Source organism: Symphalangus syndactylus, chromosome 6 (assembly GCF_028878055.3).
Source record: "Symphalangus syndactylus isolate Jambi chromosome 6, NHGRI_mSymSyn1-v2.1_pri, whole genome shotgun sequence".
Classification (NCBI taxonomy): Eukaryota; Metazoa; Chordata; class Mammalia; order Primates; family Hylobatidae; genus Symphalangus; species Symphalangus syndactylus.
In genome coordinates, this window is record NC_072428.2 from 45,290,050 (window position 1) to 45,434,228 (window position 144,179).

The 144,179-nt window shown below is 41.3% G+C and overlaps 1 protein-coding gene and 2 long non-coding RNA genes across 11 annotated transcripts; 2 read left to right on the plus strand and 1 right to left on the minus strand.

Moving 5' to 3' along the window:
* The first annotated feature begins 38,914 nt into the window (after positions 1-38,914).
* LOC134737010 (uncharacterized) lies at positions 38,915-67,251 on the plus strand. The gene is made up of 2 exons (XR_010121529.1): positions 38,915-39,112; positions 66,982-67,251. It is a non-coding gene; the product is annotated as an uncharacterized lncRNA (long non-coding RNA).
* LOC129484410 (uncharacterized) lies at positions 58,998-110,699 on the minus strand. 6 transcript variants are annotated; one of them, XR_010121528.1, is made up of 4 exons: positions 109,638-110,699; positions 101,974-102,040; positions 78,457-78,574; positions 58,998-61,090 (listed from the first exon to the last, which is right to left on the minus strand). It is a non-coding gene; the product is annotated as an uncharacterized lncRNA (long non-coding RNA). The 6 variants fall into 6 exon arrangements; XR_008658437.2 differs by lacking the exons at positions 58,998-61,090; positions 78,457-78,574 and adding an exon at positions 87,896-88,789 and having other exon boundaries at positions 109,638-109,759; positions 110,462-110,699; XR_008658438.2 differs by lacking the exons at positions 58,998-61,090; positions 78,457-78,574 and adding an exon at positions 87,896-88,789 and having other exon boundaries at positions 109,638-109,759; positions 110,288-110,699.
* Positions 110,700-110,761: 62 nt separating this feature from the next.
* Positions 110,762-116,018, plus strand: ZBED5 (zinc finger BED-type containing 5). Of its 4 annotated transcripts, none has more exons than XM_055282418.2 (3): positions 110,762-110,960; positions 112,561-112,674; positions 113,698-116,018. In XM_055282418.2, exon 3 carries the CDS (start codon positions 113,870-113,872, stop codon positions 115,949-115,951), a length of 2,082 nt encoding a protein of 693 aa, XP_055138393.1. In that variant the 5' UTR covers positions 110,762-110,960; positions 112,561-112,674; positions 113,698-113,869; the 3' UTR covers positions 115,952-116,018. The 4 variants fall into 4 exon arrangements, with proteins under 4 accessions (XP_055138393.1, XP_055138394.1, XP_063498063.1 ...); XM_055282419.2 differs by having other exon boundaries at positions 113,730-116,018; XM_063641993.1 differs by having other exon boundaries at positions 114,757-116,018.
* Positions 116,019-144,179: the final 28,161 nt, after the last annotated feature.

Here is a 144,179-nt window from a genome sequence, read left to right on the forward strand (position 1 = left end):
GCTGTATTCAGGAAACCCATCTCACGTGCAGAGACACACATAGACTCAAAATAAAGGGATGGAGGAGGATCTATCAAGCAAATGGAAAACGAAAAAAGGCAGGGGTTGCAATCCTAGTCTCTGATAAAATAGACTTTAAACCAACAAAGATCAAAAGAGACAAAGAAGGCCATTACATAATGGTAAAGGGATCAATGCAACAAGAAGAGCTAACTGTCCTAAATATATATGCACCCAATACAGGAGCACCCAGATTCATAAAGCAAGTCCTGAGTGACCTACGAAGTGACTTAGACTCCCACACAATAATAATGGGAGACTTTAAGACCCCACTGTCAACATTAGACAGATCAACGAGACAGAAAGTTAACAAGGATATCCAGGAATTGAACTCAGCTCTGCACCAAGCAGACCTAATAGACATCTACAGAACTCTCCACCCCAAATCAACAGAATATACATTTTTTTCAGGACCACACTACACCTATGCCAAAATTGACCACATAGTTGGAAGTAAAGCTCTCCTCAGCAAATGTAAAAGAACAGAAATTATAACAAACTGTCTCTCAGACCACAGTGCAATCAAACTAGAATTCAGGATTAAGAAACTCACTCAAAACTGCTCAACTACATGGAAACTGAACAACCTGCTCCTGAATCACTACTGGGTACGTAACAAAATGAAGGCAGAAATAAAGATGTTCTTTGAAACCAACGAGAACAAAGACACAGCATACCAGAATCTCTGGGACACATTCAAAGCAGTGTGTAGAGGGAAATTTATAGCACTAAATGCCCATAAGAGAAAGCAGGAAAGATCCAAAATTGATACCCTAACATCACAATTAAAAGAACTAGAGAAGCAAGAGCAAACACATTCAAAAGCTAGCAGAAGGCAAGAAATAACTAAAATCAGAGCAGAACTGAAGGAAATAGAGACACAAAAAACCCTTCAAAAAATTAATGACTCCAGGAGCTCGTTTTTTGAAAGGATCAACAAAATTCATAGACCACTAGCAAGACTAATAAAGAAGAAAAGAGAGAAGAATCAAATAGATGCAATACAAAATGATAAAGGGGATATCACCACTGATCCCACAGAAATACAAACTACCATCAGAGAATATTACAAACACCTCTACACAAATAAACTAGAAATCTAGAAGAAATGGATAAGTTCCTTGACACATACACCCTCCCAATCTAAACCAGGAAGAAGTTGAATCTCTGAATAAACCAATAACAGGCTCTGAAATTGTGGCAATAATCAATAGCTTACCAACCAAAATGAGTCCAGGACCAAACGGATTCATAGCCGAATTCTACCAGAGGTACAAGGAGGAACCGGTACCATTCCTTCTGAAACTATTCCAACCACTAGAAAAAGAGGGAATCCTCCCTAACTCATTTTATGAGGCCAGCATCATCCTGATATCAAAGCTGGGCAGAGACACAACCAAAAAAGAGAATTTTAGACCAATATCCTAGATGAACATTGATGCAAAAATCCTCAATAAAATACTGGCAAACCAAATCCAGCAGCACATCAAGTGGGTTTCATCCCGGGGATGCAAGGCTGGTTCAACATATGCAAATCAATAAATGTAATCCAGCATGTAAACAGAACCAAAGACAAAAACCACATGATTATCTCAATAGATGCAGAAAAGGCCTTGACAAAATTCAACAACCCTTCATGCTAAAATCTCTGAAGAAATTAGGTATTGATGGGACGTATCTCAAAATAATAAGAGCTATCTATGACAAACCCACAGCCAGTATCATACTGAATGGGCAAAAACTGGAAGCATTCCCTTTGAAAACTGGCACAAGACAGGGATGCCCTCTTCTCACCGCTCCTATTCAACATAGTGCTGGAAGTTCTGGCCAGGGCAATCAGGCAGGAGAAGGAAATAAAGGGTATTCAATTAGGAAAAGAGGAAGTCAAATTGTCCCTGTTTGCAGATGACATGATTGTATATTTAGAAAACCCCATTGTCTCAGCCCAAAATCTCCTTAAGCTGATAAGCAAGTTCAGCAAAGTCTCAGGATACAAAATCAATGTACAAAAATCACAAGCATTCTTATACACCAATAACAGACAAACAGAGAGCCTAATCATGAGTGAATTTCCATTCACAATTGCTTCAAAGAGAGTCAAATACCTAGGAATCCAACTTACAAGGGATGTGAAGGACCTCTTTAAGGAGAACTACAAACCACTGCTCAATGAAATAAAAGAGGATACAAACAAATGGAAGAACATTCCATGCTCATGGGTAGGAAGAATCAATATCATGAAAATGGCCATACTGCCCAAGGTAATCTATAGATTCAATGCCACCCCCATCAAGCTACCAATGACTTTCTTCACAGAATTGGAAAAAACTACTTTAAAGTTCATATGGAACCAAAAAAGAGCCCGCATCGCCAAGTCAATCCTAAGCCAAAAGAACAAAGCTGGAGGCATCATTCTACCTGACTTCAAACTATACTACAAGACTACAATAACCAAAACAGCATGGTACTGGTACAAAAACAGAGATATAGATCAATGGAACAGAACAGAGCCCTCAGAAATAACGCTGCATATCTACAACTATCTGATCTTTGACAAACCTGACAAAAACAAGAAATGGGGAAAGGATTCCCTATTTAATAAATGGTGCTGGGAAAACTGGTTAGCCATATGTAGAAAGCTGAAACTGGATCACTTCCTTACACCTTATACAAAAATTAATTCAAGATTGATTAAAGACTTACATGTTAGACCTAAAACCATAAAAACCCTAGAAGAAAACCTAGGCAATACCATTCAGGACATTGGCATGGGCAAGGACTTCATGTCTAAAACACCAAAAGCAATGGCAACAAAAGCCAAAATTGACAAATGGGATCTAATTAAACTAAAGAGCTTCTGCACAGCAAAAGAAACTACCATCAGAGTGAACAGGCAACCTACAGAATGGGAGAAAATTTTTGCAACCTACTCATCTGACAAAGGGCTAATATCCAGAATCTACAATGAACTCAAACAAATTTACAAGAAAAAAACAAACAACCCCATCAAAAAGTGGGCAAAGGACATGAACAGACACTTCTCAAAAGAAGACATTTATGCAGCCAAAAAACACATGAGAAAATGCTCGTCATCACTGGCCATCAGAGAAATGCAAATCAAAACCACAATGAGATACCATCTCACACCAGTTAGAATGGCCATCATTAAAAAGTCAGGAAACAACTGGTGCTGGAGAGGATGTGGAGAAATAGGAACACTTTTACACTGTTGGTGGGACTGTAAACTAGTTCAACCATTGTGGAAGTCAGTGTGGCGATTCCTCAGGGATCTAGAACTAGAAATACCACTTGACCCAGCCATCCCATAACTGGGTATATAACCAAAGGACTATAAATCATGCTGCTATAAAGACACATGCACACGTATGTTTATTGTGGCACTATTCACAATAGCAAAGACTTGGAACCAACCCAAATGTCCAACAATGATAGACTGGATTAAGAAAACGTGGACATATACACCATGGAATACTATGCAGCCATAAAAAATGATGAGTTCATGTCCTTTGTAGGGACATGGATGAAACTAGAAATCATCATTCTCAGTAAACTATTGCAAGGACAAAAAACCAAACACTGCATGTTCTCACTCATAGGTGGGAATTGAACAATGAGAACACATGGACACAGGAAGGGGAATCACACTCTGGGGACTGTTGTGGGGTGGGGGGAGGGGGGAGGGATAGCATTAGGAGATATCCCTAATGCTAAATGACGAGTTAATGGGTGCAGCACACCAACATGGCACATGTATACATATGTAACAAACCTGCACATTGTGCACATGCACCCTAAAACTAGAAGTATAATAATAATAAAATAAAATAAATAAATAAATATTTTTCCATGTAATATAAAGTTTATGCAAGCAAATATGACTATGTTTTCCTTTATGGCATTTCATTTATTGTCTTGATTAAAAAGATCTTCCCCACCACCAGGTTATGTTCATGGTCTCCTACATTTTGCTCTTGTATTATTGTTTTGTCTGTTTTTTTATATTTAAATTTTTAATCCACCTGGAATTTATTTTAGTATATGGAGGGAGTTAAAAAATGTCTTTGTATTCTTCCAGATGGGTAAAGTTGAAGAGTATGACTTAATACATAAATCATTTTTCTTCTACCAGGATTGACTTCATAAGGATATTACAATGTGTAGTTACACAAGGCCCCAAACCAGAAGGACCCTACGTGCTTGGATTATTGCCCTGCTATCATCATCTTGAAATTCTTCTTAATTTTATCTTTCAAATTGTGTTTTGTAAGTGAATTCCAATGGAACACTGAGGAGGGGGCCTGGAGCCTCAGTGTAGTCCCACTTCCCACCACCTCTCTGCCTCTCTAGGATAGGTTCTTGTCTTCTATTCCCCAGCCATCTGGCACCCTGGCCCTGCCCAGCTTCCCCTTTCCCATCCTCACTTCTTTTCAGACTTTTCAAATATGCAAGGTCACCAAAAAATTAGCTACATGCACCCTTTCTGAAAAACAAACTGAAGGATATACTCCACCAAAATAAAAGAATAAAATTAGAGAGAAAAATACTGAATTCTAGAGGCAAAGATCCAAACGCAAGAGAGGAAAAACGACTTCAATAAAGATAGCTGGTCCTGGAGAACAGCCCATTCAAACTGGAGCAAGAAGACAGAGGGCTGTGGGTGGGATGCGTCCAGAAAGAAATGGAGCTGCTAGATTTCCTGGTGTACTAGCTGAACCTTGCTAAGAGGAGTTTTACAGCTCTGTGAAAGTTTAGGAAAAAACTGGGGATGAGATCAGGTTAAAAAAATAAAAATAAAAAAACAGGAGTGGTTGGCAAGATGCCAAATAGGAACAGCTCCGGTCTGCAGCTCCCAGCGAGATCAACACAGAAGGCAGGTGATTTCTGCATTTCCAACTGAGGTACCCAGCTCATCTCACTGGGACTGGTTAGACAGTGGGTGCAGCCAATGGAGGGTCAGCTGAAGCAGGATGGGGTGTTGCCTCACCCAGGAAGTGCAAGGGGTCAAGGAACTCCCTCCCCTAGCCAAGGGAAGCCATGAGGGACTGTTCCACGAGGAAAGGTGCATTCCGGCACAGGTACTAAGCTTTTCCCATGGTCTTTGCAAACTGCAGACCAGAAGACTCCCTCAGGTGCCTACATAACCAGGGCCCTGGGTTTCAAGCACAAAATTGGGTGGCCATTTGGGCAGACATTGAGCTAGCTGCAGTTTTTTTCATACCCCAGTGGCACCTGGAACACCAGCGAGACAGAACCATTCATTCCCCTGAAAATGGGGCTGAAGCCAGGGAGCCAAGTGGTCTAGCTCAGCAGATCCCATCCCCACAGAGCCCAGCAAGCTAAGATCCACTGGCTTGAAATTCTCGCTGCCAGCACAGAAGTCTGATGTTCAACTGGGATGCTCGAGCTTGGTGGGGGAAGGGGCATCCACCATTACTGAGGCTTGATTAGATGGTTTTCCCCTCACAGTGTAAACAAAGCCCCAGGAAGTTCAAACTCGGCAGAGCCCACCGCAGCTCGGCAAAGCTGATATAGCCAAACTGCCTCTCTAGATTCTTCCTCTCTGGGCAGGGTATCTCCGAAAGAAAGGCAGCAGCCTCAGTCAGGGTCTTATAGATAAAACTCCATCTCCCTGGGACAGAGCACCTGGGGGAAGGGGCAGCTGTGGGTGCAGCTTCAGCAGGCTTAAACACTCCTGCCTGCCAGCTCTGAAGAGAGCAGGGGATCTCCCAGCACAGTGTTCGAGCTCTGCTAAGGGATGGACTGCCGCCTCAAGTGGGTCCCTGACCCCTGTGCCTCCTGACTGGGAGACACCTCCCAGCAAAGGTTGACAGACACCTCATACAGACAGAAGAGTTCTGGCTGGCATCTGATGGGTGCCCCTCTGGGATGAAGCTTCCAGAGGAAGGAACAGGCAGCAATTTTTACTGTTCTGCAGCCTCCACTGGTGATACCCAGGCAAACAGGGTCTGGAGTAGACCTCCAGCAAACTCCAGCAGAACTGCAGCAGAACTGCAGCAGAGGGGCCTGACTGTTAGAAGGAAAACTAACAAACAGAAAGGAATAGCATCAACATCAACAAAAAGGACGTCCACACAAAAACCCCATCCGAAGGTCACCAACATCAAAGACCAAAGGTAGATGAATCCACAAAGATGAGGACAAACCAGCACAAAAAGGCTCAAAATTCCAAAAACCAGAATGCCTCTTCTCCTCCAAAGATCACAACTTCTCACCAGCAAGGGAACAAAACTGGATGGAGAATGAGTTTGACGAACTAACAGAAGTAGGCTTCAGAAGGTGGGCAATAGCAAACTCCTCTGAGCTAAAGGAGCATGTTCTAATCCAATGCAAGGAAGCTAAGAACATTGAAAAAAGGGTAGAGGAATTGCTAACTAGAATAAACAGTTTAGAAAAGAACATAAATGACCTGATGGAGCTGAAAAACACAGCATGAGAACTTCGTGAAGCATACACAAGTATCAATAGTCAAATCGATCCAGCAGAAGAAAGGATATCAGAGATTGAAGATTAACTTAATGAAATAAAGCATGAAGACAAGATTAGAGAAAAAAGAATGAAAAGGAATAAACAAAGCATCCAAGAAATATGCAACTATGTGAAAAGACCAAACCTACGTTTGACTGGTTTTCCTGAAAGTGATGGGGAGAATGGAATCAAGTTGGAAAACACACTTCAGGATATTATCCAGGAGAAATTCCCCAACCTAGCAAGACAGGCCAACATTCAAATTCAGGAAATACAGAGAACACCCAAAGATACTCCTCGAGAAGAACAACCCCAAGACACATAATCATCAGAATCACCAAGGTTGAAATGAAGGAAAAAATGTTAAAGGTGGCCAGAGAGAAAGGTCAGGTTACCCACAAAGGGAAGCCCATCAGACTAACAGGTGGATCTCTCTGCAGAGACCCTACAAGCCAGAAGAGAGTGGGGGTCAATATTCAACATTCTTAAAGAAGTTTCAACCCAGAATTTCATATCCAGCCAAACTAAGCTTCATAAGCAAAGGAGAAATAAAATCTTTTACAGACAAGCAAATGCTGAGAGATTTTGTCACCACCAGGCCTGCCCTACAAGAGCTCCTGAAGGAAGCACTAAACATGGAAAGGAGCAACCAGTACCAGCCACTGCAAAAACATGCCAAATTATAAAGATCATTGTCACTATAAAGAAACTGCGTCAACTAAGGGAAAAGTAACCAGCTAGCATCATAATGACAGGATCAAATTCACACATAACAATATTAACCTTAAATGTAAATGGGCTAAATGCCCCAATTAAAAGACACAGACTGACAAATTGGATAAAGAGTCAAGACTCATCAGTGTGCTGTATTCAGGAGACCCATCTCATGTGAAGATACACACATAGGCTCAAAATAAAGGGACAGAGGAAGATCTACAAACAAATGGAAAGCAAAAAAAAGCAAGGGTTGCAATCCTAGTCTCTGATAAAACAGACTTTAAAGCAACAAAGATCAAAAGAGACAAAGAAGGTCATTACATAATGGTAAAGGGATCAATGCAACAAGAAGAGCTAACTATCCTAAATATATATGCACCCAACACAGGAGCACCCAGATTCATAAAGGGCTTAGAGACCTACAAAGAGACTTAGACTTCCACACAATAATAATGGGAGACTTTAACACCCCACTGTCAACATTAAACAGATCAACGAGACAGAAAACTAACAAGGATATTCAGGACTTGAACTCAGCTCTGGACCAAGCGGACCTAATAGACATCTGCAGAATGCTCCACACCAAATCAACACAATATATATTCTTCTCAGCACCACATCACACTTATTCTAAAATTGACCACATAATTGGAAGTAAACACTCCTCTGCAAATGCAAAAGAACAGAAATCACAACAAACTGTCTCTCAGATCACAGTGCAATCAAATTAGAACTCAGGATTAAGAAACTCACTCAAAACCACAACACTATATGGAAACTGAACAACCTGCTCCTGAATGACTACTGGGTAAATAACAAAACTAAGGCAGAAATAAATAACTTCTTTGAAACCAATGAGAACAAAGACACAACGTACCAGAATCTCTGGGACACAGCTAACACGTGTGTAGAGGGAAATTTATAGCACTAAATGCCCACAGGAGAGCATGAAAGATCTAAAATCGACACCCTAACGTCACAATTAAAAGAACTAGAGAAGCAAGAGCAAACACATTCAAAATCTAGCAGAAGACAAGAAATAACTAAGATTAGAGCAGAAATGAAGGCGACAGAGACACAAAAAAACCCTTCAAAAAATCAGCGAATCCAGGAGCTGGTTTTTTGAAAAGATTAACAAAATAGACATACCACTAGCCAGACTAATAAACAAGAAATGAGAGAAGAATCAACTAAACACAATAAAAAATGATAAAAGGGATATCACCACTGATCCCACAGAAATACAAACTACCATCAGAGAATACTATAAACACCTCTATGCAAATAAACTAGAAAATCTAGAAGAAATGGATAAATTCCTAGACACATACACCCACCCAAGACTAAACCAGGAAGAAGTCAAATCTCTGAACAGACCAATAACAAGTTCTGAAATTGAGGAAATAATGAATAGCCTACCAACCAAAAAAAGTCCAGGACCAGACAGATTCACAGCAGAATTCTACCAGAGGTACAAAGAGGAGCTGGCACCATTCTTTCTGAAACTATTCCAAACAATAGAAAAAGACAGACTCCTCCCTTACTCATTTAACGAGGCCAGTATCATCCTGATAAACCTGGCAGAGACACAAGAAAAAAAGAAAATCTCAGGCCAATATCCCTGATTAAAATTGATGCAAAAATCCTCAATAAAATACTGGCAAATTGAATCTGGCAGCACATCAAAAAGCTAATCCACCACGATCAAGTTGGCTTCATCTCTGGGATGCAAGGCTGGTTCAACATACAAGAATCAATCAACGTAATTCACCACATAAATAGAACCAATGACAAAAACCACATGATTATCTCAACAGATGCAGAAAAGGCCTTCAGCAAAATTCAACAGCCCTTCATGCTAAAAATTCACAATAAACTAGGTATTGATGGAACATATCTCAAAATAATAAGAGCTAGCTATGACAAGCCTACAGCCAATATCATACTGGATGGGCAAAAACTGGAAGCATTCCCTTTGAAAACCGGCACAAGACAAGGATGCCCTTTCTCACCACTCCTATTCAACATAGTATTGGAAGTTCTGGCCAGGGCAATCAGACAAGAGAAAGAAATAAAGCATATTCAAATAGGAAGAGAAGAAGTCAAATTGTCTCTATTTGCAGGTGACATGATTGTATATTTAGAAAACCCCATTCTCTCAGTCCAAAATCTCCTTAAGGTGATAAGCAACCTCAGCAAAGTCTCAGGATACAAAATCAATGTGCAAAAATCACAGGCATTCCCATACACCAATAATAGACAAACAGAGGGCCAAATCATGAGTGAACTCCCATTCACAATTGCTACTAAGAGAATAAAATACCTAGGAATACAGCTTACAAGGGATATGAAGGACCTCTTCCAGGAGAACTACAAACCACTGCACAAGGAAATAAGAGAGAGCACAAACAAATGGAAAAACATTCCATGCTCATGGGTAGGAAGAATCAATATCGTGAAAATGGCCATACTGTCCAAAGTAATTTATAGATTCAATGCTATTCCCATCAAGCTACCATTGACTTTCTTCATAGAATTAGAAAAATCTATTTTAAATTTCATATGGAACCAAAAAAGAGCCCGTATAGCCAAGACAATCCTAAGCAAAAAGAACAAAGCTGGAAGCATCAGGCTACCTGACTTCAAACTATATTACAAGTTATTGTAACCAAAACAGCATGGTACTGGTACCAAAACAGATATATAGGACAATGGAACAGAACAGAGGCCTCAGAAATAACGCCACACATCAAAAACCATCTGATCTTTGACAAACCTGACAAAAACAAGCAATGGGGAAAGGATTCCCTATTTAATAAATGGTGTTGGGATAAACTGGCCAGCCATTTGCAGAAAACTGAAACTGGACCCCTTCCTTACACCTTATACAAAAGTTAACTCAAGATGGATTAAAGACTTAAACGTAAGACCTTAACCCATAAAAACCCTAGAAAAAAACCTAGGCAACACCATTTAGGACATAGGTATGGGCAAAGACTTCATGACTAAAATACCAAAAGCAATGGCAACAAAAGCCAAAATTGACAAATGGGATCTAATTAACTAAAGAGCTTCTGCACAGCAAAAGAAACTATCATCAGAGTGAACAGGCAACCTACAGAATAGGAGAAAATTTTTGCAATCTACCCATCTGACAAAGGGCTAATATCCAGAAATTACAAGGAACTTAAACAAATTTACAAGAAAAAGAAACAAACAACCCCATCAAAAAGTGGGCAAAGGATATGAACAGACACTTCTCAAAAGAAGACATTATGCAGGCAACAGACATATGAAAAAATGCTCATCATCACTGGTCATCAGAGAAATGCAAATCAAAACCACAATGAGATACCATCTCATATCAGTTAGAATGGCTATCATTAAAATGTCAGCAAACAACAGATGCTGGAGAGGATATGGAGAAATAGGAATGCTTTTACACTGTTGGTGGGAGTGTAAACTAGTTCAATCAGGATCTAGAACTAGAAATACCTTTTGACCCAGCAATCCCATTACGAGGTGTATACCCAAAGGTTTATAAATCATTCTACTGTAAAGACACATGCACACATATGTTTATTGCAGCACTATTCACGATAGCAAAGACTTGGAACCAACCCAAATGCCCATCAATGATAGACTGGATAAAGAAAATGTGGCACATATACACCATGGAATACTATGCAGCCATACAAAAGGATGAGTTCACGTCCTTTGCAGGGTCATGGATGAGGCTGGAAACCATCATTCTCAGCAAACTAACACAGGAACAGAAAACCAAATACTGCATGTTCTCACTCATAAGTGGGAGTTGAACAGTGAGAACACATGGACACAGGGAGGGGAACATCACACACCGGGGCCTGTTGGGGTGGTGGGCCAGGGGAGGGACAGCGTTAGGAGAAATACCTAATATAGGTGACAGGTTGATGGGTGCAGCAAACCACCATGGCACCTGTATACAAAAAAAAAAAAAAATCCCTAGCAACTGAGAAAATAAGATAATCATTAACTCCAAGAAAAATAAAATGTCATAAACAAAAGGAAATATAATCATAGGTTATTTCCTGGCTAGCTGTAATATACCTAAGTGGTCATAAGAAGGTAAATATTGAATTTTGATCTAACTAAAACTTATATTAGGGGAGTGACAAAGGAGCGAAGTTTGAGGGGAGGGTAGAAAAGAGGCAAGGGAACTAAAAGATATCCTTATCTTCCATAACAGGAAGTTAATAGGGAAGGTCTAAAACAGAAAGTTTAGGAAACAGCAGTATAAGCATGTAACTTAGAAACATGGAGGGGTGGAGCCAAGATGGCCAAATAGGAACAGCTCCGGTCTACAGCTCTCAGCGTGAGCGACACAGAAGACCGGTGATTTCTGCATTTCCATCTGAGGTACCGGGTTCATCTCACTAGGGAGTGCCAAACAGTGGGTGCAGGACAGTTGGTGCAGCGCACTGTGCACGAGCCGAAGCAGGGCGAGGCATTGCCTCACTTAGGAAGCTCAAGGGGTCAGGGAGTTCCCTTTCCTAGTCAAAGAAAGGGGTAACAGACGGCACCTGGAAAATTGGGTCAGTCCCACCCTAATACTGCACTTTTCCAATGGGCTTGGAAAACGGCACACCAGGAGATTGTGTCCCGCACCTGGCTCGGAGGGTCCTATGCCCACGGAATCTCGCTGATTGCTAGCACAGCCGTCTGAGATCAAACTGCAAGGTGGCAGTGAGGCTGGGGGAGGGGCGCCCGCCATTGCCCAGGCTTGCTTAGGTAAACAAAGCAGCCAGGAAGCTCGAACTGGGTGGAGCCCACCACAGCTCAAGGAGGCCTGCCTGCCTCTGTAGGCTCCACCTCTGGGGGCAGGGCACAGACAAACAAAAATTCAGCAGGAACCTCTGCAAACTTAAATGTCCCTGTCTGACAGCTTTGAAGAGAGTAGTGCTTCTCCCAGCACGCAGCTGGATATCTGAGAACGGACAGACTGCCTCCTAAAGTGGGTCCCTGACCGCTGAGCAGCCTAACTGGGATGCACCCCCCAGTAGGGACAGACTGACACCTCATTCTGCCAGGTACTCCTCTGAGACAAAACTTCCAGAGGAACTATCAGACAGCTGAAATTGTGGTCTCACGAAAATCCACTGTTCTGCAGCCACCGCTGCTGACTGACACTCAGCCAAACAGGGTCTGGAGTGGACCTCTAGCAAACTCCAACAGACCTGCAGCTGAGGGTCCTGTCTGGTAGAAGGAAAACTAACAAACAAAAAGGACATCCACACCAAAAACCCATCTGTACATCACCATCATCAAAGACCAAAAGTAGATAAAACCACAAAGATGGGGAAAAAACAGAGCAGAAAAACTGGAAACTCTAAAAAGCAGAGCACCTCTCCTCCTCCAAAGGAACGCAGTTCCTCACCAGCAACGGAACAAAGCTGGACGTAGAATGACTGACATGCTGAGAGAAGAAGGCTTCAGACGATCAAACTACTCCGAGCTGCGGGAGGAAATTCAAAACAATAGCAAAGAAGTTAAAAACTTTGAAAAAAATTAGATGAATGGATAACTAGAATAACCAATGGAGAGAAGGGCTTCAAGGAGCTGATGGAGCTGAAAGCCAAGTTTCGAGAACTACGCGAAGATTGCAGAAGCCTCAGTAGCCGATGCGATCAACTGGAAGAAAGGGTATCAGTGATGGAAGATGAAATGAATGAAATGAAGTGAGAAGGGAAGTTTAGAGAAAAAAGAATAAAAAGAAACGAATAAAGCCTCCAAGAAATTTGGGACTATATGAAAAGACCAAATCTACGTCTGATTGGTGTATCTGAAAATGACGGGGAGAATGGAACCAAGTTGGAAAACACTCTGCAAGATATTATCCAGGAGAACCTCCCCAATCTAGCAAGGCAGGCCAACATTCAGATTCAGGAAATACAGAGAACGCCACAAAGATACTCCTCGAGAAGAGCAACTCCAAGACACATAATTGTCAGATTCACCAAAGTTGAAATAAAGGAAAAAATGTTAAGGGCGGCCAGAGAGAAAGGTCGGGTTACCCACAAAGGGAAGCCCATCAGACTAACAGCTGATCTCTCAGCAGAAACTCTACAAGCCAGAAGAGAGTGGGGGCCAATATTCAACATTCTTAAAGAAAAGAATTTTCAACCCAGAATTTCATATCCAGCCAAACTAAGCTTCATAAGTGAAGCAGAAATAAAATACTTTACAGACAAGCAAATGCTGAGTGATTTTGTCACCACCAGGCCTGCCCTAAAAGAGCTCCTGAAGGAAGCACTAAACATGGAAAGGAACAACCGGTACCAGCCACTGCACAAACATGCCAAATTGTAAAGACCATCGAGGCTAGGAAGAAACTGCATCAACTAACGAGCAAAACAACCAACTAACATCATAACGACAGGATCAAATTCACACATAACAATATTAACTTTAAATGTAAATGGGCTAAATGCTCCAATTAAAAGACACAGACTGGCAAACTGGATAAGGAGTCAAGACCCATCAGTGTGCTGTATTCAGGAAACCCATTTCATGTGCAGAGACACACATAGACTCAAAATAAAGGGATGGAAGAAGATCTATCAAGCAAATGGAAAACAAAAAAAGGCAGGAGTTGCAATCCTAGTCTCTGATAAAATAGACTTTAAACCAACAAAGATCAAAAGAGACAAAGAAGGCCATTACATAATGGTAAAGGGATCAATTCAACAAGAAGAGCTAACTATCCTAAATATATATGCACCCAACACAGGAGCACCTAGATTCATAAAGCAAGTCCTGAGTGACCTACAAAGGGACTTAAACTCCCATACAATAATAATGGGAGATTTTAACACCCCACTGTCAACATTAGACAGATCAACGAGACAGAAAGTTAACAAGGATACCCAGGAATTGAACTCAGCTCTGCACCAAGTGGACCTAGTAGACTACAGAACTCTCCACCCCAAATCAACAGAATATATATTTTTTTCAGCACCACACCACACCTATGCCAAAATTGACCACATAGTTGGAAGTAAAGCCCTCCTCAGCAAATGTAAAAGAACAGAAATTATAACAAACTGTCTCTCAGACCGCAGTGCAATCAAACTAGAATTCAGGATTAAGAAACTCACTCAAAACTGCTCAACTACATGGAAACTGAACAACTTGCTCCTGAATGACTACTGGGTGCATAACGAAATGAAGGTGGAAATGAAGATGTTCTTTGAAACCAACGAGAACAAAGACACAAAATACCAGAATCTCTGGGACACATTCAAAGCAGTGTGTAGAGGGAAATTTATAGCACCACTAAATGCCCACAAGAGAACGCAGGAAAGATCCAAAATTGACACCCTAACATCATAATTAAAAGAACTAGAAAAGCAAGAGCAAACACATTCGAAAGCTAGCAGAAGGCTAAATGTAACTAAAATCAGAGCAGAACTGAAGGAAATAGAGACACAAAAAACCCTTCAAAAAATTAATGAATCCAGGAGCTGGTTTTTTGAAAGGATCAACAAAATTGATAGACCGCTAGCAAGACTAATAAAGAAGAAAGGAGAGAAGAATCAAATACATGCAATAAAAAACGAAAAAGGGGTTATCACCACCGATTCCACAGAAATACAATCTACCATCAGAGAATACTACAAACACCTCTACGCAAATAAACTAGAAAATCTAGAAGAAATGGATAAATTCCTCGACAAATACACCCTCCCAAGACTAAACCAGGAAGAAGTTGAATCTCTGAATAGACCAATAACAGGCTCTGAAATTGTGGCAATAATCAATAGCTTACCAACCAAAAAGAGTCCAGGACCTGATGGATTCACAGCCGAATTCTACCAGAGGTACAAGGAGGAACTGGTACCATTCCTTCTGAAACTATTCCAATTGACAGAAAAAGAGGGAATCCTCCCTAACACATATTATGAGGCCAGCATCATCCTGATACCAAAGCCTGGCAGAGACATAACCAAAAAAGAGAATTTCAGACCAATATCCTTGATGAACATTGATGCAAAAATCCTCAATAAAAGACTGGCAAACCAAATCCAGCAGCACATCAAAAACCTTATACACCATGATCAAGTGGGCTTCATCCCTGGGATGCAAGGCTGGTTCAACATATGCAAATCAATAAATGTAATCCAGCATATAAACAGAACCAAAGACAAAAACCACATGATTATCTCAATAGATGCAGAAAAGGCCTTTGACAAAATTCAACAACCCTTCATGCTAAAATCTCTCAATAAATTAGGTATTGATGGGACGTATCTCAAAATCATAAGAGCTATCTATGACAAACCCACAGCCAATATCATACCGAATGGGCAAAAACTGGAAGCATTCCCTCTGAAAACTGGCACAAGACAGGGATGCCCTCTCTCACCACTCCTATTCAACATAGTGCTGGAAGTTCTGGCCAGGGCAATCAGGCAGGAGAAGGAAATAAAGGGTATTCAATTAGGAAAAGAGGAAGTCAAATTGTCCCTGTTTGCAGATGACATGATTGTATATCTAGAAAACCCCATCGTCTCAGCCCAAAATCTCCTTAAGCTGATTAGCAACTTCAGCAAAGTCTCAGGATACAAAATCAATGTACAAAAATCACAAGCATTCTTGTACACCAATCACAGACAAACAGAGAGCCAAATCATGAGTGAACTCCCATTCACAATTGCTTCAAAGAGAATCAAATACCTAGGAATCCAACTTACAAGGGATGTGAAGGACCTCTTTAAGGAGAACTACAAACCACTGCTCAATGAAATAAAAGAGGATACAAACAAATGGAAGAACATTCCATGCTCATGGGTTGGAAGAATCAATATCGTGAAAATGGCCATACTGCCCAAGGTAATTTATAGATTCAATGCCACCCCCATCAAGCTACCAATGACTTTCTTCACAGAATTGGAAAAAACTACTTTCAAGTTCATATGGAACCAAAAAAGAGCCTGCATTGCCAAGTCAATCCTAAGCCAAAAGAACAAAGCTGGAGGCATCACGCTACCTCACTTCAAACTATACTACAAGGCTACAGTAACCAAAACAGCATGGTACTGGTACCAAAACAGACACATAGATCAATGGAACAGAACAGAGCCCTCAGAAATAATGCTGCATATCTACAACTATCTGATCTTTGACAAACCTGACAAAAACAAGCAATGGGGAAAAGATTCCCTATTTAATAAATGGTGCTGGGAAAACTGGCTAGCCATATGTAGAAAGCTGAAACTGGATCCCTTCCTTACACCTTATACAAAAATTAATTCAAGATGGATTAAAGACTTACATGTTAGACCTAAAACCATAAAAATCCTAGAAGAAAGCCTAGGCAATACCATTCAGGACATAGGCATGGGCAAGGACTTCATGTCTAAAACACCAAAAGCAATGGCAACAAAAGCCAAAATTGACAAATGGGATCTAATTAAACTAAAGAGCTTCTGCACAGCAAAAGAAACTACCATCAGAGTGAACAGGCAACCTACAGAATGGGAGAAAATTTTTGCAACCTACTCATCTGACAAAGGGCTAATATCCAGAATCTACAATGAACTCAAACAAATTTACAAGAAAAAAACAAACAACCCCATCAAAAAGTGGGCAAAAGACATGAACAGACACTTCTCAAAAGAAGACATTTATGCAGCCAAAAAACATATGAGAAAATGCTCATCATCACTGGCCATCAGAGAAATGCAAATCAAAACCACAATGAGATACCATCTCACATCAGTTAGAATGGCCATCATTAAAAAGTCAGGAAACAACAGGTGCTGGAGAGGATGTGGAGAAATGGGAACACTTTTAGACTGTTGGTGGGACTGTAAACTAGTTCAACCATTGTGGAAGTCAGTGTGGCGATTCCTCAGGGATCTAGAACTAGAAATACCATTTGACCCAGCCATACCATTACTGGGTATATACCCAAAGGACTATAAATCATGCTGCTATAAAGACACATGCACATGTATGTTTATTGGGGCACTATTCACAATAGCAAAGACTTGGAACCAACCCAAATATCCAACAACGATAGACTGGATTAAGAAAATGTGGCACATATACACCATGGAATACTATGCAGCCATAAAAAATGATGAGTTCATGTCCTTTGTAGGGACATGGATGAAACTAGAAAACATCATTCTCAGTAAACTATCGCAAGGACAAAAAACCAAACACTGCATGTTCTCACTCATAGGTGGGAATTGAACAGTGAGAACTCATGGACACAGGAAGGGGAACATCACAATCCGGGGACTGTTGTGGGTTGGGGGGAGGGGGGAGGGACAGCATTAGGAGATATACCTAATGCTAAATGACGAGTTAACGGGTGCAGCAAACCAACACGGCACATGGATACATATGTAACAAACCTGTACATTGTGCACATGTACCCTAAAACCTAAAGTATAATAATAATAAAAAAAAGAAATATGGAGATCAATACTAATAGAAATAGCCAATGAATGCAAAGTATCTCTGGGTAGCAGAAAATCAGGAATGAGGAAGGGTGAATAAAACTGTTGCTTCTTATTGCAATCCTTATAGTACTTTTTTATTTTTTAAACTATATGTTTTTGGCACTTTTATAAAATAATTAAATGTTTTAAAAGTAACAGACAATGGAAATTCAGGCTGTGACTAACTTCACATGGGTGAGGCTGGCTCTAGTCATTTAAAGCAGGTCCATAATGCTCAAGCCAGTCTCCCTCGAGTTTGAATGCTGACACTTTGGAGTTGGTTTAAGCTGATCAGTTTTGTTTCAACTCTGTGAAACTATCAAAGAGCTGGATGATGCGCAGATGGTTATTCTCTAATTTCAGGATTTTTAAACTTAGTAACAATGTTTTTGTATACTTTTTTAAAGTTTCTGATTCTCTCCTTAGTCTTTGAGTTTTCATTTCTGTTATCATCTTTTCCATCTCTTTCAACTCCAAGTATTTCCTTTAAATATTTGGAGTTTTAAAGGAACTCCAAATATTTAAGAGGGCTTTTTAAATTTGATCTCTGTTCCAAAGGTGGAGTTTTTCTCTAAGCTCTCAGCACTTTGTCAGTTTCCCAGAACAGGCCCAAGACTTTTCAGCACTGGGAATCAAATCAAGCAAATGTTTATGGATTTTCCTGAAAGCAGAATAAAGAAAGCCAGGATAATAGAGAGCAATAACCGACAGCAATGAAAATCCAGCACAAAGGAATTTCTGCATTGTACCTAGGTAGTTATATTTTTTAGATGCTGATTATGAATTATCATTTTGTATATATTTAGTAACTATTCAGATTATTTTAATACAGGATTTTGATGTCGAAACTGTGACTAGACTAGCAGCTTTCAATAACCTGAAAAGCTTTTTAAAATCCTGATGCCTAGGTCCCACTCCCAGAGATTCTGGTGTAATTGGTTGGCACGCAGTGTGGGAATAGGAATTTTTTTTAACTCCTCATGTTAGTCTAACATGCGGCAATAATTGGCCGGACTGGCAATAACTGGTCACTGGACTGGATCATGTCCCAGGTGTTCTCTCAGTTAAAGCAGCTGAGAAAAGTCTAACTCCATAACCATAATCTGGGCACTAAATTCACCTGATGACAAGTACCCATATGGCATATGAATTCCTGGAGGAAATAACCAGTGGCTCTTGCAAAAACCTTTAAGTGGTAGCAATTGTCACACAGCCATCCCTTAACGTCCATCAAACACTAGGTTCCCAAGACGATGTGTCAAGGGCCGCATGGATGGCTGGTAACTCTCCCTCATTATGGCTTCCCTCTGCCTGGGCAATGCTCATTTCTTGTTAAGCAGCTTATTTGAACGACAACATTGCCCATTTTAAAGCCACTCTAATTGCCCAGGCAACCAGCTTCCCTGCACTTTTTAATCAAAGAATTGGATAGTCCAATCATGGTTAATTCTAAGTCCTTTTGTTCTGGTCCCTAGCATATTGGATGAACAAAGGTTTTATGGAGCTCATTTCCTCTGTGGGATTGGAGGATGCCATGTGAGCATATGTGAAACTGCTCTTCAACAACTTCAATGGTGTCTGCCCCCCTTGGATAGGCATGTGTTTGGAGAGGATGAATCAAGCCCCACAGCTGAGACCTGAGATTAGTGATTGCAGTCAGCAGTTGGTGCCTAATTAGTGAAGCCGATAAGGGGACTGTTGAAAGGGGTGCCCGCTGAACCAAAAGCCACCGTTGAGACTGAGCTGCAGAGAGCATTTCTAAACAGCAGACAGCAGGAAGTAGGCTGATCTGGAGCTCAGGTAGAAGAAGGAGCCAGGCTGACATAGGGCTATGCTGGCCTGAGTCCCAGAACAGAATCACCACCGGACCTCTTAGGAATGCAGGGCTGAGCTCAGGAAGTAGAAGGGGCCAGAGAGGGAAGAATGCCATCATCATCTTCCTACAGATGATCAGCGCTCCAGTCTAATTGCTAGAGAAGTAGAGTGACGGTTGTGGAAGAAGACCCATGGAACATCACTGAGGCCATCATATCAGGGCCAGAGGCCTCCAAGAGCAAGGAGAGAGCCCCTGTGAAATACCAAGTCCTAAACCAAAGCCACCTACCCCAGCCACAGTCTGCAGTTCCTGGTGCTGTGCATACCTGGACAGTATGTCCTCAGCTGCTCTCTACCCAGCTTGAGTGTAGTCAGGTCACTGTGCATGTGCTCAGCTCAGACCTGAGCAACAGGGAGCACACTCAGACTACCCACTGAGTCTGGGCCTGGCAGAGGCAAGGAACCATCAGTGGATAATGACTGCAATCAGAACTTAAGTGGAAACAGAAGGACAGGCCCATTCAGCCCTTTGAAGGCTGGACTCATTTCTAGTTTTCCTTGTTATATTGAAGAACCAACATTTTTGAGCTAATATATGAGTAGAAACATGGATGCAAACTTCATCCTAATTATTAGTGAGAAATGCAGATTATCCTCCTTCCTATGTTTAAAATAATCCTGATCTACGTGTATTGGAAAGTCAGACCCCTTCCTCCTAAACCAGTCCCTTTATGCACTAAACCCCTTGAGCAAGGCCAAAAGCTCTGGGAAAATGCTGACCTTTCTTCCAGGCTCTAAGTGTTGAGAAACCTCTACAAATCTGCAATAGAAATTAAACACAATCACAGAGCTATGAGCTGTTAGACCTTAGTTCATCAAACATTTACTGAGCACCTACTTTACACCAGCACTGAGGATACACAAATAAATCAGATCTAGTGTCTGCTTCTGTAGGCTCTCAGAGAGGGAAATATGCATGAACAGATGATTTTAATACAATACAATGTACACAAACCACAGAGGTATGAATACGTAATGGAGAGATTGGCCTGCATTAGAAAGGGAGGAGAGAAATGAGCAAAGGCCTCAAGGAAGAAGTGGCTCTTGAGCCTAAGAATGAAGAAAGAATACAACAAAGGTTGAAATATTCACTGTTATATATTAAAATGAGAATAAGATGATTCATCTTAGAGCATAGTGGAAAAATAACAACAGTTGGGAAAGAACAATTCTCTCACCCCAGCTCAATAATTATCTGAACAGAGAAAAAAAAATGGTGAAAGATTTGGAAGGAGAGGTAACAACATCAGACACCATACAAAAATGACTCGCTCTTTACCAGTGATGACAGGAAGGGTGACATCAGCACGAATGAGAGATTTTTAAAGACCAAATAGGGCTAGCTCATGTCTGAGGAACTACAGCAAAATAAGAGCTGTCAAGGCTTGGGAGTGGGGACATGTAAAACAGCATTAAGAGCAGGAAGATGTAGGCTGCAGAGGAGTTAACATGAGTCTCCAGGACCCCACAAGGGAAAAGAGGTGCCTAGGGAAGAGAGCCTGAGACACAATGAATCCACTGCTTATGTTGTGGGGCAGGGGAAGAAGGAACACACTGGGAGCAAACAAATTTTCTTACTAGTGTTGTGGCTATGAAACTAAGGCCACAGCTCAAGCACACAAGAAATAGGACTTCACTGCACATTGTATGCACCTGTCAAAATATCACATGTACTCCGTAAATATGAAAAATTATTATGTATCAATTAAAAAGTAGCCTTATTATTTATATACAATAAATCCATTTGTTAAAAAAAGTATGAATTTGCTTTATTACAATTTATTTTTAAGCTCCATTCCACTGAGTTTCCCTTCTTTTTCCCAGAGTTAAAGAGGGCCAAGGCACTGGAATAGGGGTGGCAATCTGCTTTTCTATTCTTATCTACCCACACTGATATAAGCTCAGATGTCCTGTCACCTCTCATTCTCAGCTATAAACCCTATTCAGGTTCTACTTGCCCAGCCACTTTCATACTTCTCTCTGGTGACTAGTAATTAATTCTGCACCTCCCACATCATGCTGGGCCATAGGAAACTGTGGCACTGTCCAATGCCCTATGATGTCACAACAGGCTGGCCAAGAGAAACCTATGACCAAGACACACAACCCAGTCATTTCTTCTCTCTGGTCTGGCTACTTCTCTGGGGCTTCAGAATGAAACAAATACAGTGACCCTGGTGAAATGAATTGTGTTCAACTCAATACTGGACCTCAGTGATTATAGCTAGGAAGGTGCATCTGTTAGGATGCTTTCAGATATAAGAGTATTAGTTATCTTCTGTAACATAACAAATTACCCCCAAAACTGAATGGCTTAAAACAATAAACATTTATTTTCACACATTTTCTGCAGGTCAGGAATTTAGGAGTGGCTTAGCTTGGTGGTGCTGGCTCAGATTCCCTTGTGGGGTTGTAGTGAAGATGTCAGCTGGGGCCACAGTTATTAGAGAGCTTGTCTGGAGTTGGAGAACTTGCTTCCAAGATGGCACATTCACATACCTGACAAGTTAGTGCTGGCTATTGGCAGAAGTCCTCAGTTCCTTACCACATGGACCTCTTCATAGGGCTGTTTGAGTGCCCTCATGACACAGCAGCTGACTTCCTCCAGAGTCAGTGATCCAATAGAGAAAGCAAGGAGGAAGACACAATGCCTTTGTGTCCTAATCTCAGAAGTCACTCACTGTCACTTCTGCCACATTCTCTATGCTTTACAAAAAAATCACTAAGACAAGCTCACACTTAAGTGTAGGGGAAAATTAGGCTCCACTTTTTTAAAGGAGGAACATGAAAAAAAATGTGTATTCATATTTTAAAACCACCACAATAAGAGGACAAAATAAATATGTTTGAAACATGAGGATGTATGGACTCACCTAACTAGAATCCAGAAATAGGGCAAATTTCAGGATGTTGATTGACCTAATGACTTGTTGAAGTCATAGGAACCAGGATCTTTCTGATTCTTTGCTCTTTTATCCAAAGGATCATCTTGAAGCTGACTCTCCTCATGGTCACAGGAAGGCTGCCAACAGCACTGAGGGTGATGTACTTCCTTGTTCATATCTAGCCAGAGAAAGGATGAACTCCTTTATCATACAACAGAACTCCCCTGTGGTCAGGGGAGAATCATGTGCTAATTGGCTTAGACCTGGTCTATCTGTGCGTTGGCACTGTGGCGAGGGGTAGAACTACCTGACTGGCTTAGACTTAGACCTTGGGGTTGCTCATTCCCTCCCAAATCACAAAGTTTACACAAAGAGTGAGGGAGAATGTGGATATTGAGGAAGAATGCAGTGTTCACCACAAAAAGAGCTAGGCAAACAAGCTGCTGATTCTAGGAGCACTAACACTAGTAGCCAGGGCTCAACCCCCAGAAGTTGTGGAGAAACTGGACATAACCACTGTCACTCATCTTCCCCCTCAATCCCACTCAAGGCCCAGACAGCCCACCAAGTGGAGATGCAGCTGGACCACAAGCTTCTCGTTGGGGAGGCAAATAGTGTGTGAATATATCGGTCACCTTAGGTTCTATCACTTGAATCAAATGAGATCCCAAGAGCTCAGACTCAAGGGATTGGAACTTAGATTGGAAGGGAGACAGGGTAAAGGAATGGGAAAGTGGAAAGGAGAGGGGGATGTTGACTAGCACAGGCCATTCTAAGCAACCCCCCAGCTTTCCCACAAGCCCCACACACAGCCTCCCTCTCTAATTGTATCATGGCCATGGTGGGATGGCCCAATTCACATGGGCCCTATGCCTCAAAGCATCAGGTACATACAGAAAAGAGGCTTACTATGTTGGGCCCTGTATTAGTTTCCTAGGCTGCTATAATAAAGTGCCACAAACTGAATATAGCTTATTGTCCTGAGAATTTATTGTCCCACGGTTCTAGAGGCTAGGAGGATGAAATCAAGGTGTTGAGGGGGTGGTGTTTCCTCTGAGACCCTGGTAGAATACTTCCTGGCCTCTTCTTAGCTTCCGGTGGTGGTCAGCAATCCTTGGCATTACTTAGCTTGCACCTGCATCACTCCAATCTCTGCCTCTGTCATCAGATGACATCCTCCCTATGCGTCCCTGTCTTTGCACGGTGTTTTTCTTTTCTTATAAGGACACCAGTCATATTGGATTAGGGCCACCTTAATGATTTAATCTTAACTTTATTATATCTGCAAAGACCCTATTGCCAAATAAAGTCACATTCTCCAATACCCGGGGTTGGAACTAAAATACATCTTTTGTGGGGATACAATGTAACCCACAATAGACCCCTTTCGTTAGTTCTTCCTCCAGTGCTTTTGGTAATAGCTGCTGAGCAACTGCAGTTCTTTCCTTTAAAGAATAGCCTGTATTGGAGAGGCTGAGGCAGGAGAATGGCGTGAACCCGGGAGGCGGAGCTTGCAGTGAGCCGAGATTGCGCTACTGCACTCCAGCCTGGGTGACAGAGCGAGACTCCGTCTCAAAAACAAAAAAAAAAAAAAAAAAAAAAAGAATAGCCTGTATTTCCCAGTCTAATCATCCTTCATGGATTTGGAAGGTAAAGCCAGGGGGATGTCCTATCTGCTGGTCCTTCAAGAATATAATGCACTGGCTCACCAATGGATGCAAGGTTGGTGATTTCTCTGTTAAATTAGCCTATGTACGGAGTGCTCAGCCTGCTTAATGCCTTCCTGAACTAGGCAGATGTACTGAAGCAGCATTTAGTTTCTGGCCATACAAACCTAACCTCACTCTCCTCTCAGGGCCTTAGTTTCCTCATCTGTAAAATCTAGAGAGGCTTCTAGTATCTAATAGTGATTGTAAAGTGGCCACATCTGGCCCCAATCAGATACACATTGAAATTCACACAGCCATTAGGTAGGTGTCCCTTGAGACCTGCAGGAAGGCTCATTAGAGCTATTAAAGCATCCCCCTGGAGACAGTGTGTATTTTAATATGTAGATTCCAAATTTAGATAATAAAGAAGCTAATGCTCTTCTCTTCCCAGGAGCCAGTGGTTTGTGTTCATACAGAATGTCTGGACACACACATAAGAAATCATGAAGGATGAGAGCGAGCAGGGCAAAATGCTGGAATTACAGAGACTTGGGGTTGTTCACTCTGCAGTCACTCAGCAGCCGGTGTTCTCTTGGCTTCAGTTTGGCAACTGCACAAGTACTAAACAGCTTTCCCTACAGAAGGAAGAAAAAGAATCTCTGGCCCAGCAAGACTGAACCAACACAGCTATACAGGCCTGCAAGAGTCAGCAGGGCCATCCAAGGACCATATCCAAAGGCCATGGGGTCCTTTGGGCAGCCATATTGAATCCAGGAGCAGCAATGGGCTCATTCAGTAAGGTCCTGCTGAGGGCTGGGGCCAAGAGCGCAGGACCAAGCTCTCTAAGGAAGAAGCCCGGGAGGACTAGGCAGGCTGATTCACACCAGAGCAGGGCTTCCAGCCAAGCCTGGAACCTCCACACACAGCAAAGAACCTGATGGGGTAAATGCTAATTGAATGAAGGAGACAGATAGAAGTCAGAGGTAGCAGTGGAGGAGATGGGGAGAAAGGGAGAAAAAGAAGCAGAAGAGGAAAAAGAAGGGGAAGGGGAAAGAGAAGCAGAAGGAGGAGGAAGAGGAAGGGAAAGGAGGTGGGAAGGGGAAAGGAGAGGAGGAGCCCAGTGATAAGGGGCAAGCCCTATGGCAGGGGCCAAGATCCTTTGCCTTGGTGGGCTCTGGAGACGCAAGGCTACCACCGCCATGTGAAATCTCAAGCCCCTGATTAGCAATTCCAGACTCACCCACTGGTGGGCCACGGTCTCCAGTGGTCTCCTTGCCCCTGGTTCAGGTGGGCTCAGAATCCAGGTAGGGCTGGAGGACAGCAACAGACCCTGCACTGTGCATGTGTCGACCTTTTCCTCAGGGTCCTCTAGAAAAGGCACTCCTGCCTCGCCCTCCCTCCAACCCATCTTTCCCACAGCCTCTTGCAACCAAATGAACACATCTGTTGGTAAAAGGCAATGTAGTAAGAGAAGAAGATCTGGACCCAGGTGGTTGGGCTTGAGCCCTGGTCCTGCCATTCACCAGTTTTTCATCACTGAACAAATGACACAACCAACCTAAGTCACTATTTCTTCATTTGTAAAATGGAGAAAATGATAATATCTGCTTCCCAGGGTTGTTGTGAAGAATAAATGAGATAATGCATGTAAGTAGTGTGAGTAGTGTAAACTGGTGTGTGTGTGGAATGCTTATTGTGCTTATTGTGTGTCAGGCACTATGTTAGTCATTACACTTACATACGATGCATATATATGTATGTATGTATGTATGTATGTATGTATGTATCCCATTGCTCTTATACAAAAAAGAGTAGGGCTTCTGGGTGACGTGAGTATTGTCTACACGACAGAACCCAAAGTCGATCTTAAAGCCTCTTAATTTGGCAGTTAAAATTCCATGCAGCCCCCAATGGCAATGCTTCCACATTTTGAAACTGAAAACTCAGATTGCAAGTGGCCTGTTTTTCCAGGTCAAAGGAAGCTGCTCCTCTTAATAACCATCCTGGAAAAACACCGTATCTGAGAAAAGGTGCCCTCACTGCCTCACTCACTTGTCCCCAGCTAATCAGAGTTTCCTGCTTTGGCCCTGGGAGGCTGATTATTGCCTTCCTCCTCACTGGGAGGTTGTGGGCAGGGGACATGCCAGTCAGGGAGGCCTCTGCTTGCACCCTCTCTACTCCCCAGTGAAACAGAAGGGGACGTCAAAGAAGCACTTCCCCTTGCAGAGCTTGGACCGCTCCAGGAATGTGCTGCTCAGAGGCCTGTCTTGGCCTCCTTATTGACCGAGGAAAGCAACATCTGTTAGCACAAAACAGAAGCTCTTAACTGTCTTGTTAAAGCCAGAGCTCCTCAACCCACTCCCACTGGGTAATTTTTCTGGGTTAATAGTTGGGCCACAGAGCTGAGAGACAGGGAGGGGTAATAGCCCTTGGTGCCTCTTAAAGCCATCTCTACGTCTTGCCTTTGCCATTAACTCATTCCAGTTTTTCCCAGGTTTTGTTCCCCAGGCTTCCCATAGATGGCCTAGGTCAGAGTTTTTTTAATCTCTATTACATCACAATCACCTGGGGAACTTTGGTAAAACAAGAAGACTGAGCTCCACCTGGACTAACTGAACCAGAATTACTCGGGTATGGAACTCAGGGAATCTGTGCTTCTTAAAAGCTCATGGAGTAATTCTGATGCACAGTGAGGGTGGTGAACCACAGTTCCAGACAGTTTTCCATAGGTTTGCTGGGCCTTTCTGAAAGAAAGTGACTGCTGCTTAGAAAACTGTTCCCACCCCATACCCTATGCACATGCAGGCACACACACACACACACACACACACACAATCTCTCAAGTATCAGGGCTGTAGTGTGGTATAACTGAGTCATGGGCATGAGCCCCTTTCCCAATCTGCCCACCAGGTAAGCTCAGGTCACGAGAGCAATAACTACTACATGTGCAGGTCTTCACTGCTTACCAAGCTTTCTTCAGAGATGTGAGTGCCTTTGATCTTCTCAGCTGCCTGGGGAGTAGTGATTATTATTACCATTCTACAGAGGAGAAACTTGAAGCCTGTGGTAGGCAGAATAGTGACACCAAAGATATTCACATCCTAATTCTCAGAACTTGATGGTTCTGAAAATTAATATAAACCCTTTGAAAAACATTTTGTGTAAAAGCCTTTGATCCAGTGACTCCACATCCAGGAGCCTATCCCAAGGAAAAACTCACAAACATAAAAATCCTTATAAGCAAAAGTATTTATCATAGTTATTTGTATTTAAAAATTAAAATGATTTACATTTCCAAAATTAAGGGAAGGCTTAGGTAAAATATGGTATAGTCACTCAACTATTTATGTAGTCAATAAAAATGTTTACTGCATGTATTAATAAGACTATAGTATAATTTAGCACATTTTATATAATTTAGAATATATTTGGATACAATATTTAATTGAAATACCAGGATTTCAAGTTGTATATACAGTATAACTATGTAAAAACTATTTTTTAAATGGAAGGAAATGTTTATTATGTTTCTCTTCTTTCTGTTGTCTGAACTGTATTTTCAATTCTTTGTGAGTATACTTTATAAATATTACAGTTCACCCCATGCAAAGAAGTACACATCCTGATCCCCAGACCTGATGAATATGTTACCTTATGTGGCAAAGGGACTTTGCAGATGGAATTAAGTTAAAATGGGGAGAGTATCCTGGACTATCCAAGTGAGCCCAATGTAATTACAAGGGTCCTTTTAAAAGAAAGACCGGAGGCTCAGAGGCAGAAAAGGAGAGGTGGTAATGGAAACAGAAATCAGGGTAATGTGTCCAGGAGCCAAGGAATGCAAGCAGTCTCTAAAAGTTGGAAATGGGCTGGGCACAGTGGCTTGTGCCTGTAATCCCAGCACTTTGGGAAGCTGAGGCGGGAGGATTGCTTGAGGCCAGGAGTTTGAGGCCAGCCTGGGCAACACAGCAAGACCCTATCTCCACGAAAAATAAAAAACAAAATTAGCCAGATATAGTGGCGTGTGCCTGTAGTCCTACCTACATAGGAGGCTGAGGCAGGAGAACCACGTGAGCCCAGGAGTTCAAGGTTGCAGTGAGCTATATTGCACCACCGCACTCTGGCCCAGGCAACAGGGGGAGACCCTGTCTCAAAACAAAACAAAGTTGGAAAAGACAAGGAGGGGATTCTCCCCTAGAGCCCCCAGAAGGAACACAGCCTTTGATTTTAGCCCCAACAAGACCCATTTCAGACTTTGACGTCCAGAACTGTAAGCTAATAAACTTCAGTTGTTTTAAGCCATGATATTTATGGTAGTTTGTTACAACAGCAATAGGAAACTAATATAAGACCTGAGGAGGTAAAGTCCAAAGTACCTGTAGGAGCTGAGACCAGTTCTCATTTCCCTCCTACTGTAGACTCAGGTTCCCCAAAGCCCAGAGCTGCCCCATAAGGGGAGAAGAGACAGCTCCACTGTGTGTGTGCACCCCTCCAGGGCTGTGGACTGGTTAAACCTATGGCAGTCCCAGCTGTTAAGCCTTCCCACCTTCCCCTTTTCTTCGAGTCTCCTTCCTAGGGATTACAGTGTGATGTACAGATAAGAGCAGAGGAACTGACTTGAATATAAGAGCATTTTCCTTTGGAACACTCCACTTCCCAGCCATCAAGGTTTTTATAGCAAATCACCATCCATAGCAACAAGATCAAAAATTCTAAACAGGCAAAAGCTAACAATAAATATCTAAAACCATTATGTGTTGAATGACAGTGGTGAGAACAAACAAAAAATTAAACTAAAACCAGAAGGTAAGTTCTAGCACTTTTTAAAGTGCCTGCAATCGCAAATACCCATCATCCAGGGGGAGAATTGGGGTTCTTTGGCTTTTGGTTTTTAAAGTGGAGAGAACATTGGCAGAACCTGTTAGGAAATGAATTCCTTTACATTGTTGGTTCTCCAGACCAGCAGAATCAGCATCATCTGAGAACATTATTAAAAAGTACATTCTCAGGCTCCACCCAACACCTATTGAATGAGGAGCTCTGGGGTGGAGCCCAGTCATCTGCTCTAACAAGCCCTCCAGGTGACACTCATGGGCACCAGTTTGAGAACCGCCGTTCTGCAGGAAATCCAAACGCTGCTAAAAAGTTTGCCTGTCTGCTGTCAAACCGAAAAAATAACAGTTTCCCAATATGTAGGTTAACAGCCAGAGTTTGGGGCCAGACTGGCATAAAAAAAAAAACACCCCAGAGTTTGGGGCCAGATTGGCAAGAAAACTGAAGTAAAATACTGAGGGGGAAGGGCCTCTTTACAACTTTTTTCTTACGGATGTGTGATATAAATAGTATGCTTGCTGTGCAAATACATCCCCAACCACTACTTCCAACCCCATTGCTGCCCCTTACCTTCGCCTAGAAAAAAACTGCGAATCCTTCCTTTCCTCAGTCCGGACTCCAGCTTTTTTCCTGGTCTCTCTCAAGTCATCCAAACCTCCTCCCAACCGCCACAAAGCTGCCCACCTACTATGCAAATCTAAACCCTTCCCATTCCCGCCCTTCACACAATCCTAAAGTTCCCTCCAGAATGAAATTTCGTGTCAGAACTGTCTACTGGAACCCTTGGAAGCAAATAAATTGCCTTCCTCTAGCCTGAGAAACGTTCATCTGTCTCCTCTCCACTGTTGGGACAGCACCAAGAAGCTGGTTCCCGTAGCTTAGGGTTCGCTCGGCTCCGACTAGCCCCGGCTGCTGGGCGAAGCGGAAACTGGTGGAAGGCTGTAGTCTGGAAGGTTTAGACTGAGCTGGAGGGACACCATGTGGCCATACCCAGAATGACACGCCAGGCCAAGGGGCTTCTGCTGTTTCTGTGGTGGTGGTTTTGTAAAGACCGTGAAACATGATGTTTAGGTATTTTTGAGAATAAAAAAAGAGCAAAAGTTCACTCACAATTATGCTAACAAGATTATTGTTATTTCTGTTTCTTCTATTAAACATTTTCTGACAATTACAACCACAACACCCCCAACCCAAGAAGCAACCCCTTTCTTTTCAATGGAAATCTGATCATCAGCATTTTCCATGTTCATTCAAGTTTTTTGCAATCATTCTCTTCAGGGATAGATAACAGTAGGCCCTCGATACATGCTGGTGCAATGAAATGGAATGAAGGAGCATTCAATTGTAGAGGGATGTTCAAGGTAGAGAGGAACAGGGAAGTGAACCATTAATTCTGCCTGGAAAGTCAGGGAAGACTTCTGAGAGGAGATGTCATTCAGGTGAGGTGATTGAAGGAGGATCAGGTTATAGGCTGGATCCATTAAAAAGGTGTTTATTCTAGCACAGCTGAACACAATAAAGCCTGAACCAGGACAGAGCCCTGGGATCGGGTGGAGGGGAGGGATGCATCAGAAATCTCTGGGGAGCAAGTTAAAACACAGATTCCCGTATTTTGCCCAGAGACCCAGATCTTGTAGGTCTAAGGAGGGGCCCAGGAATCTGAATATTTAGCAAGACCTCCCCACAGGGTGCTGCTGCTGCAGGTAATCCTCAGGCCCACCACTGTCACTAAGCCCACAATCATCCTCGCCCCCCTCCTTCTCACAGCCTCTGTGGCCTCTGCCTGGAAAGTTCTTCCCATTCTGCTCTCGCTTGGCAAATGCCTTCTCCTTCAAGACCCGGCAATGCAAATGTTCATAGGTAAACCCTTTCCGAGTGCTTGCTTTGTGCTTTGCACCACATTATTACTTTATAAAGAAAGACTAATTAAAATCTTTAAAAAAGAAAAAAAAAACCCTACAGAGTAGGTCTCCTAATAAACCCCATTTTACAGACAAGGAAACTGAGGCAAAGTGCACTTGAGTAACTGGCCCATTACCCATACTGCTGAGATGTATGTTTTCTTTCTTTTTTTTTTTTTTTTTTTTGAGATGGGGTCTCACTGTCGCCCAGGCTGTAGTGCAGTGGTTCGATCAAAGTTCACTGCAGTCTTGAACTTCTGGGTTCAAGTGATTCTCTCACCTCAGCCTCCCAAGTAGCTGGGACTACAGATGCATACCAACACAGCCAACTAATTTTTTATTTCGTGTAGAAACAGGATTTCACTATTTTTCCCAAGCCGGCCTCAAACTCCTGGCTTCAAGCAATGTTTCTGCCATAGCCTCCAAAATGCTAGGATTACAGGTGTGAGCCACCACGCCCAGTCTGGGATGTATGTTTTCTATGTCGCCCGACAAGACTACTCAGCATGAGACTGAAGCTATGCTTGTCTCTGTGGCCCTGGAGCCTAGGGCAGTGCCGACATTGTAGTTGCTTTGTAAATATATGTCAAACAAATTTAAAAAATAAATACTGCCTCCGTCCATCATGACCCTCAGCCAGTGCCTAGGCAACAAATCCGCCCTCTCCCTCTGCTCTCTTCCTCTCCTTGACCCCCACTGCTTCCTCCTCCTCCTCTCTCCTTCCTCCACAAGGCTGCCTCCTCCTCATCTCCTTCCCCCCACCACCTCTTCCTCCTCTCCTTTCCCTCCACTGTCTCCTCCCACACCTCTCCTCCTCCTCTCCTTTCCCTCCACTCTCTCTTCCCACACTTCTCCTCCTACTCTCCTTCCCCCACCACCATCTCCTTCTCCTCCTCTTGGCCTTTCCCCCACCACCTCCTCCTCCTCTTTCCCCCAACCACCACCTCCTTCCCCTCCTCCCTGCCCGCCCCCCGCCCCGCTCTCCTTCCAAGGGGCCTGGGACCCCTTTCCTCCTGTTCTGTCACCTGAAAGAACTCAGCAGCCCCTGAGGCCAGCCCTAGCCTGCTATTGACTAAGCGACAGGAGTACCAAGGAATGCACTGTTCCTGTTTGTTGAGCCTTTTTATTTGGCAAATCATGGAGAGAGCTCTCTCAGCTTCCAGACTTGCCTCCTCAAAGCCTCCTCTTTGCTGAGGCTCCCGCCAAGCCTCTCCCTCACAGCTGCTCTCCGCCTTCCTCTCTCCCTCCGGGTCAGTTTCTAGATCCCTCCTTCCTTTCTGCTCCCCTCCCTGCGTTCTTCCCACCCCTCCCATGTCCCCTTGGCCTCCCTCCCACTTTCTCTCCGGGTTTCGCTCCCTCTTTTCTTCTCTCCTTCCCCTTTCCTCCCGCTCCTCTGTCCTCCCCCCAGCCCCTTTGGCTCTTTAGCTTTGGCTGGTCTCTACCTGCATCTCCACCAGCCCGGCCTATCCTCTCCCTAGTTCCGCGCTGCTCCGTCCCAGCCTCCGCACACTCCCCGGGGAGGCCCTTGGCTGCCCGGCTGCCTCCTCCCTGCGTCAGCGCCTCCCGCCCTGGAGGCCCGCGCCGGGCCCCTTGCTCCTCCGAGTGCTCATTACGGCCGCTCACCTCACACCCCGACCCGCCCCTCCCTCCCAGGACGGCCTCCCCGGCAGCCCCCGCAGCTCTGCCACCGCCGCCCCCACCGCCCCCCCCACCACCACCACGGTCAGAAAAAAAAAAGAAAAAAAGAAAATCACCGCGTCCCCGAGCGGAGACCGAGGCACTGTCCGCCCCAGCTGCTGCCCCCGACACAGTGCAGGCGGACTGGAGCCCCGGAGACCGAGCAGCCTGCGCGCCGAGGGCCCCGCCGACAGTAGCGGCCCAGGGCAGGGGCTGGAGCGCAGGCGCCACGAGTCCCAGCACTGCCCGCCGCGCCGCCGGCGCCCCGGGCAGGAGGAGGATGCGGGACCCGCAGGGAATTCATTCCTGTCCTAGCCCTGGCCGCCCTTCTGACGGAGGAGCGGCGGGCAAAACCTGCTGCCCCCAGAGCAGAAGCTGAGGGGAGACGCTAGGCAGCCTCGGGGCGACAGTGGCCAGAGGGCGCCGAGCAAGGAGCACAAAGAACCGGCTGCGGCCGGGCGAGGCGGCGGGAAGCTTTCGGAGCCGCTACCGAAGCTTCCAGCAGAGCCCTCAAAGTCGCGTTCCTTTCTTCCGTAAACACCTAATTGCAAGCCCCCGTGGGCCAGGCATGGGGTACCAGAGATCAGTAAAGCGGAGTCTCTGCCCTCGGGACCCCGTGTGGCGAATACTGTGTGGTAAATGAAATCACAAGTCGTGGGAAATTGTGAAATGATTCATGTTCTGTACACACACGCGACAAACAGCTCAACACATTTCACATATATTATATTTCAGTCCTCATCTGTTTAGAAGCTACTATTAAAAGCTACTGTTATCCCACCTCACAGATGAGGAAACTGAGGCTCAGTTGTGTAACTTCTTGCTCAGAGCCACACAGCTAATAGTAGAGGAAGCGGGGATTCTTAAACTGCCTCATTGACTCCAAAATGGACTTTACTGCTTTCTACTGATAAAAGGTACCATGGATGCTAAACTCTGTTAGGGAGTGAGACCCCCGTGGTTTCTGAGGGATGAATAGGAGTTCCTTCTGTAGCCAAAGAACTCTAGGCCGAGGGATGGTGTGTGCAATCTCCTTTGATTTGCTGTAATTTTTTTCCTCTTAATGAGCTTTTTTTAAATCTGAAATAATTTCTGAAGTAGTTTAGATAATGTTCAATTCAAAATTTTTCTGAGGATCCCAACATGAATGGGTTCTTAAAAAAAATATCAAATATCGGCTGGGCGTAGTGGCTCACACCTGTATCCCAGCGCTTTGGGAGGCTGAGGCGGGTGGATCACTTGAGGCCGGGAGGTCAAGACCAGCCTGGTCAACATGGTGAAACCTGGTCTTTACTAAAAATACAAAAATTAGCCAGGCGTGGTGGCGCATGCCTGTAATCCTACCTACTCGGGAGGCTGAGGCAGGAGAATCGCCTGAACCCAAAAGGCAGAGATTGTGGTGAGCCGAGATGGCACCACTGTACTCCAGCCTGGGCGACAGAGTGAGAAAAATATAGAGAGAGATCAAATATCAAATTAATACTTAACAGTAATACTAAAGTCAACTTTAAAAGGGGGAGAAAGAATCACCCACAATGCCACCATCCTACCCTGGCCTTTTTTTTTTTTTTTTTTCCTTAAAGACAGGGTCTTGCCCTGTCACCCAGGCTGGAGTACAGTGGCCCGGCCCGATCAGAGCTCACTGCAGCCTCTACCTCCTGGGCTCAAGCATGTGCCACCACACCTAGCCTTTTTTTTTTTTTTTTTTTGGTTTGTTTGTTTGTTTTAGACAGGGTCTCCCTATATTGCCCAAGCTGGTCTCAAACTCCTGGGCTCAAGCGATCCTCTTGCCTTGGCCTTCCAAAGCGCTGGAATTACAGGTATGAGCCACTGTACCTGGCCTACGCTGGCTTTTTAAATCACCATATATTTCCTCCCAGTTCTTGTAAGTAAATGCACAGGCACTTAACCTGGGTGATGTGGAAAGCAGTCCCATTAGTGTGCTCCATCAGTGTAACCAAGTGAATGTTAAGAGGGTTCGATGGGCCGGGCGCGGTGGCTCACGCTTGTAATCCCAGCACTTTGGGAGGCCGAGGCGGGCGGATCACGAGGTCAGGAAATCGAGACCACGGTGAAACCCCGTCTCTACTAAAAATACAAAAAAAAATTAGCCGGGCGTCGTGGCGGGCGCCTGTAGTCCCAGCTACTCAGAGAGGCTGAGGCAGGAGAATGGCGTGAACCCAGGAGGCGGAGCTTGCAGTGAGCCGAGATCGCGCCACTGCACTCCAGCCTGGGCGACAGAGCGAGACTCCGTCTCAAAAAAAAAAAAAAAAAAAAGAGGGTTCGATGGGATTTACAAATGTTCTCTAAGTAGCTGTTTTTTCATCAGTAAAATTTATCTATCTGAATCACTATTTCTATGTAGCAAAAACAATTTAATATCTCTATAAAGGTCATTGATTTCTTGCTTACAAAGTAAGCATGTCCTTGTAAGCAAAGTCCTTGCTTACAAAGAAGACACACCCGGTGTATGTGCACCTGCTTAGTTTTCATGGAGGAGACTGCATTCTTAACTGGTGCCCAAGGCCCAGGTCTCCTTCCCAAATGAGTCTCTTGCTCCCCAAAGTCTCCACTCATGTCAAACAGCCATGCCTAGTGTTCTTGGAACATACCAACTACACTCCCATCTTCAGGACTTTGCTCGTATCCTTCTCCTTCCTCCAGGGCCTCTTCTTTCTGCTTGCCTCATGTTTTTTTCAGCCCCCATTCATTAGAATCCACATAAAGTCCCAATTTGTCAGTAAAGCTTTTTTAGCATCCCCAGGGATTTGTCCTGCCTCTGAGCCCCTCCAGTTCTTGCTATCAACACCACTCATTGCTTTATGTTGTTGCATCATTTACAGACATGCTCTGTCTTCTAGATTTGAAGATCTTAAAGGCAAGGACCATGTCTGATTTCTCCTCCTCTATCTCCTGCTCATAGCAGACACTTTGCAAATGTAGTTGATTATAATGATGCTGGTCATAAGTGATACAAAACACTAGAATTTCTAGCCATAAGAAAAGAGCATAGATTCAGAAGTTAAACTGAACCAGATTCAAATCCTACTGCCTCCATTTAGTAATGATGTGACCTTGGGAACCTCTCTGAACTCCTCTGAACCTCAAGTTTCTCATCTATAAAATTACAATCCCAGCACTTTGGGAGGCTGAGGTGGGCGGATCACATGAGGTCCCGAGTTCTAGACCAGCCTGGCCAACATGGTGAAACCCTGTCCCTACTAAAAATACAAAAAATTAGCAGGGTGTGGTGGTGGGCGCCTGTAATCCCAGCTACTCGGAAAGCTGAGGCAGGAGAATGGCTTGAACCCGGGAGGTGGAGCCGAGAGCACACCACTGCATTTCAGCATGGGTAACAGAGTGAGACTCTGTCTCAAATAGATAAATAAATAATAATGGGAACAATGATAGGATTATTGGAAGGCTCTAATGAAGTAATGCTTATTACAGTGTAAAAAGTGCTTAGTATATCATACACACTGAATAGTTGGTACTATTTTTTACTACTATTAATAAAAATGAAAAAAGATTGACTAGAGTTTGCTAATCATTTTAAAGAGCATTTGTTTAATAAAAGCCTGTCAAACATGATGAAATTATCTGTAAAAGAATTTCACGTTAAAGATCAATGACAAATAAGTAGTTCTGGGGACTTCGCACTTGAGTGAAATTCCATAGCTCTGAGATTTCACTACCCAGTGCCAATGTCGGTGACCCTTGCTCAAAGTTACCAAAGTATGCTAATTTGAACAGTCATTACTTTGTTTCCAGAATGTGAAATGACACTCAGAGCTAACTCAGTCTTCTAGAATGCTGGAGCTGAGAGTCACTCTAGGGACAGCCCTTCTTCTGTAAACAAGGGAGCAACAGCCCTGACAGAGCCAACTGGCAGGTAAGTGGCAGAGCTGGAATTTTGAACTCCAATATCCTAACCTCCAGTTCAGAGCTCAGAATCACCACACCTTGCTGACTGCTTGGAGAAAGAGTAACTGGGAAACTCATGCCCCAGAGACCAGGAACACTGGGATTTGATCTCTTCCAAGTGTATTTATTCCCATGAGCTCCACTGAGTGACCATACTTACAGACTGCAGGAAGAAGGATGTGACTTGTATAATAGCTGTTGAATGTAAAATAGTTCTCTTGCTGAAACCTTTGGCCTCCTCCAGTGACTGCTCTGTAAATACTCCATTTTCTGAGAGGGAGAATAGTTAATGCTCAAAGATGCTAAACAACAGCTGCAATCTGCATCTTCTCTCTAGAGTTACTGCTCAGCATTGAATCCAGCCTCTAGGCTGGAACTCAAGTAACCTCGCTGAGGTACTTGAGGTACCTCACCAGAGGTAGCTCTGGGGAATATTAAAAAGTCACCAAACCTCCTGGGACTCACATACACAGACACTTTGTATATGGAAGCGAACAGGATGAAAAAGGCTGCACAGAGCATGCCATGCTTCTGACACATTGTGGGCTCCAGTATATGGTCTCTCACTGCTATGGTTTCATCTCAGAGGAAAGGAAAGAAGAGATATAAATGTTTGTTAAGTGAATGATTAATTGCCAAAGGTATAATTCAATAATCAGTCACAGCACCATCAGTCATTTCTGAGCAACTAAAATTTCACAAACAGAATCATCACCCCTCTGGCTTACAGGGCAGAGCTTGGCTCCTGTCTCAACATTCTGGGGGCTTTCTCAGATGACAGATTGTAGGAATTCCTGGCATGTAGAACTCACAATGAAATTTGCCCAGAGGAGCATCTTGCCTGAGTCAAATTTAACTGTCACATGGTTCCCATGAAGGCACTTGGCAGGGAGAGTCCATCCCTGTGGACTAGAAACATACCTTGATTCATAAGGAAGCCCCATCAAATTCAAGGCCCAGACTAGAGCCAAATAAGGTTCCCTTCCATCCCTCATCTTCTATAAACTCAGCCATAACTCTCATCCTGAGAATCTAGCATTGTGACCTCATCACAGCCTTGCCCTTACATTGTCCCCACACATGTGACCTCTGAGCCGTTCACTTGTGATTCATGACTTACACCCCTTCCAGGACAATACTAAGCACTGACCACCACACCGGCTGACATCACAGGCTCCAGAACCTATAATATCACCTCCTCTAGACACAGTGATGAGTGCAGTTCCTCCCAAGCTAACTCTCTGGCCTACAGCATTGCATCTATAATTGTATAGAATCAAGGCCACGCACGGTGGCTCACGCCTGTAATCCCAGCACTTTGGAAGGCCGAGGCGGGTGGATCATTTGAGGTCAGGGGTTCAAGACCCGCCTGGCCAACATGGTGAAACCCTGTCTCTACTACAAATACAAAAAAATGAGCCGGGGGTGGTGGCGCACACCTATAATCCCAGCTACTTGGGAAGCTGAGACATGAGAATCACTTGAACCCAGGAGGCACAGGCTACAGTGAGCCGAGATGGCGCCACTGCACTCCAGCCTGGGTGACAGTGAGACCCTGTCTCAAAAAAAAAGGTATAGAATCCCAGACGGACCCATTTGTTGAGCATTCACTGTGTGCCAGATACTTAGCTAAACATTCTACAGGCATTATCTGATTTCATTCTCCCAATAGCCAAGTGAGGTAGATTTTATTATGCTCATTTTATATGTGAGGAAACAGAAACTCAGAGATCAAATGACTGGCCCAAGGTCACACAACTAATAAGTGACAAAGCAAAATTAGTACCCAGATGTGGCTGACTCCAAATCTCCGGCTGGTAGCCTCTGCACTCCACAGCAGCCTTTGTCATGTTGTCTTTCATTGCTGAGGGACAGCTCTGCACACTCATGAACACCTGGCCGCCAGTACTGGAGACAGCTGGAACTGGTCTAGCCAGCTCACTCATCCATCTGTTCATCCATCTAGCAGATGTTGATACCTACTGTGGGCCAGGCCTGTGGCAGGTGCTGGGGATTTAGAATAAATAGCACAGAAGTCCTGCCCTTAGCGTGAGGATTTTGAAGGCAAACAAGGACTTATTCTGGAGGCTGCTCCGTCTGTCACCTGTGTAGGTTCACTTTTACCAACAGGTCATATTTGCAGGGAGCTCTGGGTTGCAGAGCTGGGCTCTTGGGGCCTGGGTCATGCAAAGTCCAGAGCACAGGGCCCAGTCGCACTGCCGTTGACACCATGCTCGGCATTTATCCCAAGGGAACTTCAAACAGTGGAGTAATCCAAAACTTCTCATTTTCACCTGCCTGGAATTGCTCTTTGGCTATACCTTTGAATGACTCAGTAATAGCAATATTTCTAGAGCCATCATAATTCATATAAAAGTGGTTTGTGTTTCTTCAGTTACTGGCTTAATCTGATATAGAAGGCCTGGAGGGCCATGGAGAAATTCCCAAACACCTCCTAACATTCCTCGAATTTTTTTCCTTCTCATGGGAAACGATTGAGGCAGACAATTGTGACTGACCCTTGTGCTGAAGTCACACCACATCTGTGTGCACCCTTCCAGAAGCTGTACTTCTTCAACAGGTGGAACATGAAAGAGGTACAAGATTTCTGTAATAAATTCTCCTTCTCCAGCAATTATATTCACTTACACTTTAAGTATTCTTGTCAAGGATAGTGAAAGCCTGCCTACTGAAACTGCCCACTCCAACAGGGAAACACTCCAATTTCTTCCCCAGAGAGGTAAAGGAGCTTGAGAGTGCTCACAGAACTTGGCCATGGCTGTGCACGGTGGCTTACGCCTGTAATCCCAGCACTTTGGGAGGCCAAGGTGCATGGATCACCTGAAGTTGGAAGTTCAAGACCAGCCTGGCCAACATGATGAAACCCCGTCTCTACTAAAAATACAAAATACAAATAGCCGGGCGTGGTGGTATGTGCCTGTACTCCCAGCTACTAGGGAGGCCGAGGCACAAGACTTGCTTGAATCCGGGAGGCAGAGGTTGCAGTGAGCCGAGATTGTGCCACTGCATTCCAGTTGGGGGACAGAGTGAGACCCTATCTCAAAAAAATAAAAATAAAAATAGAACTTGGCCAGAACAAGCTTGGCCAGAACAGGCAACTGACTTCTGTGTTTACCCACTAAGACCAAATAGGCCATCCCAGCTAATCCTAGATTATTCAAACTTCCAGAACAACCCCACCTTTGGTGACGAACTGAAAAACAGTGCAGATTGCACCTGAATGTTGCTCAGTAACACTTTCCATAGGGAAAAAATATATAAACGAAGACTATTCCTTTGACTTGTCTCTAGCTCATCATGCCTGAAATTGCCATCTCATTCCTTAATGAAAAGAATCGAGGTTGGCCTACCCCAGAGAAAGTATATCCCTGATATTGACAAGACCCTAAACAAAGTCTTCTTATAAGGGTAAACACATATTGGTCAAAAAGCATTATGTTCACTGATGGGGAAATGTCATTATGAACAAGATGGCATAATAGGTTTTCACTTTTCCTAGTTTTATTCCTTTTCTGTACAAGTGGTTTTATGCTGTGCTGGTTTAATGCAAGTTACCCCAAATGGTTTTTGTCCCTACAAAGTGTGTATAGTCTGTACATTCCCACTTGAATGTACCCAAATACAGGTCTCAGCCAAGCCTGCCTCCTCCAGGAAGTCTGCTGTAACTTGTATACCACATTTTTCAAGCCTTTTTAGGATGTGCCCTCGAAACCTTAGTTAGACAGCATTCATGGCCTGATATGACTTCAAAACAGGATAAAATCACCATTGATAGGAAAAATATCTTTTGTACATTAGAGGAGAAGGCAGATGGAAAATTGGAATTGTCGAATGACTTTTCAAAAACAGCTTGACTGTCAATCAGGTGACCTTTCCCAGGAAACTACTAAATGTATAGAACTGTAGCTTAATATTCCTGTGCAAAGTAGCAATATACTACTGATATTTCTATTACTTGTCTACCAGCTACTTAAAAAATTATATATGATGGTACAGCCTTTTGAGGGAACATATTTCACTTCTAAAACTTATTCTGAAGAATTAGGTGTAGCTGGCTGGGCGTGGTGGCTCACACCTGTAATCCCAGCACTTTGGGGGGCTGAGACGGATGGATCACTTGAGACCAGCCTGGCCAACATGGTGAAACCCTGTCTCTACTAAAACAAAAATTAGCTGGGTGTGGTGGCGCACACTTGTAATCCCAGCTACTTGGGAGGCCGAGGTAGAAGGATCGCTTGAACCCGGAAGGCAGAGGCTGCAGTGAGCCAAGATTGCACCACTGCACTCCACCTTGGGTGAGAGAGTGAGATTCTGTCTCAAAAAAAAGAATTAATTGTAACTGTCCACAAACATGTCCATTGTGATATTATGTTTATATAATAGAAAAGAAGTAGGGGCACATGTAAGTAAATTGTAGTATATCCACTGGAGAATACTACACAGTCATTAATAATCACGTATAATAATATCTAAAAATATGGCAAATTATTCACAGTGTATTGTTAGATTTTAAAAAGCTATATAGTATACATTATACTATCCCAATTTTGCACATAAAAGATGTTTGTTTGCATAAATACAAGGAAATCCCGCCATTTACAACAACATAGATGAATCTGGAAGACATTGTGCTAAGTGAAACAAGCCAAATGCAGAAAGACAAATACTGCATGATCTCACTTACATGTGGAATCTAAATTAGTTGAACTCATACAAGCAGAGAGTAGAATGGTAGTTACCAAGGCTAGTGGGAGGGGGAAATGGGTAGATGATGATTAAAGGTACCAAGTTTCAGTTATGCAAGATAAATAAGCTCTGGAGATCTAATGTATAGCATGGTGACTATTGTTAGCAATGCTGTTTTGTATACTTAGAATTTGCTGAGATGGTAGATCTTAAAGTGTTCTCATCACACACACAAAAAAAGATAACTACATTAACTAGTTTGATTGTGGTAGTAATTTCACTATATGTATATATAAAAACATGAGGGCTGGGCGCGGTGGCTCACGCCTGTAATCCCAGCACTTTGGGAGGCCAAGGCGGGCAGATCACGAGGTCAGGAGATTGAGACCATCCGGCCAACATGGTGAAACCCTGTCTCTACTAAAAATACAAAAATTAGCTGGGTGTGGTGGTGCTTGTCTGTAATCCCAGCTACTTGGGAGGCTGAGGCAGGAGAATTGCTTGAACCAGGGAGTTGGAGGTTGCAGCGAGCCAAGATCGCGCCACCGCACTCCAAGCTGACAACAGAGCAAGACTCCATCTCAAAAAGAAAAAAAAAAACATGAAGCTGTACACCTTAAATATATATAATTTCTACTTGTCAAACATACTCCAGCAAAGTTGGAAGAAGGAAAAAAAAAGAAGTCCACATACAAAGGAAGCCCTAATTCCAGGGATGGACATTAAGTCAAGCCTGACCAATCACAGCATCACAGTCCCTAACATAGGGATTGCTTAAGGAATAGCATTTGCTCTAATCACAGCCAGTGAAATGCAATAAAGTTTTTGTGGAACTGCTGAGAGAGAAACACATGATCTTTCCTACTGGACCTAGATCAAGAAAGACAAAAGGCTGGCACTGCCAGAAGCCTTCTCACTACCACTTACAGCCTGAAGGTGACATCAATCTAGGGAGAACTAGTGCCAAGAAATAGAGTGAGATTTGGATCTAGTGACATCATTTAATCCCCTGATCAAATCATACCTGAAGCTATACTATTCCTGTACTTTTTAGTTGCACAATCCAATAAATTGCCCCCCATTTTTTTTTTTTTTACTTAAGCCAAGTTGAGCTAAGTTTTCCATTGCTCACATACAAGAGAATCCTAAATTATATGCTCTCAAGTTCAATACCTATTTCCAAATATTACAGGGATGGTCAAACACACCTTTTAGAAATTATAAACATCCTGCAGAAGCTGAAAAACTCTCCATGAGAGTAATTATCTTAGTTATTATCCTACTCAGAAATCTGTTTTTGACTTTCATTATCCCATTTGATTAGACAATTATACCCCTGAATAACAGCTCCTCCTTCAAAGGGGCTGTTATGAAGAATAAAGGAGGATAAAAATACATTAAAGTGCTTAGAAGAGTGCCTGACACACAGTAGGTTCTCAATAAATCTTAGTCTCCTTTTCCCAGAATATGATGCCCAAACACAAAATGCACACAGATGAGAAGCTTGCACATCATCAAGACCTACACAGTTGTCCAAGATAATGTTCTTTGGACCTATTTTGTACTGAAACATGGTCAGAGCATCGAATATTTGCAAGAAGACATCCCCAATGCAGTGATACTGTTAAGCTGACAAATGATGGGCCAAAATATGTATCTTATGAGGAGGACATCACAGTGGACACTTTCGCAGAACAATTGCCACAACAGGAGAATTGACTCCAGATAGAATTTGTCAGATGGGAAGCAGGAAGTCCTACCAAGGACAAAGTACAATGATGCATTTGATGTGTTGACTGAGAAAAACAGCCCCAGAGAATCTGAAGAACCTGTGCTGACACAGAACTAGAAGGAGATGTGTGTCTCAAAGCTGGGCCTTCTTTTTGAAGATGTTGCTGACGCTCCTAAGAGGACAAAGTATTACAAAGAGCATGTGTTTGAAATCAGACAGACCTAAATTATAATCCCAGATAATTATAATCCCCTACTTACTGGCTAAGTGGCCTTGAGCTACTTTTTTGTTTTGTTTTGTTTTGTTTTTTTAGACAGGGTCTCGCTCTGTCATTCAGTGGTACGAGCATGGCTCACTGCAGTCTCAACCTCATGGGCTCATGTGATCCTCCTACCTCAGCTTCCCAAGTAGCTGGGACTACAGGTGCACGCCAGCACACCTGACTAATTTTTTTTTATGTTGTGTAGAGACGGGGTCTCATTATGTTGCCCAGGCTGGTCTTAAACTCATGGGCTCAAGCGATCCTCTTGTTTGGCCTCCAAAATGCTGGGATTACAGGCGTGAGCCACTGCACCCACCTGAGAAACACACTGAGCTATTTCTTAAACCCACTAAGTCTCTGTTTTCTTATCTGTGACATTTGGATAATAATATGTACCTGGTAGTATCTCCTTTCCTCCAAGGTGTGACAGTCGTTAGGGATGCTGACAGAGTCCTGTTCTCTTGCCAGGTGTATGTAGGTCTGTACTTCCCCACCCTCTTTAAAGTCAGATGTGTTCTTACAGTTTCCTTCGGGAAGTGAAATGTGTGCTGAAGTGACTTAGGTCTGTTGAGGTGGAAGCTTTATGAACCAGAGCATGATCTGTTAGGTCCTCTTCCACCTGACAAGGTGATTCTAGAATCAAGTATCCAGATTGGACCTCTGTCAGCCTGAGCCACCAGGTGTCTATGATGGACAAAACTCCCTGCTGAACTGCCCTGGATATGGATCATGAGCAAGAAATTGATTTTGAGTTGCTTCTTACTTGAGCATAACCAAACCTATCTTGTTTGATACATCAGGTTAGACCATTTCCTGTACATGAAGTCATTTGGAGATATTCAGTACACACTTTAATTCACTCAAAGCTTTGAACTTCTCCATATATTACAATCAATGTTAAGATATTTCTAGAATTGTAAGAGTAAAGTGAGGAAGATTCAAACTAAAATGGACAGGATTAGAAAGGATTGATACTATCTGGTGCCAACCAGGTGTCATCAAGGATGACAAGCATTTTCACACCCTGCTGTAAGGAATGTAATTGCCTAATCCTTCTGAAGAACAATCTAGCCCTGTCTATCAAAATCTCACCTACTTTAGACATTTTTTCTTAGAAAATTATACACCCATGCAAAAACTGGTTATAAGAGTGAAATATTAGAAACAACCTAAATATCTAATAATAGGAGGCTGGTTATATAAAGCATGGTAAATACGTATACGGAATACTAGGAGGAACATAAAGAACAATGAGGTCAATTTATATTTTTAATACAGGTATTATTATTTGTAAAAGGCAAAGTAAAATAGTATATATGGTATGATTGTGTTTTCGTAAATATATTTTGCAATACTGAAAGATAAGCTACCAAAGTGCTACTAATGGTTATCTTTGTGTAATAAGCTATAGTTAATTTTCATTTTATTCATTTTTTCCTTTTGAGCACCTGCTTATTTTTCAAAAAAATCTATAAACATATATTATTACTTTTTTAATCAGAAGAAAGTAAGAAAGCTATTTCTATTCTGAAAATGGAGGGGAATGAGTGGGAGGAGAGAGGCAGAGGCAGACAGAGAGAGTGACAGAGGGAAGGATTAACCTCAGTGCTAACCTCAGATTAGCAGGAGTGACCAAGCAGTTGTCTGTAAACCATGGCTGCAAGATTGCGAAACACCCAAGTTCTGTGGAGAAGAGTTATGTTTAAAATGATTGTAACAACACAATACCAAAAGCTAATCAGCTACAACAGACCCTGAGAAAAGACATTTTTAAAAGGTTGCTCAGGGTGGAGTATAGAAAAAAAGGAGTCAAACAGCCAAAATGTGTTCCTATGTCTAGAGTTGCTCTGTGCGATATGGCAACCACTAGCCACATGTAGCTACTGAACACTTGAAATGAAGTTAATACAAATTGAAATGTGCCATAAGCATAACATAAACAATGGACTTTAAAGGCCTAATATAAAAAAAACTATCTTATTAATAATTCTAACATAGATTATGTGTTGAAATAATAATGTATTTCATATATGGGGTTAAAGAAAGTACATTTACATTACCTTTGCCTGCTCCTATTTACCTTTTAATGTGGCTACTAGAAGGCTTAAAGTTCCATACATGGCCTACATTTTATTTCCATTGGACAATGCTGGTCTAGATTATTGTCCTGAAGGAAGATTGTCAGCTCTGGCTTAATTTACCTGAACCAGTTTATCCAGAATTCATATTTGCTAAATGTACAATATTTTACACTGGAGAGAATGATTTCCAACACTTTTTTAAAGTTTGGTGCTTTTTTTTTTTCTAATTTGCCCACTTTTGAACACTTTCCATGAATACCAATCTAAGGCTATTTCTGTCTCAATTTTAAGTTAAAATACTAATCAGAAGATGAGAACATTTGGAGAAAGTTAGATACAGAAAAAGGGAAACTTATTCCCTGTGACTAGGAAAACAGCGTAGCATTTCACATTTTTCTGTCATCGTTTTTATTTCTTTTCAACAAGGAGAAAAAGGCAGGTGGCTCATTGCAGAAAACTCAGAAGTGCAAATTGGCTCCTCCTCTGGGTATAATTTAAGCAGGTGGTCAGATCCTCTTCACGGATTTCATACCAACATAAATTCCAGATGGACAAAAGAGACACTTTTTAAGCCATAAGAAAAACTGTATGAATATTAAATGTACTACGTATTTAACCATTGGAACAGGAAGATTTTTAAAACAACAAGGAAGAAGAAGAAAAAAAAGTGGATAGATTAGACTATATACAAATTTAAAACTTCTACATATAAAAAAGTATAGAAACAACAGATGAGAGAAAATAATTATAGGAAGTATCATAAACATTAAATAAGCTTTCAAAAATATATAGATCTTAGACAAATTGATTTTAAAAATACTTTGACCTTGATATGGTTTGGATGTTTGTCCCCTCCAAATCTCATGTTGAAATGTGATTCCCAGTGTGATTCCCTGGTGGAAGGTGATTGGATCATGGGGGCAGATCCCTCATGAAGGGTTAACACCCCTTGGTGATAAGTCAGTTCTTGCTCAGTTAGTTCACATGAGATTTGATTGCTTAAGAGTCTGGAACCACACTCTCTCTGGCTTCCTCTCTCACCATATGATTCATCTGCTCCCCATTCACCTTCCACCATGACTGTAAGCTTCCTGAGGCCCTCACCAGATGCAGATGCCAGCACCACACTTACTATACAGTTTGCAGAACTGTGAGCCAAATAAACCTCTTTTCTTTATAAATTACCCAATCTTAGATATTTATAGCAATACAAGAATGGACTAACACAGAAAACTGGTACTGAGGAGTCAGGCATTGCTATAAAGATACCTGAAAATTTGGAAGTGCCTTTAGCACTGGGTAATAGGCAGAGGCTGGAAGCGTTTGGAGGGCTCAGAAGAAGACAGGAAGATGAGGAAAAGTGTGGAACTTCTTAGAGACTGGTTAAATGGTTGTGACTGAAATGCTAGTAGAAATACAGATACTGAAAGTCAGGCTGTCGAAGTCTCAGAAGGAAATTAGGAAGTTATTGGGAACTGGAGTAAAAGTCACCCATGTTACGCTCTAGCAAAGAATTTGACTGCATTGTGTTCATGTCCTAGGGATGTGTGGAAATTTGAACTTAAGAGTGATGACCTAGGATATCTGGCAGAAAAAAATTCTAAGCAGCAAAGCATCCAGAAAGTAGTCAGCCTGCTTCTAACAGCCTGCAATAAGATATAGGAGCAAAGAAATGACTTAAAGTCAAAACTTATATTCAAAAGAGAAACAAAGCATACAAGTTTGGAAAACTCGTAGCCAGCCATGTGGCAGAGAACAAAAAAGCATTTTTGAGAGAGGAATACAAACAGGCTGTGGAGCAACCACTTGCTAGGGGGATTAGCATGACTGAAAGGGTGCCAAGGGCTAATATCCAAGACAATGAGCAAAAGGCCTCGAAGTCACTTTAGAGATCTTGGAGACAGCTCCTCCCATCACAGGCTCAGAGACCTAGGTGGAAAAAATGGTTTCAGAGGCCAGGCCCAAGTCCTCACTGTCCTGCTCAGCCTCAGAAAACTGCTCCCCACATCCCAGCTGCTCTGGCTCCAGCCTCAGCTCAAAGGGGCCCAGGTATAGCTCAGGCTGCTGCTTCAGAGGGTGAAAGTTGTAAGCCTTGGCAACTTCCACACAGTGTTAAGCCTGTAGGCACGCAGAATGTAAGAGTGAAGGAGGCTTAGCAGCTTCCACTTCAATTTCAGAGCCTAGGTGCTAGGGCAGAAGTTGGCACCAGGGTCAGAGCCCTGGCAGAAAGCCTCTACTAGGGCAGCCCTGAGAGGAAATGTGGGGTTGGAACCCCCACACAGAATACCCACTAAGGCACTGCCTGCTGGAGCTTTGGGAAGGGGCCTGTCATTCTCCAGAACCAAGAATGGCGGAGCCAGCAGCAGCTTGCATCCTCAGCCTGGAAAAGCCACAGGCACTGGACTCCAGCCCATTAGAGCAGCCACATGGGCTGCATTCAGCAAAGCCACAGAGGCAGAGCTGCCAAGACCCTGGGAGCCCACCCCTGCACTAGTGTTCTTTGGGGAAAATGGTGTCAAAGGAGATTATTTTGGAGCTTTAAGATTTAATGGCTGCTCTGCTGGATTTTGGACTTGCTTGGGGTCTGTTGCCTCTTTCTTTTGGCCGATTCCTCCCTTTTAAAATAGCAATGTTTACCCAATGTCTGCACCACCATTGTATCTGGGAAGTAAATAACTTGTTTTTGATCTTTACAGGTTCATAGGTAGAAGGAACTCATCTCCAGAAGAGACTTTGGACTTGGGATTTGGGACTTTTGAGTTAAGACTTCAGCGGACTATTATGAAGGCATGATTATATTTTGAAACTTGAGAAGGACATGAGATTCAGGGAGCCAGGAGCAGAATGATATGGTTTGGATGTTTGTCCCCTCCAAATCTCATGTTGAAATGTGATTCCCAATGTGATTCCCTGGTGGAAGGTGATTGGATCATGGGGGCAGATCCCTCATGAATGGTTAACAACCCTTCGTGATAAGTCAGTTCTTGCTCAGTTAGTTCACATGAGATTTGATTGCTTAAGAGTCTGGAACCACACCCTTGTCTCTCTCTGGCTTCCTCTCTCACCATATGATTCATCTGCTCCCCCTTCACCTTCCACCATGACTATAAGCTTCCTGAGGCCCTCACCAGAAGCAGATGCCAGCCCCACACTTCCTGTACAGCCTGCAGAACTGTGAGCCAAATTAAAACCCTTTTCTTTATAAATTACCTAGTCTCAGGTATTTCTTTTTTTGTTTTTTTTTTTGTCCTTTTGGTTTGTTTTTGTTGTTGTTTGAGATAGGGTCTCTCTCTGTCACCCAGGCTGGTATGGAGTGGTGCAATCATGGCTCACTGCAGCCTCGAACTCCTGGGCTAAAGTGATCCACCCACCTCAGCCTCCCAAGTAGCTGAGACTAAAAGTGCATTCCACTGTGTCCAACTAATTTGTTTTTTAGAGATGGGATCTCACTATGTTCCCTAAGCTAGGTTAGGTATTTCTTTATAGCAACACAAGAACAGATTAACACAGACCCCCTGAAAGTAAAGACTTGAATTCATAATTTATCAAAGAATTATAGCTAGCAGGCTGGGCACGATGGCTCACACCTGTAATCCCAGCACTTTGGGAGGCCGAGGCAGGTGGATCACTTGAGGTCAGGAGTTCGAGATAAGCCTGGCCAACATGGTGAAACCCCGTCTCTACTAAAAATACAAAAACTAGCCAGGTGTGGTGGTGCATGCCTGTAATCCCAGCTACTCGGGAGGCTGAGACAGGAGAATCGCTTGAACCCAGGAGGCGGAGGTTGCAGTGAGCTGAGATTGAGCCACTGCATTCCAGCCTGGACAAGACAACACTCTGTCTCAAAAAAAAAAAAAAAAAAGAATTATAGCTAGCTAGCAAAGAATCTCATGAAAACATGTTCAGTCTCCCTTGTAAACAATCAAATACAAATTAAAGCAAAAGATATCTATGCCACCAAATATTAATGTCACCAGATATATATTCCGCCAGATAGTCCATCAGATACATATTCTGATTATCAAATATATTATTGTGATTGTTGTTTTATTTGGTGCTGGTGAGAATATAGTAAAATGGGCACTAACTTATTTCTGCTGATTCTAAAAATTGGTATAAACTCTTTGAAAAAATTTCCTGTGAAAAGCCTTTGATACAGTAATTCAGCATCTGGGAATCTATCTCAAGGAAAAACAAACACAAACATAAAAGTCCTTGTAAGCAAAAATATTTGGCCCAGGGTTATTTATAAGATCAAAAAATTAAAAATAACTTTTTAAAAATAAAGAGAAGCTTAGGTAAAATATGGTATATACACTCAATGGAATATTGTGTAGTCAATAAAAAATCTTTGCTCAGACTATAGACTAACATGGAAAATACACTGATATAACATTTAGTGAAAAAACAGGATCTCAAATTGTATACATAATTATAACTATGTAAAAACTATTCTTTTTTAAAAGTTAGAGGAAATGTTCATTTTGTTTATCTTTCAGTAGTGCAACAATGAGTTACGTTTTTCTTCTTTGTTTCTGAACTCTTTTTTAATGCTTTATAAATTAATATTACATAGGCTAAATAGTAGAAAGGAGTTTTATGGTAGACCATCCCATAGATGTCCACACCCCAATCCCTAGAACCCGTATATATGTTACCTTACATGGTAAAAGGGACTTTGTAGATGTGATTAAGATCTCAAAATGGGGAGAGGACCTGAATTGTCCAGGTAGGCCTAATATAATCAAAAGGGTCCTTATAAGAGGTAGACAGAGGGGCAAGAGAGAAGACAGTTGATGTGGTGACAGAAGCAGGGGGTATAGTCAGAGAAACAGATTTGAAGAAACTATATTGCTGGCTTTAAAGACGCAGGAAAGGGCCCCTGAGTGAAGGCATGCAGGTGGCCTCCAGAAACAGGGAATGACAAGGAAATATTTTCTCCGAGAGCCTTCAGAAGGGGCATACCCCTTAAGACACCTTGATTTTAAGACTTCTGATCTCTGGAACAGTAAAATAATAAATTTGTGGGCCAGGTGCAGTGGCTCATGCCTGTAATCCCAGCACTTTGGGAGGCTGATGCAGGAGGATCACTTGAGCCCAGAAGTTCAAGACCAACCTAAGCAACACAGTGAGACCCTGTATCTACAAAAAATAAAATTAGCTGAGCATGGTTGTGTGCATCTGTAGTCCCAGCTACTTGGGAGGTTAAGATGGGAGGATCTCTTGAGCCCAGGAGGTCGAGGGTACAGTGAGCCATGATCATGCCACTGCACTTCAGCCTGGGCAACAGAGCCAGATCCTGTCTCACTTAAAAAAAAAAAAAAGAGCTATGTTGTCTTAAACCACTAAATTGTGATTGTTACATCAACAGCAGGAAAGAAATACAAATATATATAATTTTTATGATGTAAAAAAACTTTATTTGGTTAAGCAGGCTTTATTTGGTTCAAAAGAGCATTAAAATATAAAATGGGTTAATATTTGTGGTCCAGTATTACTTTGTCATTTAGGTGTCACAAGCTATAAAGTGCGATAGAGCTTAATATGTTTCTGATGAATGTCTTATTTTTTCACTTCCACTGTCAACACAGAAATGCCTCACTACAGAGCAATGAACATTAAATTTGGGTTAATTTGCTTAATAATGACATCTATGTACAAAAGTCTAAGATGCAAACAATAAGCAGCAGGAAGGAGAAGCTAAAAAGAAAAAAGGAGAAAGTTGATGAATCATAAATAAAACACCCCCTGAGTTGGGCAACTCTAGATTTATGCAAATTCAACATTACACAAATGTTTCCAAAAGGCACATACTGCAATTTTAGAAAAATAGAAAGTTATAAGATAGGTAATGGGCAATAGAAATACAAAACTACTATTGTTATCTCCTTACTTCAATCCAGTCTCTTGTTCCATTCTAGACTCTTGGTTTGATTTCCAGTTGACAGTTTTGCCCCTGCTGCTTTGGTCTGGGTGGTTCAAGTTGTCTGGAGTGTCTGGCTCTTGCCCTTCCAGCTTCCCCCCATCACACACACACACACACACACACACACACACATTTAGCTCTGCTCCACCCATTTTCTCCATCCAGCACTGTTTCTGGCTCTATGGCTGCCCTAGCTCTCAAGATGCAATCTCCAGTCTTGAGCTCTAGGAGATGATGGGGTGATGGGAGCATGAAGTAGGGGAGATGGGCAACCTTAGATAAGTAAGCAAAAATATCTTTGAAATAAGAATAGAAGAGAAAACAGGAAGGAAAAAGGGAGGGAGGAAAGGGAGAAGGAGAGGAAGAAAAGAGGGAAGGGAAGGGAAGAGAAAAGGAAAAAGAGGTATAAGAACTGCAGAACATGAAACAGTCACCAGTCACCACAGACAGAAAAGACTCAGAAAGCTATGGAAACCATCCCGTCACACATGAAATGTTTTAACAAATACTCATTTTAGGTAAATGGCTCATTAGCTGACTTGGCTTATGGGTGAACTCGTTTTAGTGAGCTGGCCTATTTTCCAAGGATGCCGTAGCACAGGCACATGTGTACACCACTTGGCATGTTCGCTCCATCCTGAAAGCAGGGAAAAGGGCCTCCAGCCATCTTGGCTAGCTTGGAGGCAGTCTGCTCAGATCCCCTCATTATCTGGTTCTGTCTGCACTCATCAAGCAGCCTTCTCATAATAACTTGGCTTCCCATGCAGATTTTCCTACCAGCAGGGAACAAGCTGACCTGTGAGCGGGAGTATTCTGGTCCCATTGGCAGTTATTCTGCATGGAAATTAATAAATCAGCATTCTCTTGGGAATTTGATTTGCATGTCCATTCTCCAGAGTCTAAAAAAAAAATTTACTATACTAACAGAAAAAGTTATGTTAGTATGTTAGTTAAGGCCTTTTGGGTCAATGAAACCCATTCCATCTAGCATTAACGAAATGTAAAAATTTATTATAAGATGGTAGCTGTATGCCGCAGAACTCAAGGGAAGAAAGGGCTGTTGGGACTGAAAACCAGAAACCAGAAAGCCATCAGGATTGAAGCCTCTGCCTTCACTCTTGGTCTGTACTAGGAGAAACTATTTCTCTACTCCAAATGTATGGGTTTTCCACACCAAGCAATATTCCAATTCTATATGGACACCAACTGGGTGCCCTAAAATTGAATTCAATTCTGACAGTAACTACCCAGAGTTATTGCAGCCCCACAGATTAGAGGCTCAGTCCCACAAGACTGCCCCTTATTTCAGATGCCAGTTGCAAGCAGTTGGTCCCCAGGTTATTTACACTTTGTTCAGACTTGGCCACAACTCCCCCCTCAGGTTTAATAACTTGCTATAATGGTTCACAGAATGCAGGGGAGAACTTTACTTATGCTTCCTGGCTTATTATGAAAGACACAAATGAACAGCCAGGTGAAGAGGTACAGAGTAAGGGCCATCAGGCTCTGGTGTGAAGGAGCTTCTGCACCACTGGGGTTGGGGTGTGCCTCCCTCCTGGCGCATAGATGTGTTTACCAATCAAGAAGCTCTCCAACCCCATCATTGAGGGTCATTATGGAGGTTCCATTTCGTAGTCATGATTGATTAAATCCTTGGCCACTGGTGATGAACTCAATCTCCAGCCCTTCTCCTCTTCCCACAGGTTAGCAGGTGGGGCTGGAAGTTCCAATCTTCTAATCATGTGGCTGGTTCCTCTGGTAACCAGCCTGCACCCTCCAAGAATCACCCCATTCACATAAACTCAAGTATGATCACAAGAGGCTTATTATAAATGACAAAAGAGGTTTCTCTCACACCTATGGTTCAGGAAATTCCAAGGATTTTAGAAGTTCTGCGCCAGGAACTGGGGACAAAAGCCAAATATTATAACAAAAGATACTCCTCTGACTCACTACGCTCCAGAAGTTACAAGCGTTTTAGAAGTTCTGTGCCAGGAGCCAGAGACAAAGACCAAATATATATTTTCTAATGATATTACAGCATCACAGTCTGCATCTCACACTCCTGCTGATGCTCTCCCCTCCCACTCTCAGGCTGCACGTACACTCCTTTCTGTTTCTCTCTTTACACCTCTCTCCCTCTCTCTCTTTCTCTCTCCAGATCAACTTTCTCTGCTTCTCAGGTGTGCAGCTTCAGAAAGCTGCTTCTCATCTGCCTCAGTCCCTGCACCCAAGATGAACATCTATGAATTCAAATTCTACAGTCTCACAAAGAAAATCTGATTGGCCCAATTTGGGTCAAGTGTCCGGCCGGCCCTGATCAAATTATCTGCAGCTGGTGGGGGAAGCTGGGAGTAGGAGGACAGAGTAGGCCCAGCTTCATGAAGTTGAAAACAATTCCCAGAAGAAGAAGGAAGACTATAGATAGAGTAAGCATCCCCAAAACTGTCACAGGTCCACAAACTCTGAGAGTCAGAGGTGTTTCTGAATTCAGCCATTTTTTGGATTCTAGAATATGGTCTTGTGCCTCATATAACATCACACCCCAGTGGAGTCTAGGGCAGTTTCCCATAATCATATACACCAATCTTTTTGCAATGAAAACATGAATAGTTGTGCAAAATAGGAAATAAGCATTATGAATATTTTCACATGAGTTCAAATCAGGTTTTGCCTCAAAAGGAGTTATAAAAATACTTTTGGCTTTTATTGTTTCTGGATTTCAAAGTTGCGGTTGAAGGATTTAGGCTGAGGACCAGACTGCATGTAATGCTATCAGGGTGCTTCCTCAAGAGGTTCCCCAGGTCTTTGCTCCTCTAAGCGTGGTCTCTGGATCAGCAGCATCAATGTCACCTGGGGGCTTGTTAGAACTACTGAATCTCAGGACCCATCCCAGATATGCTGAATCAGAATCTGCATTTTTAAAAATGCGCAGGCACTTCATGTGCTTATTAAACTTTGCAAAACACTGCTCCAAGTGGCAGTCAACATTCCTAAGTCCCTGGTCTTTGTACAGATGAACTGCAACACACATGTGTACAATCATCCCTTCTTATGAGTTTTTTGAAAATAGCTCCAACCATAATTTTTACACCAACAAAGAAGAAACCACTTTAACTTCAGATCTGTGCCATACCACTCACCACCCAGCTCAACAGATACAGTCTCTCTAGCTACCACAAAGCATCATTTAACAAATTCTTCCTGTACTGGAATTTAAGCTTGCACACCTGGGTAGGAGCTTCTTTTTATGAAACTATGTCTATCAGAGGACATTTATATAATCCTTCATAAAAATGGATCCAATAGGCCGGGCGCAGTGGCTCACGCCTGTAATCACAGCACTTTAGGAGGCCGAGGCGGGTGGATTGCCTGAGGTCAGGATTTTGAGAGCAGCCTGGCCGACATGGTGAAACCCCATCTCTACCAAAAATTCAAAAATTAGCTGGGCGTGGTGGTGTGCGCCTGTAATCCCAGCTACTCGGGAGGCTGAGGCAGGAGAATTGCTTGAGCCCAGGAGGTGGAGGTTGCAGTGAGCTGAGATCACACCATTGCACTCCAGCCTGGGTGACAAAAACGAAACTCCACCTCAAAAAAAAAAAAAACAAAAAAAGGATCAAATAGGATATAAAGTGGCTGGGACTGTAACTAAGAAATTATTTAAGAAAGAGTGCAAGCAAGTGAAACACAGAGCAGTGGCATGAGCATCAGCTCTTTTTGCCCTTTTCATAGAGAGAATAATTTTTAGAAGGGCTAACAATATAAAGCCCCTACACAGAATGTATTTACAATCCAGTGACAGTCTTTTGACTTAACACCTTTTACCTTGCACTCTTGTTTTGGAATTCATAAGGGCAATAAGAAAGGAGTAAGTAGATAGAGAGGGGTTTCTCAAATAACAGGTTTATTCATTGAATTTGCTTTCTTAAGTTCTTTGGGAATAGCAGAACACTTCAAAATCCCAAAGAAAATAAAGAAGTTATGAGCACAGAAGCACCTCTCAGACTATCATTGCTTACTGCCTGCTAGAAGCATCAAGAAGAAAATAATTTAAAAAACAGCAGCGACACTGGCAGCTTTTAGGAAATCTCAGCCACCGTGGAGAAAACTTTAAGAATTTGCAAGAAGTAAGTGATTCTTCTTCAGCAAACTAACATCCGTAAGCAGAAACTGACCAGGCAACAGCAGTCTGATGCATTTCATGGGATGCTCCTCTACCCAGAGTCCCCTGAGGCAGAGTGTGTTCTCACCCCACCACAGGGCCAGTCCACCGAGACTGCCCTCAAACCAGAGCTGCAGTGAGTTCCTCGTGCTAACACCCCGTGACTCACATTTCCACCAGTCTTATCCCCTAGAATGTTGGTTAGCTCTTCCTCTCACCTCTCCTCTGATCAGAACCCCCACCACCATTCCCCCAATACCCCCAACCATTTCACTTGGGCCTTTCGGAACCTAACTCCCCCTGCCCCCTCAATCTCTGAAGAATGTTCCCTCTGTTTTCTCCTTGAACTAGAAATAGTAACTTCCCTGCTATGGGTAGAACTTATCCCCTGCTAAACGTATGTTGAAGTCCTTACTCCAGTACCTTAGAATGTGACCTTATTTGGAAATAGGGCCGTTGCTGATGTAATTAATTAAGATGAGGTCATACTGGAGCAGCATGGGTCTGTAATTCAATAAGACTGGGGTCCTTATAAGAGGGCCACATCATAACACAGACCCAGGGAGAACGCCATGCAATAACACAGGCCGAGAGTAAGGTGGTGCTTCCACAAGCCAAAGAACACTAAAGATTGCCAGCAAACCACCAGAAGCTAGGAAGAGGCAGAAGGCTTTCCCTAAGTTTCACAGGAAGCATGATCCTGCCAGCACCTTTGTTATCGGTAGAGGGTCTTGACTGCAAGTTGTCCAGGTTCTTGGCATTTTGAGCAAAGAATTGGACGAAACTCACAGCAAAGCAAGGAAAGAGTGAAGCAATGAAAGAATGAAAGCAAGGATTTATTGAAAGTTAAAGTATACTCCACAGGGTGGGAGTGGCACCAGCCGGCTCATGGGCCCAGATACAGAATCTTCTCTGATCCAAATACCCCCTAGAGGTTTCCCATTGGCCACTTGGTGCTCACCTCATGTAAATGAAGTGGTGGCCCACAATCAGAGGCTGAAGCGAAATTACAAAGCCGCACTTCCATGCAAATGAAGAGTCGGCCTGCAATCAGTTTGATTGGTTGTGGATAGCAACCAATCAGAGGCTGGAGTGAAGTTACAAAGTTACACTCCAATGCAAACAAAGTTACACTCCTATGCAAATTGAGGTACTTTCGATTTCTCATCTGCCACACAGAAAAAGTGGGGGTTTGCAAAGGGAATAGCCTCTGGTCCTTTTGTTACTTAGGCATAGAAAGTTAGGGTTTTCCGCATGCCTATGTCCTGAATGGTATTGCCTAGGTTTTCTTGTAGGATTTTAATGGTTTTAGGTCTAACATTTAAGTCTTTAATCCATCTTGAATTAATTTTTGTATAAGGTGTAAGGAAGGGATCCAGTTGCAGCTTTCTACATATGGCTAGCCAGTTTTCCCAGCACCATTTATTAAATAGGGAATCCTTTCCCCATTTCTTGTTTTTGTCAGGTTTGTCAAAGATCAGATAGTTGTAGATATGCGGCATCATTTCTGAGGGCTCTGTTCTGTTCCATTGATCTATGTCTCTGTTGTGGTACCAGTATCATGCTGTTTTGGTTACTGTAGCCTTGTAGTATAGTTTGAAGTCAGGTAGCGTGATGCCTCCAGCTTTGTTCTTTTGGCTTAGGATTGACTTGGCAATGCAGGCTCTTTTTTGGTTCCATATGAACTTGAAAGTAGTTTTTTCCAATTCTGTGAAGAAAGTCATTGGTAGCTTGATGGGGGTGGCATTGAATCTATAAATTACCTTGGGCAGTATGGCCATTTTCACGATATTGATTCTTCCAACACATGAGCATGGAATGTTCTTCCATTTGTTTGTATCCTCTTTTATTTCATTGAGCAGTGGTTTGTAGTTCTCCTTAAAGAGGTCCTTCACATCCCTTGTAAGTTGGATTCCTAGGTATTTGATTCTCTTTGAAGCAATTGTGAATGGGATTTCACTCATGATTTGGCTCTCTGTTTGTCTGTGATTGGTGTACAAGAATGCTTGTGATTTTTGTACATTGATTTTGTATCCTGAGACTTTGCTGAAGTTGCTAATCAGCTTAAGGAGATTTTGGGCTGAGACGATGGGGTTTTCTAGATATACAATCATGTCATCTGCAAACAGGGACAATTTGACTTCCTCTTTTCCTAATTGAATACCCTTTATTTCCTTCTCCTGCCTGATTGCCCTGGCCAGAACTTCCAGCACTATGTTGAATAGGAGTGGTGAGAGAGGGCATCCCTGTCTTGTGTCAGTTTTCAAAGGGAATGCTTCCAGTTTTTGCCCATTCCGTATGATGTTGGCTGTGGGTTTGTCATAGATAGTTCTTATTATTTTGAGATACATCCCATCAATACCTAATTTATTGAGGGTTTTTAGCATGAAGGGTTGTTGAATTTTGTCAAAGGCCTTTTCTGCATCTATTGAGATAATCATGTGGTTTTTGTCTTTGGTTCTGTTTATATTCTGGATTACATTTATTGATTTGCATATGTTGAACCAGCCTTGCATCCCAGGGATGAAGCCCACTTGATCATGAAAACACCAAAAGCAATGGCAACAAAAGCCAAAATTGACAAATGGGATCTAATTAAACTAAAGAGCTTTTGCACAGCAAAAGAAACTACCATCAGAGTGAACAGGCAACCTACAGAATGGAAGAAAATTTTTGCAACCTACTCATCTGACAAAGGGCTAATATCCAGAATCTACAATGAACTCAAACAAATTTACAAGAAAAAAACAAACAACCCCATCAAAAAGTGGGCAAAAGACATGAACAGACACTTCTCAAAAGAAGACATTTATGCAACCAAAAAACACATGAAAAAATGCTCATCATCACTGGCCATCAGAGAAATGCAAATCAAAACCACAGTGAGATACCATCTCACATCAGTTAGAATGGCCATCATTAAAAAGTCAGGAAACAACAGATGCTGGAGAGGATGTGGAGAAATAGGAACACTTTTACACTGTTGGTGGGACTGTAAACTAGTTCAACCATTGTGGAAGTCAGTGTGGCGATTCCTCAGGGATCTAGAACTAGAAATACCATTTGACCCAGCCATCCCATTACTGGGTATATACCCAAAGGACTATAAATCATGCTGCTATAAAGACACATGCACACATATGTTTATTGTGGCACTATTCACAATAGCAAAGACTTGGAACCAACCCAAATGTCCAACAATGATAGACTGGACTAAGAAAATGTGGCACATATATACCATGGAATACTATGCAGCCATAAAAAATGATGAGTTCATGTCCTTTGTAGGGACATGGATGAAACTGGAAAACATCATTCTCAGTAAACTATCACAAGGACAAAAAACCAAACACCACATGTTCTCACTCATAGGTGGGAATTGAACAATGAGAACTCATGGACACAGGAAGGGGAACATCACACTCTGGGGACTGTTGTGGGGTGGGGGGAGGGGGGAGGGACAGCATTAGGAGATATACCTAATGCTAAATGACGAGTTAATGGGTGCAGCAAATCAACATGGCACATGGATACATATGTAACAAACCTGCACATTGTGCACATGTACCCTAAAACCTAAAGTATAATAATAATAAAAAAAAAGAAAGTTAGGGTTTTCCTTTCAATTTAGTTCTAGGAAGTCTGCATGAAATGGCCTTAGGTTCCCTGCCTTCAGACCTTCTTCTCCTGCCTCACCCTGATTTCTGACTTCTAGCCCCAAGAACTGTGAGACAATAAATTCCACTTTTTTTAAGTCACCCAGTTTGTGGTGCTTGGTTGTGGCAGCCCTGGGAAATTAACATAGCTCCTGAAGACACTGGCCCTCTGCCAACCCTTGTTTGAGGAGCTGCCTTATGATCTTACTCCCCACATTCCTCAGACTCAGTGGCCATCAGTCCTCCTCACTGCCCAATTAAGTGAAACATATGCTGGACTCCCACTCCCCTCTCCCATAATCCTTTGCTCCTTACAGTTTACAGCATCTCCCCATTATCCTTCCACTTCGCTCGTATCTGTCATTACCTGGTCGCCTCAAGTGATCTCAACATGGCCAAACCCAAACTCCTCATTTCTCCCATTCCCAGACTCTCCATCAGCCCATTCCTGACCCAAACCTCTTTTCCTGTGTTTCCTATCTCAATTACTAGCACCACCATCCGCCCTGTTCTTCAAAAAACCTGAAAGTCAACCTTAGCTCTTTCTCATTCCTTGCTCTCAAATCCAACCAAACACCAGCAAGGCCAGTTTTACCGATTAAAGTATTCTTCACCCCACTACTCTTCTCCATGCCCATGTCTTCACTCCTAGTTCTGGCTAACTCACCCAGAATTATTTCAGCAACCTCTTAAGTGAACTGCCACATCTAGTCTTATCTTCCTTAAGCCCATCCCTCACAATGCATCCAAAGTAACTCTAAGTTATGTCATTCCCCTACTTTATAATAAATAAAATAAAGATGTTTTTAAAAACCTCAATGTCCCCAATTCCCTATAACAGAGATTTCTCAGTGTGTACAAGTTTCAGGCATATCTGTATCCCCCTAAAATTACCTGTTAAACGTTGAGTGTACGTTAATTTTGCTAGGAAGAAGGACCATAGCTTCTATTAGTTTTTCAGAGAAATCTATGATCCTATAAGGATTAATCTTCTGGTAAATCCAAACTATTTCTAGTTTCCCATGCCTTGTTTGTGCTTATAACATTTCCTCTGCCGAGATTTCTTTTGCACATTCACTGTATTAAATGTCTGCCATGTACTAGACCATGTGGTGGGGTGGTAGGGATACCAAAATGAACAGACCGACAGAGCTCTTCTCCCCACTTGGCATCTGGCCCATCCTTCAAGTCTTAGCTCAAGTCTCAGCTCCTCCAGGAAAGCTGAGTTATACCCTTCAACTCTGAACCTTTGACACCTAGTAATTATTTCTACCATTTTATAATAAAAGTATCTGTTTATGTATCTTCTTCCCTAGTATAAGCATCATGTAGGTCCAGGCTAACTGTGTATTCTCAGAGCCTAATACAGCTCCTGGTTCACAATAAGGGTTCAATAAACATTGGTTGAAAAAAAGAAAAAGTCCAAGATTGTTGCCCCCCCCATGAAATGGAAACAGCTGGTTTATTCCCTACTGAATTCATAAGACTACTGGGAAAGTCATAACAGGATAGAGGCTATTATAAGATTCTATTCAGAATTAAGAGGAAATTCATACTTAGATAATTTATCCTTCTACAAGTCACTGAGATCTGAGTCAACAGAAAAATGTTAAGCATGATGGCCCTGCTTGTAACTGTGAGTAGCTGCAAAATGAGCTTTCTCCTTGTGACCTGGTGTTGGAAAAGGACCAAAGTCCCATGTTTCCATGGGGTGCATCTGGAATGCAGTCCGGGATTCTTCAGAACGTGTCCCCAAAGCGAGACCTTTGGGGGCATGACCGTTGCTTCCTCTTACTTCTCATGTGCTTCAGAAGCTTCATATCCTACAGCAGGTGGCAATGTTCTTTAGTGGTGTGGCGCATAAGGCTGAAAACATTCGTCAGGATGCCTTTCCTTTGTGCATTTCCTGGCGTTCCATTTCTCCCGGGTGACAGCTGTGCATCACCTCAGAGAAGATTAGGGTTGGTGTAGCTGGATTGCAAAGAGAAAGACTCAGTGCTCAGTTTTTGACTTTCAAAATGGGTTTGTGAAATAGTTCAGTAGTAATAGCTGTGGGAAAAAAAAAAAAAAAGCAATTTTCCAAATAAGATTTTGAGAGAAAAGAGGAGAAAGAGAACATACTGAAATTCAAAAGGCAAACCCTGAAGGGACTAGGGCATGACATTTGTTCATTTAAAAAAATGAGCATCCTCTACTAAAATTATTAACCAAATCTAATCAAGCTTTTAAAATTAATTTCCAGTTTACAGAACATACAAGGGCTACATATGTATTTTTTAAGTTAAATGATACCACAAAGAAATGGTCAGACAAATCAGAAGGTGAGACATTCTGCATTACAACTGCCCTAGCTCATGATGATATAATTTTTAAAAACATAAATGGGATTGTTTTAGAATAAAAGAAAGTAAAAATCATACTACTAAATGCAATGCATGAATTCTGATTAAATTCTGGTTCTAAAGTACCAATTTAAAAATTCATGTTGGGGACAATTGGGGAAATATGAATATACAATTTAAATTGGATGATATTAGCCAATTACTATTAACTTTCTTAGGTGTGATAATAGTTTGTCATTATGTAAAAGAATGTTGTATTCCTAAGAGATGCATGTTGAATACTGAAGTGTTTATGAATGAAAAGTCTACAATTTACTTTGAAGTGGTTCATATATATTCTATTAAAGAAACCATGACAAGATGTTAACAATTATTTAATCAAGATTAAGTGAATATGAGTGCCATGGTTCTGTTCTTTCCATTTTTCTGTATTCTTGAAGATGTCTATAATACATAGTTTTTAAAATAGCTTGAAGCCAAGCTTGGTAGCATGTGCCTGTAGTCCCAGCTATTCAGGAGCCTGAGGCAGGGGTACCACTTAAGCCCAGGCTCAAGGCGATAGTGAATTATGATTGCACCACTGCACTTCAGGCTAGGTGACAGAGCAAGACCCCATCTCAAATTAAAATATTAAATAATAATAAAATAAAAATTAAGAATAGCTTGAAAAGAGAAGAGATGAAGATCAAAAGTAATCTCAAAGGTGAGTATTGGAGTTGCCATGGGTGATAAAGCAGGGGCATGAGGAGGGAAGTCAGTAGAGCCCCCAGGACTAGAGTGGCATGTGACTAAGAAGGTCAGCTTCAAGAGATTGCCCCACCTGGGCCCAGGTGAGTGTGGTCAGTAGACAGCACCAGGGTACTACATGAGAGATCATCCAGTGCCCAGAATTCAACCAACACTTACTACCTGGGCTGATGAGTCCTTTGCTGCACTCACTGTCCCCGAGTGAGGACATCCCACCAACAGCTGCCTCTGGGTAGCCATATATGGTCCAGCAGGACCAATGCCCATCCATGCTTCAAACTTTTCTTAGCCCAAGAGATCCATGCTATAAGAAAACCCCAAATTTTGATGGCTTGGGACACTTGTAAGTCCCACCAAAGGAAGGATGGGGACCTACCTAGCATCCTACCCTCCACTGCCTATACTTGGATAAAACCAGATGAAACCACTTTGAGATTTTTCCTAGAGTCAATAGTAGTTAAGACCCAGCCACATGACATATAGAAATACTCAAACACCTTTCTGAAGAAAACTAGCATAGAAGTGGCTCAAGAAGCTTGTCACTTCCAAGCAAACTCCTCTTTGGTTCCCAAAAGTCTGGGACAACAATAAAAGAAGTCCTGGAAGAAGCAGAAACCACTGAGAGTGCAGCCACTCTAAAGTAGATGTTGATTAGACAAACTTCCACACAGATAAGTCATATTTCATCAATTTCAAGGCTGCCTTGCCTCCTCTTTTCTCAATGTCTTTTTATTTTCTGAAAATATGACCAAGTCCAAAAAAACAGACTGTAATAATGACGATTTCATCTATTCTCAAAGTCCCTCATGAGTGTCATTATCTAGCCAAAAGTAAGAGGTCTATCATTCCTACATATTGGCAATTAGTAGCTCTGCTTGGAGCAAACATCATAAATTAAATGAGATTAATGAATTGATCATTGTGAGAATAAACTGCATAATAATTGTGTTATTAACAAATCAAAACATACCTAACCCAAAGGTTGCTGCCCCTCACCAGCCAATAGGTACAATTAGGCTTGTGTTCACATTATCATCTGAATCTCACTGGCTTAGCACCCCATCCAGTCAGGCAAGAATTACAGTCTCTGACGAAGTTCCTCCCCAAGACCTTCCAGGAGTCCCTGAGTGGGACCTTACCTATGAACCCAAATCAGCTCAGGCCCCCCCATGCTGCTGGCCTATATCCGTACAAACCAGAGCTGCTAACGCACCTTCTGCTAGCCTGAGATCTGGTGGTCCTGCTGCTATACACCATCACTGTGACGTAGAAGCCCGCCACTGTCACCGCACTGCCTCTGCTGAGCTGGATGGAGACCCTCTTCCCAACACCAATGACTGAACCACTGATGTTCATGATGGAGTTACTCGGCTCCCCAGTCACTGCCAATGGGAAGAGGAGAATGTTTGACTTTTCATAAGCCATAGCAGGAGTCCTGCTATAATTTCCCTCCCCTCTTCCCCTTCCTTTCCTTTGGGCCCCAAACCATCACAGAGTTTACTTAAACAGGTGTTCGAATTTTTACACCTGGCCCTTGCTTCCAGGGTTCTCAGGGGTCTTGATGCCACTCCTCTTTTGTGCCCAGGCCCCACTACCAGGTCTGAACCACCTTGCCAGCCTACTTTCTCCCTTTCAGTGACTTTTCCCTCAAGGAGCCAAATCACCTTCCTGAAACCTGGTTCTGTCAGACCCCCCGAACTATCAGCTTCTTCTTCTTTCTTTTTTTTTTTTTTCTGAGACAGAGTCTTGCTCTGTTGCCCAGGCTGGAGTACAGTGGCACAATCTCAGCTCACTGCAACTTCTGCCTCCCTGGTTCAAGCAATTCTCCTGCCTCAGCCTCCCGAGTAGCTGGGATTACAGGTGTGCTCCACCACACCCAGCCAATTAGGGTTTCACCATGTTGGCCAGGCTAGTCTCAAACTCCTGACCTCATGATCCACCCATCTCAACCTCCCAAGGTGTTGCAATTACAGGCATGAGCCACTTCGCCCAGCCACTATCAGCTTCTTAAGCGTTCTTGCTCAGGACATCTTTGGTCTTAGGTAAGTCATCAGATACATGGCTAAGAAAATTTTGAAGCATGGATAGGCATTGGTCCTGCTGGACCAGCTAAATGCATGGGAGGAAGGGTGCTGCCCAAATCCGAATAGCAGATGAAGTCTCACTCAGCTCCTGCCCAGCTGAGACCTCTACAGCCACACCATTCTGAACACGCCCGATCTCGTCTGATTCCCCAGATACAGATACACAATACATTTTATTTTTTTATTTAAGGAAGTTACTTTACAGCTATAAGCAGCACCTAAACAAAGAAGTATATGTATCCACTCAGCTTCCCACTTTATAGTAGTTTCTGAGATACAATATCATTTTTTCTATCTACTGTTGAAAAGTTTCTGAAGACTTTCTCTCTCTGAAAAGAAGCAGGCATGAATGATCCTTGGAGACACTGTGCTAAGTGAATGGGCCAGACACAAAGGGACACATATTGTATGGTTCCACTTATACGATGTACCTAAAGTGGTTAAATTCTTAGAGACAGAAAATAGAATGGTGGCTGCCAAGGGCTGGAGAAAGGAGGAAATAGGGAGTTGTCGTTTAATGGATAGAATTTCAGTTTTGCAAGATGAACATGTTCTGGAGATGGATAGCGGTAATAATTGCACAACAGCGTAAATGTACTTAATGCCACTAAAGTGTACACTTAAAAATGGTTAAATATGATCCCGTGGTCACACTACTTGGCATGTAACCAAAGGAATGGAAATCAGTATATTAAAGAGACATCTGCACCCGCATGTTTCTAGCAGCACCACTCACATTAGCTGAGATATGAAATCAATCTAGGTGTCCAATAACAGATGAACAGATTTTTGAATGTGGCACATATACACAGTGGAATACTACTCAGCCATAAAAAGAATGAATTCCTGTCATTTGCAGCAACATGGATGGAAGTGGAGGACATTATGTTAAGTGAAATAAGCCAGGAAGAGAAAGTTCAATACCACATATTCTCACTCATATGTGGAAGCTAAAAAAAAAAGTTGATATTAGAAGTAAAAAGCAGGACGGGCACAGTGGCTCATGCCTGTAATCCCAACACGTTGGGAGGCCAAGCGGGGTGGATCACGAGGTCAGGAGATAGAGACCATCCTGACCATCCTGGCTAACACGGTGAAACCCCGTCTCTACTAAAAATACAAACAATATTAGCCGGGCGTGGTGGCGGGCACCTGTAGTCCCAGCTACTCAGGAGGCTGAGGCAGGAGAATGGCGTGAACCTGGGAGGCAGAGCTTGCAGTGAGCCAAGATCATGCCACTGCACTCCAGCCTGGGTGACAGAGGGAGACTCTGTCTCAAAAAAAAAAAAAAGGAGTAAAAAGTAGAACAGAGGATACTAGAAGCTGGGAAGGGTAGTGTGGGGAGGGGCAGGGGGAAATTTGTTAAAGATACAGAATGACAGCTAGATAGGACGAATATGTTGTAGTGTTCTATAGTTCACAATAAGAGACAGACTCAAATAGCTAGAAGGATATTGAATGTTCCCAACACAAAGAAATGATAAATGTTTGAGGTGGACGTCTATGCCAGTTACCCTGATCTGATCACTATATGTTATATGTATCAAAACATCACTATGTACCCCATAAATATGAACAATTATGCGTCAATTTTAAAAATACAATTTTTAAAAGTATTTTGCAACAAAAAAATTTATAATATTTTAATGCTAAGTTTTATATTCTTATATGTTACTACAATGAAATGAATAAATAAATAATAAAAGAACGTATGGACGACCCTGAAAAAAAAAAAAAAAGAAGTAGCAGAAGCAGACGCAGAGGTGTTATGAGTGGAGTTGGGGGTTAGGTCAGCCTCAGAAAGCCAGAGAGAAGGGATTTGCCTGGAATACTGAAGAAGCTCTAGCCACAGATGAGGCTAAGTTGAGTGTGAAGAAGGCTGAAGAAAAGAAAAGGATTTTTCTTATTTTGTTTTTGGCGTGGCACATAGTAATAATTATCCCTCACAAGAATGTAGCATTTCAGTTTTCAAAACACTTCCAAGAGTGATCTAACTTGCTGTCATGACAAGCAACCCCACGTGAAGGGCAGGGGCTCAGAAAACCAGGGCCACTGAATGGGGAAAGCCGCTCCTTCCCAATGCAAACTCATAGCCTCCACGGGGAACTGACAGCCCATGTTATCAGTAAGGAAACTGCAGCTCAGAGAGGTGGACTGACTTGCCCCAAATCCCAGAGCTACTAACTAGCAGAGACTTGATCCTAAGTCTCTCAATTTCCAACCCACTGCTCTTTCCACAACCAGGTATGAATTAAAACAGAATGAAACTGAAAAAGTTAAACATAATTCTCGACCGCGTCGAGGAATGAAAGGATCCCTATTGTACGTTAAAACTCAAAAGACAGAAGTATATAATTTGGGGGTATATTTTAAACTTTACACAATCCTCCCACCCCTAGCTCTGAGTAGGAAAGAGGGTAGAAACAGAATCTGGGGTGAGAAGTCATCTGACTCATCCATGATGTGAAGAATCTGTAAGCAAACACCCTGCATTTATTTCAAGTACTGTGTCTCATTCTGCCAGCCCTGGCAGCCGGCCCACTGCTTGTGCTTCAGGGGCCTTCCTTTGGAGACATGCTCAGAGCCCTATTTTAGGAGGACAGAAGTGGCCTAAAACATGTGGCCATTAAGCTAGAATTTTAAAGGACACACACACACACAGACACAGCAAGCTATCTGGTAAGCTGGTGGAGTGTGTGCTCAAGGCCCCTCTGACACAGGCAGCCTTAACCATAGAACTTCATCCCTGTGTTTTGGCCTGTTCCAGGAAGAGCCAGCAAAGTTGCCTGCAAGAGAAAGCACGTGGCCTGAGAGGTGAACCAGGGACAGCCTCTGAAGAGCCAAGGATTTATCTGAACAGCCAAATGTCCACTGACAGACAGGTCTGTGTGTGCTAGAGAAACTTGTTCCACAGCTCAGATGAAAAACGTATTGCGGAATTCACCCACAAGGGGAAGTGAGTTAATGACTGGGGCGTTTCACCTTCTGCCTAGATGCGTCATAAAATCAACTTATAAAGCCTGGCTCAGGAAATACATTTACTCTCCCAGATGTGGTTCCATATAGGGCTATGAAACATTTCAAAGAGTGATCGCTCACAGAGGAGCGCGTTCTTAGGCTTTCTCTGTGCTGCGAGTGGGGCCAGTGGCCTGAGCCTGACAGCCCATCCAGGCTGCGGTCAGATTTGCTGACAAGCAGCCCAAATCTTCCCAGAGCATCTGCTCACATCTGGGATTGTGACTCATCTGCCTCTGTCTCCCCCAGCACTATTCACTTACTCCTGCAGGCCTGAGCATGTAAGCCTCATGGTGCCCAGGCCCCAGCGCCCAGACTTGTCCCTCCACCCAAGCACCCATCACGGCTTGTCCTTATCTCCAACACTGCCTTCCCCTCCCATTTAGACTTGGTCTACTTTCCCAGCTCCAGGTTCAGGGCAAACCATGCTTAGACCTTCTTGGACTCAGCCTGAGCTATCATAAGAGGTTCCCAGGCTAAAACAGATGCACAGTCTCCTGCACAGTGGTGTCTGCTCTGGCTCTTTAAATTTAGCAGATCCACACTCCCACCATGCCCAGCTGGCCCACCAGAGTGAGCCACAGGCAACACATGTTCTAAACCAACCCTGTTTACCCTGGACCTACTATTTTTGCACTCACCTCCCTGGTTCTCAGATTCCTGGCTCCGGATCCCAGCTGCCATAGCTCCTTTGGCCCCTTCACTTTGGTGACCCTTTAGGCTTCCCTTTTTAGACCACAGCTGTCACATGTTTCTGACTCAACTTGCTTCTGCCATGCAGCATCACTCCTGGTCTCAGGTGAGTACCCCGTGATTCAGCCCCAGACCCTGAACACCCCCTCCACTGATATCACTCCCAGAAGAGGCAGAGGGTGAGGGATTTGTTCCTGGGGTCCCTGTCTGGCTTCTCACCTTCAACCTTGCCTTGTCTTTCAATTCCAGCAGCTGGACTTCCCTGGTCATGCACCCCGGGCATTTGCCTCAACTTAGGTCCTTATCCTCTGAGTCCCTCACTCACCTGGGACAGCTCTGTCCCGAACTCAGTTTCTGATTTCATGCTGGCCTTGCCCCAGTTACACCAATCCACTCCCCTCACTATCTCATTGAGGTCAGAGTGGACGAGGCTCTCAGGCTTCTGAAGGGAGGGGGCAACACTGCCTCAAATGGAGCCCTGATGGGGCGCAGAGCCTGTGGGGAGTCTCACAGCTACCTGGGAATCTTTCTGTCCCTGGATGTAGTGATTATTTATGAGGAATAGCCTAGAGGGACAGCACAAGTCAAGGCACTTGAGGACTCTCAGTTGTGTGTAGGGAAGAGGATGCTGCTTCAAATAGTGCAGACAAGCATTCAGTTCTAAAACCTCAGAGCTCAGAGCAGCTGAAGAGCAGAGGCAGCCCTCTGGTCCCATATGGCTCACATCCTTTTCCTTGTCCGCCTGACTCCATGTGTGACTTTAGCAACACGTCTATCAAGGATGGTCTACCTCCAGCCTCTGCACCAGCGAACAAACAAGTCCTCCCACGGCTCCCCATTCCTGATGTCTCCATTCCCTCCACTCCAGAAGGAGCAGAAACAAGGGCCTGCTCCCCTCCTCCTCTCCAGCCCTCATCACCCCCTTCCCTGGGGGCCAAGGCACTCAAAAACCATCTTCCCCTAAAAGCTCAGGGACTCACTTGGTTTTCTTTCCCAGAAGCCCTAAAGATAGTAGCTTTGCTTAATGAGAATGCCCCATGGTAAAATGGTGAGGACCAAGACTCTGGTGCCTGGTCCACAGGGGAATTCCAGCTCTGCCTCTTGCTAGTGATGTGACCCTAGACGTGTGATGGAACTTCTCTATAGCGTTTCCTCATCTCTGAGGTTGGAATACTAATGGTCCCCACCCCACTGCATTGCTGTGAGCCATATACACATGAATTAGTATAAAAATGGTGCCTCCATGTAACAAGTGCTGTGATGCACAAGCTCTCATTTATTGATTTTTCACTGTATGTCAGGTCTTACTCTAAATACCTTACATCCAATAATTCATTTTTTCCTAAGCAAAGTGACATAGAGACAGAAGGATCATTTTATAATTCTAATTTAAATTATCATTAATATTTATTGTATAAGTTCCATCAACAGGAGTTGAAATGCATTGTCGAAATTCATCACAATATTTGCTACTTTAAAGAATCAAACTGTTTTTACTTTTTTTTTCTGTGCTCTCTCTCCTGGCCTTGTAAGGTTTATGCATAATAAATATTCATATCTGGTCAAAAAAATAAACTAAGTTGTAAAAGGTTAGAGAATTTCCCTATCTGAATACGCAAACCCAGTGTGTAAAGATGACAAAAATAAACCACCCAGGGGACAGAAACTCCCAGTAGTGCCCCTCCTATGGATACAGGCCTGTATCATAGTATGGCATTGTACAGGCACAATTCTGTAGGTATAATTTTTTTAGAAACAGGTTCTCACTGTGTCACCCAAGCTGGAGTGCAGTGGCACTATCAAAGGTCATTGCTCACGGCAGCCTCAAACTCCTGTCAAGTGATCCTGTCACCCAGCCTCCTGAATAGCTAGGACTACAGGCATGCACCACCATGCTCAGCTAATTTTTAAATTTTTTTGTAGAGATGGGGTCTTGCTATGTTGCCCAGGCTAGTCTCAAATTCCTGGCCTCAGGCAATCCTCTCATCTTGGTCTTTCAAAGTCCTGGAATCACAGGAGTGAGCCACCATACCTTGCCCTGTATCTTTTGACTTAACATTAAATCATAAACAGTTTCCATGTTGCTGTATAGCCTTTGAAAGTATCATTTCAATGACTGTAGAGTAACTCATTTAGTTGAATTACTATAATTGAACTGACATCATCATTGAATATTGGTAGGGTTTTTTTGCTATTACAAATGATTCTGTAGTAAACTCTTGGCAGAAATGACTTTTTTTTCTTTCAGGTGATTTCTTAGGCTAATTCTCACAGATGGGGTTATTGGGCCAAAAAAGCAAACTATGGCTTTCCAAAGCTCTCATTGTTCCTATTATCTCATGCATCCCTGAGATGCAGTCAGCAGAGGATTCTATTTGAGGGACTGAACACTCCCAGGGAAAGCAGGAAGAAGGAGACAGGAACTAACATTTGCTATTGAGCACCAGGCATCATCCTACAGGCTTCAAAGTGAACCTTGGATGTGCTGCTGATCTGACCTGCCCAGATTTGTCATCATTGTTATTGTCTTGGCCGCTTATGAAGACATTCACCCAGCAGGACTTTAGAAGCTTTGTTCACTCGATCTCATTTAATCCTCACAATAGTGCCCTAAGGAAGATATTAGTATCCCCATTTTACAAAGGAGGAAATGGGAACCTGAAGAGATTAAGTGAAGGCCTCACAGATCATGAATAGAAGAGGCTGGAAACCTAGTCTGGTTCAAGGGTGTGCTCTTTCTGCTCTGCCATGCTGTGCTTCAGCCCTTCCCCACTCCCAGCCCCGTGTGCATGCAGATAGGGATTTTCACTCTTTGCCCTGTGTGAAAGGAGGGAAGGTAACACACATGAGCCTAGGGGGAAGGTCCATCTGCAGGACTACCCTGAAGGGGATGGGACATTCCTGGCCCTCAGCCTGCAAACTCTTTCCTTTTATTTCCTGCTAGTGAAAAGCATAATTTAAAGATGACTTTGTTTTATACATACACATACATACAATCTCTCACACACACACACTCACTCCAAGAAGAGGACTCTCTGTAAATAAAAGACCTGTCACCTATCAAAGATGCTAACCAAGGACTTACCAAATGTCCTTTGATGCTAAGTATGTTTCAGAAAAGTTATTACTCAACCTGAGTCCACAGACTAGGCCTATCCTTATGTTAAAATAATTCTCTCATGGAATTATTTGATTTGGCCCAACATCTACCAGCTTTGCACACATTTCAATATTTCAATTAAATCACCAAACCTCAGTCTATATTAATTCCAGCCTTTTTTTTTTCTACTAAAGAGGACCTGCATTATTTCCCTGCATGTTTGAAATTATTGTCTCTCAGCCAGGCGTGGTGGCTCACGCCTGTAATCCCAGCACTTTTGGAGGCCAAGGTGGGTGGATCACGAGGTCAAGAGATCAAGACCATCCTGGCCAACATTGTGGAACCCTGTCTCTACTAAAGAAAATTACAAAAATTAGCTGGGTGTGGTGGCGCATGCCTGTAGTCCCAGCTACTTGGGAGCCTGAGGCAGGAGAATCGCTTGAACCTGGGAGGAGGAGGTTGCAGTGAGCTGAGATTGCACCACTGCATTCCAGCCTGGGTGACAGAGCAAGACTCCATCTCAAAAAAAAATTGTCTCCAAAACACACTGAATTCATAAAATTCCAGATGCTGCTCAATGATGCCTCTGGGCCAGTGACATCCTGGCTATCTTAGTTAAGACTACAAAGGAACAGGGTGGAACTGAGGCTACAGCTGGAGAGGGTTACGAAAGCACAGGGACTGGCACCAAGAAAACTCAGATTTAGTGGAATGAGTATGTTAGACCCACTGCTGCATGTGGCAGGAGATCATCTCTGGCTCCATGAACTGAGTTTTGCAATGTGTAGAACTGTGTAGACTGTTTGTCAGGCCTCTTTCAGATGCAAGTGAGAGAAACCTGACTAGCTAATGCAGAGGTAGGATTTATTGGCCCCTAGTTGAAAATTCTAGGGGTAGTCCTCAAGTGTAACTGGGTTCAAGTGCTTAAATGATATCACCAGGAATTTGTCCCCATCTTTTTGCCCTCTTTTCAGGGTGGTGATGAGATGGCCACCAGGCCTATTTCACAGAAATTTCAGCAGAAAGAAGAACTTATTGCCCAATTGTTCCATTAAAAGTCCCAGAACTAACTCTCAATTGGCCTAAATTGGCTCATTTGCCAGATATCCTCAGCTTGACCTCCAAATCTACTCTCTCCTCTTCTTCGAGCTCGGTAGCTGAGAGGTTGGCCACTCTCTACTCTTCTTCCAGCTCGGTAGGTGAGAGAGTGGATGTATCAATGGCTCCTTTCCTGTGTGCCTTGCTTTGGGTATTGTCAATAGTAAGATCAGTGGGAGGCTGGAGGAAGAGATAAGAATGAAGTCAGGATGTTAATTTCCCCCAGCACCCCTTGCAAGGGTCCACATGAGTTGGCTATATCTCTCAGCCAATAGTCACAGGTCCTGCCTGCAGCTTCTCCACACATCTTCTCTCTTTGAGTTCCAGTAATGGCTTCCCAGTTTTGCCTCTGCAACCTAAAAGCAGTACTATGCCCTACTATGAGCAGCCCCAGAAACTGCACTATCCTTTACGGTTTTCCCACACTCCACCTACACCTCCATGGAAGGGTTATTTGATAACCCATTTTGAAAGTGTCATCTGTTTCCAAGATCCTGACTGATACAGCTAACATGTCTATCCCTAAGACAAATCCATGTGTCTCACTGGGCAGGCCTACCCCTGGGACAAAGGTCTGAAATTAGCTCCATCAAAACCACAGGTACTGAGGGTGGAGGTATGGTAGTCCCCCAAAGGGACAGATAAAAACAACCTATGATCACCACATTTATCAAAGTAGACAAGAATGAATTCTAATCAGCAGTATTAGGCTACCCAAGCATTCTTCAGAAGCAGTAACTACATATAAATAAGGATAAATTTCAGAGACTAAACACATGCTGAAACAGCATTCAGGGTGTCTTTCATCTATGTACACTCAAATCAACGCCTTTTAAAGACCTGGTCACTCATTTTCTGAGCTCTAGGTCTGTTGATAACTCTCTTCTGAAACAAATTGAAATTTCTATCATCAATTCACTTTGAAATGTCATAAAGCAGCTTAGGCCTTGGCTGGCTGAGCAATAAAGCAGGCCCTCTTGGCAGCTCAGATGAGCTGCCCCTGACAGCAAGTCAGGGGACAAGGCATTAAACATTGCCAAGAATGGACAATTTGGAAGCTGCCTAGTAGCAGAAATGACAAGGCTGAAATCATAACCACTTTGAAAAAAATGACATCAGTTGAAAAATAAATATAAAATGGGGCAATAGCAACCTCATCACAGAGCTGTAAATGCTTAGAAGAACATCTGGCCTGATACCCCATGAAGCTGCTCTGTCTCAGCAGAAAATTCTTTTTATAAATGATTAACCCTGATTATAATGATTGACTGTCCCATGGATGAGTCACCTTGCAGGTAAAACTATGGACCACAACCCCAGTGAATCTCAGCATTTCTTTCCATTACCCAGAAGTAGTGAGGATCTTAGTTACCTTGTCCACCAACCCCATGTTTTGACAGAGCCTGCACTGTACCTTTTTAATGGACATGTTGACATTCAATAACATGCTAAGGATACCTGGCTTTCCTCATCAGTTTTCTCAGTAAAGCCTCTGATGCCACTTTGGTTAAGTTCAGGAATATGCTTTTGCCAGAAGGAGAAGCCTCCTGAGCCAGTCATGTGCCTCTCCTGGCTCCACTAATAACTCCTTTCTAATACAATTCATTTGCAGTTCTCTTCACCTGTAAAGACACTTGGATATCAGCTCTTTGTGGAAGAGGGATCTAAAGGATCCATATGCTTCAGTCCTCTGGAATCTAGGAAATAAGGAAGTTTGGGGCCCAGAGAAAGAAGAAATTCAAAGGCTGTAGCCAGTGGAATCCTTTAGCCACACCTGGGACCCATAAGGATAACGTAGAAACTGTGGTCATAAGACACAAACAGACTAGAGTGTGTGACCTTGAGCAAGTCACATCTTCATGAATTTGAGCACTATTAGTATTACAGTATTATTGATTCCAAGACACTAATAATATGGTAAGCATTAAAAATGTTATAAAATATTATAAATAATAAAATAATAAATGAGTTTTCTGAGCCAGGCAGTTCTGATTGGCATGTCCAAGGACATTCCTACTTTGGAGGACCCATCTATGCAAAAGTTATCAATCTTAGAAGACAGAATAGTGTAGTGGAATCAGACCAGACAGGTTTCATCTCACCAGCCACATCCACTTGATTGGCGGTAGCTCCTTGGGGCCCTGTATTCAAAAGGATTCTGAGGTCATATTTGGGTTCAAGAGGGAAGAATGCCCGGATCAATGGGTACAAGAGGAGGGTCTGGCACCTTGTATGACATCCCTGTTGTTGATTGAAAGCATTGAGCTTGACAGTCAATTCTTGGAGGAAGGAACATGTATTCACCCTTGCTTCAATAACAAAAAACAACCGCACAATTTCAGGGGCTTAGAAGCACAGATGCGTATTTCTCACCACATGGAGGATAAGGCTATGGGCTAGGGCTAGACAGAGTCCTCTCCACCTTTCTTCTTATGCCAGGACCCAGGCAGAAGGGTCTGAAACATGCTCAGCTCGTGGCAGAGAACAGAAACATCAATGGCCAAGCCAAATCAGGCAGTCATGTTTACAGCTTCTGCTCAGATATAGCATATGTCATATTGCTAACATTTCATTGGCCAAAGCAAGCCATATGGCCAAGCCCTGAGTCAATGGAAAGAGGAAATATCATTCACTTGCTAAGAAGGAGGAAGTGAATGACTGCAATTAATCTACCAGATGGTGTCTGAGAAAGATACTTTCCATATTAAGATGTTATATTTGTTTTTTCTTATTTTTTCTACAATACATATATATTATATATAATACAGCTGGAATTCTTCAGAGAATATGTTGGTTTCATAAACCAAAAATAAAATTCTAAGCTTCCCACCAAACTGAATGGACACCCCTCAAACCTGCCTGCTTCCTTGGTAGAATGCCCAACCAAGGGCATTCCAAAGTTATCCTGAAAAACTAGGTCAGGCCATGATGGGTAGGGAGAGAAAGACATGTCTCATTATCCTCTCTTCCCTTTGGAATTCAGGCACAACCAACCAGCATTAACAGTCTATGGAATACTGGTAAAGTTGGTGAATAGGTGTTTTCTAGGATAGCAATTTCAACAGGAAGCCAAGCACTATTAAATTATAGAATAAATATTTATCAAGTACCTACAAGGCACTAGATACCATGTCAGGTGGTATAGGTATGCTATTGTACAACAAGAGATACGTGGTTTCTGAACTCATGGAGCTAGGTTGAATGATGGAAACAGACCACAATCAAATCTTAAATGGATGCTCAAGCTTCTTTCAATCCAAGAACACTCTCCTAGCATTCACGTTCAAAATGAGTAGGTCCCATCTTCTCCCTCTTCAAATTCATTGCCCCAATACTTGCCCCTATATCCAGCAGATAATCTACCCTCCTGCCTCATTTTTTTTGAAAAAGAGCAATTAACAGATCTCCCTCTTCTTCTCGTCGACAAAATACCAACCTTCTCATTCAGTACATATTTGCTTTGCTTGCTTTCTTTCACAATGGACAAAATATCCCTGTCCCATCTAAATGGCATTCTCAGTCTTCACTCCTGCAATCGTCCCATTTCTCTCCACATTCTTTCTCTCTCTACTAGATTATTTGCATTGTTACACAAACATGTTGTAGTTGAGGAAGTGGAGAAGAACACAATTTCCCTCTCCAAGGAAAATTTGGAAACAAATGATGATGCATTTTGATGTCACAGTGACCATGGAGCCCTAGTGGCATTTGGTGGAGGCCAGGGGATTATGTTCTATCTTATTTTAAAAAGGAGAACTTCCTTAAACCTTGCAATCTCCTTCAACTACTATGAACTACTCAAACCCACCACAGGAAAACTTCTTGATAGAGTTATATATGAACACCATCTACACCCCATCATCTCACAATCTCTTCTCAGCCCACTCCAATCAAGTTTCTGCCCCCATCACTTACCAGAAATTGTTCCTTTTTTTTAAATTTAACTTTTAAGTTCAGGGGTACATGTGCAGGTTTGTTACAGATGTAAACTTCCATCAAAGGGGTTTGTTGTACAAATTATTTCATCACCCAGGTATTAAACCTAGTACCCAATAGTTATTCTTTCTGATCCTCTCCCTCCTCCCACCCTCTACCCTCAAGTAGGCCTAAAGTCTGTTGTTCCCCTCTATGTGTTTATGAGTTCTCATCATTTAGCTCCCACTTATAAGTGAGAACATGCAATATTTGGTTTTCTGTTCCTGTGCTAGTTTGCTAAGGATAACAGCCTCCAGCTTCATCCATATTCCTGCAAAGGACACGATCTCATTCATTTTTATGGCTACATAGTATTCCACGGTGTATATGTACCATATTTTCTTTATCCAGTCTATCATTGGTGGGCATTTAGGTTGATTCCATGTCTTTGCTATTGTGAATAGTGCTGCAATGAACATACACATGCATGTATTTTTATGTACACATGCATGTACTTATATTCCTTTCAATATATACCAGTAATGGGATTGCTGGGTCAAACGGTATTTCTGTTTTCAGGTCTTTGAGGAATTACCACACTGTCTTCCACAATGGTTGAACTAATTTACATTCCCACCAACAGCATATAGGTGTTCCTTTTTCACTGCAACCTCTCCAGCATCTGTTATTTTTTGACTTTTTAATAATAGCCATTCCGACTGGTGTGAGATGGTATCTCATTGTTGTTTCAATTTGCATTTCTCTAATGATCAGTGATGTTGACCTTTTTTCCATATGCTTGTTGGCCACATGTATGTCTTCTTTTGAAAAGTGTCTGTTCATGTCTTTTGCCCACTTTTTAATGAGGTTGTTTATTTTTTTCTTGTAAATTTAAGTTCCTTATAGATGCTGGATATTAGATCTTTGCCAGATGCATAGTTTGCAAAAATGTTCTCTCATTCTGTGGTTGTCTGTTTATACCAGAGACTGATCTTTTCAAATATTGACAAAGTGGTGGTCACTTCTTGGTCTCCATCCTACTTGATGTCTCATAACATTTGACCCAACTAACTAATCCTTCCTTCTTGAAAGGTTGTCTAAACCAAAATAAGTATCTCAGGCTTAAAAAACAAACAAACAGAAAGAACACTTGATTTATTTTCCTCCACCAAGGAACTAGCCAAACAAACAAACAAACAAACAAAAAGACCTGCTACTCCTCCTCTTGAACCCGTCTTTGCAAAATTATGACTGAGACAGTGAAAGAGATCTAACCTAACTGACTCCATCTTGCTACTAACCTTTAAGCTATCCTTGTTCATTTCTGGGCATAGGCTGAACTAACTTTGGGAGAAACTTAGTTTATAGTTTAAAACAGAGATGATAACAGCCCTTTCCCAAAACAAACCTCCTTCTTGCCTGAGGACTAGACTGCCTTTGTAGGACTAACAAATTAGCCACAAGATTCGAAATTCTGGTTTAGGAGTCATGCAGCTGCAGACTACAAGATTCTGACCCTCCCTAAACTGCTCCTAAGATCATTGCTTGAGATATTGTGCAGACCCTGCACATGATGGATCAGCTGGTACCACCCAGATCAATAAATTGGCTCATCTAATCTTGTAGTCCCCACCCAGGAACTGACTCAGTACAAGAAGACAGCTTTGACTCCCTGTGATTTCATCTCTGACCTGAACAATCAGCACACCTGGCTTACTGGTTTCCCCCCACCCACCAAGTTGTCCTTAAAAACTCTGATCCTTAAAAACTCTGTCCTTAAAAACTCTGATCTTCTGATCCTTGGGGAGACTAATTTGAGTAATAATAAAACTCCGGTCTCCTGCACAGTCAGCTCTGCATGAATTACTCTTTCTCTATTGAAATTCCCCTGTCTTGATAAATGGGCTCTGTCTAGGCAGCCGACAAGGTGAACCCACTGTCGCTTATGCTCTCCTTGTCTGAGGAAATACTACAAAGGTAAAACCAAAAAACTAAACAAAACAACAAACAAAAAAAACCAAGAGTCATCCCTGAGTCATCTCTCCCATTCCCTACAGAAACTCATCAGTAAGTTCTATCCACTCTATATACAAAATATATCTTAAAAGCCTACATTTCCCTAATCTTCATTATTGCTGCTCTGGTCTAAGCCATCAACATCTCTTGCCTGCACTATAGAGAAAGCCTTACCCCTCTCCCTACCTGTCTATGACCCATTCTTAAAACAGTCCCCAGAGTGATCTTCTTAAATTGTAAATCTCATGCTTAAAATCCTCCACTAAATATTTATATCATTGGCAATAAAATCCACATTCTTACCTTATTTTACAAAGCCCTTGCCCACTTCTCTGACTCCCCTTGATACCCCTGTTAGCCACACTAGTCTTCTTTCCATTCTTTAAATACCAATCTCATTCGTACCTTTTTGTGCAGCAAATGTTAAGGAATTTATTGCGTAAAAGATAAGCTTAAAGTAGATGTTAGTGGGCAATTAGATGGGTTGAATATCCACAATGTACCACTTTATATTAGAAAGCACCTATGAACAGAAAGACAAAGAAAGGTATTATATATATTGGTAAAAGGATCAGTCCATCAAGATGGTATAACAATTATAAACACATACATATGTAATAACAGAGCCCTAAAATATGTAAAGCAAAACTGACAGAATTGAAGGCAGAAATGACAGTTCTACAATAGCAGTTAGAGACTTCAATACTCCCACTTTCAATAAAGGATAGAACAATTATTAAGAGATCAACAGGGAAACAAATAAAGGACTTGCCAACAAAACTATAAGCCAACTAGACCTAACAGACATATACAGAACACTCCACCCAACCACAACAGAGTACACATTCTCTCAAGTACACATGGAACATTCTCTAGTATAGACTATGTGCTAGGCCACAAAACAAGTCTCAATAAATTTTAAAAGATTAAAATCTGTTCCACCCTGAGCAGGTCTATGCAAACCTACCCCTAAAGGCCAAGAGGCCAAAGGAAGAGGCTAGCAAATCCAGTTTCTCAGAAAGAAACAGTTTGTTTGTTTTATAAACACAAGGTCTCACTCTGTTGTCCAGTCTAGAGTGCCATGGCATGAACGTAGCTCATTTCAGTCTCGAATTCCTAGGCTCAAGCAATCCCCCAACCTCAGACTCCTGAGTAGCTGGGACTACAGGCACATACCACCACACCCAGCTATTTTTTGTTATTTTTTGTAGAAACAGGGTCTTGCTATGTTGCTCAGGCTGGTCTCAAACTCCTGGCCTCAAGCCATCGTTCAGCCTTGGCTTCCAAAGTGCTGGAATTACAGGCATAAACCACTGCTCCTAGCCAGAAAGAAACATTAAAAAGGGACTTACAAACAGAAACTCTGACTCAGGCAGCCACAAAACAGTAGATCCCTGCACCATTAACTCCTATACTCAGGGCTTATATACCACAGGGAAAGGGTATATGTGCTTCATATATCTATTTAAAAAATCCATCATCAAGGTTGTTTTGACCTAAGGGCAGGGTTTATGGTAAGTATGTGCTCTTCACAGTAGATAAACTAGAAATCTCAGAGGCATTCCCAGAACTGGAGTTAATCAGAAGTCAACATAGATTAGCATCCAAAATGAAGTTGCTTCTGCCTCTGCAAAATCATATAAAGAATCTTCCCCGACCATAATGCAATGAAACTAGAAATAAATGACATAAGGAAATCTGAAAATGCACAACTATGTAGAAATTAAACAACACACTCTTTAACAATCAATGTGTCAAAGAAGTGATTGGCAAAATTTTGAAAATTCTGCCTCTTTGAGCAATCTAGTAATTATAGTACCTACCACCTTAATAACCTAAAAGCCACTATTGGATGATGTCTAGGAAATGATCTGTGTCCCTATACAAGTCAGATTGTGCTGAATAACAAACCATTCTAAAACTCTGTCATGCAACAATAAGTATTTATTCTCATGTTCACAAGTCTTCAGATAGAATAATAGGCTGCTTCAGGCTGCAGCTCTGTGAAGAAACTGTGCATAGTCAGGCTGAAAGAGCCACAGCCCCCAGGGGCATTTTCTTCTCATGGCAGAGGACAAAAGCTCATAGAGCAATGAGGGAAGGTACATAATTCCTCTTAAGGCCTAGGCTCAGATCTTATATGATATCACTTCCACCCACATTCCACTGGCCAAAGCAAGTCACACAACCAAGTCCAACATCAGTAGGAAAAGGAAGAATACAACCCTACTATAGGAGTTAGAGGGGAAGGAATGAATATTTGCTGAACAACAATCTACTACTTCACAGCCCTCTTAGAGAAAAGCTTTGAGAAATGGTGCTATGGTTACTGCTATGGATGCCAAACAATAATATCTTGTTATCAATCATGTTGGTTATAAGTGAGTAAGACTCATCTTCTTACTGTATTTGTAACTACTAAGAACCATTTAGAAATGTCAGATTCTTCAAAGCTATTTTACCCAGATTCAATCAACAAGTATTCAACTCACCAATTTTTTTCTTAGCTGAGCAGCATTATCAGCTCAAGAAGAACTTTTGCTTCAATATAATTTATTTTCTAGTACTGGATAAGAACTTTTTAAAATGTCTGTAGACTATATCAAAGCACCAGAAGTGGATCTGACACCATCAATAGGAACTGAATTAATATACCTTTTCTGAAAATCTTCCTAAAAGAAAAATCTCTCTGACATCTGAATTTTAGACTTATTGTAGAAAATTTCAACCCTTCGAAAGAATCTTTGTGAATTTTATCACTACCAAAGTATCCAGTATAAATACAATACAGCGTCTAATCTTTCCTGGCCTTGAAGACCTCAATATGTTGCTAATAATTGCAATAAAAAAAAACTCATTGTGAATGATGACCTTTTCTTGAATTCTGCATTAGTCAGTCAGTTAATGATACATAGCCTCCTTTCATGCTACAACCATCCTTCCAATAGCTCTCCCACAAAGATTTCCATTTATTTGTTTGATTTCAAATTTGGTGAAAAGAAAGATATTTTTATCTTAATTTCATACCAGAAAACATGAAAGAAGTCATGAAAACATTCTGAAAAGGATAGATATTTTTTAAACAAGACCTTAAAAACCAGACTCAATCCCTGCTGCCAAATTCAGTGAGGGATTGTTTAGAGTAAAAACAGAGCATTGCTCTGGGATTGAGCCAACTAGAAAGACTGATACACCATGACATCTCTGGCTTGTATAACCTCCCTGCCCTTGATGTGAACTCTGGAGGGAAGCAGCACAACCAAAGTTGACAGTGAGGTGAAGAGTGCACCTCCAAGTCATAAAGTACCTAAAACCTCACTATTCAAGTCAACTAGTTGGGAGAAAGATCCATCCAAACTAATGGAAAGTCCAAATTCCCATTATTTCCAAATAGAAGAAATACTTTTGGATTTAAAAAAATGACAAATGGAATCAAAGTTTTTCCACTTTTTCCAAAAATGCCATTGAAATAATAAAGATATAAAAAGAAAAAAAATAGCAACACTAAAAAAATCAGGAAGAATTCTATGATCCCCAAATAAGTGTTGAATTTCTGGACGATATGAAGCAGACAGGACAAATATAATTCTTGATGTATATTTTTAACATATGTCTAAATATAAATATTTGATTAATGGAGCAAACTGACAAAAAGACAGTTAGTGCCAAGGGTGAGCACTCAACACAGGCAGAAGAGAATAGGGAAGTAAGTAGATAGGTTTCCCCAAAAGACCTATAGAAAAAAAAAAATCAGACTTAGCACAGCAAGAACATAAAAAGTAGGCTGGGGGAAGCTCAAGAGAATTACACTAAAAGACTTACATTTTAGAATTGTGTCACTGTCTCATATGCTAAACCTATAGACCAGTGCTTCTAAATGTGTGAGGCCTGTGAGATAAAAACTATTTTCAAAATAATACTAAGCTGTTATTTGCCTTTTTCACTTTATTGACATTTGTTTTGATAATTGTTGCGGGAAGTCAGGGACCCTGAATGGAGAGATCAGCTGAAGCCGCGGCAGAAGAACATAAATTGTGAAGATTTAATGGACATTTATCAGTTCCCAAAATTAATGTCTTTATAATTTCTTACGCCTGTCTTTACTGCAATCTCTGAACATAAATTGTGAAGATTTCATCGATATTTATCACTTCGCCAATCAATATTCTTATAATTTCTTATGCCTGTCTTTAATCTCTTAATCCCAACATCTTTGTAAGCTGAAGATGTATGTCACCTCAGGACCCTGTGATGATTGCATTAACTGTACAAATTGTAAAACATCTGTTCGAACAATATGAAACCAGTGCACCCTGAAAAAGGACAGAATAACAGCGATTTTCAGGGAACAAGGGAGATAACCATAAGGCCTGACTGCCTGCGGGGTTGGGCAGAACAGAGCCATATTTTTCTTCTGGCAGAAAGCCTATAGATGGATGTGTGAGTAGGAGAAATATTGCTGAATTGTTTTCCCAGAAAGGAATATTAATAATTGATAGCTCTGGGGAAGGAATGCATTCCTGGGGGGAGGTCTATGAACGCCTGCTCTGGGAGTGTCTGTCTTATGCAGTTGAGATAAGGACTGAAATACGCCCTCGTCTCCCACAATGCCCTCAGGCTTGCTAGGATTGGGAAATTCCAGCCTGGTGAATTCTAGTCAGACCGGTTGTCTGCTCTGGAACCCTGTTTCCTGTTAAGATGTTTATCAAGACAATGCATGCACAGCAGGACATGGACCGACCCTCATCAGTAATTCTATTTTACCCTTGCCTTGTGATCTTTTATTGCCCTTTGAAGCATGTGATCTTTGTGACCTACTCCCTATTCATACATCTGCTCCCCTTCTAAAATCCTAATAAAAACTTGCTGGTTTTGTGGCTCGGGGTCGCCATCATGGTCCTACCAATATGTGATGACACCCCCAGAGGCCCAGCTGTAAAATTTCTCTCTTTGTACTCTTTCTCTTTACTTCTCAGACCGGCCAACACTTAGGGAAAATAGAAAGAACCTATGTTGAAATACTGGGGGCTGGTTCCCCCAGTAGACAATGCAAAAAAACAATTGTGGGTGCAAAAGTAATTGCACCAACCTAATATAACAGAATAACTGAGACTACCTTATTTATAAGGAACAGAAATTAATTATCTCACAATTCTGAAAGCTGATCAAGGCACTGGCAGGTGAAGGCCCAGTTTCTCTGCTTCCAAAATGGCACCTGAGTGCTGTGTCCTTTGGAGGGGAGGAAGGCCAGGTCCCCACATGGCAGAAGAGCAGAAACGAGAGAAAGCCACTCTCGTTCCTGTGAGCCCTTTTATAACATCATTAATCCATACACCTCCCAATACTGTTGCCATGGGGATTAAGTTTTCAACACATGAATTTTAGAGGAAACAATAACATTTAAACCAAAGCAGACACTTAACTAATAGTCATTATATTCTTTATCGCCAGGTACTTACAGGAGAGGGAAAAAAAAAAAAACTGTTTCACATAAGAATGCCCTAGTGAAGCAGTAAAAATTATTAATGTCATCAAAATCTCAACCTTTGGGTCTTTTTAACATTCTGTGTGACCGAATGGGATGTATAAGGCACTTCTATTGAATACCAAAATCTAATGATTATCTCAAGAAAAAGCACTTGTACAATTAACTGTTTGAGCTGCAAGCTGAATTAGCTGCTTTTTTTATGGAACACCATTTTTTTCTTGAAAGAACAACAGATACCAAACTACAGTAATTCAGACTTGGGTATCTGTCAGACATTTTCTCAAAAATGAATGAAGTGAGTCTGCAAGAAAAACAACTGGCAGTATTTGTATCCAATGATAACATTCTAGCTTTCAAGCAAAAATTAGAATTTTGGGAAACTTTTATATGCCACCATAAGCTTGACATCATCGCAACACTATGACTTTTTTTAATGAAATCAGTGGTAATATTAATGAATGTGGTTTTTGATAATGTACAAAGAAATGTGTCAACATTTGAAAGATATGCATAATTCAATGAACCAATATTTTCCAAATGGCCAGTGCATCATGGTACAAAATCATGCATGGGTAATAGAAATTTTCAAGGTACAAAATAGGGCACTAGATTTTAACATAATAGACTATATAACCTTCACTGCTATGGTTTCAGATTCCACACTGGAACCATCTTTTAAGAAACTAGCTAGGACTTGTCCAGTTTTGGTGTAGTATCAAAGAAGATTATCCCCATTTATCTGAAAAAGTTATTATAACACTACTCCTTTTTTCAAGTACATATCTGTGTAATGTGGGATTTTATTCATATACTTCAACCAAAGCCATATATTGCAATAGACCCATTGCAGAAGCAGATGTGAGAATCCAACTGTTTTCTGTTAAGTAGTCATTAGGGAAATTTGTAAAAATGTAAAACAGTGCTACTCTTCTAATTTTCTTGTGTTGAAAAACAGTACTTTTTCATAAAATATATTATTTATATTAACATGTAGTAGGTTTGTTATTGTGTTTTAGGATGTATCAATTCTTAAAAATTTCTCTCATTTCAATTTCTAATACAGCAACTATCAATAGATATAACCCTCACAAACAAAAGCCCTTTGAATCTTCAATTTTTAAGTGTGCAAAGTGGTCTTGAGATAAAAAATGTGGAGAATCAGTGCTGTATTTATTCCATGTTTGCCATGGCTACGGGTAAAAAGGAGATGGGAGGGGTGGAAAAGTGAACATTGATAGTGTCCCAGCTGCAACCCTAGTGGGAGAGTTGCACATCACAGAAGTGACATCCCTTAACTTTATCTGCTACTTGGGTAAATCTCTTCATACCTTTTATGGGGCTAAATTTCTTAGGAAACATGAACATCCCTAAGATCCATCAGTATATGCTAGAAAGTGATCATTTGAGAGCAGGTTTAGGGGAGAAAATGAAAGCATTCCCATACAACCCACTCATACGCAGAGTTGCTGGCCCGGCCCCATACAAATTTGAGAAAAGTAGGGAGATCAAATGCATGACCTATAATGAAAAGAAAAGAAAATCACCTGCTGCCAGTTTATGACTCCCTACCCTTAGGCAAATGTACCATGAGTTTGTATACCCTGGCAGGTACTTTCTTCCCCTAGCGCCCTAGGATTTACAAGCCCTGAGCCATAAAGATGGTAAAGTACTAATATGCAGGATTTTAAGGCACAGGCAAAACCTCAGGACAAGCATTCGGATTCTTACAGATGATGATGGCTAAGCATTTAATCACCAAGAGTTCTACGTATTAACCAAGGTTTGGTGCATTTGTGGACAAGAAAAATTTGGTATTGAATTTTTTAAATTTAGATATATATGAATCTGCTACAAGATACATTCTGCTTCAGACTATCACAAATTTTATTTTCCTTTAAAAGTGACTTCTTATTTTCAGTGAAAGAAACAAATTATTACTATGTCAGTGATAAGGCCCTTCAGTAAATCAATAATGTTTCAATAATTCTGAGAACATGCGAATCATTCTAAAATTATCAGTGAAATAGCTTGGCTCTCCAGAAAAACCCAATGTAGTTTCTTTGAAGAGTGATAAAATTAACTACTTTCTCTATCTCAATTCTGGTAACTTAATTTGAAATTTTTAAAAGGGTGTCACTGGTAGAGTTACAGGTCCTGGGAGAATTGGAAAAATGGCAGTCCTAACTGATAACACATTGTCTTAGTTTCTTGTATAACTGACCTCATTTTTCATCTCATTTCAGTAACTTAGAGTTAGGATTTGAGAACACTTGGGCCAGGTCTGCTATTATCTTCAGCAATCTTCGAAATTCCCACCTCTCCCTAGTGTAGCTAGACAAAACTTTACAGCAGTCAGTGGCAAAAATAATAGAGATCTGAAATGCAAACACTTTTCACTTCCTCTAGCAATTCCTCTTGCTCCAGGAGAATAGGACTTCATGTGTGTTTATGAAAGAAAAGCGGGCAGAGAAATATTATTAAGGTGAATAAATGGTGGTATTATGTCCATTTCAATGCCAATATCTTCCATGATCATTCCTGGGCTATAAAGAACACACACCACAGAGCTTGTCAAGGATCCTCATATCTTCCTCACTAATGTTTTTCTTTTTGCTTTAGGGAAGGAAATCTCCTCTGAGACTTCTTGAAAGATGTAGGAGAGAGAAATGGGTACACTGGTCTCATATGAAAATCTATTCCAACATTCCTATCTCTTTAGCTTTTGGAATCCTTTCATATATTATGCAAGAGAAGTTCTGGCACCAAACTTCATTGAATGTAGGCCATCAATGAGTCAAAAATGTAGTCATTCCAGAAAGCTATTAGAGCCATTTCTAGCTTTATCTAAAACATTAAATCTAGACTATCTGGTAAATGTTCTTATATCAATATGTTAATCCTGAGACAAAATTGTATTCTGTTCCTTTTAGCCTAACACCCTTGGAATCTATTCTCACACATATTTTCTTGGTTTCTTCTATATGAATTATCAAAATCCTGCCTTTTTTTTTTTAGGTATAGGCAATTTCTCCCCAGGTCTGAATCTCCATTCTGTTTGAGCATGCTGAGATCTAACTCAAGTTTAGGTCTAGACTAAAAAATAATCAGCAATGGGGATGGGTCTTGAGGATAATAAGTATCCCTTGTAAGGCAGCTGCTTCAGATGAATTGATTATAGAGTTTTCAAGAAGGAAAGGTCAATCTTCTCTGTTGTTTTTGTTTTTGTTTTTTGAGACAGAGTTTCGCTCTTGTTGCCCAGGCTGGAGTGCAATGGCGCGATCTCGGCTCACGGCAACCTGCCTCGGCCTTCCAAAGTGCTGAGATTACAGGCGTGAGCCACCACGCCCGGTCTTTTTTTTTTTCTTTTCCCGAGACGGAGTTTCGCTCTTGTTGCCCAGACTAGAGTGCAACGGCGTGATCTCGGCTCACCGCAATCTCAGCCTCCCGAGTTCAAGCAATTCTCCTGCGTCAGCCTCCCTAGTAGCTGGGATTGCAGGCATGCACCACCATGTCTGGTTAATTTTGTATTTTTTTAGTACAGATGGGGTTTCTCCATGTTGGTCAGGCTGGTCTTGAACTCCCGACCTCAGGTGATCCGCCCTCCCCAGCCTCCCAAAGTGCTGGATGACAGGCGTGAGCCACCGCGCCCGGCAGTCTTCTCTGTTATAAGAGGGGCTGCTTCTGCTTATTCAGAGAGACCTGGGCATTTAGCTTCATCCAAGTCCAATGCAAGTCTTAGAATCCCGCTTGCTCCCAGTGCCCTGATTGCCACATAAATGACTTGATGACTCTCTAAATTTAATTTCCATTTTAATTCTGCAACCCACCTAGTTATATTTTTAATAATGTTGATCTTATAGCTATAAGAAATCAGAAACTTTTTTCAAAGTTGCTATAGAAGTTCTCTGTCTCAATTTGACTTGAACTTAGACTTCAAAGCCTTCAATTTGTCATTTTCTGTCTGTAAGGTTTCCAGTGCAGTCATAGATGTCATCCCACTCACAGTCCTTGTTGTTATCTGTACTACCACAATGGTAAAATGCAGCAGCCAGTTGATCCCTGAAGGCAACTACTTCAATAGGCATTTTTTCCCTAGAAACCATAGATGATACTTTAATTAATCATGATCCTACTTATGTTATAGATTACCAGAATCTTGTTTTCCACTGGCAAGGAACTAAGCACTTCATTCAAGGCTGGTGACATCTACAAATTAATCTCAGAATTTTTGGAGGAGTGGAAAGAATGAATATACTATTTTCATAATTAAGTGGTTCTGAGCTGGCATATAATGAGCAGTCCTCTTTATGTCAGAGTCCAGTCAGAAAAACAAACAAAAAAAAGCCACACTAGGTATTTCAATGGAGGAAATTTATTTATTACAGGGAAATTGGTCATACAGGCATTAGAGGGCTGAAAAGCAAAATACAAAGGCTGAAAAAGCAAAAGTCATCTAGAAATAATAAATTCAGGAAGCAGCTACCACCTCTAGGGCTGGAGGAACAAAAGGAAAAATATGAAGTAACCAGAACTTAGAAGCCCAGAATTGCAACCACAATCTTTGTGGAAGGTAGAACCATCTGGCTGCTGTTTGTAATCTCTGAGCAGGTACAGAGGGAATCACTGAGGCTGATTCCAGTAGTGCTGAAAGAAGCTGAAGGCTAGAACCAACTGCCACTGCTGGGGGAAGTGCCTCTAGGTGAAGAAGCATTGCTGGTCCTGTAAGCAACATTAACAAGAACAGAAAAAACAGGAAGCATGTTCTCCTCTCCTTCTGCCTCCCAGTCTCTCTCTAGTGACTCCTATTGGCAGAACTGAACAGGAAGCAAGCTTACAAAGAAGTCAGAAACAGTTTGAGGACAACTAGCCCCATCAATTACAGGGAAGAGTACAGAAGGTAGATTTAGAGGTGAGGGGCAATAGGTAAATGACTTGCACAGATGGTGTTCATGCTCAATGTTTCTCTTCTGAACAATTTTCAGATTTGGTGTTAAAGCACCTTCTGGCCAGGCATGGTGGTTTATGCCTGTAATCCCATCACTTTGAGAGGTGGGTCGGGTGGGGATTGCTTGAGGCCAGGAGTTCAAGACTACCCTGGGCAACATAGTGAGATGCTCATCTCTATTTAAAAAAAAAAGAAAAGGAAAAGGGGACCCAAGGCCATATATCTGTTTCATTCCTAGAAACTCTCCACAGTGTCAGAGGAAGACTGCAAATCCAGTAGTCCTACATTCACAGATAATTCCTAGCCTAGTAAAAATAGAGAGAAACAGAAATAAACAACAATATTAGTTTGAGTAGCTGGAGAGGATCAGAGGAGTAATTATTCTTTGCTCTACTCTCAACCCCAGAAATTAAAAGAATTGTAGTATTTTCATAAATAAGAAGTAGTTTGCTAGTCACTGACTTACATCATAAACATTAGACACTATAATTCTCAATGTACCTCAGTTACCACATCTGAAAAAAAAATGATGATAATAATATCTACCTCACACCAATCTCTTCAGAAATCTTATAGGGTGACATTACTGTGGATTACATTGAGTTGGCAGGCTAAGTATCTGTTAAAGATTAGTATAAACCTGATGTCAAAGCTGGAGGACAATAGACCATGAAAACAAAAGAAGAAATCTCTGGCAAATCTCAATTACAAATATGAATTTTAAAATTATAAATAATGTATTACCTAATTAAATCTAACATTATAATATTTTTTAAAACCAATTCATCATGACACAGTAAGATTTATTCTAAGAACGTCAGGATGCCTCAACATTGGGAAATGTATAATGTAATTAATTACATAAACTCAGACTGAAGGAGAAAATCATGTGTTCATCTTGGTAAATGCTAAAAACAGCATTGTAAAGATTAAATACTTATTACTAATTTTAAAAAGAGAAACTCCTTCACAAAGAATTATTAGAAGCCTACATAAAATATCATGCTTTCATGATGAAACACTGGAAGTATTCTCACTAAAGTTAGGAACAAGACAAGGATACCTGCTGTGTCATCTCCAAGTTTAGACTATAAGTTGTAGACAATGAGATTTGATAAGAAAAGTAATTAAGAGGTACCAATATGAGAAAGGGAAATATTATTTACAGCTGAAATTTTAGAATAAGATATTTAGTAAAGAATGGGCAAATACAAGATGAACACACAAATTTGTGGAAATATACAACCCTCCTAGATTCAATCAGGAAGAAATAGAAACCTGGAACAGACCAATAACAAGCAGTAACAATGAATCAGTAATTTTTAAAAATTGCAACAAAAATAAGTCCAGGACCAGATGGATTCACAATTGGATTCTATCAAACATTCAAAGAAGAATTGGTACCAATCCTACTGAAACTATTCCAAAAGTAGAGAAAAAGGGAATCCTCCCTAAGTCATTCTGTTAAGTCAGTATCATCCAAATACCAAAACCAGGAGCCGATTTAACAAAAAAAGAAAACTACAGACCAGTATCCCTGATAGACATAGATGCAAAATCCTAAAAAAACAAAAACAAAAACTAGCTAACTAAATCCCATCACATATCAAAAGATAATACATCATGATCAAGTGGGTTTCATACCAGAGATGCAGGAATGATTTAATGTATACAAGTCGGTAAATGCGATACACTACAGAAACAGAATTAAAAAAAAAATCATAGGATCATCTCAATAGATGCAGAAAAAGCATTTTATAAAATCCAGTATCACTTTATGATAAAAAACTCTCAACATAGAAGGGACATAACTCAAAGCAATAAAAGCCATAGACGACAAACTCACACCGAACATAATACTGAATGGGGAAAAGTTGAAAGCATTCCCCCAAGAACTGGAACAAGACAAAGATGCCACTTTCACCACTTCTATTCAACATACTACTGGAAGGCCTGGCTAAAGAAATCAGACAAGAGAAAGAAATAAAGGGCATCCAAATAGAAATACAGGAAATCAAACTGTTGCTGTTCACTGACAATATGATCGTATAACTAGAAAACCCTAAAGACTCATCCAAAAATCTCCTAGATCTGATAAACGAATTCAGTACAGTCTTAGGATACAAAATCAATGTACACAAATCAGTAGCACTGCTACACACCAACAACCAAGCTGAGAATCAAATCAAGAACTCAATCCCTGTTACAACAGCTGCAAAATACAATACTCAGGAATATATTTAACCAAGCAGGTGAAAGATCTGTACAAGGAAAACTATAAAACATTGCTGAAGGAAGTCATAGATGACACAAACAAATGGAAACACATGCCATACTCATGGATGAGTAGAATCAATATTGTGAAAATGACCATACTGCCTAAAGCAATCTACAGATTCAATGCAATTCCCACCAAAATGCCATCATCATTCTTCACAAAACTAGAAAAAACAATTCTTAAATTCATATGGCACCAAAAAAGAGCCCACACAGGCAAAGTAATACTAAGCAAAAAGAACAAATCTGGAGGCATCACATTGCCTGACTTCAAATTATACTATGAGGCTATAGTTACCAAAACAGCACGTTACTGGTATAAAAATAGGCATGTAGACCAATGGAACAGAATAGAGAATCCAAAAATAAGACCAAATGTTTACAGCCAAGTGATCTTTGACAAAGCATACAAAAACACAAACTGGGGAAAGGATACTCTATTCAATAAATAGAGCTGGGGAAACTGGCAAGCCACCTATAGAGAATGAAACTGGATCCTCATCTCTCAGCTTACACAAAAATAAATTCAAGATGGATCAAAGACTTAACTCTAAGACCTGAAACCATAAAAATTCTAAAGGATAACATCAGAAAAACCCTTCTATACATTGGGTTAGGCAAGGAATTCATGACTAAGAACCAAAAAGCAAATGCAACGAAACAAGAATAAATAAATGGGACCTAAGTAAACAAAGAGCTTCTGCACAGCAAAAGAAATAATCAACAGAGTAACCAGACAACTCACAGAGTGGGAGAAAATATTTGCAAACTATGCATCCAACAAAGGACTAATAACCAGAATCTAGAAGGAACTCAAACAAAGAAAAAAAAATAAGCCTATTGAAAAATGGGCAAGGAACATGAATAGAAAATTCTCAAAAGAGGATATACAGGCTGGGTGTGGTAGCCTATAATCCCAGCACTTTTGGAGTCTGAGGTAGGTGAGTCACTTTGAGCTCAGGAGTTCAAGACCAGCCTGGGCAACATGGTGAAAATCTATCTGTACAAAAATTAGCCAGGTATGGTGGCTCATACCTGTAGTCCCATCTACTCAGGAGGCTGAGGCTGGAGGATCACTTGAGCCCAGAAAGCAGAGGTTGCACTGAGCTGAGATCATACCACTGTACTCCAGCTTGGGTAACAGAGCAAAACCTGTCTCAAAAAAAAAAAAAAAAAGGAGGCAATAAACATATGAAAAAATGTTCAACATCACTAATTATCAGGCAAATACAAATTAAAACCACAATGAGATATCACTTTAATCCTGCAAGAATGGGCATAATTTAAAAGTCAAAACTCAATAGATGTTGGTGTGGGTATGGTGAAAAAGGAACACTTTTACACTGCTGGTGGCAATGTAAACTAGTACAACCATTGAGGAAAACAGTATGGAGATTCCTTAAAGAACTAAAAATAGAACGACCATACAATCCAGCAATCCCACTACTGGGTATCTACCCAAAGGAAAACAAGTCATTATATGAAAAAGACACACGTACACATGTTTATAGCAGCACAACTCGCGATTGCAAAAATGTGGAACCAACCTACATACCCATCAACCAATAAGTGGATAAAGAAATATGGTGTATATATACACCATGGAATACTACTCAACCATAAAAATAAATGAAATAATGTCTTTTGTAGCAACTTGGATGAAGCTGCAGGCCATTATTCTAAGGTAGGTAACTTGGGAATGGAAAACTAAATATCATATGTTCTCACTTCTAAGTGGTGAGGAGTTAAGCTAGGAGGATACAAAGGCATAAGAATGAATTAACAGAATTTTGAGACTTGGGGTGGGGGAAGGGTGGGAGGGGGATAAAAGACTACATATTTGGTACAATATACACTGCTCAGGTGGCAGGTGCACCAAATCCCAGAAATCACCACTAAAGAACTTGTCCTGTACTCCAAAAACAATTTAAATGTTTTAAAATTAAAACTTTTAAAAAAAAGATCAACACACAAAATTCAGTAACTAGGGACTTTCATCTGCCCATACTGGCAGAGTACCTTGGTTATACTAACCCTCATTTAGATAACAATAATAAAATCTGGAAAAAAATTAAAATTATTTAAAGGCACTGGAGGCTGGGTGTGGTGGCTCACACCTGTAATCCCAGCACTTTGGGAGTCTGGGGGTAGCAGATCACCTGAGGTCAGGAGTTCAAGATCAACATGGTGAAACACCGTCTCCACTAAAAACACAAAAAATTAGCCAAGCATGGTAATGCATGCCTGTAATCCCAGCTACTCATGAGACTGAGGCATGAGAATTGCTTGAACCCAGAAGGCAGGGTTGCAGTGAGCCAAGATTATGCCACTGCACTCCAAACTGGGCAACAGAGTGAGACTTCATCTCAAAAAATAATAATAAAATAAAATAAAGTGCCTTACAAGTAAGTGCTTAATAAGGTGACAAGGGGAATTGTTTATGGCCAGGAGTTGGAGACCAGCCTGGGCAACATGGCAAGACCCTATCTCTGTGAAAAATAAAAACTTAGCCAGGTCTGGTGTTGTATGCCCATAGTCCTAGCTACTTGGGGGACTAAGGCAGATGGATCCCTTGAGCCCAAGACTTTGAGGCTGCAGCGAACTATGCACTCTAGCCTGGGTGATAAAGATAGACCCTGTCTCAAACCACACACACACACACACACACACACACAAAACATGACACCTCCAAAGGAACACAATAATTCTCTGATAACAGATCTGAAAGAAAAGGAAATTTATGAAATGCTTGAAAAGAATAGAGAAACTCAGTGAGTTACAAAAGAACACAGGTAAAAAATAGAAATCAAGGAAACAATTTATGATCTGAATGAAAAATTCAACAATGCAATAGATATCATTTAATAAAAAACAAACAGGTGGCCAGGTGCGGTGGCTCACGCCTGTAATCCCAGCACTTTGGGACGCCGAGGCGGATGGATCGTGAGGACAGGAGATCAAGACCATCCTGGCTAACATGGTGAAACCCCGTCTCTACTAAAAAATACAAAAATATTAGCTGGGCGTGGTGGTGGGCGCCTGAAGTCCCAGCTACTCAGGAGGCTGAGGCAGGAGAATGGCATGAACTCAGAGGCAGAGCTTGCAGTGAGCTGAGATCGTGCCACTGCACTCCAGCCTGGGTGACAGAGCGAGACTCCGTCTCAAAAAAAAAAAAAAAGAAAAAACAAACAGAAATCCTGGAACTGAAGAATTCAATGAATAAAATTAAAAATACTATAGACAACTTCAACAATAGACTAGATTAGGCATAAGAAATAATTTCTGGCTAGGCAGACTGGCTCACGCCTGTAGTCCTAACACTTTGGGAGACCGAGGTGGGCAGATCACTTGAGGTAAGGAGTTCGAGACCAGCTGGGCCAACATGGTGAAACCATGTCTCTACCAAAAATACAAAAATTAGCTGGGCGTGGTGGCACATACCTGTAGTCCCAGCTACTCAGGAGGCTGAGGCAGGACAATCACTTGAACCCAGGAGGCGGGGGTTGCAGTGAGCTGAGATTGCACCACTGCACTCTAGCCTGGGTGATAAAGTAAGACTCCATCTCAGAAAAAAGAAAGAAAGAAAGAAAGAGAGAGAGAGAGGGAAAGAAAGAAAGACAGAGAGAAAGAAAGAAGAAAGAAAGAAAAGAAAAAGAAAGAAAGAAAGAAAGAAAGAAAGAAAGAAAGAAAGAAAGAGAAAAAGAAAGAAAGAGAGAAGGAAAGAAAGAGGAAGGGGACGAGGAAGGGGAAGGGGAGGGAATTTCTGAACTTGAAGACAGCTCAGAAAAAAAAAAATGAAGGAAGCCTACATAACATATAGAACACCATAAAGTGACCAAATGTTCAAATTCTGGGAGTTTCAGAAGGAAGAGAAATGAGCAAAGGCATAGGAAATCTATTTAACAAAATAATAGCTGACAACTTCCCAAGTCTGGCAAGAGATTTAGACATCCCAGATACAGTGATCCTCAAATAGATTCGACCCAAAAAGGTCTTCTCCAAGACATATTATAGTCAAACTATCAAAAGTCAAAGACAAACAGAGCATTCTAAAAAGAGCAAGATAAAAGCATCAAGTCACATATAAGGGAATCCCCATCAGTCTAACAGCAGATTTCTCAGCAGAAACTTTACAGGCCAGAAGAGAATACAGTGGTATGTTTAAAGTGCTGAGAGAAAAACACTATTAGCCAAAAATACTAAACCTAGCAAAGCTGTCCTTCAAAAATGAAGAGAAATAAAATGCCAGACAAGCAAAAACTGAGGGAATTCATCACCACTAGACTGGTCCTACAAGATAGGCTTCAGTCAGTCCTATATCTGAAAGCAAAAGGACAATATTTGCCAACAAGCAAACACATGCAAATGTAAAACTGGTACAGTAGATATATAAATAGAAAAAGAAGTCAAATATTACTACTACAGAAATCCACTAAACCTCAATGGTAAACAGTGAAAGAGGAAGAAAGGGAAAAAGGATATATAGATAAGCAGAAAACAACAAAATGACAGAAATAAGTTCTCACATATCAATAATAACTTTTGATTTGTGTTTGTTTGTTTGTTTTTAGACAGTCTCACTCTGTTGCCCAGGCTGGAGTGCAGTAGCCTGTTCTCGGCTCACTGCAACCTCCGCCTCCCATGCTCAAGCAATCCTCCCGCCTCAGCCACCTGGGTAGCTGGGACTACAGGCACACACCACCATGCCCAGCTAATTTTTGTATTTTTTGTAGAGATGAGGTTCTGCCAAGACATCCAGGCTAGTCTCAAACTCCTGGACTCAAGCAATCTTCCCACCTCAGATAAAGAATAATGTTATCTCCATTATCTGGCAAAAGGCTTTACTCAATTGGATGCCCAATAAAAAAAAAAATGTTGATGAAAGTGAACAAATAAAAATGGAATAGGGAGTTTCCTACCACTCATTGATTGTTACGGTACCAGTTGAATTAATATATCACATTAACAGTTGCATCACATCAAAAAAACTATATGATTATCTCAACAGATGTAGATAAGCATTTGATCCCCTCACAATAAAAACTCTCAACAAATTAGGCACAGGAGGAACATACCAAAACATACTAAAGGCCATATATGACAAACCCACAGCTAAATCTACTCAATGAGAAAAGCTGAAAGCCTTTCCTCTAGGAACTAGAACAAGACAAAAATTCTCACTTTCACCACACTTATTCAACATAGTACTGGAAGTCCTACCCAAGCAATCATGCAAAAGAGAGAAATAAAAGGCATCCAAATTGAAAAAGAGGAAGTGTGGCCGGGACCGTGGCTCACGCCTATAATCCCAACACTTTGGGAGGCCAAGGTGGGCAGATCAGCCGAAGTCAGGAGTTCAAGACCAGCCTGGCCAACATGGCAAAACCCCATCTCTACTAAAAATACAAAAATTAGCCAGGTGTGGGGTGGCATGTGTCTGTAATCCCAGCTACTCAGGAGGCTGAGGCAGTAGAATCGCTTGAACCCGGGAGGCAGAGGTTGTAGTGAGCAGAGATCGCGCCATTGCACTCCAGCCTGGGCAACAAGAGCAAAACTCTATCTCAGGAAAAAAAAAAGTAAAAGAGGAAGTCAAATTGTCCCTCTTTGTAGACAACATGATCTCATATATAGAAAAACCTAAAGATGCCACCAAAAAACTTTTAGGACCAATAAACAAAATCAGTAAAGTTGCAGGATACAAAATCAACATACAAACATCAGTAGCATTTTTATATACCAATAACAAACCAGCTGAAAAACAAATCAATAAAATAATCCCATTTACAACAGCTACAAACAAAATGCCTAGGAATAAATTTAGCCAAGGAAGTGAAAGACCTCTACAAGGGAATTTATAAATTACCAATGAAAAAAATTGAAGAGGACACAAAAAAAATGGAAAGACATCTCATCCTTATGAATTGGAAGGATTAATATTGTTAAAATGGCCATACTACTCAAAGCAATTTACAGATTCAATGCAAGCCCTATAAAAATACCAATTACATTCTTTACAGAAATAGAAAAAAAAAAAATCCTGGGCTGGGCACGGTGGCTCATATCCCAGCACTTTGAGAGGCCGAGGCAGGTGGATCACAAGGTGAAGAGATAGAGGCCATCCTGGCCAACATGGTGAAACCCTGTCTCTACTAAAAATACAAAAATTAGCCGGGCATGATGGCAGGTGCCTATAGTCCCAGCTACTCAGGAGGCTGAGGCAGGAAAATCACTTGAACCTAGGAGGCAGAGGTTGCAGCAAGCCAAGATTGCACCACTGCACTCCAGCCTGGTGACAGAGAGAGACTCTGACTCAAAAAAAAAAAAAAAAAAAAAATCCTAAAATGCATATGGAACCAAAAAAGACCCTGAATAGACAAAGCAATCCTAAGCAAGAAGAACAAAGCTGGAGTTATCATACATACAAAAATCAATTCAAAATGAATTAAAAAACATAAACTTAAGACCCAAAATTATAAAAAATACTGGAAGATAATATAGAGGAAATGCTTCAGGGACATTAGTCCAGGCAAAGATTTATGGCTAAAACTTCAAAAACACAGGCAACAAAAACCAAAATAGACAAATAGAACAATATTAAACTTCAACAAAGGACTAGCATCTAGAATATGTAAAGAATTCTCATGCCTATAATCCCGGTACTTTAGGAGGCCAAGAAGGGAGGACTGCTTGAGACCAGAAGTTCGAGACCAGCCTGAGCAACATAGTGAGACTCTGTCTCTAAAAAAATACAAAATTAGCTAGGCATCCTAGCTACTTGGGAGGCTGAAGCCACAGGACCATTTGATCCCAGGAGTTTAAGGTTCCAGTAAGCTATCATTGCACCACTGTACACCGGCCTGGGTGGCAGAGCACGATCCTGTCCCCCCACCAAAACAAAAAAAATTCCTAAAACACAACAGTAAAAAAAAAAAAAAAAATCCAATTAGAAAATAAACAAAAACAAAAGACATGAAGAGACATTTTATCAATTAAGATATACAGATGGCAAATAACACATTAAGAGATGTTCAACATATTAGCCATGGGAAAAATACAAATTAATACTACAGTGAGATATCACTATGCACCTATTAGGATGGCTAAAACATAAATCGTAACAATACCAAATATTGGCAAGAATGTGGAAACACCTGATCATTCATACATAGCTAATGGAAATGTAAAATGGTACAGCCAGACTGGAAAATAGTTTTTCAATTTTTTAAAAAGTTAGACATGCAATTATCATCCACTACACCATGCATATAATTGCACTCTTAGGCATATATCCTGGAAAATGAAAACTCATGTTCACACAAAACCTGTACCCAAAAGTTTATAGCACCTTTATTCATAATAGCCAAAAACTGGAAATAACCAAGATGTCCTTCAACATGTGATGAGTTAAACAAATTGTGGTATACCCATACCATGGAATACTGATCAGCAATAAAAAGGAATGAACTATTGTTATATTATCTGGGTGAATCTCCAGAGAATTACGCTAAGTGAAATAACTTCAATCTCAAAAAGTTATCTAATAATGTATGATTCCATTTATATAACACTCTCTGTCGCCCAGGTTGCGATGCAGTGGCATGATCTCAGCTCACTGCAACCTCTGTCTCCAGGGTTCAAGCAATTCTCCTGCCTCAGCCTCCTGAGTAGCTGGGACTACAGGTGCTGGCTAATTTTTTGTATTTTAGTAGAGATGGGAGTTTCACCATGTTGCCCAGGCTGGTCTCAAACTCCTGAGCTCACACAATCTGCCTGCTTCAGCCTCCCAACATACTAGGAATACAGGCATGAGCCACTGTACCTGGCCTATATAACATTCTTGAAATGGCAAAACTACAGAAATGGAGAACAGATTAGTGGTTGCCAGGGGTTAACTGGGAGTGGCAGAGAAATGAGTGTAACTATAAATGGACAACACCAGAGATTCCTGAGGTGATGGAAATTCTCTTTATCTTGATTGTATCAATGTCAACATCCTTGTTGTGATATTGTACTGGAGTTGTGTAAGATTTTACTACTGGGGAAAAGTGAGTAAAGGGTACATGAGATCTCTCTGTATTATTTCTCCCAACTGCATGTGAATCCACAGTTATCTCAAAATAAACTGTTTAAATTTTTTTAATCTAGGAGGTAAAAAAGAACTGCAAAAAGTAAGAGCAATTTTGGGAGTGGAAAGTAGGAAGGGAATCAAAACAAGAATGGCAGAATGTTGATCACTGTTGAAACTTTGGGGTGGGTACGTGGCAGTTCATAACTATTCTGTTTACTTTGTATATATTTGAAATCTTCCATAATAAAAGAAAAATTAAATTATCAGGTAAGATACAGAAAAAATATTAATAATAAATAACTCTTCTCTCATCAATAATTAACTATTAGAAAATAGAACTTTACAATTGTATTCATGATACAAACCATAACTATAAAATAACAGAGAATTAACTTTGTAATAAACATTAAGACTCAGATAAAGAAAATTACATAAATATACTGAAAATCCTAAAAAAAAAAAAAAAAAAAAAGACAAAAGCAGACCTAAATGGTGGCCTAAATAAATGGAAAAACACACGATGATCCAGACTGAAAAGACTCACTACTATAAAAATGCCAACTCTCCTACATTTAATCTATAATTCTTAACCAAAATCCAAGTGTTATTATTTATAGAGTCTAAAAAGCTCATTCTAATGTTACTATTGAAGAAAAAATGCACAAGATTTTGCCCTGAAATTCTGGGGGGAAAAAAGAAGGAGGGAAAACATTGTATATCAGATATCAAGATAGATTATGCAGTTGCAGAAAATAGTAAAAATTAAATAATGCAATATTAATACTGAATTAGGCAACTGGCTCTGTCTAGAAATAGAATCAAGAATTATGAATGTTTGATATTTTTGAAAGATGGCATTTCAAATTACTGGGATTAAAATGAACTAATTAGCATATTTGAAGCAACTGGCTAAACATTTGGTAAAATAAAATAGGTTCCTTTCTCACAGCTATTCAGAACGCACCTCACAAGGATTAAAGAGCACTTGATGCTTTTAAAAATAGCAGAAACAATATGAGGACACTATTTTATAATCTTAGGGTAGGGGTAGTAGAAGAGTTTCCTTCTTAAGAAGACACAAATCCCAAAAGTCATAAATGTGTGAGGCAAAGTAGCAAACATCTGCCTCTGGCTAGCCACACGGTCCACCCTTGCTGTGAAGAACGTTTGCTTATTCTGCTTGTCAGCATAAACTTCCCAAACCCCTGACTCAGTGACTGAGCTCAGCTCTCTGGAAAAATGCTTGAAGACCATAAGCAGGATAGAGCAGTTTCCCATGTCTGAATCACTGCATTTTTGGAAAAGATAAGTTCAATGAGCCCTTGCCTTTTCCTATCCATAAGATAACATCTGACAGGATTAATGAATATACCTCTGTAATCCATAACCAGATGTACTCTCACTCCTGGACTTTGATGAGATTTTGCTCTAATGTAACCTCTGAGCACCTTTAGGTAACTTCCGAGCACATGCGGAACCTCCACCGCCTGTATAGAAGCTGAGGGCTGAAACGCTGCTTTGGAGCAGTCTAACAGAGACTCTCTGAAAGACTCTCCCAGGTTGCAATGCTCAGTAAGACTCTGAATAAAACTAACATTGTAACTTCTGAGAATTAACTAACATTAATTCTTTAAAAGCCTGACTTTTTAAAAATTATTTAAAAGCCTGACAAATGAAAAGACTGATTTCATAATTTTATTTTTTTTTTTGAGACAGGGTCTTGCTCTGTCACCCAAGCTGGAGTGCAGTGGTGCCATCGTGGCTCACAGCAGTCTCAACTTCCTGGGCTCAAGCAATCCTCCCCACTCAGCCTCCCAAGCAGCTGAGACTATGGGTGTGCACCACCACACCAGACTTGATTTCATAAATATTAAAAACTTTTTCTTCAGCAAGAAAAAAGATACCAATGTAACAGCAAGGTGGGAAACATACCTAACCCAGTATTCATAATGAAAATATTTTAAGAGATTTTACAATCAATAACACACAGACCAGCCTGGGCAACTTAGTGAGACCTCATTTCTACAAAAAAATGGAAGTAATAAATAAATAAAAATCAGCCAGACATGGTGGCATGCGCCTGCAGTCCCAGCTACTTGGGAGGCTGAGGCAAGAGGATCACTGGAGCCCAGGAGATTGAGGTTGTAGTTAGTCATGACTGCACCACTGCACTCCAGCCTGGGTGACAGAGTGAGACCCTGTCCAGAAAGAAATAAGGAAGGAAGGAAGGAAGGAAGGAAGGAAGGAAGGAAGGAAGGAAGGAAGGAAGGAAGGAAGGAGGGAGGGAAGGAAAGAGAAAGAAAGAAAGAAAGAAAGAAAGAAAGAAAGAAAGAAAGAAAGAAAGAAAGAAAGAAAGAAAGAAAGAAAGAAAGGAAGGAGAGAGAGAAAGAAAGAAAGAAAGAGAAAGAAAAAAGATGGAAGGAAGGAAGGAAGGAAAGAAAGAAAGAAAGAGAAAAGAGAAAAGAAAAGAAGGAAAGAAAGAAAGAGAGAAAAAGGAGAGAAAGAAAGAAAGAGAAACAGAAACTCACCCCATAGGGAAAATGGGAACATCTCTGAACAGGCAGTTCACAGAATAAATGTAAATGGTTGATAAACTTACAAAAAGATGCTCAACCTCATTAGTAGTTAAGAAAATTAAAATGAGTTTTTAATCTTCATGGCAAAATTTAGAAAGACTGATACTATACAAAGCAATGTTGACCATAGGAGAAAGATACTCTTGTGTGCTGTTTATGGAAGTGTACATTGGTAAGGCTTTCTGGGGTACAATTTAATACATATCTTTTCAGCCTGAAAGTTTAAGCCATGTTAGAAATCTAACCTACAGAAGTACACACATAGATGTGCAAAGATGTACATACAGGACATTCACTGTAGCATTGTTTCTAATGTTGAAAAATTAGAAACAACTCAAGAATCTTTTCACAAGGGAATGATTAAATAAATCAACTGGAAAACTATGCACCTATTAAAAAGAAAGATTTACATGCTGACATGAAAATTTCTTCAAGGCATATTGATAAGGCCAAAATATTATAAATATTTTATAAATTGTGGAATAATTTATGAAATATTTATATCAGTCATATACACTAATATGTATACATATACATCTGGATATATAAACAACAATTAACTGGTTACTTTTGGTTAGTGAGGAGTATGGGATGGGAGTACACAAAATGAGAACTTTTTTGTGGTGTGCTCAATTCTGCAAGCAAAAAAAAAAATCACAATAAGAATGATTTCTTGTGAAATGTTTGTAATTACAGTTTTTTGTTATAGACTACATGCTACATAGGAGGCACGCAAAGCCTCGAAGTAATGATACTGCATAAATTCAAGGCACTGATATTATCATACTCATTATTATTGTCAGCATTCTTATCCTCCACAACTATCAACACCGATATGCCTTTCATCAGAGAAATTTAAATAAGATTTACAAATGGAAGTTCATTTAATCATAGAGCACACCTTTGAGGAATAGCTATAATTCCAAAATACAGACATAATAAATGACTTGCTCAGAGTCTCAAACAAGTCAGGAAATGATCCAGAGCCAGGATTCCACTCTCGTACAAATAAATATATATACTGGCTCTCAGCACAGTGCTATAAATAACCCCATCCGCTGGCATTTCAGTCTCTCCCCAAGTAATTGAGTGTTTAAATGACTTGTAAACCTTCACTTTGGCTTTAAAAATTGTCTATATCTAGCATTCTTTTTAAAGGGGTGGCTTTTAAAAGTTTAACATCAACCTTCCCCAGAAAGTTAAGGGAGTAAGATTAATTTTCACCTTCTATAAGAGGGCAACTCTGGAAGAACATACTATTTTTCCAAATGACAGTTCTGACTATATTATTTAGCCCAAGATCAATAACTTAGCAGAAGTACTCTGTAACTGCATTATCCCAATCCTGAAAACTTTCTTAAGAAAAGTATAACAGACACTGATCTGAATCAGGAAAACTGATCCAAGCACTGCCTATTCCAAAAACTGTATGTTGCATATAGTTTTGCATAAACCCATCAACTTCTCTAAACCTCAGATTCCTCATTCCTTGTAAATAGGGATGAGAATACCTCCCTGCTTAATTAAATAAGTTGTCTCAAGTTTCAAATGAGAGAGAGATTGTGAAGGTACTCTGTATAAGTTCCAGACAAATGATTATTAATGGACCAGGTGCAGTGGCTCACACCTGTAATCCCAGCACTTTGGGAGGCCAAGGTGAGCAGATCACTTGAGCTCAGGAGTTTGAGCCCAGCCTAGGCAACACGGTGAAACCCCATCTTTACCAAAAATACAAAAAAAAAAGCTGGGAATGGGGGTGGGCACCTGTAGTCCCAGCTACCAGGGAGGCTGAGGTGGGAGAATCACTGGAGCCCAGGAGGCAGAGGTGGCAGTGAGCCAAGGTTGTGCCACTGCACTTCAGCCTGGGCGACAGAGTGAGACCCCATCTCAAAAAAATTATTTTAATTAAATTATTATTATTTGAAACTTGGGTTCTCAATACAAGTAAACCTGTCCTTCTCCCCGAAAATACAAGAAAGTGTCTGATTTGTAATATTCAAGCCTCTCAATTTGGGGCCCAATAATTAGTTTATTTTCTAGACCAACAGTTTCAACTGCAGTGTCTAGAAAAGGAGTATATGACGTTTATTTGTGAGGTGTGTCATGATTTCATGATTTAAAGTAACAAAGTGATTAGCCTTTTATAAATCAAAGAGAATTACACTAGAGATGTTGCAATATCTGCCACAGTTCTTTTCTGAGTGAACTGCCCTCCTTCACCTTCTGCTGTACCTGCTGTACATACCAATCCTGCCTTTTTGTTTTTTTTGAGACGGAGTCTCGCTCTGTTGTCCAGGCTGGAGTGCAATGGTTCAATCTCAGCTCACTGCAACCTCTGCCTCCTGAGTTCAAGTGATTCACCTGCCTCAGCCTCCTGAGTAGCTAGGACTACGGGCGTGCATCACTACACCCAGCTAATTTTTGTATTTTTAGTAGAGACGGGGTTTCACTATGTTGGCCAGGCTGGTGTCAAACTCCTGACCTCAGGTGATCTGCCTGCCTCGGCCTCCCATAGTGCTGGGATTACAGGCATGAACCACTGTGCCTGGCCTTTTTTTTTTTTTTGAGACAGTCTCGCTCTGTCACCCAGGCTGGAGTGCAATAGTGTGATCTCAGCTCATTGCAACCTCCACTTCCTGGGTTCAAGCGATTCTCCTGCTTCAGCTTCCAGAGCAGCTGGGATTATAGGCTTGCACCCCATCATGCCCAATTAATTTTTGTATATTCCTGCTCTTTTTTTTAACCACAACCAGATCTGGATTAAAAGGTGAGCAGTTGGGGAGTTGCCCAAATCATGTATCTGAACGGGGCACTGAAATATCACTGGAATAATCAGTAACTATAGAGCCAATTAACATTTGCATAGGCAAATTCTTACACAAGTAGAGGAATATAGATTTTTTCCTGCTTCAGGGAAGTGGAAACTAAAAACAATAGTATTAATCTTTCAATCTAAATAACAGAGGGAGGCTGTCTAGAAGAAAATGATGTTTATTTGGGAATAAAGCATTCCAGTGGGAATATGTGTGCCATAGTAAACTACGTGCACATTCAGGGAGGTAAGGGAAGACAGGTTTTTAAAGGAAAAAATGTGGAGAATTATAATAATTATTTTGAGATAATTATCTTTGGCTACAAAGATCAGTAACAAGGGTGACACCAGTCCAAGATGGCACAGGGAGTTGCTGGGGAGATGTCCTTGAAGAAGTATTTTTTGTGTAAGATTTTGACAGCGTTTGTGCAAGGTCTTGGTTTTGCAGTGTTTTGTGACAGGTTTTGTTAGCAGGCATCTGTGCATGAGAATGCTCTCTTAATGGCCTTCCTGGGTTCTATTTGCCTGGGTTTTTTTTGTTTGTTTTTTGTTTTTCCACCACACTAGTGACTCTATCTTGATTCTGACAATTTTCACAAACCTAACAGTTATTGGATTTGTTTTTGTTGTTGTTTGAGACAGGGTCTTGCTATGTTACCCAGGTTGGTCTGGAACTCCTGAATGGCATAAAATGTTACAAGGGATTGCATCTGAAGAAGGAGCCAAGAAATGTTTTTTTGTTATTGTCTGTAATACTTTTAGTTCTACTTGAATTTTTAAACTCTATGCTTGCACTGCTTGGATAAAAATTAAAATTAAAACAAAACAACAAAAAGAATACCTCAAACTTGGGCCTTTAAGCCAGAACAAGTAAACTACACATCACAAGACCACTAGCTAACGAGAGGGAGCTCCAGACATTCCTGTCCATAGTTGCCTTACTTCCCACCTAGCACGGTCACTGTGTAACATTGAAAACAAATTTTAAAAGCAAAACCAGTTTTGGGTCCGTGTGGTGGCTCATGCCTGTAATCCCAGCACTTTGGGAGGCAGAGGCAGGCAGACTGCCTGAGCCCAGGAGTTTGAGAGCAGCCTGGGCAGCATAGCAAGACCCTGTCTCTATAAGAAGAAAAAAAGAAAAGCAAAACCAGTTTAATGAAAACCTTAAATGCCCAGTTAAAGAGTTGATCACCCCAACAATGGGAAAACTTTGAGTAAAAAAATGACTTTAGGCTGGGTACAGTAGCTCATACCTGTAATCCTAACACTTTGGGAGGCTGAGGCAGGAGGATCACTTGAGCCCAGTTCAAGACTACCCTGGGCAACATGACGAGACCTCATCTCTACAAAAAATATAAAAATTAGCCTGGTGTGGTGGTGCGTGCCTGTAGTCCTAGCTACTTGGGAGGCTGAGGTGGGAGGATCACCTGAACCCAGGAGGTTGAGGCTGCATTGAGCCATGATGGCACCACTGCACTCCAGCCTAAGCAACAGTGAAACCTCATCTCAAAAAAAAAAAGACTTTAATGTCTGTATTTTAGATAAAGTGCTTTTCTGTGTGCAGGATAAATTTGATAGAGATTGGCTGGTAGCTAAGAGATTGGTTAAGGAAATTGATAGTAAGCCTAGAGTGATGGCAGAAGAATTGGAGAGAAAAGTTAGTCTTAGAGATTAGAACAATGGAGGACTTTTTCTTGTTATTATTATTTTATGTATTATTTACGCATTTTTTTATTTTTATAGAGATGGGGTCTTGCTATGTTGCCCTTGTGTCGAACTCCTGGGCTCAGGCAATCCTCCTGCCTTGTCCTCCCAAAGTGCTAAGATTACAGGCATGGGCCAGCATGCCTGGCCAAGGACTTCTTGGTGGCTGATCAAATGTAAGGGGCAAGGAAAGGAAATTTAGTAGGTATCTCTCACTTTTCCATCTGCCCAGAATCCCTTCTTTTAGGCACTGCTCACTCACCTGCTCCATGAAATTCTGGTGGCACAGAAAACTCATGTCCTCAAAACTGAAGGAGACATGTCTCCCAAGTTGGCCATTCAGAGCACTCCTTGACTGGCCAGTGTATTTACTTCACAGATGTAACCCCAAAATGAATGAAAACTTTCTTCCAATGTAGTTGGGGGAACATGCTTTCTCTATAAGTTTTGGGATGTCAGAGGCCACCATACTGCCATGCAGATAGGGCCTATCAAGAGATAAAGAGTCAGACATGGCTGGGCCTGGTGGCTCACACCTGTAATCCCAACACTTTGGGAGGCTGAAGCAGGAGGATTGTTTGAGCTCAGGAGATTGACATAGGCCTGGGCAACATGGAGAAACTCCGTCTCTACAAAAAATACAAAAAAAAATTAGCCAGGCGTAGTATAGTATACGCCTGTATGTAGTGCACGCCTGGCACCTGTAGTCCCAGCTACTTGCGCAGGGCTGAGGTGGAGGATTGCTGGAGCCCAGGAGGTCAAGGCTGCAGTGAGCTGTGATGGCACCACTGCACTCCAGCCTGGATGACAAAGTGAGACCCTGTCTCAAAAAAAAAGAAAAAAGTTAATAATTGACATTAGTTTGTTTATTCATAGGCAAAATATATTGAAATTGTAAAATTGTATTTCACAAGCCTTTAAGCTGAATGTATAAATATTATGTCTATTTATAAATCTCATAATTTTTGTATAAAAACATGGACAATCACTTTCACTTATGCTCTGCTATGGTCTAATTTAACAGACTAAATATTCCTTAAATATTTAACATCATTTGCATAATCAACTAATCACATTTTCTTAGACATTTTAAACTACAATTACAAATGTAATATATCTAACATCTAGCCAGTGAAATTTTTATAAACACATAACTCTTGCAAATATAATACCAATAAACCAATCATACATGTGGTCATGAAATTCTCTTAAATGTTTTATATATCTCGAAGGCTGACAAAGCACACAACACCCCAATAATGATAACTTTCACAAAAATAATGAAACTATATTAATTTACCATCTTTATATTAAAGGTTCCAAATTGTGGCCAACATGAAGATGCGCCACTCAGACATTCCTTCAAGCAAGGACTCTGCCCTGCTTGGGACCTCAGCTGCAGTCATGCCCTTCCCAGGGCAGCCCACATCTAGTAACTGAGGGAGGATAGGAGGACTATAAAGTTAAGGGTGATACACTCTAACCTACAATACTGGCTACATAGTTTTCTGTCTCATCATCTGCTTCTGGAAAACCTAGTGCAACACAAATTAACTCATAAAACCAACGTGAACACAATTGTCATCTCAGATGTCCTACAGCAACTGAGGCTGCAAATTTGGGGTTTCAGTTACAATTCATGTTACTACTTCCAGCGATTATTTGACTTGAGCCACAGGTTAACAAACTGAGTCCTTTTTTTTCCCCAAGAACTGAGAGAAGTACTGAGTCCTTTTTAATGGTGAGGCTCAGCCTCCTTACCTAATACATTACCGTAATATTATTCACAATAGTTTTCTGCCTAATACAAATCAAGTATGCACATAAACACAGTTTGTAGTTCCCACAACCAGCATCACACCTAATCCAGGTTCTGCCACTAATTAGTTCTTGGAACTGGGGCAAGTTATTTACCTCTTTGTGCTTAATTTCCTTATCTGTAAAATAAGGTTAATCATCTGATAAAATTGTTGTGAACAGTAAAAGACTTAATACATTTACAAGTGTATAGGCCAGACCTGGTGGCTCATACTCGTAATCCCAGCAGTTTGGGAGGCCAAGGCAGGTGAATCATTTGAGCCTGGAAGTTTGAGATTAGCCTAGGTAACATGGCAAAACCCCATCGCTATAAAAAAATAAAAAAATTAGCCGGACATAGTGGCATGCACCTGTAGTCCCAGCTACTCAGGAGGCTGAGGTGGAAAGATCATTTGAGCCCGGGAGGCTGAGGTTGCATGGAGCCAAGATTGTGCCACTGCACTCCAGCCTGGGCAACAGAGTGAGACCCTGACTCAAAAAAACAAAAACAAAAACAAAAAAAGTGTATACAATAGCTCCCTGGCCTACATTATGTATTCAATAAATGCTAGCTATGTATTACTGGTTTGAGTTCCACATTGTCTGTATTTTTTCTTATCTGTCTCATCAATATTCTATAATAATTTGATAAAACGATTACAAAAAAAGTTAAGTTTCATGAACTTTAATTATGAGACACTTCAGATTTGGGGCCCTATAATCCATTCTCACACTGCTATAAAGAAATACCAAGACTGGGTACTTTATAAAGGAAAGAGATTTAATTGACTCAGCTGCTCATGGCTGGGCGGCCTCACAAAATTTTCCAATCATGGAGGAAGGGGAAGCAGGCACGTCTTATAGGGCAGGTCTTACATGGCTGCAGGTGAGAGACAGCATGTGAGACCGCAGGAAGAACTACCATTTATAAAACCATCAGATCGCGTGAGAATTCACTTACTGTCAGAACAGCATGGGAGAAACCGTCCTCATAATCCAATCACTTTAATCCCTCCATACGTGGGAATTAAAATTCAATATAAGATTTGGGTAGGGACACAGAGTCAAATCATATCAGGACCTAATTCCTAAACTTATTTAAACACTATTCTGCCTAACAGTTTAATATTTTGGGTTTTCCCTCTTCATGAAGATGTAAACTAGATGTGTAAAGATTGATGTTTCCTGTCCTATCGCAAGGACAGGAAAACCAAACACCACATGTTCTCACTCATAGGTGGGAATAGAACAATGAGAACACCTGGACACAGGGTGGGGAACATCATACACCAGGGCCTGTCGTGGGCTGGGGGGAGGAGGGAGGGATAGCACTAGGAGATATACCTAATGTAAATGACAACGAGTGCAGCACACCAACATGGCACATGTATACATATGTAACAAACCTGCACGTTGTGCACCCTAGAACTTAAAGTATAATAATAATAAATAAATAAAAAATAAAAAAAAGATTGGTTTCGGAGCACATATGTAAAAGGTTTTTCTAAAATATGAAACATGAAAATATATTATTCCAATATTATTCTGAAGCGAGACAACTCCTGCAATTACAAAATAAAATCCTTTGCTCTTCAAGCAAGACTGTACCCCCTTCCCAAAAACGATTTATGCATTTATGGTTAAAGTTCAAATGAAGCTGATTTAACAGAAATAATTTAAAAATAATAATGAGAATATATGGACAGCTTACTACAGGGTGAGATGATGTTGTAATTGACTTTAAAACATTTGGAACTAAATGTCAGTCCTAGGAAATTATGCACTCCTGTAAATTGTGTTATTAAGGGTTAGGTTTCTTTCAACACTTTACATATTTGATCAGAAGCATATTTAAGAAAAACGAAAGCTGCCCTTGCTTTTGACCCCAAGTTGGGAATTTTCCATCATTGGTGCAGTACCTGAAAATACGATCCAATCTTCATTTAGTCATTTGTACGGAGTCTGGAAAGGCTAAAACATCGCAAATAATAGGACCCACTCGTACTTTCCCTCCTTAAGAAGCGTATCTATTTCAAGGTGCCTATTTGGAAAAACAGACTCCAGGTCTCCACCACAGAACTTAACACAAAACCAAAGCACACAACCCGCAGCCTTTGGCTGTGGTGTTTTTGAAAACAAGGAAGGGCACAGAACCATGGCTTAAAATACCCGAAAGCTGCAGCCCACAAAAAAAGTATTTCAGGGCGGGTTGGCCGTTCCCTGCAGGCAACGCTCGGTGTAGGCGGCCGGGCGTTCCTGCGGGGAGGGCGCCACTGTGATGCAAAGACATCAAGCAGACTTTCAGCTTGCCCGTGGACGCTGCGGGGCCGCTTTCCCTATCCAGTCCTGTTCCGCTGCTCCCCAACCTACCCCGGGCCACCCAAGAGGTCTGGCGGGGTCTGCGCCGCATCAGCGCACGCTCGTCAGGCCTAGCCCTCCGCACAGCCAAGGCCGACCAGACCCCTAGACACTCCGTCGTCGGGTGTGGGGCGGAGAAGCAAAGGGCGAGTTTTCTTCCCAGATTCCAGTGGGAACCAAGAAAAGGAGTTGGCAGCTGTGTAAACTGGACCTGGGGTGCGGCCTCCGGGAACAAAAGAGGTGGCAAATGCACAGCAGCCGAGGTTCTTCGTGCTCCTTTGGGGCCACTACGAATCCCCGTGAATCACCCCAGTCCGGGCAGAGGGCCAGAAATGATGAAAATGCAGATTCATGGGTTCCACTCCAGCCCTACAAGATCACCAACCGTATCTGGCAGTACCCAGGAATCTGCATTCTCGACAAGCGTCCGCGCCGACGGGGCTAGTGAAGTTTGAGAACAATTGCTTCCTATCCAGCCGCTCGGCTATCACCAAGATAGAACGGCAGCTGCGGCTGCGGCTGCGGCTGCGGCTGGGCCGCGCCTCAACCGAGCTTGGTCCTTTCCTTTGGTTCCGCCCCGCTGCTCAGCGCGGATTGGTGATGGGACGCAAATCTGGCGCTGATTGGGCAGCAGCAGAGTCGCTCGTGAAGACTGTAGGGTTCGGGTGCTCTAGAGTGCTAAATTTATCTTCAGACCAGCGACCGCGCCAGCCGCGAATCGGATCTCTATGGAGATGGCCTAGGCGATATCCCTGAGCTGAGAGCATCACCCTGTCCCCGAATCCTTCTTTCCTCTCTGTTTTGTTTTTCATTCCCCTCCCTCTCTCCCCTCCCCCTCCAGTCCACGACGACTGGCTGTTGACCCTGTTCAGGCCTCGGTGAAGGTGAGGAGCAGAGCCGCCGCCGCGGCTAAGCGGTGCGCTCTGAAATGGCCGCTTGCTGGAACTGCCTAAAATGGCGGTCGCGGGCTCAGCTGGGGACCGCGGCGCTGCTGTGCAGCCCAGCTGCGGCGAAATCCGTTCTCTCCATCGCTGATGGAGATGAAATAGAGAGATGGTGTTGGGTGCTGAGACGTTTTCATGTGGTCGTTAGCGGAGGCGGTCGCCCGGGGACGCGAGAGAAGTCCTGAGGCGAGGGTGGGCTGCGACTCGTAGGGAGCCCCCCAGTTGTGGCAGTCTGTGGGCAGCGCGCACCTGTGACAGGGAGGAGCTGAGGGATAGTTGGCCCTGGCTGCACATCCAGGTGACCGTTTAAAAAAGCATTTAGGTGTTGGAAGGAGCATCCGTTCCCATGTTTTTGGCTGGCCTGCACTCAGATCCTGCCCTCCTGACCCTGAGGGTATTGTTCCCAGCCAGAACCGCCCGAAGATAGGGGAGAAAGGACTGATACTTGTCAGTTTAACCGGAAGGAGACTAAAGACGGAAGTTTTCCCTGCTCTTCAGGGAGTGGAAAGGAAACTTTACTCTCAAAGGAGTCCAGATTGTTTGTCCTCGAGAAATTCGGGGAAACACCTTTGAAGAGGTGGGGATGAGGACCTCCTTTCTGAAAACAAAAGCTTCCTACTCTTCTGTGTCCTCTGGCAACGAGAGGGATCCTAATCTTTTACGTGAACCAGCAGCTCCACAAAGTTCTCCGTTGCAAAATCCAGAAGGAGACTGTGGAAGGAGAATCTGCTTTTTTGCTCCCAATGAGAAGTAGGGCTTTATGCTGTTGCTAGTATGAGACCCTCGGCTTTCTGGCAGTTGTAACCCATTGTTCATCGGTTTCTCTGCATAGCCCAACTCCTAGTAACCAGATTTTTTAGTAGTTGAGGAATTAAAAGTATTCAGGAACACGTAAGTAATGGCTAGACACATGGGCTATGCAGTCAAACTTTTTGGGCTCTGAACTTGGTTTTTCACTTACAAGAGGTGTTAGCAAGATGTGTTAACCTCTGTCTGTTTATCTCTAAAGTGGGGTTATTAATCCTTGTCTCTTCATAGATGAGATAACCTGTATGAGGGATTTAGCAGTAATTGGCATACAGTAAACAATCATCAGTCATTAAACATTGTTTACCTGAGGAGATTGGTCACTGGGGGGGCTAAAAATGATTGTAGTGAAAGGACTGTTTCATGTAATAGTTCTATGTATAATTCCATTTTAGATTCAAGGCCTAGTTTTAGAGATGTTGATGAGGTTGTACTTTTAAAAATTAGGTTTAGTTTTAAGTTCTTGAAAGTCTGGTGGTGGTGTTGTTTTAACATGTTTCTATGAAGTCAGTAGGTGGGGGAACATCTCAAAGCACCTAAATTGCCAAGATATTGAACAGGTTGAAAATGTTAGAATTTTTACTGTGCTAGGCGTCTTCTCTTTCAGTCCAAGATCTGCATTGCAGTAAAGAATCATTTGCACTGCTTAGATCCAGAAAGAATAAACCCATTTTACGGGTTTATAGTTAGTTCTGCTTGTTACTGTGTCTAATTTTAATTTTTCTCATTCTAGGCTTTTGGTTACTCCCCTTCCCACCCCATCCTTTAATTTTATTCTTTTGAAGAGTGCATTTCAAGCTGCCAAGGTGGAGAGAGGGATTACAGAAAGGAGAACACCTTATTTCAGGTATCTTACCCTCTACCCCTTAATAGGAGAACCATTTTGACTCAAGATCTAACATGAGAATACAAAACTTACTCTATAGCCAGGTTATAAAGTTTAAATCAAAAGTAGCTATATTTGGACAGACATAATTTTATGCCTTAATTTATAGAGTTAATAGTATTCTTTAGCAATCCTTAGATTGCATTATCCTTTTAATTTTGATTTGTTTTATTATATGAGAAATAAACCTCTTAAATGAGAGTTTATATTTTTTTTTAGATCCTGGTTAAGTCTTCACCTGTTGTATAAATAGAATGCAGAGTAATCTATAAAAATACACATTACTTTCATTGAGTCTTAACTTGGATAATGTAAACATTTATATAACTTAAGTCCAGAGAAACAGTACCTAACTTTTGATATACAATTAATTCTTCATTGTTAACACATAGCATTTAGGATACAGTAGAATTATGTATCTCACAAAACTTGGAACTGTGTGTGTGTTTAATTCACTTCTTCAGAATTGTTGCTAGCCCTGAAGGGACTTCAGATATATAATAGTATCAACAACTAATACATCTAATGGCAGTAGGCATCGAAAGCTAAAAGAGATTTCACAATACTACATACCATGAGACAGGGCTGATAAATTATGGCCCATGCTCTCTGGTTTTGTACGTAAAGTTTTATTGGAACACACCCGTGCCCGTTCTTTCATGTATTGTCTATGGCTGCTGTCATGTTACAACTACAGAGTTGAGTAGTTGCAACAGAGACTATATGGCCCTTGACCAAAAAAAGCCTGCCAACCCCTGCCGTGGGACATATTCTTCAAGGTCCCTTTCTTAAAAATATGTATAACAATTCTTAATAATTTCTTGGCTCAGTGATTCCCAAATTATGTTTTATAGAATATTAATATTCTCTAAGTTAATAAATGTTTTGAGAAAAAGATTGATGCTAATATTAGTTTTTCTTTATGGTTGATTTTAATATGTTTATGTAAATATGAGATTAAGACTGCTAAACTCATTTCTATAGGTTTTATTTTTATGTGATAATCTACCTTTAAGAAAGGTGTACCATACCTGAGAGCACCAGGAAGTCGCATGAGAGATCACCTGATACATGAACGTATGATGTTCCATCTGCGCATTGATGAATAGGCAGCATTTACAAATTAACTGATGTGTTGCTGTATATCATCTCTTTGATGATTGCTCCTCTTCTTTGTATCCTGTCTTATAATTTCAACACATTTGCGATACTCAATGTCTATTCTAAATTAACCATGTTTTGTACCGCAAACTCATTGCCCATGGATCTGTTGCTGAAACAAGAAAGTCTTAAACAAGAAGTGGAATCTTTCTGTTATCAGATTGTGTCTGAATCAAATGATCAGAAGGTTGGAATATTACAAAGTGAAGATAAACAGTTGCAACCTTCAGTTTCTAAAAAACCAGAAGGTGAGCTTTCCAGGGTCAAATTTATATCCAATTCCAACAAAATAACATTTAGTAAAAAACCAAAAAGAAGAAAATACGATGAAAGTTATTTGTCTTTTGGATTTACTTACTTCGGAAATAGAGATGCACCTCATGCTCAGTGTGTATTATGTAAGAAAATTTTATCAAATAGCTCTTTAGCCCCTAGTAAGCTTCGAAGACATTTGGAAACTAAACATGCTGCATATAAAGACAAAGATATAAGCTTTTTCAAGCAACATCTCGATTCACCTGAAAATAATAAACCCCCAACACCTAAAATTGTGAATACAGATAACGAAAGTGCTACAGAAGCATCATACAATGTAAGTTACCATATAGCGCTGAGTGGAGAGGCTCATACTATTGGAGAATTGCTTATCAAACCTTGTGCAAAAGATGTAGTGATGCGGATGTTTGATGAACAATATAGTAAAAAAATAGATGCAGTACAGCTATCAAACAGTACTGTTGCACGTCGAATTAAGGATCTAGCTGCTGACATTGAAGAAGAGCTTGTTTGTAGACTGAAAATTTGTGATGGGTTTTCACTGCAACTAGATGAATCAGCTGATGTTTCAGGACTTGCTGTGCTGCTTGTGTTTGTTCGTTACAGGTTTAATAAGTCTATTGAGGAAGACCTACTCCTGTGTGAATCTTTGCAAAGTAATGCTACCGGTGAAGAAATATTCAACTGTATCAACAGTTTTATGCAGAAACATGAAATTGAATGGGAAAAATGTGTTGATGTTTGTAGTGATGCTTCTAGGGCAGTGGATGGGAAAATTGCTGAAGCTGTCACCTTAATAAAATATGTGGCTCCCGAAAGCACCAGTAGTCACTGCCTGTTATATAGACATGCACTAGCAGTTAAAATAATGCCTACATCTCTAAAAAATGTGCTAGACCAGGCAGTACAAATCATCAATTATATTAAAGCTCGACCACATCAATCCAGACTATTAAAAATTTTATGTGAGGAAATGGGTGCTCAGCACACAGCACTTCTTCTAAATACAGAGGTGAGGTGGCTTTCTCGAGGTAAAGTTCTTGTAAGACTTTTTGAACTTCGTCGTGAACTTTTGGTTTTCATGGATTCTGCTTTTCGACTATCTGATTGTTTAACAAATTCATCTTGGCTGCTAAGACTTGCATATCTTGCAGATATTTTTACTAAATTAAATGAAGTTAATTTGTCAATGCAAGGAAAAAATGTGACCGTTTTTACAGTATTTGATAAAATGTCGTCATTGTTAAGAAAATTGGAATTTTGGGCCTCATCTGTAGAAGAAGAAAACTTTGATTGTTTTCCTACACTCAGTGATTTTTTGACTGAAATTAATTCTACAGTTGATAAAGATATTTGCAGTGCCATTGTGCAGCACCTAAGGGGTTTGCGCTCTACTCTGTTAAAATACTTTCCTGTAACAAATGACAATAATGCTTGGGTTAGAAATCCATTTACAGTTACTGTTAAACCAGCTTCATTAGTAGCACGGGACTATGAGAGCCTGATTGATTTAACATCTGATTCTCAAGTGAAGCAAAATTTTAGTGAACTTTCACTAAATGATTTTTGGAGTAGCCTAATTCAGGAATACCCAAGCATTGCAAGGCGTGCAGTGCGTGTACTTCTTCCTTTTGCTACAATGCACCTGTGTGAAACGGGGTTTTCATATTACGCTGCAACAAAAACAAAATATAGGAAAAGACTTGATGCTGCACCTCATATGCGAATCCGACTTAGCAACATTACACCTAATATTAAGCGGATATGTGATAAAAAGACACAAAAACACTGTTCTCATTAAAATTGGAGGAGTTTGCATGTCTCATGATAACCAAATGTAAGATGAAAATAAAAGATGATTTACTTCATCTCTGGTATTTGGGGGTTTTAAATAAAATGATTCAAATTTTTTTTTACTATTTAGATTTTAAGAAAGCTAAAGAATCAAAAATTTTAAACATATTGTGTTATTATTGGTATTTCTTTACATTGTAATTTTAAAGAGTTCCATAATCATAACTGGGAAATAATGATCCACAAGATAAAGTCCCAGTCCCTTAACATATCTCTTCAGGATCTAATCCCTACCAATCTTTCCCTGTCTACCCTGCAGCTCTCCAATCCCATGGAATTTCTTGCCATTCCCTAAACATATCACACTGTTTTATCATTTCAGGTCTCAAAAAACGATTCTGTCCCCGTCTTACTTTCTGATAGGCTCCTATTTGCTTCAACACTTTGACTTGTGGGTACTTTCATTCTCTATATCTTCCTATTTTGATGCTGTTTCACACTTGTATTTAATGTTTGCGTCTGTCTCAACTGTGAACTCCTTGATGGTCTCATGGTTCCCAACGTTTTCAGACTAAGCTCTTAGAGAGTCTTATTGAGTCTTATCCAAATCTGTATCTCCATTATCTGGAAAAAGGCTTTACTAAATTAGATGCTCAGTAAAGGAAAAAAATATTGGTGAAAGTGAACCAACAAAAAATGGAATAGGGGATTTCCTACATTCATTGATTGGTATGGTAGCAGGTGTACACACTGCTACCCTTTGGGTTTTTTGGCTCACTTATTCTATTAACTAGAGTTCAATGTGACCATTATGCAGAAGTCATCGAGGAATGTCATAGTTTTATGATTCAGGCTGAACTATTGAGGGAGAGGGGATGAAGTGTGAAGAGCATTTTCAGATACTTTGTTTTTTTCTCAGTTCCTATATAGATTATTGTAAATTCCACATGCAGTATAAATTAATGAGACTTTGCTGTAGTCAGAGATGCTTAGACCAGAAATCAGTTTGTTCTTATAATATTGTAAAAAATTCCTGACTGAATTTCCTGTCTCTGGGCTACTCTTCCTACATCACGTCATGCAACACAGTTCACCAACTCAGTGTTAAATATTTATGTTACTCCTGTAGTCAAGAACTACTGTAGATAACCATTATTTAATCTCATTTATTGAAACTTCCATTTTAGGGAGTAGAGGTACCACCCTCCACCATTAAGGCAGAATGTGGTAAAATGACTAGGTTCAAGTACCTACTTTACTTTGTAATGTACAGTAATCTGAACTTGAACCTCAGTTGTTTCATCTATAAAATTACAATTACACCTCCTTTGAAGGGTTGTTATCAAGATTAAATGTGAATGTATAAATATAAAGCTCCTAACAGTAGATGATCAGGAATAGGTGTACAGCATATATTAGTTCTCTGCAATATCCAACCATGTTCCAGTTAAACTTGAATCTACACTTCACACTTCTAATCTGGATTTTTATTCTCTGGAGACTCAACAGTTTACCAGACTATGGCACATTTCCTGATCCAAGGCAACAAGATTACATACTTCTAGCCCAGGTTTTTCCCCCTTGTTGCCTTATTAAGCACTTATTTATCTGTGAGGAACTTTATTTTATTTATTTTTTGAGACAGTCTTGCTCTGTCACCCAGGCTGGATTACAGTGGCGCGATCTCGGCCCACTGCAACCTCTGCCTCCTGAGTTCAACCAGTTCTCATGCCTCAGCCTCCCAAGTAGCTGAGATTACAAGCGTGCACCACCACCCCCAGCTAATTTTGTTTGTTTGTGCTGGAGTAAAGTGGCGTGATCTCAGCTCACTGCAACCTCAGTCCCCCCCGCCGCCCACCCCCACCCCCCAGCGATTCTCCTGCCTCAGCCTGCTGAGTAGCTGGAATTACAGGCATGTGCCACCACACCCAGCTAATTTTTGTATTTTTAGAAGAGACGGGGTTTCTGCATCTTGGCCAGACTGGTCCCGAACTCTTGACCTCAGGTGATCCACCCACCTCGGCCTCCCAAAGTGCTAAGATTGCAGGCATGAGCCACCACAGCTGGCCTAATTTTTGCATTTTTAGTAGAGACGGGATTTCACCATGTTGGCCACGCTGATCTTGAACTCCTGACCTCAGGTGATCTGCCCACCTAGGCCTCCCAAAGTGCTGGGATTACTGGCATGAGCCACTGCACCCAGCCCGTCAGGCACTTTAATAGTTGCTTTGTATTTATCTATAATCTTTACAACAATCTTAGGGGATTCAGTCATTTTTGGACTTGACCTAGGTCATAGGTAATTAGCAGGATTTAGTTTAAAATAAGTCTTTCTCAAAGACAGTGCTTTTTCCCATCACTGCCGTCTGAACTTTTTTGTAAGACTATCAAACAGTGACTTGGAAGTACAGCGTGAAACTGCCTACTAGAATCTGGACATTTCTTTGAAGTCTTGTGTTTACTTCTAAATTCACCCAAAATTGGCTGTCTAATTTAAAATATGACTGCTTATTTTCATGTAAAATATAGAGTAAATTGCTGTCAACTACTAATTCCTTAGAAGATGTATCATAATTTCTTGTATATGCAATGCTTTTTATTTACTAGTCCCAGAATTATACCCTAGTTTGAGAAGAATGTGCAGTTTCTTAATACCTGTGTCCAGCATATACCTCAAGCCTGTTAACTAGACTGCTGCGATTGCTGAGTTCGAGCCCTTGATTAGATTATTGGTCCAAGACATCAGCCTCTTAAAATATAAAACCATTCTTGTTATCCAGTCCTTTTCCCCTAACCTCCTTGGAGACTCTAGATTCCTGCGTTTAAGTCCAAGTCCATTATCTGAGACCCTGCTGTCTGCTACTAGACCTTTTTAATGCTGACCCTAGCCATTTTGGTTCTTGATGCCAGCTGTTCACCTCATCTGTAACGTATCAGGACTAAATTATGGATACCATGCACAGCTAGTGAGAATGGACTTTTAGCACCTGAAGGTGGGTCTGGTGGACAACAGACAAGTCGAGTTCCAGAGAGCAACTAGTTCTAGATTACCCTAACCTAAGTGTACTTACTGTGACTGAATCCCAAAGAGAAGATTCTTTTCCTTTATATTTAAACCCTACCTACCCTTCAGAATTGGCTTTTTTTTCTCTAAATAAAACCAAAGGAAACCAAGTAACAAGCACTGCCAGCCTCCCTTTCTTCCATACTTCCAAAACCCTTTGGTTACCCTTCTGCCACTGTAATGTCCCTGAGACTGTAATAATGAAGCACTCTCTGGAGCTGGAGGGAAACCTTTGATAAACCCTTTCACACAAAAGAGAGAACAACTCTTAGAGGAAGAAATGAATAGCATTCCATTTAATAAATGGAAGAGCTATTTGGGGACTAAATTATATTCTCATGGCACCCTCAAATGATAGCTGCTCTTCCAACTGATGCATAAAACAGTAAAATTCCCCTATTGTGTCCAACGCAAAAGGACTTTCCCACTTTTAATCCCTATATTTACAATAATTGAAATTGCCTTGATTTCTTAATTGTGATTATTTCATAAGTTTGTCTTGCCCTACCACCCCACGTACAAGAATACACCATAAGCTCTTTGTAGGTATGATGTATCATTCATAAATCTTGGTAAATTTCTAATAACATAAAAAGTAAACAGTGAATTGAGTTTCCTAGCTTAAAAAGTGAAGTATTAAGGTAAAACACAATTCCTACTGTATGTAACATTACAAAAATTAACTTTGTCCCAGTGCAGTGGCTGACGCCTCTAATCTCAGCATTTTGGGAAGCCAACATGGGCAGATCACTTGAGCTTACAGGTTCGAGACCAGCCTGGGCAACATGGCAAAGTCCTATCTCTACAAAAAAATACAAAAATTAGCTGTGTGTGGTGATGCATGCTGATTGCCTTAACCTCACTTAAATAGATAAGGCAGTAACTAGTCTTTGCCCTTCAAACACTTCAAAAGCAGTATTTCTTTTTTTAGAGACAGGGTCTCTCATCCCAGCTGCAGCGCAGTGGCACAATCATAGCTCACTGTAACCTCACTCCTGGGCTCAAGGTGTCCTCCCACCTCAGCCTCCTGAGCAGCTAGGACTGCAGGTATGCACCACCATGCCCAGCTTTTTTATTATTATTTTTGCAGAGACTGGGTCTTCGTATGTTACCTAGACTGGCCTGGAACTCCTAGCCTCAAGCAACTCTCCCGCCTCAGCCTTTCAAAGTGTTGGGATTACAGGCACGAGCCACCAGCCAGCAGCATTTCTTTAATAAATTCCCCTGTTGCCTTAAAAATGCAGCTTTGCTGCCCCAAATGTAAGTCACCTACAATTCTTGAAAGAATTTGTCAGCTATGTAAACCTAGCTGCCTCTGGAACTTAACACGTTTGTTTACCTTTATTTTTAAAAGTTGGCATAAGTATACTGTTAATTAGTACAATGGAAAGAATTCTTAAGTGGGTGTCAAGAGACAGACGTTTTCTGCTACTAATTAACTGCCTTAGGTAAGTACACTCCCCTCTCTAGGCCTTAGTTTCTTCAGTGAAAGATGTTGAACTAGAATGAGCTCTCAGCTTGACGTGGTTGTTCATACTTGTAATCCCAACACTTTGAGAGGCCAAAGGAGGATTCTTTGAGGCCAGAAATAATTCAAGACCAGCCTGGGCAACATAGCAAGACCCTGTCTCTACAAAAAAAAAATTATAATTAGCTGAGCATAGTGGCTTGCACCTGTAGTCCTAGCTATTCAGGAGGCTGAGGTGGGAGGATTCCTTGAGGCCAGAAATTCAAGACCAGCCTGGGCAACATAGCAAGACCCTATCTCTAAAAAAAAATTGATAATTAGCTAAGTATGGTGGCTTGCACCTGTAGTCCTAGCTATTCAGGAGGCTGAGGTAGGAAGATTGCTTGAGCCCAGGAGTTCAAGACCAGCCTGGGCAACGTGGCGAGACCTTGTCTCTACAAAAATAAAAAAATTAGCCAGGAGTAGTGGTGCATGCCTGTGGTTCTAGCAACTCAGGAGGTGAGGCGGGAGAGTCACTTGAGGCCAAGACATAGAGAATGCAGTGAGATGTGATTGCATCACTGCACTCCAGCCTGGGTGACTGAATGAGACCCTGTCTCAAAAAAATAAATAAATAAATGGACTGAGTTCTAAAGTTCCTATCAATAAGATCAAAATTTAAACATAAGTAAAGGTTAGGGTGATAAGATGTACACTTTCCACCAACCAAATGATAAAATGTATGAGTTGCCCCATCATGGATACTTGTTGGATGGAAAGAATGAAGTGCCTTTTTGGAATGGATAAATACTTTGAAATTTAGAAGACATTGGAGGGGAAAATGTTTGGTTATGACTGTATTGGAATCCAGTAACTAAAGTGTCAAGCAGGCTGTAGTGGAAATTGTTAGCTATCTCCCCAGCATGGATTTTCCTCTTCTAAACCATACCCTGATTTTACTTCAGATATCCATTCTTTCCCTACATAATCTGAAGCTGACCCTACTCCAGCTTTAGGAGTCAACCTGTTTTGTCTAAGATGGTAGCTTTCAAGCTTTTTTTGACTCCATTCCACCAGTAGATTTTATATGGTGATCCAGGTGTGTTTGTGTGTATACACCAAAGTTTCATAAAACAGTACTAACTCGTCATATATGTTATGCAGTTTCAAATTTTATAGTCTAGTTAATTTTTTAAGTAATGGTTATAACCCAAGAGTTAATTTCCTAATTCATTCTCAGGTTATGGACCACTGTTTGAAAGACACTGGTGAGTGTAATGCAATTGCCCTTAAAAAAATTGTTGAGAAACCTGGATAAAAGCCTACTGGAGGTATAGTATTACTCTGACCACAGAATTGGTCCAGGAATAGTATGTGACTCAATACAAACCAGAGAAAAGCAAAGACAATAGTATGGTGGCTTTAAAAAAAGATACTTCCTCACTCTTAAGGAAGAGATAAGTGTCCTGTGTATGTGAGAGCAAGGATAATGCCACTCTATTTACCCAGCTAGTGGTTAAAGCCACAACACAACGAAGAGGGCAGAGGGCTTATGTGGTTACCTGAGTGCCTACATTTGTCTCTAACTTGCTAAAATTTCAGGCATGCTGAAAGAAATATCAAACTTAGACTAAATCTATAGCAACACCAAGAAACAAAAAAGATGTGTTTGCTCTCAAAGAATTTACATTCTAGTGGGAGAGACAGATAATAAGTGCTACAAGGAAATTTTTTCAAAAGAGTAAATGAAGGAGGGTCTTTACTTGGAGTGATCTAAGGTCTTTCCAAGGAAATGACATTTGAGCTGAGACCTCAGTAATAAGAAGGAGCCAATCAAATGAAGATTGGGGAAAGAATATTCCAGAGGGAAAGAAAGCAAGTACAAATACCCTGATGCAGGAAAGAGTGAGGTGTGCTGAGGAATGCATCATAGAAATTGTCAGTAGGTAGGAAGGAGGCAGGGCACTCAGGGTCTTATAGGCCAGTATAAGGAGTTTGGATTTTATTTCAACTGTGTTGGGAAGCCACTGTGGTTCTTAAACATAGGGAAGGGGTGAGGGTTAGGTTACCTGCTTTAGGGAGTATTTACAAATGTATGAGGGAATTGAGGGAAGAGCTATTGTAATGAGTATTGTAGACCTATTGGTATCATATACCCTTTCTTTTGAGAAGCTCAAAGCTTGGATGATACTGGGACCCTCAAAAGACTTCTGAGGAGATCCAGCAGTTTAAGGACCCCACTTTAGAAAATATACATATTAATTGGAAGATTCTGCATCTTAATTTTAAGACAGGGATCATACTTTGAACCTCTTTTCATCCCACACAGCACCATGTTAGGCTCCTTGAGACTGTTAAATTGGACAACTTTCCAAATTTGGGAATATGCAAAATCATTGTCGTTACCTTTTGTCATAAAGAAATGTGCATTGATCAAACAAAAGCCTGTGATCTACAAAAAATGCCCAAATTTGACTTTTTTTGTTTTAGTTGAGTGAAGGCATGAATATTTGCTAAGCCATCTCTAGTAACTCTTCCAAGTTGGCTTGCTACACCATGTCCTTTTGGCTGTCACAAATCTTTCCCCACTCTTCTGTTCTTTTGGGAAGAGGAACCCGGAATTCTTAGTGGGTAGAAGAGCAAAGACTCACCCTTAGGAATTTCACTGTTGGAATTATTTTTTTAATTTTTAAATTCCCTCCACCTTGAATCACCTTGAATCATACGATTTCAAGACTTCACATAGAGAAGTAGCCCCTATCATCCTGCCCAAAGTTTGTAAGGGGAACCCTGATCTGAATAATATAGCACTGAGTAAGCTTGGAATAACAGAATAAGATTTTATTTCAAGGCTTTTCTCAATGCTACTAAAATAATATTTTAAGGATCACTCTGGATGTCCATTTCCAGAACACTTCCTAGTTGTTAGGCAATTAACCATTTTATAGCTACGGAAGAATCACCTAACCTTCCGGAAGCACTTTGGGACTTTATAGGAGGCCTTTAAAATGCAAAGTGTTTTTGCTATTCTTAGATGTATAAATGTAAAGGTTAGACATCACTTCTTATACTCTAAGAAGTAAAAAATGGTATATTGTCAAAGTCTCAAAAGTTTTTGGAATTCTTGACAGATTTTCCCAGGTTCATTCAGCAACATTTAAGCACCTTTTTTTTTCCTCAACGAACTGCCTGTTTTGAAAGGCAGGAGTGGAGATGGCTGTAGAATACATGTACCTTAACAGACACTCACTTTGCAAATACCCATCTCAGCTTTTGAAAATATTTATGGTCTATCAAAGCACCATAATTTGGCCACTCAGCTGTCATCAGGAACTAAGCCGACATCCCTTTTCATTTTCTTTTTTAATCTCACTTATGTTGAAGGACTAGCCAACATTCCTTTTCAGAAAAAGACTTTGTAGGGGGGCGGGAAAAACACTTCTGACAGTCATACTGTGTACTTATTTTAGAAAACGAGCTGCTCTCAGGCTTCAGTATCCAGTCAAATATAATATAGAACTCTAGTCTCTTTTGAGTCCTACTACAATAATATTTTCACAATAGACTGACTACCAGTTATGAAGTTCTCACATTTTTCCTGCATGCATCAAGTAATTCCAGCAATTCCTAAATAGTGCAGCACCCTAAACTCTACCTATTCTATTTCTGCTTAATTTTGTACTCTAGGAAAAAAGTCAGAATTTCACCAACTAAACTTTATGCAAGAACATGAGAGATGAATAGTGCTTATCAAACCTTTGTTAAGGCTTGAAGTTCAAGACACAAACTCTATTGTGAAAATCAATGAACAATTGTTTGGTGTATGTATGGAGCATTTACTTTGTATTTAGCCAGTCAAACACTGAAACATACAACCATGCCTCTGCCTTCTATTACGTCACTGCTAGTGAAATGGGCTTAGGAATCTGGACAAAGTTAATGTAGCATTTCCAAGTCATAAAATATTTTAAAACATGCTAATTCAGACTAAAGAAATGTTTAATGAAAAGTTTAAATTGTTATTTCCAGTTCTATAGAGTAGAACAGGGAATGTGAGATCTATGAGGGCAGGAACCTTGACTTTCTTATCCACCTCTGTATTCTCGAGCCTAAAATAATGCCTGATGCCTAATAGTTCATTAAATGGGTGTTTAGTATCGATATGTTAGTGGTGGAAAAAGGACTAGGTTTGACTCTGAGCTCAAAGCTACCTGAACTAGTACCAGAATCTTCGATAAATCTTAGATAAATGTTCTCATATCAATACATTCAGCCCAATCCAAGATTATGTTCCTTTTTCCTTGATCTTGCATCTTCAGGAGTCTATTTCTACATATATTCTCTAGCTTTTTGCCAATGCAGTTTAGCAAAATCTTACTATTCTTCTGACATGTAATCCTTCTCTTCCCAAACTTACTTTATTGTTGGTCCTTTAGAGCAGCAGTCCCCAACATTTTCCAGGGACTGGTTTCATGGAAGAGTTTTTCCATGGACCAGTATGGGACATTGGTGGGGAGGAGTGGGGGTAGGATGATTCAAGCTCATTACATTTATTGTACACTTTATTTATATTATTATTACATTGTAATATATAATGAAATAATTATACAACTCACCATAATGTAGAATCAGTGGAAGCCCTGAGCTTGTTTTCTTGCAACTAGATGGTCCCATCTGGGAGTAATGGGAGACAGTGACAGATCATCAGGCATTAGATTCTCATAAGGAGCATGCAACCTAGATCCCTCATATGTGCAGTCCATAATAGGGTTTGTGATCCTATGAGAAGCTAATGCCGCTGCTGATCTGACAGGAGGCAGAGTTCAGGCAGTCATGCAAGCAATGGGGAATGGCTATAAATACAGATGAAGCTTCATTCACTCACCTGCCCCTCACCTCCTGCTGTGCAGCCTGGTCCTAACAGGCTGGGGACCTCTGCCTTACAGCATGTGAGGATCTGACTCAATATACAAGTCTGGAGTTAGTTATAGGAGATAGGATAAAGAAGAGGAAAATTGCCATCCCTGTGCAAGATGAGACCTTTATTATCTGTTATTGTGTGACACATTACCCAAAATTTAGCAACTGAAAGTAACAAGCATTATCTCACACAGTTTCTTTAGGTCAGGAATCTAGAATTGGCCTAGGGGTGTGATTCTGGCTCAGGTTATCTCATAACGTTGGTGTCAAGATGTCATTTGGGGCTTGACTGGGGCTGGAGGATCTGCTTTCAATATGGTTCACTCACATACTTGGCAAGTTTGTGCTAGATCTTGATAGCAGGCCTCAGTTCCGTGCCATTTAAACTTCTCTGTAGTGTCTTTACAACATGGCATCTGGCTTTCTCCAGATCTAAGGCAGAAATGACAATATCTATTATGATATCTATAGCCTCAGAAGTCACACACCATCATGTCTGCAATATTCTATAGGTTACACAGGTCAACCCTATTGAGTATGGGAGGAGGCTACATAAGGTCATTTAATACTAGAAAGTGGAGATCACTGGGGCCTTCTTGGAGACTGGTTACTGAAGGATCACAATATGGTTTTTGATATGGCTTTTCTGTGTCCCCACCCATATGTCATCTTGAATTGTAGGGACCAGGTGGAGATAATTGAATCATGGGGGCAGTTTCCTCCATGCTGTTCTTGTGATATTGAGTAAATTATCACGAGATCATGATGGTTTTATAAGGGGCTTCCCCCTTCGCTTGGCTCTCATTCTTCTCTCTCCTGCTGCCCATGAAGAAGGACGTGTTTGCTTCCACTTCCACCATGATTGTAAGTTTCCTGAGGTGTCCCCAGCCCTGCAGAACTGTGAGTCAATTAAACCTCTTTTTTTTTTTTAATAAATTACCTAGTCTCGGGTATGTCCTTATAGCAGCATGAGAATGGACTAATACAGTTTTCAGCAAAGGCAAGATCAGCCTCATCAGAGGAGTAAACAGGCTGCTTCTGTAGGCATGGGACATTCAATAGATTTTGGGAGCACAGGATACTATTTTCGTAGTCCTACTCTTTTTCAGTCGCTGCCCTAACTTCCACAATCAGAGATCAAGTAAAATCATTGATTCTACTTTGGTCATAATTCAGCATTCTACTGAATCAGATCCTGCTTCTAATTTTTGGTGTGTTAGACTTGTGGCTTTACGGGATTTTTTAGGACGATCATGGAAAATCCCTGGTTTTCTGAAGTGCTGAGTTAAAAATTTGAAATCTTGGGCCTATAATTTTCTTTAACTTTTCTAGCATAGTTAGAAGCAACCAGCACAACTCCTGCCCTTATATTCCTTGTACCTTCCATAATAGTCCCTCCCAGCAGCCAGTTGGTCCACCAAAACCTTGCCTTTTTCTTTTCAAATTAAAAAAAAAAAAATTTATTTTATTTTATTTTATTTTATTTTTTTGCAGATATAGTCTTGCTCTGTCACCCAGGCTGGAGAGCACTGGTATGGTCATAGCTCACTGCAGCCTCCATCTCCTGTGCTTAAGCGATTCTCTTACCTCAGCCTCCTAAGTAGCTAAGACTACAGGCACATGCCACCACACCTGGCTAATTTTATTATTATTATTGTTTTGAGACAGAGTCTTGCTCTGTCACCCAGACTGGAATACAGTGGCACAATCTCAGCTCACTGCAACTTCCGCCTCCTGGGTTCAAGCAATTCTCTTGCCTCAGCTTCCCAAGTAGCTGAGATTACAGATGCATGCCACCATGCCCAGCTAATTTTTGTATTTTCAGTAGAGACGGGGTTTCACCGTGTTGGCCAGGCTGGTCTTGAACTCCTGGTTTCAAGCAATCCACCTGTCTCGGCCTACCAAAGTGCTGGGATTACAGGCATGAGCCACCACACCAGGCCTATTATTATTTTTTTATGCAGATGGGGGTCTCACTATGTTGCCCAAGATGGTCTCAAACGCCTGGCCTCAAGCACTTCTCCCACCTCAGCTTCCCAAAGCCCTGGACTACAGATGTGAACCATTTCACCCAGCCCCAAAGCCTTGACTTTAATAGACACTTCATTCCAGATGACCAGAGATGATCCTTTCTTTAAAAAAAAATATTTATTTATTTATTTTGAGATGGAGTTTCGCTCTTGTCGCCCAGGCCGGAGTGCAATGGTGCAATCCTGGCTCACTGCAACCTCCACCTCCCGGGTTCAAGCGATTCTCCTGCCTTAGCTGGGATTACAGGTGCATGCCACCATGCCCAGCTAATTTTTGTATTTTTAGTAGAGATGGGGTTTTGCCATGTTGGCCAGGCTGGTCTTAAACTCCTGACCTCATACAATCCACCTGCCTTGGCCTCCCAAAGTGCTGGGATTACAGGTGTGAGCCACCATACCTAGCCAAGTTTTCTCTAATAGTAACAAGCTCCTCACTGCCTTCAGATACAAGTGGAAAGTTTATTGCTTACAACTTTTCTTATTTCTGCATCAATCCATGTTCAGTTGCATAACAGAGAATCTGGTCAAGTTTAAGCATAAAGAGATTTAAAGCAAGGAATTGAGTGTGTACAAAACTACTGAAAGGACTAGAGGAGCAAAGCTGTAGGTCCAACTCCTTGGAACACCTTCCACCACTTACAACTACTCACAACTTCCACCACTCACAACTCTTTCTACCATGATTAGAAAAGCTCCCACTGGACTAGCACAGTGGCTTACACCTGTAATCCCAAAACTTTGGAAGGCTGAGGCAGGAGGACCGCTTGAGCCCAGGAGTTTGAGACCAGCCTTGGCAACATAGTGAGATTCTGTCTCTAAAAAAAAAAGCCAGGAGTGTTGGGGCACACCTGTTGTCCCAGCTACTCCAGTGGCTGAGGGGTAAGGACCACTTGAGCCTGGGAGGTTGAAGTTACAGTGCACCGTGATTGTGCTACTGCACTCCAGCCTGAGCCACAGAGTGAGACCCTATCTCGAAAGAGAAAAGAATAGCTCATGCCACCATTGCTGTAGGAATCTGCTGCCATTTTTGCTCACCACACGACTTATTACCTCTTCTGCTGCTGCTATTATAGGAAACTACTTGCTCCAGAATCATACAAATCACCTCTGCCAATCCACATAGCAAATTAGAGTCCATGCATCTTTCCTGTCTCCTGACATGACTCGGTTCTGAATTCATTTTTCACAAGATGTACTGAACCAAATCATGGTAGAAATGCTAACTGAAAGGGATTCTGGTAAATGTCACTTGTTAGCTTTCCAGCTTTTGCAGATTAGAAATAGATTAAGCATCAGTCCACAGCTCTCAAAACATTTTGTTCAGATCAAATATTGTACTATAGAATTGGTTAGTAGAATTGATTATATCAGATTGAGAGTTCTTTTAAAACAGAGATAAAATTTTATTAGTATTTAGAATACCCAGCATTTACCAGGGCCTCCCTCAAATGCAATGCCACAAACAAAATACTATTTTTTTTTTTTTTTTTTTTGAGACGGAGTCTTGCTCTCTCGCCCAGGCTGGAGTGCAGTGGCACAATCTTGGCTCACTGCAAGCTCTGCATCCCGGGTTCACGCCATTCTCCTGCCTCAGCCTCCCGAGTAGCTGGGACCACAGGCACCCGCCACCATGCCCGGCTAATTATTTGTAGTGTTAGAGATGGGGTTTCACCGTGTTAGCCAGGATGGTCTCGATCTCCTGACCTTGTGATCAGCCCGCCTCGGCCTCCCAAAGTGCTGGGATTATAGGCATGAGCCACTGTGCCCAGCCAACACAATACTATTTTATGAATTTGTATTAATACTTACTAAGAACCTTTATGTATGTAAGTAAAGACTCATTCTTGCAAGATTCCCTTTTTCTGCCAGATGCTACTCGTTGCCTTCACTCAACCCCTGGCTGAAACTGAAATTTCCTCCACATCATTTCTTATCACATCTTAGAAAATACCGTGGTGATTGGAAAGATTAAGGATTTGGATATCAGACAAATTTGTGTTTGAATTTTGGCTTATCCACTTACTAGCTATATAATCATGGGTAAGTTATTAATGCCTCTAAACCTTAGCTATACTATTAGGATAGTAGTAATTAACCTCACACAGTTGTGAGGATAATGTGAGATAGTATATGAAAGTACCTGGCACATAGTAGACAATTTATAAGATTATTAAAATGTCTTCCTCCACCTCATAAATATAATTTTGGAATTGGAAAGAACATAAGCGTTTATCTAGTCCAGCTGCATAATACTAATAAGCTGAAAGCCAAAGGAGATGAAGCTTCACGTCTCCCGTTTCTACCTGCTCCAGCTTATGTGGCTCATCTCCTATACATGTTGATACACTATGTCCTATATATTGACACAGTTGCACCTCAGATCCCTGATAGAAGCTTATTTGAGTAGATTTTCTTATCTTCCCTTGCATGAGACTAAATGTGTATCTTTCCTGTTCCACTGGCCCAGAATAGCTTTCTTGTCTTGATCATTGTCTCAAGGTCAACTCATTCCTATATGCCTTCTGCTGAAAGGGAAGTTTTCATCCCAACATTCTGGAATCCAAGTGATATGGTTAGGCTTTGTGTTCCCGCCTAAATCTCATCTTGACTTGTAATCTCCATAATCCCCACATGTCAGGGGAGGAACCCAATGGGAGGTGATTGGATCATGGAGGCAATTTTCCCCATGCTGTTCTTGTGATAGTGAGGAAGTTCTCAAGAGATCTGATGGTTTTGTAAACATCTGGCATTTCCCCTGCTCACTCTTCTCTCTCCTGCTGCCATGTGAAGAAGGTCCTTGTTTTCTCTTCACTTTCCTCCATGATTGTAAATCCTGAGGCCTCCCCAGCCATGTGGAGCTGTGAGTCAATTAAACCTTTTTCCTTTATAAATTACCCAGTCTTGGGTAATATTCTTTTTTTTTTTTTTTTTTTGAGACGGAGTCTCGCTCTGTCGCCCGGGCTGGAGTGCACAATCTCAGCTCACTGCAAGCTCCGCCTCACAGGTTCACGCCGTTCTCCTGCCTAAGCCTCCCCAGCAGCTGGGACTATAGGCACACGCCACCACGCCCAGCTAGTTTTTGTATTTTTAGTAGAGATAGGGTTTCATCATGTTAGCCAGGATGGTCTCGATCTCCTGACCTTGTGATCTACCCACCTCAGCCTCCCAAAGTGCTGGGATTACAGGCGTGAGCCACTGTACTCAGCCGGGTAATATTCTTTATAGCAGTGTGAGAGAACAGACTAATACAGTAAATTGGTACCAAGAGTTTGGGGCACTGCTATAAAGATACTTGAAAATTTGGAAGCGACTTTGGGACTGGATAATGGGCAGATGTTGGAACAGTTTGGAGGGCTCAGAAGAAGACAGGAAGATGTGGGAAAGTTTGAAACGTCCTAGAGACTTGTTGAATGGTTTTGACAAACATGCTGATAATGATGTGGACAATATAGTCCAGGCTGAGGTGGTCTCAGATGGAGATGAGGAACTTCTTGGGAACTGGAGCAAAGGGTCACCCTTGCTATGCTTTAGCAAAGAGACTGCTGGCATTTTGCCACTGCCCTAGAGATCTGTGAAACTTTGAACTTGAGAGAGATGATTTAAGGCATCTGGCAGAAGAAATTTCTAAGTAGCAAGCATTCAAGAGGTGACCTGGTTGATTTTGAAAGTGTTCAGTCTTATACATTCACAAATAGATAATTTGAAATTGGAACTTATTTTTAAAAGAGGGTCAGGCACAGTGGCTCATGCCTGTAATCCCAGCCCTTTGGGAGGCCAATGCAGGTGGATCATCTGAGGTCAGGGGTTGGAGACCAGCCTGGCCACCATGGCAAAACCTTGTCTCTATGAAAAATACAAAAATTAACCAGGCACGGTGGTGGGTGCCTATAATCCCAGCTACTACTCTGGAGGCTGAGGTGCAAGAATCACTTGAACCTGGGAGGCAGAGGTTGCAGTGAGCTGAGATCATGCCACTGCACTCTAGCTTGGGTGACAGAGTGAGACTCTATCTCAAAAAAAAAAAGGTAGGGGGCAACAGAGTGTAAAAATGTGGAAAATTTGCAGCTGACCATGTAGTAGAAAAGAAAAAAACGTTTATGGGGAGGAATTCAAGCCAGCTGCAGAAATTTGCATGAGTAACTAGAAGCCAAATGTTAATAGCCAGGACGATGGGGCAAATGTCTCCAGGGCATGTCAGAGACCTTCATGGCAGCCCCTCCCATCACAGACCTGGAGGCCTAGGAGGAAAAAATGGTTTTGTGGGCCAGGCCCTGCTGCTGCTCTGTGTTTGTAGCCTTGGGACTTGGCACCCTTCGTCCTAGCTGTGGCTGAAAGGGGCCAAGGTACAGCTTGGATCATGGCTTCAGAGGGTGCAAGCCCCAAGTCTTGGCAGCTTCCATGTGGTGTTGGGCCTGCGGGTGCACAGAAAAACAAGAAGTGAGGTTTGGGAACCTCTGCCTAGATTTCAGAGGATACATGGAAATGCCCAGATGTCCAGGCAGAAGTCTTCTGCAGGGGCAGAGCTCTCACAGAGAACCTCTGCTAGTGCAGTGTGGAAGGGAAATGTGAAGTTGGATTTCTCATGCAGAGTCCCCACTGGGGCACTGCCTAATTGGAACTGTGAGAAGAGGGCCACCATCCTCCAAACAGGTTGCACCATTAGCCTGGAAAAGCCGCAGATACTCAATGCCAGCCATGAAAGCAGCCAGGGCAGGGGCTATACCCTGCAAAGCCACAGGGGCAGGGCTGCCCAAGGCCATGGGAGCCCACCTTTTTCATCAGCATGACCTGGATATGAGACATGGAGTCACAGGAGATCCTTTTGGAGCTTAAAGATTTAATGACTGCCCTGCTGGATTTCAGACTTGCATGGGGCCTGTATCCCATTTGTTTTGGCCAATTTCTCCCATTTGGAATGGGCACATTTATCCAATGCCTATACCCCCATAGTATCTTGGAAGTAATTAACTTGCTTTTGATTTTGTAGGCTACTAGGCAGAAGTGGCATGCCTTGTCTCAGATGGGACTTTGAACTTGGACTTTTGGTTTAATGCTGGAATGAGTTAAGACTTTGAGGTACTGTTGGGAAGGCATGATTATGTTTTGAAATGCAAGAAAAAGACTTGAGAGGGGCCAGGGGCGGAATGATATGGAGGCTTTGTGTTCCCACCCAAATCTTATCTTGAATTGTAATCCCCATAATCCCCATGTGTCAAGGGAGGGACCTGGTGGGAGGTGATTGGATCATGAGGGTGGTTCCCCCCGATGCTGTTCTTGTGATAGTGAATGAGTTCTCACAAGATCTGATGGTTCTATAAGCATCTGGCATTTCCCCTGCTCACCCTTCTCTCTCTTGTTGCCATGTGAAGAAGGTCCTTGCTTTTTCTTCACCGTCCACCATGATTGTAAGTCTCCTGAAGCCTCGCTAGCCATGTAGAACTGTAAATCAATTAACCTCTTTTCTTTATAAATTACTTTGTCTCAGGTAGTATCTTTATAGCAGTGTGAGAACGGATGAATACACAAAGACCCCCCTTCTAGACACCAGAATGTATAATCTTGGTGTCAACTGTTTATCTCATCATAGCTATAGATGAACCCATATTTGGCTACTGAATCTCCCCTGTATTGCTGAACCTCCCTCTGCCATCAGCCAGGCCAAACAGGGAGGCAGTTTCCAATGCCTAATTTTAGACCTAAGTCTTGTACACTTAGGCCTGTCTTAGAATGTCATAATTCACCAATAAGTTCTAAAATAGGACATCTCTAGCAAGACATCATTCCTTATTATTTGTGCCCATAGAAACTTCTTCCTCTGCCTTCATTAAGGTTTTATTCATTTATAGTCTCCTAAGAGACCTCTTTTATTTTTTTCTGTTTATATGTTGTCTCTCCAACAAGGCTATGACCTCTTTTGGGGACAGTTACCCCATCTCCTACATTCTGTAGTCCTGTTGTGTTTAACAATATTAATCAATCCATAAAAATAATTTTTAAAACCTGGATTCAGACCAAATCTTTCAAAATTTTACCACTCTCTGGACAAAGGCCCAGAAAGAAAAAGAATAGAGTACTTACCTTACTGAAATATTCAACCTATTTGAAGTCAAGTAATTCAAATCTCTTTGGCTTTATGGATTTCAATCTATTCCCACACATCCAGAGTGTTCCTGGTTTTTATCTTAGCTTTTGATTTCTTTCCACTGAGAGCTGCTCCTCTGCTCATCTTTAACTGCTCTTTCCACTCATAGTCATGGCACTTTGTACTTCCTCTTTCATAACACATCACATTTGGATTTATTTTTCACTATCTTTCTTCTCCCAAGGACTTTTAATTACATGTAGGCAGAGACAATTTCTTCCTTTTTCATTACTAGGTATATCCCCAGCATCTTAGCATAATGCCTGGCATATAGTAGGCATTCAGTAAATATTTATTGAATAAATGAGTAACTCTGTGCCTGGCCCCAAGTCAGACTGTCTCACATTTCTCCCTGGCCCATATTTGTAAATAACAAAATGTATTTCCCTTGTTAGTGTATTTGAGATTTTTTTCAAAGTGAGTTTTATTAAAACGTAATGGATTCCAAAAGGAAGTTAAACTACAAAAACGAAAATTCAAATTTCAAACATACAGCTTTATTTAATAAAATTTATTTTTTTAAGTATAGCTTTCTGTTCTGACACACACTGATTAATGCCCAGGCTCATGATGTCTGTTCCACATCCTGCTCAATGTTGCCACTCACCTAGTGTGTTCTTCCTTTGTCCCCTTTCTTACCCTTGTCCCCTTTCTTCCCTGAGGTCTCAGGTATGTAAGTCCTGGAAGAAATTGCACATGAATGGGATAATGGGCCTTTTCTTTTTTTTTTTTTTGGATGAACTGTTGTTCTTACTCTTCTCCTTGTGCCTATTAGCAGTTTATCTTTCTGTGCATCTATCTGTAGTAGTTGGACCAATGGAAATGGCAAGCATCTTTAGTCAATGAGGAAAAAATTGTGTACTCCTTTTGTCTAATCAATACCATTTCTTCCTAATAATCTCCCTTGGAGAGATTATTATGCCAAATTAAAAATTTTTAATTAAAGTCAAGCTAAATTTCATATATCAATATATCACTCCACCTGCTAGTCTAGTCTCTGTTATAAAGGATTGGTTTGAAAGTGCATTAGTCTGTGCAGGCTGCTATAACAAAATACCATAAAACAGGTAGCTTTTAAGCTACAGTAATTTATTTTTGACAGTTTTGGAGGCTGGAAAATCCAAAATAAAAACACCAACAGGCTGGGTGTGTGGCTCACACCTATGTCCCAGTACTTTGGGAAGCCGAGGCAGGTGGATCACTTGAGGTCAAGAGTTGAGACCAGCCTGGCCAACATGGTGAAACCCTATCTCTACTAAAAATACAAAACAAATTAGCTGGGCATGGTGGTGGGTGCCTGTAATGCCAGCTGCTCAGGAGACTGAGGCAGGATAATCACTTGAACCTGGGAGGTAGAGGTTGCAGTGAGCCAAGATCATACCACCGCACTCCAACCTGGACTACAGAGTGAGACTCCATCACAAAAAAAAAAAAAACACCGACAGATTCAGTGTCTGATGAGGGCCCTTGTTCTGATACATAAATTGTGCCTTCTTGATGTACCCTCACATGGCAGAAGGAGCAAACAAGCACCTCGGGCCTCTTTCATGAGATAATCCCATTGATGAGGGTTCTATCCTCAGGATTTAATTACCTCCCACTAAGGGCCCCCATTTCTTAATACAGTCACCTTGGGGGTTAGAGTTTCAACATATGAATTTAGGGGAGACACAAGCTTTCAGACCGTAACAGAGAGGTGTTTTTCTTGTTTTGTTTTGTTTTGTTTTTTTAAGGCACATTCTCAGTTTGGGTGTGGTGGCGTGTACCTGTGGCCCTAGCTACTCAGGAGGCTGAGGAAGGAGGATCCCTTGAGCCTGAGAGTTTGAAGCTATAGTGAACTATGAACATGCTGTTGCACTCCAACCTGAGCAACAGAGAAAGATGCTGTCTCTAAAAAAATAATGATAAATGAAAAATAAAAATAATAGGCCATGTTTATTGTTACTTGTCAGTATTTATATTATTCCTTTGATCAAAAGGAACAAGGCTTTTTAGGAGCAGGATTTGATGGGTGGAGTTAGGGGGAAGTTTTAAAATTCTCTCAATTGAAGCATGGTGTGACCACAATTGATTTATCAATTTCTGAACTTGGTCTTCTGGATCCATCTGTTCCTCACCCCCATCTCCCATGCCTGTTTTTGTCCTTGGCTTTTAATCTTTCTCTTCCTCCTTCTCATTTTCTTGGTCTCGCTCTTGCTTACACTCTCTGCAATTTTTGCACAGCATAAAGGCATCTAGCCAAGGGTTTGAGATCTTCTGAAATCTACTGTACCATATCCACTAAACAAGCTTTGGGTTTTGGTGAGTGAGTTTGCCCCCAATTTACAGGCTAGCAGAGGCCCTTCCTGATTCCTGGCTTACTATTAGCCCACTGCCACTTTATACATGTATAGTGACTCTCCAGCCTAGTGTGACACTTCCTGTTTTTGGTTCTTGGGTCGGGCAGGTATCTAGCTCTGGTTTAATGTATTGTGGAGTTATCCTGGGGCATTTTTCTGATTGACCTGAGATCATATGAGTGCTGGTATAGCATATAGGCTCTATAACCCATACTGCCTAGTCTCAAATCCCAATTCTGTCATGTACTCATTTCTCTGTGCCTCAGCTTCCTTGTCTGTAAAGAGAGAATAGTAATATCAACCATCTCCTGTGGTGGTGTATACATGTAAAACACTTAGAAAAGTATAAAAGATGGTAAGCACTTAGTAAGTGTTTATTGATTATGAGTTCACCCATAACCTTGTTGGAGAGAGACCCATGTCACTTCTACCACCCTAATAATTTAACAAATGTTTCTTGAATGACCATAATGTATCACACACTATGCTGGGAAGAACATAGAGATGATGCAAAAACTAATGCTGATTCAATGAGCAACATTTTGTTTATAGATAGTAATGATGGCAAAGGAGTAGCTTTTTATTTAAATAATCATTTATAGGCCAGATGAGGTGGCTCACGTCTGTAATCCCAGCACTTTGGGATGTTGAAGTGAGGGGATTGTTTGAGCCCTAGAGTTCAAGACCAGGCTGGGCAATATCGCTAGACCCCATCTCTTAAAAAAAGTAGTTCTTTACTGTTGCCTCTTGAATGCAAGAAAGAACATTTGCCCTTTAACTTCTAATATTATCTTATATTCCCTCTTCTTCAAAAGATCAGAAGCACATGCTGTAAACATCAATCATGATCATCTTTGTCTCTCTTAAATTTATCAGATTGTCAAAATTATATCTTTTCCTATTTTCCTGCATACCTTATCTTTTTCCTACTCAGTTCTCCAAGTTCTCAGAAATCATAACTTCAGACCTTGAAATGATGACTCTGTTCCACTCCCATCCAGCTTTTATATTTATATAAAATACATTGTATATATAGGTAAAGACGGAGTCTTGCTATGTTGCCCAGGCTGGCCTCAAATTCCTGGGCTCAAGCCTTCCTCCAATCTTGGTATCCCTTTAAGTACAGGCATGAGCACCTGCCCTCTGCCCTGCTCTGGTTTTGTTTTGGTGGTTTGTCAGTATATATGTGTTTGCCTTTGGGCTACACATAAATGTAGAAAGGTGAGCTGTAACCAGAAAGACATCACTGAATTTACCATTGAATGTCTTCATTTAAGTCCCTTTCTCAACAGTTGTTAGCCAGATCCAGCTGGATTTTATATCTGACTTGTGATCACAGTGAAAGAATGCAAAAAGGAGACACAAACTTTTAAAATGTTCTGTCCAGAAAAGAATAAGAACACTATCTAAAAAAACATGAAGTTCTAGTAAAAATGATGGCTGAAACAGAAAAAAAGAATTTAAAAAGATACAGTGAATTAACTAAAAATAAAAGTTCTTTGTTTGGTTTACCATTCTCCCCCCAAAACGGAGGGATATTTGTATATTTGTATATTCTGACAGGCACTTTCTCTTCTAAGGGAGGGAAGTAGTTAGAGGCCTTAAGCTCCACTGTAGAAATGTGATAATGGTGATGTGCATGGAGATGTGCAGTGCTCTAGGGCCAAGATTAGTCTCTGAGACAGCACTGGGTGACATTGTTTTACCGTAGTATTTTTGCTTTCTGTTTTGAGTTCCTTGTTGGTTCACAAATGTTCTCTTTTTCTCCACCTTTTATCTAATCAGTCACAATAAAATGTAACTGTCAACCAGAACAGTGTGTTTTTATAACCAAGTGTTTTGGAAAAACCCTCAAACTGTGTTTTTTCTCTGCTCCCATGCCAGCACAACAACCATCAATACAGAAGACTTCTGTGACCCCAAAATATGTGGGGATTTCTCCCTAGCAACAAGCAAGCAATCAGTTTGGCAACAAATACAGACTGGATGTCTTCCAATTCAATTCCAACACTATCTACCTGGAAATAGTGTCTGATCCCACAGGGTAAGGGCTCAGCCCCCCCAAGATTGTCCTCTTTCCCTCTCCCAACACTGCTAGACACCAGTCACAGGTCTGGGGCCTCTGGAACTTCTGACAACTGGCTTCAAGTTGGGGTTCCTACAATCCCTCTTGGGGTTCAATTAATTTGCTATAGTGACTCACAGAACTCAGGGAAACATGTTTACTAATTTATTTTGCTACAAAGGATACAGATGAAGAGATGCTCAGGGTGAGGTATGGGGGAAAGGGCACAGAACTCCCATTCCCTCCCTGGGTGAGCTGCCCTCCAGGAACTTGCATGTGTTCAACTATCCAGAAGCTCTCTAAATCCAGTCATCCTGGCTTTTTATAGAAGCTTCATGACGTTAGCATTCCTTCCCCCAGGGTGTGGGATGGGACCCTCTCTGGAATGGTGGTCTTATGACCCACAATCAGATTACAGACCTGCCTTGGGGCAGGTGAAAGGAACACTGGAGAAAGTCAGAGAGGCCTAACATACCAACATTGTAACAAAAGACTGTAACAAGGACTCTGGGAGTTATGAGCCAGGAATCATAGATGGAAACCTATACATATGTGTGTATTTATATCTACTACCACATCAAGGAAAGGTTTCATACACTGGTATGAAACTGGAAATAAGTAACAGGAGAAAACTTGGAAAATTTGCAAGTATGTGGAATTAACACTCCTGAACAACCAATGGGTCAAAGAAGAAATCAGAAATATCTTAAGACAAGTGAAAATGGAAACACAACATACCAAAATTTATGGGATGTGGCTAGGTGCAGTGGCTCACGCCTGTAATCTCAGCACTTTGGGAGGCCAAGGCTGGCATATCACTCGAGGTCAGGAGTTCAAGACTAGCCTGGCCAACATGGTGAAACCCCCATCTCTACTAAAATACAAAAATTAGCCGGGCGTGGTGGCAGGCACCTGTAGTCCCAGCTACTTGGGAGGTTGAGGTGGGAGAATTGCTTGAACCTGGGAGGCGGAGGTTGCAGTGAGCCAAGATCACACCACTGCACTCCAGCCTGGGCAACAGAGTGAGATCTATCACACACACACACACACACACGCAAATTTATGAGATGCAGCAAAAGGAGTTCAAGAGGGAAAGTGACAGCGATAAATACCTAATTAAGAAAAAGAAAGATCTCAAATAAATAACATAACTTTCCATCTGAAGGAACTAGATAAACAAGAACAAACTAAGTTTGCAGAGGAAAGGAAATAATACAGATTAGAGCACAAGTGAAATAGAGACTAGAAAAAAATAGAAAAGATCAGTGAACTAAATTATTTTTTTGAAAAACAAAAATTGACAAAGCATTAGCTAGGCTAAGAAAGACAGGAGACTCAAATAACTATAAATGAAAGTGAAGACATTACAATGGGTACCACAGAAACACAAAGGATCTTAAGAGACTACTATGAACAATTACACGCCAGCAAATTGGATAACCTAGAAGAAATGGTTAAGTTCCTAGACACATACAACCTAGGAAGACTGAACCATGAAAAATAAAAAATCTGAATAGACCAATAATGAGTAAGCAGTTTGAATCACTAATCAAAAATATTCAAATAAGGAATACTCTTTAAATTTTTGGTAGCATTCACCAGTGCAACCATGTGGTCCTGGGCTTTTCTTTGATGAGAGACTTTTTACTACTGATTCAGTCTCCTACCTGTTATTGGTCAATTCAGATTTTCTTTCTCTTCATAATTCAATTTTGGTAGGTTTTATGTGTCAAGGAAATTATCCATTTCTTCTAGTTAATCCAATTTGTTGGTTATAATTGTTCAGAGTAGTCTCATGATCTTTTCTATTTCTGTTGTATCAATTGTAATGTCTCCTTTCTCATTTCTGATTTTATTCGCATCTTCTCTCTTTTTCTCTGCTAGTCTAGTTAAAGGTTTATTGATTTTTTTAGCTTTTATAAAAGCCATCACTTAGTTTCATTGATCTTTTCTGTGTTTTTCTAGTGTCTATTTTGTTTACTTCTGCTCACTCTGTGCTCTATTAAGAGATAAAGTATAAAGTCAAGGAAAGATCACTGGAAAAAAAGTTTAAAAAACAGATACGGGGCTGGGTGTGGTGGGATTACACCTGTAATCCCAGCACTTTGGGAGGCTGAGGTGAGGAGTTCAAGACTAACCTGGGCAACATAGCTAGACCCTATCTCTTAAAAAAAAATAAGTTTTAAAAGTAGTCAGGCATGGTAATATGTGCCTATAGTCCTAGCTACTTGGGAAGATGAGGCCAGAGGATTCTTTGAGCCCAGGAGTTCAAAGTTGTAGTAAGCTATGATCACACCACTGCACTCCAGCCTGTGTAACAGTGCAAGGCCTTGTCTCTAAAGAAAAAAAAAAAAAAAAAAAGGGAACAAAAAAGATAGAGGTAAGTTACTTTCTCCAAACCTCAGTCATAAAATGGAAATAAAGATATTTCCCCTGCATACGGAAGCATCCTTTAAAATGTAAACTTGATCATTTTATAAATAATTGTTAATGTATAAAACCTGTGCTCTGGACATGTGCTTTCTGCCCCTTGAAACAAGAAGAAAAACTTGGATTATTGCACTTACATTTCTCTACTCCAGTTACATAATTTGCATTTTCTAGAACAGTGATTCTTTAACTGTGTTGTTTTAGCATTTTGATTACATTTGGTTATAAATTATTATTATTATTATTATTATTTTGAGACAGGGTCTCGCTCTGTTACCCAGGCTGGAGTGCAGTGGTGCGATCTTGGCTCACTGAAACCTCCGCCTCCTGGGTTCAAGCAGTTCTTGTGGCTCAGCTTCCCGAGTAGCTGCAGTACACATTTTTTATTTCTAGTAGAGACAGGGTTTCACCATGTTGGCCAGGGTGGTCTCAAACTCCTGACCTCAAGTGATCCAGCCGCCTCAGCCTCCCAAAGTGCTGGGATTACAGGTATGAGCCACCATGGGGTTATATTATAAATAAATATTGTCACTAATAAAAATTATGAAGAAACAAAATTTGCAAATGATTTTCTTTATTAATAAATAAAAGTGGCCAGGCACAGTGGCTCACACCTTTAATCCCAGCACTTTGGGAGGCTGAGGCGGACAGATCACTTGAGCCCAGGAGTTCCAGATCAGCCTGGCCAACATAATGAAACCCCATCTGTACTAAAAATACAAAACAATTAGCTGGGCATGATGGCATATATCTGTAATCTCAGCTACCCAGGAGGCTGAGACAGGAGGATTGCTTGAAACCGGGAGGCAGAGGTTGCAGTGTGCCAAGATCGTGCCACTCCACTCCAGGCTGGGCGACAAAGCAAGACTTCGTCTCAATCAATCAATCAATCAATCAATGGGAGTGGATACAATATTATCCCTATAATAATATTCTTAGTAACTTGCATTCATATATGCTTTTATTACTTTGGCAAGAAAGGAACACTGGGAATTGCACATAACTTGAAGCCTGTTTATCTCAGTTAAGTTGCTGCCAGTAATCTTGGTCACCTTTCAGGAGTGTTACAGATGAACATAACTCATTCTCTAACTTTAATTTTTCTAAGTTAAATGAATTATGAAATATAGTTGACCCTTGAACAATGTGGAGGTTAGGGATCATCAACACATCCCTCACTGCACAGTCAAAAATCCACGTATAACTTTTGGCTTCCCAAACACTTAACTACTAATAGCCTACTGTTGACTTTACTGATAAACCATCTATTAACACATATTTTGTATGTTATATGTATTATATGCTGTATTTTTAACAATAAAGCAAGAAAAAAGGAAATGGGCCGAGTGTGATGGCTCACACCTGTTAACCCCAACATTTTGGGAGGCTAAGGCGGGAGGACTGCTTGAGGCCAGGAGTTCGAGAACAGCCTGGGCAAAATCGTAAGATTCCGTCTCTTAAAAAAAAAGGTAAAAAAAAAAAATTTTTTTTTTAAACAAGGTCTCGCTCTGTTGGCCAGGCTGGAGTACAGTGGCACAATCTCACCACATGGCTCACCATAGCCTCAACCTCCTGGGCTCAAGTGATCCTCCCACCTCAGCCTCCCAAGTAGCTGGGACTACAGATGCACGCCACTACACTCAGCTAATTTTTATTTTACTTTTTTCGTAGAGACAGGGTCTCACTATGTTACTCAGGCTAGTCTTGAATTCCTGAGCTCAAGTGATCATCCTGCCTTGGCTTTCCAAAGTGCTAGGATTACAGGTGTGAGTCACTGCTCCCAGCCAAAAAAAAAATTTAAGAAAATATTATCAAGAAAGTCATAAGGAAATGTATTTGCTGTTCGCTAAGTGGAAGTGGATCATCATAAAAATCTTTATCCTTGTAGTCATCACACTGAGTAGGCTACAGTGGAGAAAGAAGAGGAGGGGTTGGTTTTGCTGTCAAGACCTCATTGGGGCTGTCTCAAGAGTAGCAGAGGTGGAAGAAAATCCACTTATTAGTGTACTCATGCAGTTCAAACCCATGTTGTTCAAGAGTCAACTGTACAGTGAACTAAAAGCACCAGTTGTCCTCCCCTGCTTAAGGCTCAAGTGTGTCTCTAGCCTATCTAGTATAGAAAATTTTGCTCTGGAATGGGCCTTCTACTCCCAGGTTACAAGTCCAATATCCAAAGGTATAAGTGATCTACATATTGATGAAGTCCAGTAAAATCACTTCAGTCATGCTACTATGCATGCTATTCATTTAAGAACTTTAAAAACTAAACACTATGTTTGACTTAGAAAAGAAAAATGGCAAAGGGAGAAATACTAGCAGGCAGGGTCTTGGTCTATTTCATTATCCTGGCCTAACAACATGCATCATAAGTAAGGTGGTCACAGGAACTGGTTTGCCTGGTATAGTCCTGGTTTATGCCAGCTATCCCAATGTAATTATTAGTAACACCCTCTTTCACCCCACACATAAAGTGCTTATTATTGTTTATCAATATATACCCTATTTCTAGCAGTGCACAGCATGTATTAGGTGCTCACTAAATATTTGTTAAATGAATGAATGAATGATGAGCCATATAAAAAGAGACTGGCCCATTAGACAGAGTTCTGAGAATTTAGTTCTGCAATAAAACAGTAAAGAGACTGGCCCATTAGACAGAGTTCTGAGAATTTAGTACTGCAGTAAAATAGTATGAGCACTGTAGTGGGTTGAATTGATGAGTACCCCCGAAAAGATATGCCCATGTCCTAATCTCTGTAATGTGGGAATATTACTTTATATGGCAAATAATGTAATTAAATTAAGGGTCTTAGGAGGTGCTTAGCCTGGATTTTCTGGGTACAATCACATGTATCCTTAGAGAGGCAGAGGGGGTTGGGGGATGCACAACACACACACAGACACACACACAGAGAAAGGCAATGTGAAGAAAGAGCAGAGAGATGTGGTCACAAGTCAAGGAATGTGCACAACACACACACACACACACAGAAAGGCAATGTGAACATTGTGAAGACAGAACAGAGGGATGTGGCCACAAGCCAAAGCATGCCAACAGCCACCAGAAGCTAGAGGAGGCAAGAGTTGGATTCTCCCCTAGCGCCTCCCTAGGAAGTGCACCCTTGCCAATGCCTTGATTTTAGACTTCTGACCTCCAGAACTGTGAGAAAATTAATTTTGGTTGTTTTAAGCCACCAAGTTTGTGGCAATTTGTTATGGCAGCCAAAGGAAACTAATGCAAGCACCTTTTTCATGCAAAAGTGATAAGAAAGGAACATTCCCATTATGGCTATTCATGTTGCTGTGGGATGGGGGAGCTTGATGTACTTGGGAAAGTATGAGATGCTGCCACATATTAACGAATTGCATTAGAAAAGTCACCAAACTTTCGATTTCCCAATATATATAATGGAGGAAATAATACATCTCTACTTCCTCCAAATAGTTTGTAGTGAGACTCAATTGAGATAATGTATATTCCTGTATTCAATAAATATTTAATGATGCCTAGTATATGCCAGGAACTATCCTAAGCTCTTTATCTCTTGCTGTCCAATACATTCCCTATCCAGAAGCTAGTCATCTTTTTAATGTGAAGTTTTTTGTGTGTGTTTTTGTTTTGTTTTGTTTTTGAGACAGAGCTTTGCTCTGTTGCCCAGGCTGGAGTGCAGTGGTGTAACCTTGGCTCACTGCAACCTCCACCTCCCAGACTCAAGCAATTCTTGTGCCTCAGCCTCCCAAGTAGCTTGGATTACAGGTGTGTGCCACCACACCCAGCTAATTTTTGTATTTTTTAGT

What these genes read in the sequence shown, in the direction of transcription:
- ZBED5 (XM_063641992.1), top strand. Translation starts at nt 113,870, where the DNA reads ATGATTGCTCCTCTTCTTTGTATCCTGTCTTATAATTTCAACACATTT.